The sequence below is a fragment of the Saimiri boliviensis genome, chromosome 14, assembly GCF_048565385.1.
Source record: "Saimiri boliviensis isolate mSaiBol1 chromosome 14, mSaiBol1.pri, whole genome shotgun sequence".
Lineage (NCBI taxonomy): Eukaryota > Metazoa > Chordata > Mammalia > Primates > Cebidae > Saimiri > Saimiri boliviensis.
Window position 1 is genome coordinate 53747890 of NC_133462.1, and position 144179 is coordinate 53892068.

The 144179-nt window shown below is 35.8% G+C and overlaps 2 long non-coding RNA genes across 2 annotated transcripts; one reads left to right on the forward strand and one right to left on the reverse strand.

Annotated features, from left to right (window-relative positions):
• Positions 1-314: 314 nt before the first annotated feature.
• LOC141581068 (uncharacterized) lies at positions 315-40853 on the reverse strand. The gene is made up of 2 exons (XR_012513522.1): positions 40594-40853; positions 315-642 (listed from the first exon to the last, which is right to left on the reverse strand). It is a non-coding gene; the product is annotated as an uncharacterized LOC141581068 (long non-coding RNA).
• LOC141581067 (uncharacterized) lies at positions 38725-98480 on the forward strand. Its single transcript, XR_012513521.1, has 2 exons — positions 38725-38913; positions 76794-98480. It is a non-coding gene; the product is annotated as an uncharacterized LOC141581067 (long non-coding RNA).
• Positions 98481-144179: the final 45699 nt, after the last annotated feature.

Genomic DNA, 144179 nt, shown 5'->3' on the forward strand with positions numbered 1-144179 from the left:
CTAAAGAAACATCATGCTGTGTTTCCTGCTTCTCTCTCACCTTTGCTCATGCCGCCTCAACCTTCTGGGGACAGTGAACACCCATCCACCTTTAATGGCCTCACTTCATGACATCCAATGACTACTTCTTAAATGAGCAAGCAGCGGCGGGCACTCACTCCTCTGTGTAATGCCATATGCTTCAATAATTTTGTTTGTATCTTTGTCCACTCCCAGGTGAGTGGTTGTGAGTTTCTCAAAATATAGACAGTGACTTAAATGAGGTGGAAAAAAATGGGGATTAAGCATAATTACATCAAAAATGAGGCTTAAACTCCTTGATATTGTAACATTGTTTTAATAAAATACTTCTTTTTGGAACTCAAGTTGAGTTTACTAAACTGCTAACTTTCACATATTGAGAAGTGTTTCAGTCTTGCTTCTGGGCATAATTCAGCGAAACGTAGGTTCATGACTAAAGTTTTATGATTATGTTATTCTACTTCTTCTGTTTGCCATGTCTCCAGAAGCAAACTCCTTCCTCTTCTGTCTTCTTCAGGGCCTCAGGAAGTTGACCATCATGGATTGCATCGTTGGCTTATTCTTGTGGGATGTGGCTAGTGGGAGTCACTGGTGGTGGATTTGGGGTCCGCTGGTGAGAGACTGCAGAGGAAGGAAGGAAGAGATCAGATCAGAGAACGTCCTTACCTCTTTCATCCTGCTCTAAGCCACATTTCCAGCACAGCTCAATCCTCCAGGACTGCAACTCCTGTCTGTTAGTCCCTATTTTCCACACTAGAGTTCCCTGGGCTTTATTAACTCATCTTCTCCTTAACCCTTTAGGCTAAGAAGTGATAAAAGCTTCTCATGTTTGCTCATCTGTGGCTGCTTCAGCACACTTTTTGATTTTTTTTTTTAACTCTCTTCAAACCCTTCATTAGAGTCTCTTGAACCATTTCAGTGTGTTGTGTTTTCAGCACAGTCCCTGATTATATAGAATGTTTGTGGTCTGCTTCCTGGCTTGTGGCTCATCTTAGGCCAATATAAGCCTTTATGTGTACTTTTTTTAACACTAAAATGTATAATTAATTTATCTTCTTCTATTATGGGAGCAAATCTTAATGCATTTAATTTATTTATGATCTGCAGAGATATGATAATAATTTATAGCTTTTCCCAAAAAATCATGACATCTTCTTGGGAAGAAAATATGAATCTTTTTTTTTTGAAAATAATAAATTATAACTTTAGCATATGTCTTCTAATCTTAAATTACACATCATAAATTACTTTTTTCAGTGTTGAATTGCAATATGTTATATATGACCAGTGAAAACTTCATATGCTTTATTATTCCCACAATGTTGACCAGTAGCAGGGTCAATTAATGGTCATTTGAAAAGCTTACATCAGTGATTATCTTTAATTTAAAGCTATTAAAAAGTTTCAAGGCATATCAAAACTGTAGGCCTTTTTATTACATAAACATGATTAGAGGTAATTTAGAAACTGCATAGTAACTGTTAGATGGTAAAATGTATTGAACTTGATTGGTGTTCACTCATATAAAGTAGATAAGTTAGTACAAGCAGTCCTTGCTTTTCACAGTAGTGCAGGACTTTTAAAAGACATGCAAGCTAGCAGCACAAAGTGATCTCATTATCAGTGAGAAAGTTACCATTGTTCTATGATTTTTAAAGTTTGCTTTCCAGAACCTTAAGGCCTCTCCTGATACTATCAGTTATAAACGTAGGGGAAATGAAAACAAATAATACAATGAATATTCTTAGAACACTATAATTTAAATCATTTAGAAACATTGAACATTTGTGTTGTATTTCACTGTAAAAATCTCACTGAGAGTGGTTTGAATCTCCTTCTTGACATATAATATCAAAGAGTGTCTTTTCTATGCCTTAACAAAATGACATAGTCTTTCCAAGTTTAGATAAGCTTTTAACATTTCATCTTTTGAATTTTCGAAGGTATGAATTATTGTCGAGAATCCCCTTAAAACACAGACACACACACACACACACACACACACACACACACACACACATATCGCTGGCAACACTTCCTCTGGAACATTGTCATCATTTATTCTTTTTTTTTTTTTTTTTTTTGAGATGGAGTTTCGCTCTTGTTACCCAGGCTGGAGTGCAATGGCGTGATCTCGGCTCACCGCAACCTCCGCCTCCTGGGTTCAGGCAATTCTCCTGCCTCAGCCTCCTGAGTAGCTGGGATTACAGGCACGCGCCAACATGCCCAGCTAATTTTTTGTATTTTTAGTAGAGACGGGGCTTCAGCATTTTGGCCAGGATGGTCTTGATCTCTAGACCTCGTGATCCACCCGCCTCGGCCTCCCAAAGTGCTGGGATTACAGGCTTGAGCCACCGCGCCTGGCCCATTTTATTCTTATCCTTTCATTATATTGATAAGCTTATCCTCATGAAATTTTCTAACTACATGCATACAGTAGTCAACATTCCTTCTCATAGTCAGCCATGCCTTCAATCCCTCCATCTATTCAAATCTCACTTCCAGTATCATCACTTTTCATTTCTTTGCTAAAATTTCATCTTCCTTGTCCAATTCACCCGTTTGTTTGTTTTACAAACTGTCGCATGGATTTGTGACTAGAAGACAAGACGACAACACAATGACCTGCTTAACTGTCTGTGTGTGCATTAGCAACAGATGCACTGTGACCAAACATCCACCGATTCTGAAAGAAATGATGTGATTGATCACTGAACATGAGTGGCATGTGTTATTTACATAGTAATCTCTGGAGTGAAGAGCTATCAGCAAATTTTGTACCTTGTGCAATTATTCACATGGTAATACATTTGAACAATCATAATAAATTTGAACAATGTTGTTTAGATACTGATGGCATAGACTTACAATGTGGTAACCAAAATCAGTATATCAAAAACTGTGTACAATGAAGGCTACTTAGATTACTATTTGAATTTTAACACTATATGACTCCTTTTCATTATTTAATATTATCTAAGTCCCTGTTACATATCTGACCTATCTTGCCATGTGCAAAAGTCGTGATGATTTGTGACTTTAAACAAAATTCATATTGAAATGAAAATAATTAATGTATTTTTTCTTCTCTAGACCACAGATTTTAGCAGGGTTTACAACTTTTCAATAGATATTATCAATACCAGAGCAAAACACTACCTTCATTTCCTAAATAATTTCTTTTGGACATTAAGATGAATGTTGTGTAAAATATGGGTTTAAAAACTGATAACAGAGTTTGAGATCTGTTGTCCAGACATAACTTACTTTGCTTTTTAGCAATAATCTCAGACTCAATTTAGGATTATCCAGTAATTTGCTAGAATAAAGAGAACAAATAAGTTTTCTAAGTTTTAGATGGAGTAGAGAAATTTAGTAAGGTGTAATATTAAAATCACATTTTATCTGATGTCAGTGAATTAAATAGTCTTTATGCCTTGATTGAACAAGAAGTATATAAAAATAGAATCCAATATCTAGATCGATTGAGGCAAAATTTTATTAACTATACATAGGAATATAATTTAAAATCTACAGCTCTATTTTAAAATCTAGAACAGTACCAAAAAGGCTCTAAATCAAGTATCTAAAACATTGAAATCCAAGAACAGATGTTGTAATAACATTTTACTTACTGGAGTATGACTATTAACAACTTTTTGTAAGTTCACATGGTGTAGAAAGATGTTGATAGCCTGAACCCTACTATTGCTACTGATGGCTTATGTTCATGTACCAAAAAGCTAGATGCTAATGAGACGTTTTCTCATTCATTTATTAATTTATGTACCTGTCCTCTCATTCATTCATTCATGTATCCTTGTGTTTATTCATTTCTTTAGTAAGTATTGCTAATGTTAATATCCCATATGCCAAATATCAGGGGCCTAATAATGAATCAGAAGCCATAATTTTTGCCCTTGTGCAGTTTATAGTCTAATGAACAAGCAGATATACTAGCAAATATATAATCAGTAACTTACATGGGAAAATAAAATAGCAAAATGAGCTGAGGGGCAAAAATAGGGAAACTGTTTTAAATAAGGTGTTCAGAAAGTTCCTTTCAAGAAGGTGATGATAGTTACGCTGAAACTTGAAGGAAAAACAGGGCCTGCCTAAAGAGTGAAGTGCCTTTGGTTGGGTGTGGTGGCTCACTTCTGCAATCCCAGCACTTCGGGAGGCTGAGGCAGGTGGCTCACTTGAGGTCAAGAGTTTGAGACCAGCTCGGCCAACATTGTGAAACCCTATCTCTACTAAAAATACAAAAATCAGCCAGGTGTGTTGGTGGGCACCTGTAATCTTAGCTAGTCAGGAGGTTGAGGTGGGAGAGTTGCTTGAACCAGGGAAGCCGAGGTTGCAGTGAGCTGAGTTAGTGCCACTTCACTCCAGCCTGGTTGATAGAGAGAGACCTTGTCTCAAAAAAAAAAAAAAAAAAAGTGAAATGCCTCCTGTGCAAGAAGTAAGTAAAATTACCAAGGTGAGATTTTACTGCATCTAAGATCATGAAAGACCAAATTGGCCAGAGAGTAATAAATAGGAGAGAGCGGTCCGAGGAGAAAAATGGGGTCAAAGGCCTGAACATTGAGATCCCTGGAAGTCATAGATTTTATTGTAACTGCAAATGGAAGCCCTTGGGAGGGTTTCATAAAAATAACGATATGAACTGATTTACATTCAAGTTATTAATTTGAGTGATTGGTAGAATGGACCAAGAAGGATAACAAGAATGTCCTTAATGAAGAAAGAGGAGACGATATATAGACAGAGATGTGATACACATTAGGGCAAATGTAGAATTTAACATGTTAATGTGATGTCAGTGGGGTGAACAGTACTAGCTTACTTCCTGTCTAGAGAAGAAGGGAACTCAAAGATTGACTCTTATGTATCTATAGCTTTACAAGTCATCAAATTTAACATTTCTTACTGCACTCCACCAATTACGACCTATTATTGATGCTGCTACACACACCTGACCCTCATTTGTTGACCGGTCCTTGTATTAGTGCCTGGTTTTGTGTGCCTAGTAGACTAAATTTCCACAGCTGCATCAGGGTCTCCTAGTACCAAACCTATCCGTGGGCTACTTTTACCTCCCTTAACTCTTCAGTCTGTTCAGTCTTGCCAAACCGTTTCTGAAATATTAGAATCTTGTTCTAGATCCATTCAGAACTGTCTGAATAAGAGGCTCCATTCTTGTTATTAAATTATGTGGGCAAAATTTTATGTCCTACTCTATGATTAAACTCCTATAGGAAAAATGTATGTTAATGTTGTTTCTATCTTTTTATAGGTCAATCTCCATTTTTATCTCTTTCTAAACTCTCTCAGATAGTTCTATTTTTTGTTGCCTTAGATACTTTGTAAATATAGAGATTTCTTCATTTTTTCTTCCAGCCAAGCTAATTCTTCTAAGTGCCAGACTCATGTATCTCACTTGACATATCCTCATAAATGCCTCATAAGCATCTAAAAATTCACATGTTCATATTGGATCTAGTCTCCCTCCAGCAACAACTTGTTCCTTTCTGAATTTTCTATTTCAGAAAAGGACAGTAGCTTAAGTTTAGCTGTTGAGCAGTCAATTCTGACTCCTTTGCCTTCAAGACCCACATAAGAAAAAATAGAAAATTCTTTCAACAGTATCTTCAGAAATTATCTCGAATGTATCCACTTTTCTTTCCACAGTGCTTTGTCCTATAATCTTTCATTGCTCCTTACTTTGCTCCTCCTCTAACTTACTAATTGATTTACCTGATTACACCTTTGCTTCTCTCCATTCATACCAAAGAAGAGCACATCACTTGCCTACCTCCAGAGACACAAGCAGCGAAACACAGCAGGATTTCTATTTACACGAAGCACTTTCCTCTGGCTGATTCCAAATTTATTAAATTCTGCTATTCATTCAAGGAGGAACTTGCCACAATAAACCGATTTTGGTATTTCAACCTAGTAGAAAGCATCCTGTGTTCCTATGAACATGAAAATATGTTTGTGTGTGTGTGTTTGTTTATCTTGTTTTGTATTGTTTTGAATTTAAGTTCAGATGTACAAGTACAGGATTGTTGCATAGGTAAGCCTGTGTCATGGGAGTTTATTGTACACATTATTTCATCACCTGGGTATTAAGTCTGGTACCCATTATTATATTTTTTGATTCTCCCTTCTCCCATTCTTCACCCTCTGATAGGCCCCAGTGTGTGTTGTTCCCCTCTATGTGTATAGAAAAAAACACAGTATTTGGTTTTCTGTTCCTGTGTTAGTTTACCAAGGATAATAGCCTCCAGCTCCATCCATGTTCCTGCAAAAGATGTGATCTTGTTCTTTTTTATGGCTGCGTAGTATTTCACGGGGAGCATATGTACCACATTTTCTTTATCCAATCTATCATTCAAGGGAAATCAAGTAGATTCAATGTCTTTTCTATTGGGAATAGTGCTGTAATGAGCATACACGTGCTTGTTTTATTTTTTCTTTTCTTTCTTTTTTTCTTTCTTTTCTTTTTTTCTTTTTTTTTTTTTTTTTGCGAGCCTTCAGTACAACCTCAAACTTCAATCCAAAACATAAAAAAGTTCTTATAATTACTGCATTTCAGTTGTTACATTTATTACATTTTTATGTATTTTGGGAGACGTAAGTGAAATTATTTTCAAAATTCCTTTGTGTGAAGAAATAACAGTCTTTATACAAATAGCCAGCAATCTGCTTTAAAAGGGTTTTATCTTAAAGCATCCTTTGCAAAGATCTAAAAACTCAACTATGTATTTCTTATCTACTAAATCAAAATCTAAACTTAATAATTTTAAAATCTTGTCATCAAAGCTAAATACAATTTTAAAGGTCAAATTGTATTTGGTTTAAAAATTAGATAAAAGGAAGTGTTTGTGGAGACAGAAGAAAGAAGCACGACGTGAATAACTTAGAAATCGTCTTCCTCATATGACACCACATGGGAAATTTTGTGGTGGGGGGGTCCAAGGATGGTTTTTGTTTTTATTTTAAAACATGAGTGACAGTGCTCAACTGATGCTTAAACTGCAAGAGACTGAGCACCAATGACTTTTACAGCCTCTTACGTTTACAAATAGCTCAAATAATTAGAAAATCCATCCCTTTTTTGCCCTAACATTTTGGCCCATGATCTACTGTTTGGAATCGTACTCCAGACTAATTTCTCTTTCATCAACTTTCCAAGACATTTAAGGAAAGCTCTTTGTTTCTTATCAGACAACTTTTCTACTTTAATAAGGTATGGTTCTATTCCATCTTCCTTCATGTGATTCTTTGTCACTGTCCAATTGTTTCAAGCATTCATTCTGGGCTATGATTTTGAATGCACATCAAATTTGCAAGTCTATATTATTCAGAATCTTTCTGTTATTTAGCCTTCATAAAATCCTGTAGAATTTTGTTTCATAATTTATGTGGAAACATTTCTACTCTTTCTAAATTTTCTAAGTTTATGGAGTCATACTTAAAAGTTATGTCAGCGTCTTTATATTTAATGATTTTGATCACAAATATTACAACTGAATTACAGGAAGAAGAAATTTCTTTCTTGTCATAATACAATGTGAGTTCCAATTTTCTTCTAACGATGTTCAACAGCCATTTCCGTATTAAAGATTAGCCTAGATGGATGAGAATCTGAAAACACAGAAAGAACTCAAACAAACAAAACAAAACTCCTTTTTTTTCAGAATCACTGTTCAAGTGCCTCTTGCCCAGCTGAAATTTAAAATATCCAGATGATTTTTTTTCTGTTATTTTATGAGATGCTTTGCTAATTTGTCCTGCATGAAAATTACATGAGAATTTTGGAGTTCTCCAAGTAAAGCTGATCCTATTACATACATATTTTTTCTCTCCAGAAACAAATGGTCGGATTTCACAAAATGCATAGCCAGATTTTCAAGTAGTTTAAATCAATCCATATTTACATGGTCTCAACTGTATAGCACTAATTGAAAAAAAAAAAAAGAAAGAAAAGAGATATGAAATACATATTAATCTGTAATTTTGGACCCTTTCCCCTATTCCACATTAGTAAAAACCTTATTTTCTCACATGCTTGCAAGAGGTAAAGGAAGTGGCACCCCAGCAACAAAGGCTCACAATGAGTGTTTCATATCACGGGTTGGTAATACTACATATTAAATTCAACCACCTCCTCTTCTTGGTACAGTTACTGTGTGATAGAGTTTCAACAGCTTTTTTTTTTTCCCCCTCCTCATTATGAAACAGATATTACAAGGGCTAAAAGGGGTCATACATTAACTGGATGAGATCCAATTATGGGAAAAATCAGAGCAGCACTCTTGAGCAAACTGAAAGCTGTACTAAAGTGATCACATGACTACACATTAAGAAGCATGAAAATGTTCATTTTTTCCAAGATAATTTAATATATGTATGCCAGGAAAATTATGATTAAAGGATCCACAGTCAGATATAGATACAAAGTGACTAGGATTCCTACAGAAAGAAGTAATTCATTCCATTTAAAAAGCCATTTTATATTTGATATTTGTTAGTATGATGCTTATTTAAATTGTTCTAGAGGCATACATTTGGGAAATGCATAATTGAATTATTTATTTGAAAGTAGCTGAAGAATTCTTTTTGGCTTTCCACCTGCATTGAAAATATTTTTCAATTGAAGTTACTATTATGAGTATTACAAGAGAACCATGACCTCATAAAAATTGTTAAATAACTTGAATTCACAGGTTTTTAATATAAAAATTTTATTTTTAAAAGAAATTATCATTATCTGAGTGGCAAATGATATACTCAAAAATATATTGATGCAAATACATATCTACTTCTAACAGAAACCAAGAATTTCTTTTTAGATGGAGTTTCACTCTTGGTGTCTAAGCTGGCATGCAACAGTGTGATCTCAGCTCACTGCAACCTCTGCCTCCTGGGTTCAAGCAATTCCTCTGCCTCAGCCTCCCAAGTAGCTGGGATTACAGATGCCCACCACCACGCCCAGCTAATTGTTTGCATTTTTAGTAGAGATGGGGTTTCACTATGTTGGCCAGACTGGTCTCGAACTCCTGACCTCAGGCAATACACCCGCCTCAGCCTCCCAAAGTGCTGGACTTATAGGCATGAGCCACCGTGCCCAGCCAAGCCAAGCATTTTTTTATGTTTCATTTTTGAAGACTATGTGGAAGCTGCCTTTTTCACTTTGAACCTGCCACTTTCACTTTGAACATCAATAACAGCCTAAACATACAAATACATAAATCCAAGAGTTAATAAGATTAATAGACTACTTTGTATCTGCCCAGGAGGACACAAACCAAAGAGGTCTGACAGCTATTTCCTTATGTCTAAAATTCTCAACTCTGGTGAAGTGGCATTAGGATCATGGAGGACAGGAGGCAGGACTAGATTGCCACTCTGGACAGAGCAGCATGCGGAGGCTTGTGTTGTGAATTTTAGCTCCAGATCAACCGCAGGAACAAACCAGCAATCCCAAGAGGATCCACAGGCACTCTGAAGGAAGCAGACTGCTCCTGCAAGACCCGGGAGACACCCCAAATACTCTGGTAGGTGGATAGCTTCGGGCAAGTTTTCAAGCCCGTCTGGCCCTCTGCCTGGAAACAGACTCCAGGCTGTTGATGGGGGCATGGTGGAAGCGAGACTGGTCCTTTAGTTTGCATGGGAACTGGGTGAGGTCTGTAATTGCCGGCTTTCCCCCACTTCTTTGACAACCCGCATGACTCAGCAGAGGCAGCCGTAATCCTCCTATGTATACAATTCCAGTGACCTGGGAATTTCACCCCATCTGCCACAACAGCTGCAGCAAGACCTGCCCAAGCAGAGTCTAAGCTCAGACATGTCTAGCCCCACCCTCACCTAATGGTCCTTCTCTACCCACCTTAATAGTAGAAGACAAAGGGTATATAATCTTGGGAGTTCTTGGGAGCTGGTCCCACTCCACACTACTACAGCTGATGCTTTCTGGAAAGTGCCACCTCCCAGCAGGAGAACAACCAGCACAAAAAAAATGCATTCAACCACCAAAGCTAAGGACCCTCATGGAGTTCCTTCTACCCATCCCCTCCACCACCTCCACTGGAACAGGTGCTGGTATTTGTTCCTCAGAGAGTCATAGATGGTTCACATCACAGGACTCTGTGCAGACAACCTCCAGTACCAGCCCCAGAGCTGGGTAGATTAGCTGGCTGGATAGACCCGGGAGAAAGACAACAATCACTACAGTTTGGCTCCCAGGAAGCCATATCCATAGGAAAAAGGGAAGAGTAACATCAAGGGAACATCCCATGAGACTAAAGAATCTGAACAATAGCCTTTAGCCCTAGACCTTTCCTCCGACAGAGCCTACCCAAATAAGAAGGAACCAGAAAACCAACCTTGGTAATGTGACAAAACAAGGCTCTTCAGCACTCCCCAAAAATCACACTATTTCACCAGCAATGGATCCAAACCAAGAAAAAAAAATCCCTGATTTATCCGAAAAAGAAATCAGGAGATTAGTTATTAAGCTAACCTTGATTAAAGGTGAAACCTAATGCAAGGAAATCCAAAACATGATACGAGAAACGAAGGGAGAAGTAGTCATGGAAATAGATAGCTTAAAGAAAAAACAATCAAAAATTCAGGAAACTTTGGACACACTTTTAGAAACGCAAAATGATCTGGAAAATCTCAACCATATAACTGAACAAGTAGAAGAAAGAAATTCAGAGCTTGAAGACAAGGCCTTTGAATTAACCCAATCCAGCAAAGGCAAAGAAAAAAAGAATAAGAAAATATGAGCAAAGGCTCCAAGAAGTCTGGGATTATGTTAAGTTACCAAACTTAAGAATAATCAGGCCAGGTGCGGTGGCTCACACCTATAATCCCAGCACTTTGGGAGGCCGAGGCGGGTGGATCACGAGGTCAAGAGATCGAGACCATCCTAGTCAACATGGTGAAACCCCGTCTCTACTAAAAATACAAAAAATTAGCTGGGCGTGGTGGCGTGTGCCTGTAATCCCAGCTACTCAGGAGGCTGAGGCAGGAGAATTGCCTGAACCCAGGAGGCAGAGGTTGCGGTGAGCTGAGATCGCGCCATTGCACTCCAGCCTGGGTAACAAGAGCCAAACTCAGTCTCAAAAAAAAAAAAAAAAAAAAAAAAAGAATAATCAATACACTACCTGAGGGAGAAGAGAATTCTAAAAGCTTGGAAAACATACTGGGGTAATAACTGAGGAAAACTACCCTGGCCTTGCAAGAGACTTAGACAGCCAAATATAAGAAGCACAAAGGACACCTGGCAAATTGATCACATAAAGATCTTCACAAAGGCACATTGTCATCGGTTTGTCTAAAGTAAAGATGGAGGAAAGAATCTTGGGAGCTGTGAGATGGAAACACCAGGTAACCTATAAAGGAAAACCTATCAGATTAACAGCAGATTTCACAGCAGAAACACTACAAGCTACAAGGTATTGGGGACCTATCTTCAGCCTCCTCAAAGAAAACAAAGATCAGCCAAGAGTTTTGTATCCAGCAGAACTAAGCATTGTATATGAAGGAAAGACACAGTGGTGATTTTTTTTTTTTTTTTATTTTTTTGAGACGGAGTTTCACTCTTGTTACCCAGGCTGGAGTGCAATGGCGCGATCTCGGCTCACCGCAACCTCCGCCTCCCGGGTTCAGGCAATTCTCCTGCCTCAGCCTCCTGAGTAGCTGGGATTACAGGCACGCGCCACCATGTCCAGATAATTTTTTGTATTTTTAGTAGAGACGGGGTTTCACCTTGTTGACCAGGATGGTCTCGATCTCTTGACCTCATGATCCACCCGCCTCAGCCTCCCAAAGTGCTGGGATTACAGACTTGAGCCACCGCGCCCGGCCGTTTTTTTTTTTTTTTTTTTTTTTTTTTTTCAGACAAACAAATGCTCAGAGAATTTGCCATTACCAAACCACCACTGTAAGAACTGCTTAGGCATTCTAAATCTTGAAACAAATCCTGGAAACACATCAAAACAGAATCTCTTTAAAGCATAAATCACATAGAATCTTAAAAAAAAAAATACAAGTTTTAAAGTGAAAACAAAAAAAAAAAAAAACCCAAATACACAGTCAACAAAAAGCGCAATGAAGAAATGGTACCTCCCATTTCAATACTAACATTGAATATAAATAGCATAAATGCTCCACTTAAAAGATAAAGAACTGCAGAATGGATAAGAACTCAGCAACCAACTATCTGCTGCCCTCAGGAGACTCACCTAACACATAAGGACTCACATAAACTTAAAGGGTTAGAAAAAATCATTTCATGCAAATGGACACCAATAGCAAGCAGGGGTAGCTATTCTTATATCAGATAAAACAAATTTTAAAGCGAAAGCAGTTAAAAGAGACAGAGACAGTATATAAGGGTAAAAGACCTTGTCCAGCAGGAAAATATCACAATCCTAAACATATGCACTTAACACCGCAGCTCCCAAATTTATAAAACAATTACTACTAGACCTAAGAAATGAGATAGACAGCCACACAATAATAGTGTGGGACTTCAGTACTCCACTGATAGCACTAGATAAGTCATCAAGACAAAGTCAACAGAGAAACAATGGATTTAAACTATATCTTGGAAGAAATGGACTTAACAGATATGTACAGAGCATTTCATCCAACAGCCTCAGTATACACATTCTATTCAACATTGCATGGAACTTTCTCCAAGATAGACCATTTGATAGGCCATAAAATGGGCCTCAATAAATTTAAGAAAATTGAAATTATAACAAGCACTCTCTCAGACTACAGTGGAATAAAACTGAAAATCAACTCCAGAAGGAACCTTCAAAATCATGTAAATACATGGAAATTAAATAACCTGCTTCTGAATGAGCGTTGATCCAAAAATGAAATCAAGATGGAAATTAAAAAATTATTTGAACTGAGTTACAAGAATGACAAAACCATCAAAACCTCTGGAATATAGCAAAGGCAATGTTAACAGGAAAGTTCATGCCCTAAACACCTACAACAAAAAGTCTGAAATTGCACACACAGACAATCTAAGGCCATACCTCAAGAAACTAGAGAAACAAGAACAAACAAAACCCAAACCCAGCAGAAGAAAGAAAATAACCAAGATCAAAGCAGAGCTAAATGAAATGGAAACAAACAAAAAATACAAAAGATAAATGAAATGAAAGCTAGTTCTTTGAAAACATAAATAATATTGATAGAAAATTAGCAAGATTAACCAAGAAAAGAAGAGAGAAAATCCAAATAACCTCAGTAAGAAATGAAATAGAAGATATTAAAACTGATGCCACTGAAGTACGAAAGATCATCCAAGCACCTGTACACATGTAAACTAGAAAACCTAGAAGAGATGGATAAATTCCTGAAAAAATACAACCCTCCTAGCTTAAATCAGGAAGAATTAGATACCCTGAACAGACCAATAACAAACAGTGAGAATGAAATGTTAATATAAAAAACTATCAACAAATAAAAGTCCAGGACCAGATGGATTCACAGCAGAATTCTACCAGACATTCAAAGAAGAATTAGTACCAATGCTTTTGACACTATTTCACAAGAAAAAGAAAGAAGCAACCCTATCTAATTCATTCTATGAAGCCAGCATCAGCCTATTACCAAAATCAAGAAAGGACATAACTAAAAAAGAGAACTATAGACTGATAGATGCTAAAATCGTTAACAAAATTCTAAGTAACTGAATCCAACAGCATATCACAAAGATAATCCACTATGGTCAAGCGGGTTTCATACCAGGGATGCAGTGATAGTTTAACATACACAGGTCAATATGATACACCACAAAAACCTAATTAAAAACAAAAATCACATTATCATCTCTATACATACAGAAAAAGCATTCAAAAAAATCTAGCATCCTTTATGATTAAAATTCTCAGCAAAATCAGCATACAAGGGACATACCTTAATGTAACAAAAGCCATCTATGACAGATCCACAGCCAACATAGTACTGATTGGGGAAAAGTTGAAAGCATTCCCTCTGAGAACTGGAAAAAAATAAGGATGTTTACTCTCACCATTTCTCTTCTATAAAAGAAAGAAATAAGGGGTGTCTAAATTGTTACAGAAGAAGTCAGGTTGTCACTGTTTGGTGACAGTATGATTGTTTATCTTGAAAATTCTAAGAATTCATCTAGAAAGCTCCTAGAACTGATAAAACAATTCAACAAAGTTTCTGGATACAGATTAATGTAGACAAATTGGTAGCTCTTCAATACACCAACAGCAACCAAGCAAAGAATCCAATCAAGAACAAAACCCCTTTTACAATAGCTGCAAAATAATAATAATAATAATAATAAAATACTTAGGAATATACCTAACAAAGGAGTCAAAAGACCTCTACAAGGAAAACTACAAAACCTTAGTGAAAGAAATAATAGATGACACAAACAAATGAAAACACATCCCATGTTCATTGATGGGTAGAGTCAATATTGTGAAAGTGATCATACTGCCAAAAACAATCCACAAATTCCTTGCAATCCCTATCAGAATACCACCACTGTTCTTCACAGAATTATAAAAAAACAGTTCTAAAATTTATATGGAACCAAAAAATAGCCCACATAGCCAAAGCAAGACTAAGCAAAAAGAACAAATCTGGAGGCATCACACTACCTGATTTGAAACTATAGTATAAGGCCATAGTCACTAAAACAGCATGGTACCTGTATAAAAATGGGCACATAGACCAATGTAACAGAGTAAAGAACCCAGAAATAAACCCAAGTCCTTAACAGCCAGCTGATCTTCACCAAAACAAACAAAAACATAAAGTGAGGAAAGGACACCCTATTCAACAAAAGGTGCTGGGATAACTGGATAGCCACATGTAGGAGAATGAAACTGGATCGTCCTCTCTCACCTCATACAAAAATTAACTCACAATGGATTAAGGACTTAAACCTGAGACCTGAAACTGTACAAGTTTTAGAAGGTAACATTGGAAAAACTCTTCTAGATATTGGCTTAGGCAAGGATTTCATGACCAAGAACCCAAAAGCAAATGCAATAAAAACAAAGGAGAATAAATATCTGGGATCTAATTAAACTAAAGAGTTCTTGCACAGCAAAAGGAACAGTCCGCAGAATAAACAGACAACCACAGAGTGGGAGAACATCTTCACAATCTATATATCTGACAAAGGACCAATATCCAGAATCTACAACGAATTCAAATAAATCAGTAAGAAAAAAAACAACCCCATCAAAGAGTGGGCTAAGGACATGAATAGACAATTCTCAAAAGAAGATACACAAATGGCCAACAAACATATGAAAATAAGCTTAACATCACCAACGATCAGGGAAACACAAATCAAAACCACAATGCGATACCACCTCACTCCTGCAAGAATGGCCATAAAAAAAACAATCAAAAAAGAGTAGATTTTGGCATGAATGCAGTGAATAGAGAACACTTCTACACTGCTGATGGGAGTGTAAACTAATACAGCCACTACGAAAAACAGTGTGGAGAGTCCTTAAAGAACTAAAAGTAGAACTACCATGTGATCCAGCAATCCCACAACTGGGTAATCTACTCAGAGAAAATAAGTCATTATTTGAAAAAGATACTTGCACACAAATGTTTATAGCAGCAGAGTTTGCAACTGCAAAATTGTGGCACCAACCCAAATGCCCATCAACCAATGATCATACACACACACACACACACACACACACACACACTCCACATAATACATATATACACCACACCGTATACATATGTACCACACATATATATACCATATATATACCACACCATATGTATATACCACATCATATATATATATATACATATATATATAATGGAACACTATGCATTCGTAAAAAGAATGGATTAACAGTATTTTCAGTGACCTGGGTGAGACTGGAGATTATTATCCTAAGTGATGTAACTCAGGAATGGAAAACCAAACATCACATATTCTCACCGATATGTGGAAGCTAAACTATGGGGATACAGAGACATAAGAATGATCAAAGGAGTTTTGGGACTTGGGGCGACGAGTGGGAGTGGATTGAGGAATACAAGACTATAAACAGGGTTCAGTGTATACTGCTCAGGTGATGGGTACACCAAAATCTCACAAATTACCACCAAGTAACTTACTCACATAACCAAATACCACCTGTACCCCAATAACTTATGGAAAAATAAAATAAAAATTAAATAATAAACAAGAAATAAAAACTATTGCTTTCATTTGCAAAAAGATAATATATGTGGAACGTATTATTTCAAGTATAACCTTTCTGTACTAAAATATTACTTTTAAAAATCTCAACAAGAGGTAGTTTGTGCTTTACAAAACCCTGTTGCAATCCTTTTATTATCCTTCACAATTCAAAATTGTTTTCAGAGTTTTAAATTCAATTGTATAAAATAGTTGTAAGGAGATCCTTACTGGCAGATTATAAAAAAAACTTTATTTTCAGTACTGATTTTTTTATATGCCAGAGTAGAGGCACATCTTGTTTTATCACTCTTCATTCATTTTATTGCATTGCGCAGATATTGCATTTTTAAGAAACTGAAGCTTTGTGACAGCCCTGCTTTGAGCAAGCCTATCAGTGCAATTTTTCCAATAGTACTCACTTCACATCTCTGTGTCAGGTTCCTGTCATTCTCTCACTACTTCTAACTTCCTCATTATTATTTCATGTGTTTTGGTGACATGTGATCAATGCTCTTTCCTGTTACTATTGTAATTCTTGTGAGGAACCACGAACCCCACCCATATAAGATGGCAAACTTAATCCATAAATGTTGTTATGTTTTCTGACTGCTCCGCTGATCAGCCATTTCCCATTTCTCTTCCTCTCCTTAGGCCTGCCTATTTGCTGAGACACAAAAATATTGAAATTAGGTCAATTAATAACCCTACAATGGCCTCTAAGTGTTCAAGTGAAGAAAAAAAAAAAAAGAGTAGTCATGCAGTTTTCACTTTAAATCAGAAGTTAGAAGTGATTAAGCCAAGTGAGGAAAACATGTCAAAAGCACAGATAGACAAAAGCATAGGCCCCTATGCCAGACAGTTAGCCAACTCGTGAATGCAAAGGAATAGTTCTGCAAGGAAATTAAAAATACTACGGCAGTGAACATACAAATGTTAAGAGAGCAAAGTAGTCTTCTTGTTGATAGGGAGAAAGTTTTAGTGGTCTAGATAGATCAAACGAGCCACAACATTCCCCTGAGCCAAAGCCTAATCCAGAGCAAGGCCATGACTCTCTTCCATGCTATGAAGGTTAAGACAGGTGAAGCTTCAGAAGAAAAAAATTGAAGCCAGCAGACGTTGGTTCATGAGAAAAGGAAAGAAACCATCTCTATAATATAAAAGTGCAAGGTAAAGCAGTAAGAGCTGATGCGGGAGCTGCAGTAAGTTATCCAGAAGATCTAGCTAAGGTAATTGATGAAGGTGGGTACTTTAAATCACTGACTTTCAATGTAGACATAACAGCTTCCTGCTGGAAGGAGATGCCATCTACGACTTTCATAGTGCGAGAGGAGAAGTCAATACCTGGCTTTAAAGCTTCAAAGAATGGGGTGACTTTAATTTGAAGGTGATACTCATTTACTATTCTGAAAATCCTAACACCTTTAAGAATTATGGTAAATCCACCCTGCCTGTGCTTTATAAATTGAACAGCAAAGCCTGGATGACAGCGTGTCTGTTTACAGCATTGTTTACTGATCTTAAGCCCCCCATTGAGAACTACTGCTTATAAAAATAAATTCCTTTCAAAATATTATTGCTCATTGACCATGGACCTAGTCACCCAAGAGCTCTGAAGCAAGAAGATGAATGTTGTTTTCATGCCTGCTAACAAAACATTTATTCTGTGGTCCATGAATCAAGGAGTAATTTCAACTTTCAAGTTCTACTAATTAAGAAATACCTTTTGTAAGGCTATCACTGCCATCCATAGTGATTTCTTCTGCTGGATCTGGGTAAAATGAAATGAAAACCTTCTGGAAAAGAGTCCTCATTCTAGATGCCATAAATAACTTTCATGATTCACAGGAAGAGGTCAAATATCAACATTAACAGGAGTTTGGAAGACATTCATTACAGCCCTCGTGGGTGACTTTGAGGCGGTCAAGACTTCAGTGGAAGAAATAACTGCCGATATTGTGGAAATGGCAGAAGAACTAGAATTAGAAGTGGAGACTGAGTTTGAATTGTTGCGGTCTTATGATAAAACTTTAGTGAAGGGGGAGTTGTTTCTTGTGAGGAAGCATAGAAAGTGAATTCTTCAGCTGGAATCTACTTCTGGTGAAGATGCTGTGAATATTGTGGAAGTGAAAACAAGAGGACTTTGAATATTATATCAATTTATCTGATGAAGCAGCAGCTTTAGAGTTTGAGGATTGGCTTCAACTTTGAAAGAAGCTCTGCAGTGGGTAAATGCCATCAAGTAGCCGTTTTAAGTTGAGTGTTGAAATCTCCTGCAGACCCACTCCACCTGCCTGGGACAAGAATCCTCCCTTTGTCTAGTACATGTGTGCTGTCCACTACCAGCCTGCTAGTCACCCAGTAGCTGTCTGGGTTATTAGACCAACTATTGTAGTATTGCAGTCCTTGTGTTCAAATCACCCTTATTTTACTTAATTGCCCCAAAGAGCAAAAGTAGTGATACTGGCATGTTGTTAAAATTTTTTCTATTTTATTATTCATTACTGTTATGAATCTTTTACTATGACTAACATATAAATTAAAGTTTATCATACATATGTATACATAGGAAAAAGCATAATATGTAGACAGTTAGGTACTATGCAAGATTTAGGCATCCACTGGGGGTCTTGGAATATGTCACCTGTGGGTAAAGGGAAACTATTATATTACCAAGAAATATTGTAAAACTTCTCTATAAATTATTTCATTATAACCAGCTTTACAAGAAAATCAGAAAGTATTAGGTTGCATTTTCAAATGTATTGGAAATATTTGGTGTAATAAGTGAATAACCATAGCCAGATTTACCAAAGCACTTGAATACAGCATCCTCTTAGAACAGATGCACAGTGCACAGTGAAATAACGAGTAGGATTTTCAGGTAACACCGAGGAAATGAAAAACTAAATGTGGGTCTAGTAGACTTGGTAACCACAAATCTATCCAACTATAGTCAGAGAAGATAAATACATTTGCTTACAAATACAAATAAGGTTGACTTAATCATAATTGCTTACACAGTATTCTACTAGACATTCTAGGGGATTCACACAGAGTTGAAACCGTTTAGATTCTGCTGATAAACCGGAATAACTGTGTGAAGAAGTTTTTTCTGGGTATGAAAACTTTTCTAAACTCTTAAGTGAAACTTGCATGGGGTTTGGGGTTTTGCAGAACAGTGACAGAAAAAGAAGCACCTGCTTAGCCATACAGTTTTAGCCAAATCAACCCTGAGAGTCTACAGCCAGATTACCCCCACAGCTGTCATTTTGGCTAAAATTAAATATGAATGACTGGAGGACATTACAATATGTTTTTCCCCTATCCCCAGCTTACTTAAGGTATAACTGACAAAAGATGGTATATATTTGAAGTGTACAACGTGATGTGTTTATACATGCATACGTTGTGAAGTTATCACCACAATCAGGCTGACGATCATATCCCTCACCTCACATAGTTACGTGTCTGTGTTGAGAATATCACACATCTATTCTCCTAGCAGAAGTATACAATGTCTTATTATTATCTATAGTTACCTCATTATACATTGTCTCCATAATGTATTCATCTTGCAACTGAAAGTTTAGGGCCGGGCATGGTGGCTCACGCCTATAATCCCAGCATTTTGGGAGGCCAAGGCAGGTGGATCATGAGGTTAAGAGATCGAGACCATCCTGGTCAACAAAGTGAAACCCCATCTCTACTAGAAAAAAAAAAAAAAATTAGCTGGTCATGGTGGCTTGCGCCTGTAATCTCAGCTACTCAGGAGGCTGAGGCAGGAGAATTGCCTGAACCCAGGAGGCAGAGGTTGCGGTGAGCCGAGATCGCGCCATTGCGTTCCAGCCTAGGTAACAAGAGCGAAACTCCGTCTCACAAAAAAAAAAAAAAAAAAAAAAAAAAAAAAAAAGAAAGTCTGTGCTCTTTGACCAACATCTCATTTCTCTCAATCCTGGATTGACTACTCTTCTATTCTCTTTTTCCATGAGTTCAACTTTTTTTAGATTTCACATGTGACATCATGGAATAGTTCTTTTTCTGTATTTGCCTTATTTTGCTTAGCATAATGTCCTCCAGCTTCATCTATATCATTGCAAAGGGCAGGATTTCCTTCTTTTTAAGCTAATATTTCATTGTAAATATGTCTTTTATATATTATAATATATTGAGAATATGTTGCTGTGAATAATGCTTCAATGAACATGGAAGTGCAGATGTCTCTTCAAGATAATAATTTCATTTCCTTTGGATATACAGGCTGAGCATTCCTGATACAAAAATCAAACATTCAAAATACTCCAGAATCGGAACTTTTTTGAGTGTTGACATGATGCCACAAATAGAAAATTTTTAGCTGACCTAAATGACAGTTCACGGTCAAAAATTAGTTTCATGCACAAAATTATTTAAAATATTGTATAAAATTACCTTTGTACCATGTGTATGAGGTGTATAGGAAACATAAATGAATTTCCTATTTAGACTTGGGTCCCATTTACAAGATATCTCTTCATGCGTATGCAAAGATTCCAAAATCCAAAATAATTCGAAATCTGAAACACTTCTGGTCCCAAGCATTTTGGGTAAAGGATACTCAACCTATATATACAGAAGTAGGATTGCTAGATGATATCATAGTTTTATATTTAACTTTTGAGGAGCTTCCATACTGTTTTCCAAAACAGCTATGCCAATTTACATTTCTGCCAGCAATATACAAGGGTTTCTTTTTCTCCACATCCTTGCCGACTCTTGTTGTGTTTGGCTTTTAGATAATTGTCATCCTAACAGGTATGAAATGATAACACATCATGGTTTGGATTTGCATTTCCCTCATGATTAGTAATATTGAATATCTTTGGAAAAATATTGATTGAGATCCTTTTCCAATTTTGATAATTGTTTTTCTACTGAGTCATATGGGTCCCTAATGAATTTTGAATATTAACCCCTCATCAGATACATGGTTTGTAAATATTTTCTGCCATTCAATAGGTTGCCATTTCATTTTTTTATTGTTTCCTTTGCTGTTCAGAAACATATTAGCTTGGTATAGTCTGTTTATTTTTGCCTTTGTTACCTATTCCTTGATTTTCATATACAAAAAAAAAAAATTACCAAAACTGATGTTGAGGAGAGTTTCTCTTATGTTTTCTTCTAAAAGTTTTATGGTTTCAGGTCTTACATTTAAGTCTTAAATCCATTTTGAATTAATATTTGTGTTAAGTGTAAGATAAGAATCCAGTTTTATTCTTTTGCAAAAAAAAGATATGTTTTTCCCAATGATATTTACTGAGAAGACTATTTTTTCCCTGTTGTATCCTTTTAGTGTCCTTGTCAAAAATTAGTGGACCCTACATATGTAGGTTTATTTCTGGTATTTTATTATGTTTCATTGTTCTATGTACCTATTTATATGCAGTACCATACTGTTTTGATTATGATAGTTATAATATAATTTGAAACAAGGAAGTATGATACCTCTAGCTTATTCTTCTTGCTCTAGATTACTTTAGCTATTAAGTTTTGTGTCTATATATGGTTTCATTCAAATTTTGAATTGTTTTATAATTTCTGTGAATAATGAATAATGTTATTGAATCTTGATAAGAATTTCATTCACTCTATAGATCATTTTGGGTAGTATAGGATTTTGACAATATTGAGTCTTCCAATTCATGAACAGGAAGTATATTTCCTTTTATTTGTTTCTTCTTTAATTTCCTTCATCAGTGTTCCATAGTTTTCATCATACGAATCTTTGGTCTCCTTGGTTGAATTGATTCCTAAGTGTGTTATTCTTTCTGATGTTATTTTAAATGAGGTTAATTTCTTAATTTCCTTTTCACACAGTTCACTGCTAGTATATAGAAATCCAACTGATTTTTGTATGATGATTTTGAATACTGCAACTTTACTCAACATATTTAATAGTTCAAAAGATTTTGGTGAAGATCTTAGGTTTTCTCATATGTAAGGTTATGTCAGCTCCAAGAAGATATTAGTTACCATTGGCTACTGTAATAAATTTCCACAAACTTGGTGGCTTAAAGCAACATATTGTCTTACATATCTGAAAGTCGTAAATCCAAAATCATTATGACTGGGCAAAAATCGAGGTGTTGTAAGGGCTGTGTTCCTTCCAGGGACTCTAGGAGGCCTCCTTGCCTCTTCCAGGCTCTGCCAATCACTGACGTTCCTTGGCTGTGACCACCGACTCCAACCTCTTCTGTCATCACATTGCCTCCTCTTCTGTCTGTGTCAAATCTCCCTTTGCCTCTCTTTCATTAGAACACGTGTGACTATATTGGACCCACTTGGGTAATCCAGGATAATCTCTTCATCTCAAGATGCTTAGTCACATTTTTTACAACTCCATATCAGTGTGCTATATCACTCATGACCTTAAAAAGAAAACCAAACTAAATATTTGTAAACTCTCTCCTAAGAAAACCTAGACAATTTTCAGAGAATAGAATAAAGCTATGCAGTACTGCTAAGCGACAGGCAGGAGTACCTGAAATAAAATACAAAATACCTATCTTTTTAATATTTATGTAATATTTTGGTTATTTTTGAATTTCTGTTTATGAATCTGTCATTTTAAGTTTGATATCTATGAAATGACTGTCCTTTTATTTTATCATACTAGTACACTACCCTGTTTACTTTCGGAATTGGGCTGTTTATTTATGTAACAAATATTTTATAGTATCCAGAAAGCGCTAGGCATTTTCTTACATTTTACTTGAAGATTTTATGACAGATGTTGCCAATTAGATTTTTTTCATAAATTCCTATATAAATGAATCAAACTGATTTGTGAGAATTCCTTATAATCATGACCTGAATTAGCACATTACACTGAAAGTATTTTTATGAATGCTAAGTGTGTCCTTAATGCTTTACCATCCTCTTTGAAAAATAATGAAGCAGAAACTTGTCAAGAATTAGAGAGCTTGAAGGAAACAGAGAGAGGTGATCTAGTTCAAAAAGACACAGAGCCCCAGTCAGCAGAGCAGTTTAAACAAGGCTCGCAATCATTTGCTTCTTATTCTCATACTCCTGTCAGTGTTTGATGTTTACTCCGTCATTAAACAGACAGATTTTATCATTCAATGGAGAAATTACCCACATGAAACAAGCAGTTTAATAGGGCGAGGGGACAGGAGATTTTTGGATCCAGATAAACATGGGTTGGTTTCTTGACTCTGGCACATGTGTGAGAATGGATAAATTATTTACTTGGCTGTATTCATTTATATCAAGTGACTAGACATAGTAAGTCCCTCAGTATATGATAATAGCTATTATGAATAAAAATATAAATAAGAAAATGTAAATAAAACTGACGTTACATGGTTAGAGACAGTGTGTGCTAGGTAGGTGGGATTTTTCTTAAAGATGACAATCAGTTATTTTTTAGGGACTAAGAAAAAGCTTTAGGGAGGAGGGTCTTTAGCTTTTAAGGGTTGAAAAAAGAGAATTAGGAAGGCAAAGAGCATTTTACGTATGTAATACACACAGAAGTACATAAAGAAGGAGGAGGAGGGAGAAGAGAAGAAGCAGGAAAATAGTTACGATGGGGCGAGACTGGGGTGACATGTTTATATGACGGAGAGAAGCAGCTCTGATTTTACCAGGTAGAATCTTAGATAACACTAGAAAATCATGTTTTGTAGTTGGAGTGGGACCCTGGTACTATAGATTCTGAAAATCAGGCACAAATGGTTACATGTGATATGACACAAGATAGGGAACCATTGAAGGTCTTTGAGCAGAAGAATGACATGATGGAAATAGTTGATGATTTGCATATATAGTGAAAGAGTTTAAAGAATACTAATCAAATGAAATTGGGAACTGAGAAAAATATATCTCCTGAAACAGACAATTTAATGGAAAATTGTGACACTATCCAAGTAAATAACATAACAAGAAAAAGACTTTGCAGAATATTGATTTAATGCATCACTTAAGCAAGAGAATATCTCAAACCTGCATTATCTATGCTCTATTTCCTTGTACCTTGGACAGCTTATCTATTTACCTCCCTCCAAAGAACAGACACAGTTTTCTACATGAATTGTTTGCTTATGATGTATAGTATTTAACAGACGATAAACTGCATCTCAAAGAGAATTCAGCACTTTTAGAAGTTGTGTGTTTTTAATATGCCATGGGTTATAATATCATGAATAAAAATGACTGAAATTAAATTCAGGCCAGCAGAAGATAACTGCCATCATCATCATCTGTTGAAAACATATCACTGCCAAAGAAATCACTTTCAATATGCACAAAAGTTTGTAAATTGCAATTTGACCCCATTGTATAAATTTCAATAGTCATCTCAAACATCGAAAGAACCCATTTAAAATAATTATGTTGATTCTAAATTGTGCATTCAAATGATATGTTCTGTTCGCAGTTAGTGGATATGACAAGAACATATGCCATAAAACTAAGATGAAAAGTCGAAGTTAGTTATCAAGCCTATTGTTAATTTTAAGACATAGGTGAGAAAAACATACCTCCTAAAAAGGACTAAAATTTTTTAAAGATAGAAATTGTTTGGTTATTTCTACCTCTTTATCATATTAGAGATAAAAATTAGCCTTTATTACAGTGAAAGCTCTGTGGAATTCTTTTAGCATAGGAAAATAAATGTCACGCTCCATTAAAATGAAGAGAATGCCTTATTTGGTCAAATCAGCATGCATAATTTAATTAGATGCCCTAATATTCTGAGAAATAGCATGAAAGGGCAGCTCAAATATGTTTAGCAGCTCTGAATTTTAGAAGCATTATAGTTAAATGGTATGTGTCCTTACAGAACACTTCACAATAACATCACTCTGCTCTTGACTACAGAGAGGTCCTAGCAAGTTTCTGCTCTTCTAACTCTGCAAAGCACAGCATGCACAGGGACAACTGGACATGAAAGTTGGGAGGCAGAGAGCTTGATGAGTTTTATAAAACCGATCTGGAGAGAGCAAGGTTTGCAGGAATCTGGAAGTGGTAGGCGCTGCAAAGGATGTGGCTTTGGGGAGTGGAGGGTAAAGGGAAAAAAGTTATTGTAATTGAAATTATTTTGGGAGATGAGAAGTTTGATCTCACTTTTGCTGTCATGAATGTAAGCAAATAGGAAAAGTGATAGCTTGTTATTTATAAAACCCTGGCTATTTGGACAAACCTCTAATTTAGGGTTGGAAGTCAGAGTCAGATGAAACACATCAGTGTCATTCGAGTTCCTGCTTCTCCCCTGGGAGTTGATTTGACCCTGTCTCAAGAAGAGCATCAGTGAATGTGAAATGATGTAGATGAACTAAAGATATTGCTAAAAAGCTAACATAGAGAGCTTAATGAAAATCAGGCCATTTAAGGCAACAGAGAACATAAAAAATCAAAGGGAAATAGTCATAGAGCTATTTGGAGAGCAATGTTCTTGACAGCCTTAGTGTTAGTAATAAATGGATTTTTATTTTTTTAATGTAAAAGATCGTTTCCTTTTCTATGGCCCTTCTATGTATAGTATATGACACGGCATAATATCTATTACTCAAATAATGATAATATATAATTCAATATATTTAAAGAAGCTGAAGAACCAATGATATGTTTGTCATTTTTAGATGCATTTCAATAGTTCCATAAAGGGTTTAGTATGGTAGGTTCAGCCATACCTTAATACCTCTTCTTGACACATAAGAAAAGAGCATTATCATTACTTTTCTTTTCCCCTCTGATGATAATGTTGGTAAATATCACATTCTTAATAAATAATTGTTGACTGACTCTTTCAATCTCACAATACATATTATAAGTGAAAAAATGTTCTAAGCCTTTCATGCTGCAGGAGAAAAACATTAGGACAACTTATCAATTGGTCCAGGAAGACGGGAATTACTCTAAAGAAAAGGATTGTACCCTTTTTTTATTATTATTAAAATGCAATGCACTGAATATGTCAGAGGGAAAGTGAGGTCTCTTTCTATATGGTATGACGATAATGATTAAAAGTTGCATCAAAATTGGTCTAGCCTGGATGTTTGTTTCTGTGATGAGCCCTTATCAGGTCTCAATCAGGTCCTTTGTCTTTGGTCAATGAAGAAGAGATGTCAAGAACCCCAAGAACCAGAACATAACTTTGCACTGAAATTGAAACCTATGACATTGTAGAAAACTCTACCTGAGACCATCCACATCTCTAGGCTCTGTGTCACTCCATTCTTGATGATGACTGACTTTCATGGCTCTCTAGCATGTATTCTGGTTGAAACTGGGCTTTCTTTCCTTCTTAGTAGACTGAAGCTAAATCTTAGTCACAATTTCAAAGTCCTAAGAAAAGGACTTGATTAACTAAACCCCTAAGTCCCAAAGCGGGACTGATCCATTCCGGGCTGGGTAATAGGAACACGATTAGCTCAGTTGCAAACATGTGAAATGGAAGGCTCCTGTGGAATTTCTGAGAAAAGAGGAGTGGGAATTCTATCCAACATCCACTGTATTTGTCTAGCTCTAGCTAGGGGTTCTGCTCCAAACAAAAAGAAATAACATACCTTCTAGTATGACTGATGTCTCCTCCCTGCCTTGGCCCCATGTCTTTCCAGATGCCCTTGTCTAGATTGAGCCAGCGAATTTGAATAGGATCGGAAAGTTTTCAATCTACAGACGGGATCTACAATAATTTGAGTACATTCGGGTTTGAGTGCAATCCATTTCTGCTTTTTCTCCTCCTACCCAGACTTGAAGCTCAGGTTCCAGCATGCTTCATTGATGACTGGGCCCACCGCACGGGGCTGTTCAGTCCCCACTAGCTAAGGAGCATATTTTCGTCACTTGCCTTTCATTCCTTGAAATCATCCCTAATATCGAAGCTTAAACTGAATTTCTTTTTTCAGGCTGAATTCTATTTATTTATTTATTTATTTATTTATTTATTTATGCATAAAAGTCCTATGTTGTAGCCACAGCTGGAGCCTGGGTCCCCTGCACGCAGACTCTGGTGTGGGTATTGAGGAAGTGGTCAGTGAATTCCTGATAGGGAGATTCAGTGACAGTCTCTTTTTTTCCAGAGGTCGGGGGTCAGGTCACTGAGGTTCTTCGAGATGGCATCAAAGGTGGTTTCCGCAAAGGTGCCCAGGGTGGCAGTGCAGCCCCTGGCTGAGGAGTAGAAGTCATCGATACCAACCATCATGAACAGCTTCTCGGGTAAGGCGCCAAGAGGATGCCAGTGCCACAGGGCGCATGGATGAGGCGCACCAGCACAGAGCCGCAGCGGCCTGTCACCTTGCAAGGGATGGTGTGGGGCTTCCCATCTTGTTCCCCCAGTAGCCTCTGCACACGGGGACAATGGAGAGCTTGGCCAGGATGCCGGCCCCAGGGGTGGCAGTGGCCGCCTCCTTGGAGCACTTAACACCCAGACCGACGTGGCCATTGTAGTCTCCGATGGCAGCAAAAGCCTTGAACCTGGCGGCTGTCCGGCGCGGGTCTGCTTCTGCACCTGCATAATCTTCAAAACCTGGTCCTGGAGAGAGGCCCCCAGGGAAAAGTCAATGATCTCAGATTCCGTAACGGGCAGGGAGAAGAGACAGATCTCCTCCAGGGACTAGTTCTTCATGTCTTTGACCAGGCCGCCCAACTCGGTGACGGTCATCCACTCCTACCCTTGGCCTCACCTCCGCCCCGGCCCCGACCCCGCCACGGCCGCGACCTCGCCCGGATGCCACTGCCTAACCTCCACGGAAGCCACTGTGGGTCCCCAACCTGGGGCCTCTGGCCACCTGCCTCCCTGCCCCAGATGCACTGTCGTCATGCGTCGTTTGGTGTTTTCTTGGAAAAGAAGGTAAACTGAAAACTTCTAAGATAAGGATCAATAAACTAATGTTACTGGTCCCCTCCCCAACTCTCCAACCCCCACTTCTTTTAAGCAAAAATTGTCTCAGATAATGACTCAAAGGTAAAAGTGGAGAAAATAATTTGTCCAGGTGGCAGGTGTGATTTTATTTTTTTTCTATTCTTTCTTCCAATAATTCTATTGCTCTCTTTACATACAGTAGATCAGTCTAAGGCAAGTTGCTAAAAAGAACTTGTTCTCTGCTTTTAACGTCTTTTAAGACAGTCATTAAAATTGTACATCCACCAACACATTTTCTATCTGATATTTTCTCTGCTTATTCAAAAACTCCAAAATTGTAAGCTTTCCTTGTAGGGCTTTCTACTTAAATTATTAATCCAATTTAATTTAAATTTTCATAAGTTATTAAAGAAGATTGCATGTGAGTAGCCAATTTTCAGATTTGGCAAGTTCTAATTCAAGACAGTGCTACTGTGCAGCCTTTGGGTATTAACTTTCCTTAAGTAAAGCATGAAATAATTTCTTTCATCCAAGATAAAATGTGGATGGCAGATGCTTTTCAAAGGGTTTAATTAATTATCTCAATTTTAGATCACCCAAGATTTTGAAGGAGAGGTGGAGTTGAATACATAGATATAGCTCAAAAGTAACATAATGTCTGCTAGGCCTAAAAATTTTCATAATTGAAGACATTAATAGATAATTTGGTGTAACTTTGAAAGCCATGCATTAACCTATATTAGGAGGTGACAGTTATGAAATAAACTGTTATTTCATGTGACACTGCCATTGTTATATTTTTCCAGGGTCAATGGGATAATTTTGTAAAATTAATTGACCATAAGATACTTGTTTTAATTAAAGTATCAAAGCAGCCATAATCATGGCCTAAGGAATATTTTGAAAAGAAATAACAGAAAAGAAATCTTTGTAAAAAGAAAACCCAAGGAAGACTAACAGAAGTTTCAGTGGAAGTTTCCGTAAGTACGTATACTCCACGAATCGTGTTAAAAGTACTTCAGCCTTGAATTCCACTGTGTCACAGCCACATACATACTCAATTAATACAAATGAGGGTCAAATGGCTTAATTAAATCATATGTATGACGTCCCATGAAACATAAATACTAACCCAAGAATGAAGTAGATTGGCCTTGAGTGGTGTTATTTGAGGGTCATATTAGGATCTCACCTTTTATCAAACATTCCTTCACCAAGGAGTTACATTGCCTAAATTTTTTACCACCAGATGGATGAATGAAAAACATTCACCACTGAATACCCAAATGGATAAATATACTTATTCATACTGGTGCTCTGCAGTAGAACAACACTATTGAGAAATATTCTTTAACAAAACTAGTCTAGCAGAGCACTGAGCAAACATTTCAGAAATGCAGCAGGTTATTTTGAAATTCATTTTAGTATAAAAACACAGCAAAAAACAAACAAACAAAAACAAAGCCAAAGGTAGCTATTATGTTTTTAAGCTCTTGATCATTCAAGAGCTAAGTGAAAGCATACCAGAAACAAAGTTGTGTTTGAAAGAAAAACGTAACACCATGGATAGATAAGTGAGCGAGCAGGAAGCGGGACTTGCGTTAGGAGTTATGGGGTGGTTCAACTGGATTTTTATAAATTCCGTTTTGCTGGTATGTGGCTGATGATGATGTAAGGATTGCTGCAGCCTGAAGTTATTATATGATAATAAGGTATGATAAAAGTTGGAGGGTGAGGACAAGAATTGACACAGAGGATAAAAAGGAAGCAAAGGGGTAAGAGTGGGAGAAACTCTCTTGTTGGAGATGGTTATTAAGTTAGGTAGGTGGCCTTTGACATGATGCCCTAAGATTTCTAAATGGCTCCTAGTGCCTTGTTAATGAGTGTGCTCAGCAGAATAGCAGATTCAGCAGAATCGAGGGGACTTTTAGGCACACAGAATTGAACAACTTTATTTCGGGTATGCTTTCACTTAGCTCTTGAATGATCAAGAGCACTAAAACATAATAGCTACCTTTGGCTTTGTTTTTGTTTGTTTGTTTTTTGCTGTGTTTTTATACTAAACTGTGCTTCCGACCTGCAGAATCAGAATCTGTATTTTAACAGTGTTCCAAGTACTTCATGTGTGTTTGTTAATTTTGGCGAAGCATTCCTATTTGCTATCTAGGTGCAAAAGCCCAATGTCTTGATAAGTGAAATTTAAACTCTAATAAAAACATTGTTCTTTGATATAATTTTGTTATTTTAATCTGAGACTAGGCAATAATGATACTTTGTTTTGCTCAGTTTAGTTCTAAAATATAGACTATCTGTTCACAGGCTGCATGCTGTCTACATAGCTGTTTCCCTGTGATTAGAAGACAACAGAAAATACTTTGCCTTTTGTCAGCCAAGGCATTGGAAATTGGGAGACTGCCTATCTTCTGTTTTCCCCATGATGTCAAAGCAACCACATGAAAAATGAAAAACCAGGCCAAGTGCAGTGGTGTGCATCTGTAGTCTCAGCTATTCTAGAGGGTGAGCCAGGATCACTTGAACTCAGGAGTTTGAGACCAGCCTGGGCAACATAGCAAGACCCAATCTTAAAAAAAAAAATAGAAAAAGAAAAAGAAAAAGCAATGATTTTTCAAATGTGTTCTACATGAATTATATACATATTTGAGAAATTCTCTGTGTCTGAATGCTTTTATGTACTCATAAGAAATAGAGCTATCACTCTTAAGAACGGATACTAAACCAAGTAAAATCAAATGCCTTTCAAGCCACTTAATAGTAAAGAATCCGAGTTCACAGAAAAGGTTATCTCTTACAGAGTTCAACCCCAAATAAGAGACAGCCTTTTCTTAGCATGGTTAGTTAAACTCCCTGTGATCTGACCACATATTTCAATATGTGGTCATTGTAACTTCGGAATGGTTAAGAAATTTCCTGCTCAGATAACTCTCTTTTCATCTGATCCCAATTTTTCCACTAAAGGCCCAGACCACCCCAAAAATTAAAAAAAAAAAAAAAACAGACAAAATTACTAGCAAGAACTATGTAACTAAAGGTTGTATGTAAACCTGTGAAAAGTAGCTATTTTTATAATCATCTCCACTTTAGAATACAAGTTTGAGTTCGAATTAGAGGTCTTAACATAATCCAATAATTTATTTGCATGTCCAAGATCCAGTACAATTTCATAGTCAGGAGACATGCTGCTGTTCCTATGTTGTATTATGACTTTCCAACAATCATAGTGTTTTCCAGATCTCAGTTTCTCTCTTTATATTAAGGAGATAAAAATACTAGGACCACCTTCCTCATAGTGTTATTGTGAATGTAGGTGACAATGTTAAAGAGCTTTGAGAGGTATCAAGTCCTATATTAATATAAAAGATTATTATTGGTAAATATTGTCTTTATTATCATTATTATTTTGAGTTGTAATCTCGTTCTGTTACCCCGGCTAGAGTGCAGTGGCACAATCTCAGCTCACTGGAACCTCCACCTCCTGGGTTCAAGCGATTCTCCTGCCTCAGCCTCCTAAGTAGCTGGGAATACAGGCATGTGCCACCATGCCTGGCTAATTTTTGTAGTTTTAGTAAAGACGGGGTTTCAACATGTTGGCCAGGCTGGTCTCGAACTTCTGACCTCAGATGATCCGCCTGCCTCGGCCTACCAAAGTGCTGGGATTACGGGGTGTGAGCCACTGTGCCTGTCTGGTATGTTTTCTTAAAGACATTTTAGGATTTATAAAGTGGTATGTGTTTTGGGTTTATGTAATAACATGTAGTTTAGGATGTCCAATTCCACCATCAGTAACATTCATTTTTCAATACATTTTTCTTCAAAAAGCTGAATGAAGAAATTGACCATTTTCGTGCAGAAATAAATATTTTTACAGGGCAATAGATACACTTTTTCTTCCCTCTATTTGGTCTTGAACAATTATTAAAAGGCACATAGATACAATTTTGAAAGAGTGAGGAAAACAGACTCATAAATTAATTTGTTGCTATTATTGTTATTTTTCTTACTACTACATTTTGGATACTTTACTCCGTTTCATTTTCTCAATCAACTTCTTTATAACTGATTATACTTAATGGCCGTTATAAGGTGTATTAGGAATTTTTGAGCTCAATTTTTTACTGACAACAAAGAATTCTAGTGAAAATTAAAATGTTAGATAGTTCTCTGAACACTCAACATGAACACCTTTTGGCATTGGTGGTAATGCAATAGTGTTTATTTTTTCAATATATAGAACTACATTAATAATTTTTATTGTGACAGGTGATTTTCCCCTCAAATATACTACTTGAATTCTCTTATAATTTTTATAATTACTTAAGTATTTATTCATTCATTTAACAAAGCCCTGAGTGCCTATTATATGCAATGGAAAGTTCCACGCACTTGAGAAAAAAATAATGGTGACCAGCATTCTTTCCTAAGACTTATATTTAGATGAGGAACGAGAGATAATAGATAAATAAATGAACCACTGAGACATTTTTCTGATAATTACTGCTATGAAAAAAACAAGCAAAACAAAGCCAGAGAGTAAGTTAAATGGGTAGACGGGTAGATATCATTCCCCAAAAAAACCATTTCTCTGAGCGGTGACTTTTCAAGAGAAATACAGAGGAGGAGGAGCCAGCAGACGAAGATCAAGGGGAAGGGCATGGGCAGCAGAGAGAGCAGCTAATCAAACAGCTTGCAGAACATCTCAGACACAAAGGCCGGTGTGATTGCAGTGCAGTGAGAGAGGGGTGGGTACAAGATGAGATCAGAGTATGAGGTCTGGACTCCGACAGGATGCCATGGTGTTTTACGGGCCATAGCAATGAACTGGGAGATTAATGCAGATGTAGTGGGAAGTAACTGGAGAATTCTAAGCAAGAGAAGGACATACTATATCTTACGTTTTAAAAGCCAGCTGCTGTGTGGAGAACATATTGTGGTGGGGGTGAGTGCAGGTGTTGAAGTAGAGCCCAGATGAAGATGGTTGCAATAATGCACATGGGAGATAAGAGTGGTTTCAATGCGCAAAGCAGTGAAAGACGTGGTGAGAGATAATTGCACTTAAAGTCTATTTTGAAGGTAAGCCCCACAATGTTCACTTAGCAGTGGGAGTTCAGAGGAGAAAGAAGGGACTGAAGAAGGAAAGGTAGGTTTCAGACTGACAAATTGTTTTCTGCTATTAACAGAGTTAGGAGAAAATGAAGAAGGAACAGAGTGATGAAAGAAAAGGGGAAAACTCAAGAAAATTAGGAAGTCATCTGACTTAACCAACCTTGTAATTTCTATGATTACTCTTTATGTTTGGGACACCCTCTCTTTCACAGACCCTTGGAAGGGAAAGAAGCAATATAAACATACATAAGATTTCCTAGAACTCCTCTAGAGTTTAAAGACAAAAGATTTTTCTGGGGGAAGAGAAAACAGGTCTCTCTATGGCTGTGAGTGGGCTTTCAATCCTCTTGAAGAAGAAAGACATTGAATCTACTCTGTCTTCATATTCTAAGACTAGCATGTTAGTTCCCTTGGGAGTTCTTCATGCCACTGGACAAATGTCCTCTGATTATGCCTCAGCTGCACTTCAAGATTTTAAAAGATTTTGAGGGCGAGATTAGGAGACTTAACTAAGTAAATTATCATATTATTTGTACAGTTATCATTGCCATGCATTTTTTAAATAAAACACTGGAGCTGACACAAGGAGGCTCCTCAGAGACATTCACAGTTTTGCCTTAGGAGTAATGGGAGCCACTAAACAGTATTAAGCTGAGGAGTGAAAGAATCAGCTTGCCTTTTTAAAAGATCCATTTGGCTGGAGGTCTGTTGCAGTCACAGGGATCCTGAAGTGGAGTTAAGCAGGACTGGAGAGAAAAGGGATGCCCATGTTAACTGTTACGTATCCTGAGGCATGCCTACTGTGAATGAGACGCAGAGAGTGAACAGATGCCGGAGACCTATGGTGCATGCTGACTAGTTGGATATGAAAGCCTATGTAAAGGAAAGGAAGAGGTAAATATTAGCCTCAAGTTTTCTGTCTTTTGGCCCCTGGAGGATAGTGGTACTATTTGCTGAGATAAGAAACAATGCATGTTGCACAATTTAAAGGCGAGATGATGACTTCCGTGTTGGGCATGTTGGCTTTGAGATATCAGTGAGCCCTCTAAGGGGAAGGGACAGTGGGATCTACAGCTCTGGTGCTCAAGAGAAAGGTCTGAGCTGCAGATAGAAATGCGGAAATCATTAGTACAGTTGCAAATGAAACTATGTAGGTGAACGAGGCGACTGAAATAGAGTCTTGTGGAGTGAGAAGAGATTATGGTCGATGGGAGATTCTGAAAACTACAAATACTCGAGAGACAGGAGGTGGAAACACATAGCATAGGGAAGAAGGGATAAGGCCAGAACGCAGGAGGCTGAAGGAGAACACCTGGGGAAAGAGAGAGTGGTCAATCGCTCAAGCATTTTAGAGAAGCCAAAGACTGAAAATTGTTCATGGGATTTAGTGGCACAGAGGTATTTGGCAAAAATCAGTATGATGAGGACAGAAGCCAGATTGATTGGGTAGAGAAACAAAAGGAAAAAAAAGTAGGAATAGTGAATATCACTAAATCTTTGAAGAGATTGACCCAGAAAGGGTAGAAGACAGGAAGAGGAACCTGGTATCTATGGAGGAGGTTTTTATTAATATTTAAAAAGAAAAAACCCAGCATTTTAAAAATGTTAATATCAATGAGTTTAGTAGGCAGGGACCTGTTGACAATTTAAGAAAGAGAAATACATCTACGAAAAAATTTCCAAGTAGGTAGAAGAGATTGATATCCATGTACACAGTGAGTGTTCTTCCTTGAACAGGTTGAAAAACAACTTTTCCATTGTGATGAGAATAAATAAGAAAAAGATGAATTTGCACATTGGCAAGTTCATTGGTTCTCCTGAGAAGGAGGAGGCAGTGCAATCTGGTGAGAAGGCAATGCAGTCTGGGTAGAGGTGGCGGAGCAAAGATTGGATAGCATTGTGGAAAATAATAAAAAGAGTTGACTGTGGAAACATAGATTTTTAATACAGCATTGAGTAACTGGTCAAACCTGGAGACTTTTGGCTTATAGTAACACCCTTTCTAGGCTTAAGAGACTTCTCCCCAACAGCTCTTAGAAAGCCCAGAATAGCTTAGAAAAGTTTAACTGTTGGATTAATTCAAAATGTGGTTTTGACTGGTGAAATTCTTGAGAGGAGGGGCCATCAGAAGAAAAGCAGGGCAAGAACCTTTAGGATATTGTCCAGACGTATGAAATCATGAATCATAAATTCTAAGAGAGAATGAAGTATGAAAGGGAAGAAAAGGAGTGAAAGGGATGATAGATAAGAAGACAACGTAGAAACCAAAGGATTGGAGGTATCAGAGAGGGTAACAAGCAAAGTGTAGGGATAAAGAGTTGGAAACATTGAAGATGGTGGTTAGAAAGTAGGTAGTTTGATTTTACAATTTTAAAATAAAGTTTTTCAAGCTTTAACGCATGAGCATGGGTGACGTCATGGGGAGTAGCGGTGAACCTCATCGAGGTCACTGAGCTGAGACATTAGAGTGTTGAATAGATTGCCCTTGTGAACACTGAACTAGAGCAGAGCTAGAGACAAAAAGGAGCCCTGAAAAACAATAAATGAGAGTAATGAAGTTGATAAATGACAGCAGAGAGGACTGAGATACATGTGTGCTAAAACCATGACCCTCAGTTTAGTTAGTACAAATGTTGTATCTGATGGATTTAGACCAACATTCGGGAGAGTCTGTGGACTCATAATAATTTTTCTATTTGTTCTCTATTTTCTGAATCAATTATTTAAACTTTATTTTATTTTATATTTAGTTATTTGTTTATTTTTCCAGCCTCTGTTGCGAGGCTGGAAGGCAATGGCATGATCCTGGCTCACTGCAACCTCCGCCTCCCGGGTTCAGGTGATTCTCCTGTCTCAGCCTCCTGAGTAGCTGAGAGTACAGGTGTGCTAATTTTTGTATTTTTTTGTAGAGACGGGGTTTCACCATGTTGGCCAGGATGATCTTGATCTCTTGACCTCGTGATCCACCCACCTCAGCCTCTCAAAGTGCTGGGATTACAGTCATGAGCCACTGTGCTCAGTCTATTTAGACTTGTGCTAAGTTCTTAAAAAATATGCTCGCATTATCTCACCAGGTTTACTTCTGATCTGTTGTATACTAGTGAATAGGTCACTGAAAGCCAAAAAAGAAATTATCTCCTCTCTACTGTGATTGGCATTATGCAGGATTAAAATGTAACAAGATACAGCTCAGCCTTTGAAATACGTGCAGTATAACAGAGTAGCTTATTTGACGATGATAAGGATAACATAACGTTATCACACACACACTACATGAGAGGGCTGACCTGTAAGAGTTCTGGAGAGCATGAGGTAGGTGATTGGATTGTTTAGGAACGTACACGCCACTTATGCAAAGAAAATGTATTCAAAACAGAAGAGGACTACAAACTCTCTTCCGATGCTATCTGGGACCTGCCTAACCTGTCCTGTATCATGCTCTGAGCAAAAGCACTGTGTGCTTTAGAAAGAGCAGGTCCATTTAGACTTTATTTTAAAGAGCAGGTGAAGACGCAGGCAGTTGCCCTTCAGTAATCACCGCCCGTCTACAAACAAACCACACAAGGGTTGCAGGAGCCAATGCAAATCTTCCATTTGTATGATGACGGCTGCTGCAAGAGGGGTACAATTCAGGAAACTCCCTGGTGGCTCTTGATATCCGGCTGAAATGGAATTTTTGACACTATTTTTGAAAGGGTCCAGTATGTACTCTACTAAACAATGGGTTTCAGATTTTGAACCAGCAGTAGGACTCCTGAAGACCCAGGCTGAGGTTCTGAGAGAGTGCGCCCCTTCAACTGATGTGGAAGCTCCTATAATTGCAAAACCCTGTGTGAAGCTACCTGTAGACCCTCTAGATCAATATGGTTCCATGACTGCTCCTCTGACACCTATTTCCAGTTCCGTTTGGGTCACTTAATGGTCTGATCTGGGTCTGAACCAAATAGACTCAGATGTTGGCTTGACCACAGTGAATATTCCATATTTACGCCAAAATATTCCAACATATTAGACCAAAAAAAAAAAAAAAAGCCTTATTCAGCACTGTGATGAGAATCCATATGGTGTCTAAAACAGATAAGAGTTGGTTTGAATCACATGCTACCAAATACCACCTATATAATACTGAGTAGTATACACCTCATTTCCTCATCTATGAACTGGGCGTAACAGAATAACTGACTCGTTAATAGCTGTGAGGATTGAACGAGGTGCTCTAAAGGGTTTTGCACATGACTTGCCCTACAGTAGGAAGGAACCTACACGTAATACCCATCATTACTTTGGAAGGACACATACCAAGTTGGAAAAAATAGGCGTGAAATCAGCCACATGGGTTCAAATCCAAGCACTGCCATGGTAGTAAGACATCTGAGTCTGTTTCTACCGAGGAGAAACAAAAGTAGTCAAACTTATTCTATGGGTTGTACAATTATTGAATGAAATGAGAAGGCAACTGGCTTTTAGTAGGTACGTAAGGCAGAGTAAACTAACATTTATTTCAATGTGTCCTTCATTTATTTTGCATAACTCTGGATCGGTGTTATGAAGAGTGTCCTGTCTGAGGCTACCTTCTTCACCTTTAACATAGGGAATGTGGGATTCGATGATTTCAAAGGTAATTTACAACTTCCAAATCTTTACAAACACACTTAAAAAATTTTAAGGAATCAGGTGAATTAAAGAATCCAAGCATAACTGAAAAATACCATCTGACTGGCAGTTTTCTGGACATTCTGCCTTACCTACAGTGGTAAATTAAAGGATGGCTTTGATGGAGAAATATATTTTTTTCTTTATCCCTGCTTAGTTAAAACCCCTTATTATTTTCCAGAGTTGTTTCTACCCCTCCTTTTATTATTTTCTGGAGTTATTTCTACCCCTCCTTTCTCCAAAATGTAATAACTACTCAAAAGTTAATTCTGTTTTGGGTGTTACTAATGAACAATTTCGTTTGCTAGTTTTGAACTGCAATAAAGTCTCTGTAAACATAAAAATAAAATTTGAAAATGCATCATTGAAAATAATTGATTTTGTGCTTCAAAATATGACAGTTCCACAAAGGAATATGATGATAATTTACTTTCTGTCACTTCCAAAGTTAACTGAAGGGAGGAAAAAAACCATAAAAAACATGTTTCTGACAGCAGACAAGGAAATCATAGACAAAACTGCAGGGCAGGGGGGTAAAAAGAAAAAAGAAATCTTAAAAAAGCTGAGCTTCCAATCACCTCCTACCAGTCTCTGTGAAGGATGACTTCAGTCCCTTTCTTAACTAATTCTGTCACTGTAAAATCCTACAGTCATTCTTCCACACATAAAGGACAAATGAGCTCCAGAGGGGGATCTACATGCTTTCAGTTTTAACTATTCACCAATGGTGGAAAAGGCAGAATGCCTAAGCTATGTCTTTGTGGCCAATAGGATAGCCGTGTATCTCTCACATGACTCACTGCCCCTGTCTTTCACATGGGCTGTAATTTAGTTCAATTCAGAACAGGAGCAAGGGATGTCTGAGCACCAGGGGCTGAGTTCTGAGCGACTTTATAAAGCACTTTCTACCTTCCTCCGGCATGAAAACAGGGATTCTGCACCTGCATCGTGGACAGGCTGGCAAAAGCCTCTGCTCTGCCTCTGCGGACAAGGAACTAGAGCAAATGACCATTTTGAAACTGTAAGTATACATTTCTTTCCGTCAAGCGTCCTGATTAAAAATAGTTTTATGTCAGAAGCATCCGATATTTAAAGATTACTTCGGGGCGCTCTTTTATGTGTATATTGAAGGGTATTCAGCTGGCAGGAAAATATACCAGGGACAATTGTTGCATACCTTATTCTGTTAAGGATAAAGAATTAAAAATAAAAGTCAGGCATTCCAAAGAGTGACTGTAGGAGGCTGGACGCCGGAACACGGGAACATTGCTCTAGTGTGCTGCTTTGTTCATAAGAAAAAAATGAAGGCACACGCATATATACTTAGTTCACTTCTTTTTGCTCTTTATGTCTAATCAGATTTGCTCTGTTCCCCCCCCCCCCCAAAAAAAATAAAAGACAAACTTTGCTGACTCCACTGACAAGGGCACCGTGGACTTCAGACATCTGACAGTTATTATAATTAGCTATGAAAGACTGCAAAGACACTTGGGGGCAAATAGCTCTTAAAACCTGAACAATGGCTTCAAGCCAGGGCTTTCTTTATACATTTTTTTTTTTTAACCACCACTTTTATTTTATAATCAGGATAGAGACCGAACTGGTTTCCGTGTCGTAGTCCACAAAATGTGAAATAAAGTCCCAGCAGAAGTGAAGGCGCCTGAAAGTGGCCAGTGTAAAGAGAAAAGGAAAAGACAGCTTTCTGTCTCAGGATCTAGTCTTCCATGTATAAAGATTTTTTTTTTTTTAATTCCTAATAGGGTTTGAGGATGTGGGGGTGGGGAGGAAGCATGCGGAAGCTTCTTTATAGAAGAATGCTTGAAGAATAAAATAATTTGGCATTTCTTCTGACTAGCCAGCAAAAGACATGATTAGCATCTAAGTTCCTTACATTCTTAGTAAGGTTTTTCGGTGGAGTTTCAAACAGAAGCAACATACGATGCAGTTTTTTAATTTATAAAACAATTGAAAACAAATGGACAGAATGTTCCTGTATTACTGCCTTCTTTTTCTATTCAGCTAGAGTAATCTAGCAATGCGTTATGCCTTTACTTCTAGAATCGTCCAAATCCTTAAAAAGTTATAAGCTAAGTCTTATAAGAAATTAAAAGGCAAATCACATCAATGTGATTCTGACTGATGAAGATTTTGAATGACAAAGCCTCCAACAAAAAGAGTTTGTGAAAAACATCATCCTCCTCATTTTTAAAAGAGAATATTAACCCCATCAATTATTGAAAGGAATTATTCAAAGGCTCCAGACATAACTAATTATGGCTTAAAGAGAGCTGCCAGAGCCGAGCCAGTGTTCTAATTATAAAAGTCCAAGACGTTCGGATTCATTTTCTTAAGGAGGACTTGAAAATACACACAAATTTTCACATAATCTTATAAAAATACACCGTTTTTTTTCTTTGTCTGCCCTCATGTTATCTACACCTCCCCCACCGCCGCCCACTGTGTGCTGAGACACCTGAAGGCTAGACATAATGATCAACAGAGCTCCAGCCTGTCTGGACTCCAGCCAGATTTTTTTTTTCCTTCTACAATCAAGGAGCTTGCACGCGATGCATGCCGAGCCTATTCCTCTGCTATGTGCAGATCCGGGATGGAAGTCTTACACATACTGCGGAAAGATTAAAGACAACAATATCCCCTTTCTCTTACCCTAGACAGCCTCAATTTTTAACCCTTTCATTACCTTTGAAACCAAGACGTCTTCCCCATTCAAAGGCAGGTCTCGAGGGACTTTGCAACACTCCCGCAGCAGATCATACAGATGCACATGCCTCATTTGGTGTAGAGATCTCATCTCAACAGATCCTATCAGAATGTTTTAGGACTAACAGTATGCCAACTAAACATCACGTAATTTGTTTGTGTGGGGAATGCATTTTTGAATGAACTTAGGCTGCATGAAATCTGGAAAAAGTCAAAGGTCTGTTAGAAGATTCCTGCAAACCTTGCAGAAGGTTATATACCATTTCTGATAATGCTGTTCTTTAAGCATCTCTCTCTCCTCTCTCTCTCTCTCTCTCTCTCTCACACACACACACTCTCTCTCTCTCTCTCTCTTTTTCTCTCTGTAGCTTAAGATGCACACACTCAAACAGGCAATTATATCATTATATCACAGAGAAATCCAGGTTAGCTGGTGATGTCATCGTGTATAAAATTTCGCCTTTGCGGGCAACATTTTCAGTCACCTAATCGCTAATGTCTGTTGGGTGTGTGCCCATAGGAAGTTCACGTGCTCATGGGGTTAACCGACACCCACAGGAAAGGACTATTTTATTTGCAGCTATCTTTCTTTCGAAGATGTGTTTATGGGGCAGGATGGGTATGTTTATCAAGAAATATGTAGTCAGACAGAGTTTCCTGGTTCTAGGAAGCCTTGTTAATATGCTGGTTGAACATTTGAAAGGTGGCTGAATTACAATGATATGAATAGGATGTAGAAATGGTGAGCATTTTGAAATCAAGTTGGATAAAAATGCTACAATACTGTGATTTATGATGATTTGGTGTTTTGTATTTGCTACTTAATATTTGGTAACAAATCCTTTTTACTTTTAATTTATTTCTTAAGGAAAGAATAATTTTACACCATTGATTTAGAGCTAATTCTCTCTCATGTGCTTTTATAAGGGTATATCTCTGGATTAGATATAGTTGAATTAACTTTTGTGTGAACTAGTACAGTGTTTGGATTTATTTTCAAGTCTGTTTTATGGGTCTTACACTGTATAGTTACTCACCAAACATGTGCTCAGATTTTTATTAATGTACACATGTAAGTACATTATTTTATTTCAAGTAAAGAAAGTTTAATAATTTTACCAAAACATATTGCCAGATTAGAGATGTATATATATAGAACAATTCTGTATACATACTGCCCTTTAACTACTAAGTTTTGATATGTAATTTAAATTGATCTTCATTAGAATACAATGACTGCTATACTCATGAGTTTTTATACACCAAGTATCTGATACATAATTTTTTAAATTTTGCAATTTACTGTTAATACTTCTTCATTCTTGCATTCTAAGGAGCGATTAATCTGAAAGGGTTTTCAAAGCCTATGTGCATAAACAGCACTATGTATACGTCAGCAAATATAAGGTTCATTTTGCCAATATATTGTTTTAAAAGACATGAAAAATATTTGTTCTTTTTCTGCTTTCATGTTACCATTGTTAAGAAAAGTATATAGCTTTCGTTAAGAAAAACACATGTAACTGACACATTTTGTACTTAGAGAAAGCAAGCAACATAAGTTAGACGACATTCTATGGAGTAAGTCTCCATTATGAGCTAATAAATAACTTCTTTAAGAAATTCTTGGCCTGACTCTACATAAACAGTTCTTCCAACATATAGCAGAAGACTGATTATTAATTATATAATTTCTTTACCAAAGATTAAATGAACAAATATTGGTATTTAAATTTTACCTACTTTCAAAAAACAATACATGACATTGCCCATTGGGGATACAGGTTACTGAAAAGGCATCTTTCAAAGCCAAGAAGATAATGGACTTGATTGAAATAGTTGAACTACGTAACGCCAATTCAAGAACAAATGGTTTTTCAGAGCATAACGGGGAAGGAACAATTTACTATAGTACAGTTTATTCTTCTTACACAATGGCAATGATTTATTTGAAATGGCAGAACAAACATAGCAGATGTATAAAACAACAAATGGATGGTTTATTTCAAGGATATGTCAAGACTATTTTGTTTCATATATTAGAATATTCTTAATCCAATTATTTATCTGAAGACTTAGCTTAAATCCACATCCTTGTTTAGCCTGTGTTGATATTATGATCATGTATGTCTCTTACATGCATGTAGTGTATTTAATGTATATATGATGTATTTGAATATAGTCTTCTGACCCAAAATAATTGTTGTCACTTTATTATAAGAGTTTTTGAAGACTATTAATGTATTTCAATATGATACAATTTAGATTGCGACCTCAACTAGCTACATCTATACTAACAGAAGGGCATTATCAGATACTAAACGAATTAATGTATTGATGTTATAATTACTGCAAATACCTCATGTCAAAAAATAGTATCAAAAGATATGACTCTAATTTGATGAACAGCATAAAATGTTGTTTTAAAACCATCTCTGTTTCTTACTACCATGAAAATGATTTCTAAAAGAAGACTCAACACTTATCATTTCTCCACATGAAAAGATAATTTTTTTTTTTAACTTAGCCTTTAGGCATAGGGCTTGAAATTATTGTGAGTAGATGCCTGAGCACTGTGCAGAGAACGCACAAGAACCTCAAGTCACCATGTGAAAAGAAGGGAAACTGGTTTGGCTGCTTCATGTCTCAAATGTTATTCTTGCAATCCTACATGAAGACAATACTCAAAATCAATTTGAGTGAAAACTATCAAAGTTATTTTCACAATTTTTACAAGATCCAGTGTCTTGTTGACACTCTATGAAGGAAAAGTGTTCCAAAAATGATTGAATGTTCTACTGAGTAAAACTCAGTGAAGCTCAGTGAGGCGCTGGGGTCAAATGGGCTCATGAATCACAGATAGGAAATGAACTGTGTATTGCATATTTGAAAGTTTAAAAAGAAACATTTGGGATATTTTACCGTAAACAGATTTTGGTTTGATTTTTGGCACATCTTTTTAAACATCAAGCCTGCAGTTCAGCTGAAATAACTTTTTATATGTATAGCTAAGACCAGATGGCCACGTGCTCCTTTCTTATTTAGATGAGACTTTTCTTTTCAATAACATCTTTCTTCCTGACCTGCTTAAAAATTCCAGCGAATGAAATCAGCACAGGATTTTCAATTCTAATTGACCATGTGCAGAGGAAGGGCCAGTAGAGAAATCAGTGGAGGCATTGTGAGGCTCACTGCCTCAGTTCTGTCTTTGTGTTTACCCTTACAAGCCAATCTGGATTAATCAAAAGCATTTAATTTTTATTAATATTAATATAGCTCTAAGATTAATCCTCAATGAAAATTATTTGAGTTGTTTTTTTCTATCATTTTATCACAAGCAATTTTTTTAAAGTTATTATTCGCTTGCACAGTTTCAACTGTCTGGTAAGCACTTTATTGGTTAAAAAATAAAATATTGGTTGAACTAAGATGAAAGAATGATTGTACTAAATTTTTCTTGTCAACTAAAAAATATTATCTTTGAAAGACACATAGGCTTTTAAAATTTACCACGAAAATATTCACTCTCTAAAATTCTTTGTTTGTTATGTGTATAGTCATTTTATGAAGAAAAATATCTTTATGTAAATTTTATTTGAACTTGGACCAGTAAAAAAATATCAAGACTAGACGGTGATCTCCATATTCAGTATAGCTCAGGGAATTACATATGTATTAAAAATGGGCATTTAAGTTCCCAGATTTTTTTTTCTTTTTGAGAAATTCTTGACTCAAATATTTATCTTTTTAATTTATTTGTTACTGCAAAGAGTCAAATTCTTTTCAAAAAAACATTATTTATTCAAATGGTGAAAATGTTAGATGAATACAAGTTATCTGGATATATTGACATTTGTTTGCCTAATAAAGATAGGAAAAAACCATGAAGCAAAGGTGTATATTTTAAAAATATATAATAGAAATAAGAACTCCAAATTAATTATCAATGTTATTGAAAAGTGTTGAGGTGAACTCACAGCAACACTCTGTTTGATCTGGTGTTCTTTGCTCACTCTTCTTCAGGTAACTTATATCTTAAGCAAATCAATTAGTTGTCAAAAATATGTGATGCCTAATTATCAAAAGCCATGTTTTGAAAAATGCAAGTCTTATGAATGATAAGAACAATTAGAATGTTTTTAAGCCATAATTTCAGAGAAAACTGAACTATATTTGTTCATGTGATTCACAAATACAAAGGCCTGTTCTAAGCCACCAATATACGAAGTCAATTCTTTACAAACATATAAAATTAAATATCTGAGATTATCTTATATATATATATATGTGTGTGTGTGTGTGTGTGTGTGTATATATATTCATTCTATATATAGGGAATAAATTTCATATCTATAGTGCAAGTCAATTTGTGCTTCCAAAATATAAGAATTTTCCAATATTTGATGATTTTCACATCTATTTATGAATTATAAAAACCCATTAAGGAATTAAGGGCAGTGATTTAGCCAATTCTTGTTTTCCAGCCCCAAATAAATACAGTATTTTTAGAAACTTAAGAAATTAAACGCAGCATAAACAAGAACCCCAAGCATAAAAGTATTAAATTATACATATTTCTAGCTTAGCTTTACTTTTAAAACTATACATTTTAATAGTGTTGAATCTAACTTTGTAGATTGGAGGTGATGGATATAGGGTCTTAGGAAAAAACAGCAAAATTACATTGGTGTTATAATTTCAGATGGTTGAAGCTAAGATGATCTGAACAGAGGTTTAAATAAGGAATAGAACACTGAACTACTTCCATTTTCTCCTTTTCCATGTTATTCTAGAAAAATAGGCTTGACTTCTGCAAGATTATAGACAATCATAAATATAACATAAAATAAGACGCTTTTTACTAATCTTTGAAATAAGTTTTTGTACTTTTATTTGTGTGGGGTCGTGGTTGAGATTTACCGCTCTGTTTGTTTTCACGTATCCTGATTCTGCAGGTGAACAGAATAAAATTAAATAGGGCATTAAAAAAATAAGGTCAGTTAGGGAAGCTTTGCAATCGTGCAAAATGTCTGCCCCTTGCTATATCCTCTTTCCTGTTCTCTAAGACTGTGACAATCAGTTGGGGACAGGAATCCCTGAGAAACCCAGGCCTCTTTTAACTCTCCAGGGACACTATTTCTATCTGTTTTCATGCCCTTTCCAAAGGGTCCTTCTTCAGACTATAGCACACTTTGAACTTCCACCCAGTTTGTTACGTTCCCAGTCATTTCTGCTTAGTTAGGACCTCACCCTTCATTGTGCTGTTTATGTTTCACACACAGAGCTGTCTTCTTAAATTTTTGTTCTAAAAATCCATACTTTTAACTATAAGGGAACCAGGGTTAACAGGGTAGACATGACATCAAAAGGATAAATGTAGGGACAGACGCAGATGTCTTTGGCATTCTGAAAATCTGCAGTGTTGTAGACAGAATAATATGATTACCCTGAATCTGATTGGGCAGCTCTCACTTCTGGTTCATGAAGTGTGCCCACTTCAGAGTGGAAGGCTTCTCTCAACTAAAGCACTTGAAGCAGATGCTCGATTCATTCTTGCGGTTCATACTTGATTCGATATATTTCCTGTAGGGAAATTACTGTTTTAACTTAAAGGAACTAACTTCTCCTTTAACAATTGTTGGACTAGAAAAACAAAACACAAGTATGGAAAGAGGGGACTATGTAAATAAGAATATCAGGGTATAAACTGTATCAAGTAATCTGAAATTAGGAGAATATGTCAAAAATTGATTATAGACATTTTTATCGTACCTATGAATTATCTAGAAACTCAAGAAAATACAACCACTGTGTGATGGGGAAAACAGAAGTAAAAATTCCTCGTAAGGTTTTAAGTATTAATTTAATTATATCGCTTTAAAAACATTCATAAAAGAAACATCATTCACTGATTTGTATAATTGTTTGATTGGCTTGTTACTGTTAGTTATCTATCAGGACATTATTCAAAATACATTGGGAGAAAATGAAACACTCAATCACTATTGCGGTGATTATGAACCACTTTACAAATTGCCTCTTGCCCTGAAAAGAGTTAACGATTTAAGCTGACAACAGTGACTATGAGGAAATTCATTCTTCCGTTAGTCTGAGGACAGAAAGGGGTTAATTTTTCAAATCTTTGTGAAGGGGGTGGTGGGGGGAAACTCTGGAAGATAAAAAGCAAACCAAAGACTAAGCTGCTAGTGATTTGGTTGTATTTATGGATTATACTACATGTTGAAAAGAGGAAAATCAGAGCTGTAAGATGACGCTGCAGGGGTCGTCTGGACTTTTCACTGAGTCTAAAGTCTATTTAGTCAATGCTTATTAAGGCCTGGTTTTGACCTTTGCCCTTCTCACTCCTCCCTGTCCCAGGTGCAACATTTTTGCAAGTGCTTGGCCATTATTAGACACTATGTGCAAACTTTAAATTTGTGGATGGAGAGTGTTGAATGTGGCAAATAATCCAGTAGTTATGATGCTCAAATTTTTATTAAAAAGTTTAAAAATAGTAAAAGTTTTATTAAAAAGTTTAAAAACTCAGAAACTTAGATCCATTTCCTTTGAAAATTAATAAACAGTGCATATTGCTCTTCTTCAAGATATAACTAAGATTGTTCAAGTGCAACTTACATTTAAACCAGATTAGTATATTTGTTGTTAGAATGAATTGTTCTAACAATATATCTAAAATAGTGATTTATATTTAAGCTACTTTACTTTGAGGGGGACATAGAAAACTTCATGTAATTATTTCCTCTACATTTTTGCACATACACTTTTAGTAATAAATAATGCTCTTCTATTCCAGGCTTGTATTTGTTTAAAGGATTAATTTTAGTTGTAAAAATTATAAGATATGAATACACAAAGTAGTGTTTTTACTAAACAATTTTTACTAAAACATTTTATAAAATATATTTATGTATTTACATGGTGTTTGATAAATATGAATGAAAATCCATTTATACATATTAATAGATATTTCTAACAAACCATGTGTACTCCTGTAAAATACAATATTATAGATACCATGCATAAAACATATCAAATGACTCAATATTAACTATGTAAACATAAAAAGGGTAAATAAAGTTATCCAAGTATAAGACTACATTAAATATATTTAGAATTTTATTTTATTTTTCTGCTAAGTGCTTTGTTTAGCAGAGAATTATCCAAATTTTATAAATTCAAGTATTTTAAACACATGCTTTTGAATTGTGAAGACAATTAAATATCTAACTTGAGGAAAAGGTTGGTTTTAAAATTTCACTGGAGAATTAATACGTAAACGTTTCTTTTAGCAAGAATTTTAAAACACAGAACAAAACTTCATTTTAAATTTTTCAATATTTTAAACTACGCAGAAAAGTAAAAGCAATATAATATACATATCTATGTTTCTGCCACTAAGATTTATAATTTTTAATAACTTGCTATACTTACCACAAATTATTTTAAAAAGAACTATCTATGTACAATTGAAGTCTCCCATCCTCATTTCATATCCTGATTTCCCTCTGGCTACGGAAGTAATCACTATCTCATAGTTTTCAGCTTATCTTTCCTGTCTCTATTTTTTTTTTTTTTTTTTTTTTTTTTGAGACGGAGTTTCGCTCTTGTTACCCAGGCTGGAGTGCAATGGCGCGATCTCGGCTCACCGCAACCTCCGCCTCCTGGGTTCAGGCAATTCTCCTGCCTCAGCCTCCTGAGTAGCTGGGATTACAGGCACGCGCCACCATGCCCAGCTAATTTTTTGTATTTTTAGTAGAGAAGGGGTTTCACCATGTTGACCAGGATGGTCTCGATCTCTTGACCTCGTGATCCACCCGCCTCGGCCTCCCAAAGTGCTGGGATTACAAGCGTGAGCCACCGCGCCCGGCCTCCTGTCTCTATTTTTACACTTTAATCATCTACTTATTAGAAACAATAAAAAGAATGAGGTATCAATTATAAAATCCCTAACTAGTTTTTGAATTTGTCTTTAAGTTATTGACATGTTTTCAAATAAATATATTAATTGGAAACTCTGCTTATTAAGATATTTTTAGTTTAAAACCGTAATGCTGACTAAAGATTTAAATTAAAAGATCTTTCCACCTGCTTTACCTAACTTTCATGGTTGCAGAAATTAAGATACTATGCCTCATGCTTTCTTTTATTCAGATTCTTTATAATTAAACCTGTTACATTGTAGCTATTTTTATGTTACATAAGGAATTGGTAATATGGTTAAAATATTATTCTTCAACATGATTTCCGTTTCTCCCATTTTATTGTTTTCAGAAAAAAAAGCATGTATTACAGATAGCTTCAGGCATGGATATTAATTTTCATAGGCCACACTCTCATAGAATATTGTAAGGTACTTATTTTTAAATATTCTAACAATCTGTAAAAAAATGCCTTTGGTTTGCCAAGAAAATATCACCAATATAATAGTTAAAGAGAAAGCATTGCTAGAAGGTTTGCTTCTGGGAACTAGATTTTTCTTAACAAAGGGGCAAAGACAACTTTGAAAAAGTGTATGAAACCCAGATCCTTATTTGAATAGAGTGTTACTGCAGATTTACATGAACTATGTGGTAATGAATTGCCACACATACCTCTTAATGCGGGTAGAAATCTGCATGAATGCCTTTCCTGTCATGTATGATCCTAAACATAATCTATAGACAAAACCTTCAGAGGCACAGAAAAGTGAGTTTAAATCATTTGTCCCCTATTAATAGTTCCCTTACTAATTAAATTACTTAGGTAGCAATATATCAAGAAATATCTATAGCAGTTTAAAACTTTAGCCAATATTGTAATGCCTAAAAGGAAAAGATGTAAGCAACTATACCACCCTGATGAGATAACTGATATTGCTCTCCACCTAAACTATCTTCAAGTAACATTTATGAACTACAAGTTATTTCAAAATTGGACAATTAGTATCCACTAGTAATATTTACTCCAGGCAATGTTTGGGCTAACATGGTCTAAAGATGAAGACAGGTGAATATGAAAGATTCTATTTTTGCTCAGGTTCAGAGAGAGTATATTATAACCGTCAATAAATGTGACTCTTGATTTTTTTACCCTGGATATAAAAATGCTGATACAATGATTTCAACCAGACCGTTTCTCAAAAGAGCATACTATTACTAACAATAATATATTTAAAATTCTTTAGTCAGTTGAATTTTGTATACCAAATCATTTATTCAAAGATATCATATTTTTACCATAAAAGAAATTCAAGAATATGGAAAGCTGCTTTCAGAAGGCTTCTTCTTATAATTTGGCCAAAAGAACTTGAAATATATTTACTAAATATTTATTAAATGTTTTTTTTTTTCTTTTTCTGGAACATTTGTACCTTTATTAGACTTGAAAAGATACCAATATTCTTTACTCCAGATAATTACACAGTCTGTGTGTCTATTATTTGGGTCTTTTAACATTTTCTTCTTCACAACTCTGGTCAATTCATTAACTGTCTTTCAGAATAAGTATGTCTGTTTCTCATGGTAAAATAGCAAACAAGAAAAGCACTGGGTAAGGAGTCAGAAGACATGTTATTCAATAGCTGGGTGGCTCTGTTTGGACCTCACTTTGCTTACCAGTAATCTAGAGTTGTAGAGCTGGTAGATCTCCAAGGTCTTAGGATGTATCTCTGCATGATTATCTAAAAATGAGACCATTAGCCAACTGATAAATTCCTAGCTCTCAAAATAATCTCTATATTATACATATGCCAAGTGGTCCATCCTATTTGAAGTGTAGTCTTACTTGGTTCCTTTATGTGTCTTCTGAAAAGCATTCTTCGTCAGAATCCACTGATTTTCTCTATGAAGTATCATGTAAAATCACATAGCTTAAAAGGATCTTATTCAATTCTGATAATGCATTTTACAGATAAGCCAAGTAAAGTCAGGAAACAGCATGGACACTTATTTGTAAAGATTCTTTTGGAGTAGAAATCGTTCTCTGCAAATTCTGTAATAATATGGAACCATTGGGTAGCTCAGAAAAGAAGGATTCACCGCAGGATAGATTTTAGCTATTATTACTGAAACCACATGACATGACTGCAGGAGTTTTCCAACTGCTGATTTAGACGTTAATACTAAGTTACGGAATGGATGTCCTCAGAGTATTATCAAATTTATTATGTTTTAAGTTAGCACTACCATTATTTTTTATTATAGGAAAGTTTATCATTGAGTGACTTGCCAACACTTTTACCCTGAATTTTATCATTACAAACTTAACTCAGATTTCTTATTTCTGAATAACTGACAATAAGTTATCAATTATCTTGCTAATTCAGACTATGCTTTAGGCTTAAATTGGTTTATGATGATGATGTACATATAATGAAATTCCATCAGGAAAAAAACATAAGAGATTGAACTTATAGATTCAAATGTCAGAAGTAGCAATAATAATAAAAAATCAAATATCAAGAGTTCAGCATGAGTAATGGTAGTTCATGGAGAAATAAAATTACAAGTGAGTTAAAAAAGAAATGTAACATGAATTAAAAATACACTTAAAATATAATTAATTATACTTATAATGACAATATTTTTTTCTACTGAAGTCTATACAAATTTTGATTTATTCATTTATGAAGTTCTAATCAATAACTATTTAGATCATGCCATAGAGCAGACAATTAGAAACAAATATTAAAATCTGTTTGTCTATCAAAACTATCTCTGGCTCTGCCTGTGATTTTCTTCATCCTTCTTTTTTAAAGAAATATCAGTTTATGCAACTGATATTTGGTTGTATAAGCCCAATCTTTAGGCAGAGGAAAAATGAAGAAAAAAAAAAGCCATAGACATACAATAGCAGATCATATTTAATAAACATCAAAAGTAGTTTCTTAGTTGAAAATGTGGGATTAATTATGCAATAAAAATCATGTAGAATTTTAGTAATATTTACTTTTATTAGATTTGGATGTAGTTTGTCACTGCATTAGGCATTCATGTATTTATACCACATGCACCTATTAATGCACAGGACATTATTAATAATTATATTTGGGCTTGGTAGGAAAAAATTTAATTTTATAGCTTCTGTCAATGTTAGGTTGAGTTTAGGGATTTGAATTTCCCTTCCAACATTTTTTGAAATGGGATGTTAAAAAAAGGAAGAACTAGCCTAGGAGTGACTAATTATCAGTGCCTAATTATTATCAAAAAATAATCCATAACATATTTATGTTAAAATATGGGTACCTTTTCTTTTAATTTAGGGTAGTGTATTTAAGAGAGTCAAATCTTAGCATTCAAGTATTTAGTGACCTAGTTTGTGAAATAATATAACATTATTTTCTAACAGAAGAGGGCCTTAGAGATTACAAGAAGACAATTAAACTGAGGCCTGGGAAGGGAAGCAAGTAATCTACATTCATATAGTATCCAGAGTGATAAAAGTATAATTCTTTCAATTTCTTGGACTTCCCCTTAAAAATGACTGGGTCAAGGAAAACAGTATGCACAATGAACCCATCTGGTTAAAAACATTAGCTCTGATAGAAGTCCTGCTAAGGATAAAGCTGAGCAATTCATTTTAATGAGAAACATCAGACTTCCTACAGATGGACGTAACCCCTTCGTTACTCAGTTTTCTCATCTGTGAACAGTCATAACAGCACATGCTCTATATCTCATAATAATAGAAACATTCATTTATTAAGTACTTACTACAAGGAAATCACAGAACTATTTGTATTTCACCTAATTTTCATAAAATTTCCATGCGGCAAGTCTCCCATTATTATCCCATTTTGGAAATGAGGAAACTTAGAAACAGGATGGCCAAGTCCTAAGCTCAAGATGCTATAATGTCTATGGGGTAGGGCTAGGATTGGAACTCAGAGGCTAGAGGGGCTTTTAACTCCTGTATCTAACTGCTTTGCTTCATGGCTTCCCACCCTTTTTGTCTTAAAACATAAGATAATCGATCAGGGTAGGGGGAAATATCAAAGTAATAAAGCATTTCTCAAATGCAACATCATATTAATCCTAGAAAGAATGCAGGCCCTATCTCACGTTGCCATCAGTAATCAATACTTAGATGTGCAGGTCAAACCTCTGTAACAAGTTTTGTTACAAGGAAGATTTAAATAAAACATGCAGAAGCACAATGGAAAACTCGATTTGTTTTTCTTATTTATTGAAAATTCCTATATACTAAACTCTCTCAAAATTCACCATAATAAGATTTCACCTGTGTCGATAATACACTTTTCATTTCCACACCACTTACGTAAACTTTTATTAAATATAAAAATTCCTATGGCTTATCAGTTTACCATTTTTGTCTCCTTTACCTGTTCAACACGTTAAATTCTGCTATTCCCTCTAAATAGAACTAATGTTTCAAAAAATGTACCAAAACAGCTGCAACTTTAAAAAATAATTTCACAGTATTTTGGTAAATGTACTGAGCTTGGCTACAAGGCAATTCACAGTAGCACAGAAGTCCAGCCTGCAGTGACTTCCAATCAAATGAATATAGCCACCAATAATCCTTACAGAAGGATAAAACTGAGTTCAAGGGACAGTGTTATCAAATTGTTACAATGTAGTCACTTTATAATCAATCTCAAATGCTTATTGAATGTTAGCTCTGGAGAAGTCATTGGGTACAAACGTAATTCATGTTCTGATGGTTTAAAAAAGAAAATCTGTAGACGGTCTCAAACTTGGATTAGGGTTAATGGAGTCTATCAATAATTAAAAATATGTACTTAGAAATCTGAAAATCTCACACCTCTCAATTGTTTTTGGCATTTTCTAAAATTTCCATAAACAACTAAATTTCAGTTTAGTTAGAGACTGGGTTGGACTCACCAGTCCTTCTCTTCTGTCTTGTGACCCTTTAAGCATGAATCAACTGAAAGTTACTAGATGTGAAAGTGTGACTCAAATCAACTTCTCTCTTGGAGAAGAAATGTTAAGTCATTGCCTGAAAATTTTTTGGTTCCCAGCTTTCTAAAAAAAATTCTAGTTCTTGATTTTATATCAGGTAGTGAAACTCGCTGCAGATACTCATTTATTCCATAAGAAAACAGAAGAACACTTTTTATTATTTGCTAGATCTGAAATTATTTATATACATGTGTGTGTGTGTATATATATATGTATATATATATATATATATATATATATGTATGTATATTTCACTTGGAATATCTTCACTTTGAAGGTATCCACTATTTTAAAACATGTCTCATATAAAACCGTGTGTTTATATGCAATTTCAGCCTACTATAGTACAACTTTTATTGAAGATTAAAGGCAACATAATAGTAGGGAACAGGAAGCAATTGTTGCAAAGTTCTCTAGAGTATTGCCCGAACTTCTAAGAAATTCTACAATAAATTTGAACTTATCTGCTGAAATCATGCTGACTATCCTGAAGAAGTTCCATTATTTATCCCTGAAAAACTAATCAGTGTTTCATATGTTATTCAGTAGTCACTGCAAAAGTCATTAAAGAAATGCAGAAACTATTATTAGAAACAGTGCTGTTTATGCTTTCTGTTTGTTTGTGTTTGGTTTTGAGACAGGGTCTTGCTCTGTCACCCAGGCTGGAGTGCAATGGCAAGACTATAGCTCACTGCAGGCTGGAACTCCTGGCCTCAAGTGATCCTCCACCAGGGCATTCCAAAGTGCTGGGACTGCAGGCATGAGCCCCTACACCCAGCCAGAATGTCTCATATTTGAGTACTCATTTATAATTTTTCATCAGTTATTTTCTTCAGCCTCCATATTCATACGTGATGTTTGAGTCACTAATTCAAACATTCACATATTTATTTATTTATTTACTCTATAAGTAAAGAGTAAAGCTAATCTATTACTTTGTCCTTGAGGAATAGAAGGCAAAAGAGGAGATGTGGACCAAATTTCCTGGTTCATTTTCAGGGTAGGAAGACAGAGACTGGATCACCGTGCTATTTTAATTCGTTAGCTATTTATTAAGCCTTTGTTTGTTCTAAACACTGGGCTACACAGCTAGTAGGATATAAAAAACATGAGAAAAATGTATATCTGCCCTTGATGTATTCATAAGCACATTGATTCAAAATGACATTTTAAAGTATGCACAGTAATTAATTCTTCTCTTATATTCATAATATATCTTCTGTATGTTTGTGGAACACTTTATTATAGAAATAATAAATTTGAGGATTGTCAGAAATTTCAGGGAATTTCATTTTTAAAATTGTCCTTGGCCAGGCTCGGTGGCTCACGCCAGCACTTTGGGAGGCTCAGGCAGGTGGATCACGAGGTCAAGAGATTGAGACCATCCTGGTCAACATGGCGAAACCCCATGTACTAAAATTACAAAAATTAGCTGGGCATGGTGGCACAGCCTGTAGTCCCAGCCACTGGGGAGGCTGAGGCAGGAGAATTGCTTGAACCCAGGAGGTGGCGGTTGCAGTGAGCCGAAATCACGCCATTGCACTCCAGCCTGGGTAACAAGAGTGAAACTGTCTCAAAAAAAAAAATTGTTCTTATTCAATACTTTGCAAAGATAGTGATATTCATAATCATGACCAGAGGAATAAGTATCCTAAAGATTTAAAATTTTTTAAAAGATCAAACACAGAGGTATGGTGGGGGCACGTGGGGGCCCAGCGGAGGGACAGTGCAGGTGATGGGTTGGGGGGAGCGGGAGGTTGGGGAGGGATAACACTGGGAGAAATGGCTGATGTAAGTGATGGGGGGATAGAGACAGCAAACCACCATGGCATGTGTGTACCTGTGCAACAATCCTGCAAGATCTGCACATGTACCCCAAAACTTAAAGTACAATAAAAAGAAAAAGTAAAAACAAAACAGCATACTAAAGAATAAAAAGTTGAAAGCTTTTCTTCTAAGATCAAGAATGAGACAAGAATGCCCCCTCTGCCACTTCTATTCAACATGGCACTAGAAGTCATAGCCAGAACAATCAGACAAGAAAAATAATTAAAAGGCATCCATATAAAAAATATAAGTAAAAAAAAAATGCTAAATTGGCCAGGCACAGTGGCTCATTCCTATAATCCCAGTACTTTGGGAGGCTGAGGTTGGTGGATCACTTGAGGTCAGGAGTTTGACACCAGAATGACCAACATGGTGAAACCCCATCTCTACTAAAAATATAAAAATTAGCCAGGCATGGTGGTGTGTACCTGTAGTGACAGCTACTGAGGAGGTTGAGGCAGAAGAATTGCTTGGAGGTTACAGTTACCTGAGATCATGCCACTGCACTACAGCCTGGGCAACAGAGTGAGACTCCATCTAAAAAATAAATAAATAAAATAAAAATAAAAATAAACACTAACTTATGTTTAGTGTAATATTAGAAGAAAATCTAGAGTCTTTAAAATGAGAATCCAAGAATTAATCAAATGTATCAGTTTCAGAAAAAAAAATCTGCATTTTTGTATTAACACTTCTTATGTAATTCATAGGGTATTTTCTTAAATCAGATAATTACCTCTTGCTTTGATAGTATGTAAAAATGTTATTGTTAGTTTATTAAAATCATATTTTCCCCAATTCTTAAAGAATGCACATGTAATGAAAGAAAAGAAAATCACCAAGCAGGGACATTTTTCTGTGTGATCAAATAAATAGCCTCTGCTGTAGGATATTTGTTCTAATAAATGTACAGGCATTTGGAAGAGCTCAGATATACTCCAAATAACAACTGGAGTCTTGAAATTCATTCCAGCCATTCTCTGTGTTTCAGGATCTATCTTCATCATTGAGAGTTTACATGGGCATAGCATAACCACTGATCACATGATCTGAGCCAATACAGTATGGCCAATGATTTCCTCGAGAATCTTCAAGACTGTGTTCCTTTTGATGCCCTATACCACATAGCTTTTTCATCAAATTTGTAAGAACTGAAAAACTAGTGGTCTCAGAGTCATTTCAAAGCAGGAAAAGTGGTAGGATGCCATGATACACTTAGACTGGACAGATGAAGAGAGAACACTCTCATCAAACTATAATTTCTGGAATGGCTTGGACTCTCATAGCAGTAGCAGTTTATGGAACCACTGATTTTAGAAAACTGGTCATCTGACACCCTCCATTTGACGAGTGAGTTCTCCCGACTTGTCACGTTAAAACTTGGGACTACATTTCTAAGATCCTTGTTCTTATCATTGAAGCTTCATACTAATTCCATCCTGTTCATCAATGTCACAGTCATTATCTTTGTACTTCTCTCCATGCCAAAAAGATGTGAAAGAGCTTAGTTTGATTTTTTGCTGATCCACGATTAACCTGAAGAATACAGCCATACCTCAGAAATGGTGTGGTTTCAGTTTCAGGCCACTGCAATGAAGCGAATACTGCAATAAAGTGAGTCACGTGAATTTTCTAGTTTCCCTGTGCATATAAAAGTGTGTTTACACTATATAATAGTGAGTTAAGTGTGTAATGGCGTTATGTAAAAAAGGGCATACCTTAATTTAAAATACTGTTAAAAATGCTCAAGGTCATCTCAACTTTCAGTGAGTTGTAATCTTTTTGCTGGTTTTGGGTATTGCTTCAATGTTGATGGCTGTTGACTGGTCAGGTGGGTGGTTGCTGAAGTTTGGGATGGTTGTGGCAATTGCTGAAAATAAGAAAACAGTGAAACTCACCACAGAGATTTACTCTTCATTAAAGAGTTATCTGTAGCATGCAATGCTGTTTGGTAGCATTTTACCCATAGTAGAATGTCTTTCGGAATTGAAGTAAATCCTCTCAAAATCTGCAACTGCTTTGCCAACTAAATTAATGTATTATTCTAAATCCTTTGTTGTCATTTCAACAATATTCACAGCATCATTCCACCTCAAGAAACCACTTTCTTTGCTCATCCATAAGAAGCAACTCCTCATTCATTAAAATGTTATCATGAGATTACAGCAATTCAATCACATCGTCAAGCTCTGCTTCTCACTCTTTTTGTCCTGCCATTTGTATCACATGTGCAGTTACTTCATCCACTGAAGTCTTGAACTTTGCTCAAAGTCCTCCAGAAGGCTTGTAATCAACTTCCTCCCAACTCCTGTTAATGTTAGTAATTTGACATCCTCCTATGAATCACGAATGTTCTTTATGGCATTTAGTATGATGGGTCATTTTCAGAAGGTTTCCTATTTACTTTACTGAGATCCATCAGAGGAATTCCTATTTATGGCAGTGATAGCCTTATAAAATGTATTTCTGAAATAATAAGATCACACCTTGATCCACAGGCTGTAGAATAGATGTTGTGCTAGTAGACCTGAAAACAACATTAATCTTCTTGCATCAGAGCTTTATCAGAGCTCTTGGGTGACCAAGTACATTCTCAATGAGTAGTAATATTTTAAAAGAAAACGGTATTTCTGAGCAGTAGGTCTCAATAGTGGGCTTAAAATACAGCATGTTAACCATGTTGTAAACAGATACGCTGCCACCCAGGCTTTGTTGTTCCATTCATAGAGAACACGTGGAGTAGATTTAGCATCATTCTTAAGGGCCCTAGAAAGTTTGGAATGGTAAATGAACATTGGCTTCAAATTAAAGTCACCGACTTCATTAGCTCCTAACAAGAAAGTCAGCATGTTGTTTGAAGCTTTGAAGCCAGGCATTGAGACTGTTTTATATACATCAAAAACAGGTGTTTTTTCGTGTAGCCACCTTTACCAATTATCTTAGCTAAATCTTCTGGATGACCTGACGCAGCTTCTCCATCAGCACGTGCTGTGTAACTCTGCACTTTTATGTTACAGAAACCATTTATCTCCTTAAACCTCATGCAACAATGACTACTAGCGTCCATCTTTTCTTCTGCAGCTTCTTCCCCTCTCTCAGACTTCATTGAAGAGTTAACGTCTTGCCCTGGATTAGGCTTTGGCCTTTGGGAATGGTGTGGCTGGTTTGATCTCCTATCCAGACCACTCAGACTTTCTCTAAATCAGCGATAAGGCTGTTTTGCTCTCTTATCATTTGTGTGTTCACTGAAGTAGCACTTTTAATTTCCTGGGGAACTTTCCTTTTGCATTCGCGACTTGGCTAACTAGCACAAGAGGTCTGGCTCTTGGTCCATCACAGATTGCCACACGCATTCCTTACCCAGTTTCATCATTTCTAGCTTTGGATTTAAAATAAAAGGTGTGGTTCTTGCTTTCACTTAAACACTTACAGGCCATTGTAGGGTTGGCCGAATTTCAATATTGTTGTGTCTCAAGGAAGAAGAAGGCCCAAGAAGAGGGAGAGAGACAGAGGAAAGGCTGGTCTGTGGAGCAGTCATAACACACAGAACATTTATCAGTTAAATTCTCCCTTTTATATGGGTGCAGTTTATGCATCCACAAAAATTACACAGTAATATCAAAGATCACTGATCGTAGATTGCCATAACAGATAAAATAATAATGCAAAGTTCTGAATTATAGAGTTACCAAAACTGTGACAAAGAGACACAGAAAGAGCACATGCTGTTGGAAAAGTGGCACAGACAGACTTGCCCAATGCAGAGTTGCCACAAACATTTTATTTACAAAAATCACAATTTCTGCAAAGTACAATAAAGTGAAGTGTAACAAAACACGGTACGTCTGTATTTGAGCCAGATGACAGAATCATACTTCCTAGAAATTGGCCACATAAATGTCAGGCCAACATGGCAAAACCCCATCTCTGCTAAAAATATAAAAGTTAGCTGGGCATGGTGGTGTGAACCTGTAGTGACAGCTACTGAGGAGATTGAGGCAGGAGAATTGCTTGAACCCACAATGTGGAGGTTACAGTTAGCTGAGATCACGCCACTGCACTCCAGCCCGGGCAACAGAGTGAACCTGGAGTATGTGGCAAACAAAACTGCTAAAAAGATTTTAAGGTCAGGTGATTTTTTAAGATAAAAGATGGAATTGTTTTAGAAAGCAAACGAAATCACAAGGAGATAGCCAAGGAACACATGGTGAGAACCAAACAGAAGCCATGCATGGGGTGCTCTGACCTAGGAATCTGGATGAAACTGCAGAGGCACTGAGAAACAATAGCCACATTTTTATTTTGGTCGTAGAGACTCAGGTGTGCAAAGCTAGCTCCAAAGAGATTTCAAGTGTCGTGAAAGGCAGCCCCTGACAGTCTATGCTCTCCTCTCATTTTTTGGGAAATGGCACTCCAGTAGGATTCCCAGTCACTTTGATAGCAACCACCGTGGTTGGTCCCCTCTTCACCTCCCATGCGGAGTATTTTATTTTTCCATGTTAACACAGCTGATTGTCCCTAATGAGCCCTTTGGTATCAATATGGTTCTTTGTTAGCCACCTGTAAAGGGTTAACTTTAACATAGGTATAGTCTGAGATGATGTTTTTTAGTGTATTATTGTAGCTCATTGTCCCTTATACAGCCAGCTTCACTGAATTGCTATACCTTTTACGCAGTTCAGTGTTAGATGCTAGAGTGGTATGGGGGTCTCAATTACTGAGAGAGTAAATGAGAAGTAGCCTTTTTTTTTTTTTTCCTGCTCTTGACGATGGTTTTTCTTATTGGAGAGAAATACTGCCTCTGAATTAATGGGGACACTATAAGAAGAAATAATGAAATCATAATTAGCAGCAGAGTCACCCTCTGCTTTGACTCCCTGTGTGATTTCATGAGATGAGGAGTTAAGAAGATTTATTTAGGGCCAAATATGTCAGTTTTGTAAAATAACACAATCTACGGTAAATGGTTTTAAAAAGAAACTTATCAAAGCTGTTCTGTTTGTTTTTGGTCAAGTTTACATTTTTTTTCATCAAGCAAAATCCAGGTGTTTGCCATCAAAAGTTTTAATCCATATTCTTTTGACATATTTTCCTAATTTAGGTACAGATTACCATTTTACCTCAGAGAAATGAAGTGTCAGCACAATTAATTAAAACAATTGATTTGTTGTTTAAGAAGAAAAATAAGAAAGCATTAATTAGGCCCCACTGCACACATATTTCTGAATCACAATTAAAAATGAAAATAGGATACTGAAACAGTTAGCATAAAATATAGGTAAATATGTGTTGGTGAGACTTAATTCCATGCAGAAAACAAGGTTATATATTTTTTAAATTTGTTTCAAGCCACACAGTAGATAGTTGGCGTTCTTGAAGAAGCCAATAAATAGCCCCCTCTTCTCCACTCAAGTTCTGAAATAAAAAGCAAAACAGATGGAGACAGAATATCACCTTTATTATTGCTACAGCTGATCATTTTGAAGGATGTGACTCACACTTTCAAGCATGTGGGCTGAAAATGTATAGCGTGGAGAGGTCATCTGAGAGGATCTACATTCTGTAGGAAGCAAAGCTCTTCAAAGAGAGGACGAGAATGTGAGAGCTGGACAGTGAGAGGATGAAGAAGATCTGGTGATACGCAGGCTCACGCGCTCAATTTTTCCTTCTCAACTTTCCATGTAAATGCGTGTCTGGGGTAGAATACAAAGGAGCGCTTACAGTGTTACATTAATGGAACTCACTACGTATGAAAAGACAAGAGTAGGGAAAGAAACTTTTCCCCATAAAGATATACAGAATAGAAATAAAAGGCAATAGAATACAAAGTACAAAAATATAGTAAAGTAAAAAAGAATTCTAGCTTTAATTCTTTACCTAAATTAATATTCATAAAGACAGCTCACAAAAACCTACACCTATATAATAATGAGTAGGGCGTTCTCCACAGGAAAGAGTTACCAAAGCTTGAAGTGATTGCCAGAAATCTCCACTTAAAACAATGGGTAAAGAATAATTGGGGGATCGGCTGGGTGCAGTGGCTCATGCCTGTAATAACAACACGTTGGGAAGCCAAGGCAGATGAATCATGAGGTCAAGAGATCGAGACCATCCTGACTAATGTGGTGAAACTCCATCTCTACTAAAAACACAAAAATTAGGCAGGTTTGGCAGTGTGTGCCTGTAATCCCAACTACTTGGAAGGCTGAGGCAGGAGAATCGTTTGAACCCTGGAGGTGGAGGTTACAGTGAGCCAAAATCATGCCATTGCACTCCAGCCTGGGCAACAGAGACACCCCATCTCAAAAAAAAAAAAAAAAAAAGAGAGAGAGAAAAAAAGAGAAAAGAATAATTGGGGATTTACACCAGAGCATTTCATTCCCCAGGGCTTAGGAACTGGGCTCCAAACTGCAGAGGGCAGAGAAACTTGATTCTCCACTGAAACCATCCCCAGGAAAACTGCCCCTCAACCTCATGTCCACACTCCACCAACCACTTCAACTCTGGTTTCAACATTAAATTAGCCTTATCTTTTTAAATAAAGAATTGCATTCAACATTTCTACAAAGGCTCCTTCTTAGACTGCCTGTCATATATACTCAAAAATAATAGGACATGGCAAATATCTAAAAAAGTATTTTACCATATGGAAAATTCTGCTGCCTGAGAATCACACATGACGCAAGCCTTCTAACAACAATCAAAAGTTATTTATGCCCCAATCATGAGACGAGAACACCTCCAGCCACATCATGTAACCACGTAGTATTAATTTTTTAGAAACAATTTTGCTAAAGATGTTGATGGGGCATGGAATTTTTTCTCTCATGCTTTTCATTCGTTATCATCTGTTCTTGATTCTTCCATCGACATCAACCCTTTGCCTTCCAGGATAGCTAGCAGTAGGAGGCACTGTGGCGTGTAGCAGAAATAGCTTTCAAAATTGCCACTCTGAAGGCCAGGCATTCTAGAGATACTGTACTGACTACTGGGAAAGCCAGTTCTGCATGTTGGAATCATTTCAGTGCAAAAGTGAAACAGACACATCCAACAGATGTCCAGTGTCCTAGTTCTAAAACAATTTTAAGAAGGAGTCTGTGACAGGATTTACCAAGGAGTTGTAGAGCACCACATATTTGAAGAGGCTGGTCAGTATCCGGATGGTCATCTTCAGGGCATACAACTTTCCTGTATTAGTCAGGGTCATCTAGAGAAAAAGAACCAATAAGAAACGCATACATGAATGCAAATACACACATAAGTATAGAGAGAGGGAGGGAGAGAGAGATTCATTTTAAGGAATTGGTTCATGTGTTTGTGGAAGCTGGCAAGTCCAAAATCTGTAGAGTAGGACATCAGGCCAGAGACCCAGAGGGGCTGTAGCTTGAGTCTGCAGGCCATCTGCTGGCAGAATTCTCAGAAGATCTCACTGGGTTTATGGAGGCATTTATACAACATTCCATTCTCAAAATGGATCTCAACATATTATGTGTATCATTTGCTTCTGGGAATGCCATCTAGCTCCTTTGCAAACACCTGACGCATTTATGCAACCACGTTCACTGAACACTTCTATGTGTCAGGTAATTGACAGTCGTCTGATGACTGCAAACAGAACTATGACAGGATGAAATCGACATTTGGAAAGACAACTCAGGCCTCAGTTCAGATGAGGTGACATCATCATTGCCAAAAATGAAATCCGGATTCAAGCATGAAATGCAACTCCTATTTTTCTCAAGTGTTTATTCCCTAAACAAAAGACTTAAAAACAAGCAGCCATTAATTTTTCTCCCCGTGCTTGTCTTCATTTACACATTTGGAGCACATGTTGAAATTGGTGTAGTTTCAGGCCAGATGTAATTTTATGATTTCAAAGTATAAAAAGCAAACGAAGCACACGGGAGAAACTCTCAGTTGTTAATTCCCATATGGACTTCCTGAGAGTGTGTGCCTGATCGCTCAGGGGCTGGTGTGGCATGGGGCTCCTCCAGCACCCCACGTAATTGCTCTGTCTCGCTCAAAATCCACATTGTGCAGGAATGTTGACATCTTTCATTCGAAAAAGAAACTCTGTAAAGGGAACAATGCTTTCAGAAGAGGAAAATACTGAAATTCTAACTGAAATTTACATTTATTTTTTGCTCTGCCTGAGATTCACACATGATGCAAACCTTCTGACAACAATTAAAACTTATTTATGTCCTTCTTTTGCCATATATTTGCTAGTAACTCAATGTATCAAGAAAGTTATAGTGAAGTCGTGAATTGCACGTAGGAGATAAAATGCTGATTCTCACTAAAAATACAAACATGGAAGAGCAGTTTTCCCGATGTTTGTAATCACTGGGCATAGAAAACATGAAAATCATTTCAATGTGCATATGTAGGCATGTATTTTATCATGTAAGCACATATCTGATCATGTCAGCACATTAAACAGTAACTTAAAGTGTGTGGCACATAGTCTGATTACGCTGAATATAAAGACTAACTTAAACCTTACGTAATTTTTTTTTCTGCAAGGGCTCAAAGCTACGTATGCTTACAGTGCCTGCAATTTTGTGTGTTATTGAATTTTCTAATGTATCTTAAACATTGAGATGGGGGGGTTAAACTTATAAAACAGAAAACAAAATGAATTTTTATTTTTAAAGCACATATTTTCAAGTGTACATACAAGTCTGCTTATATTTAAGCCGTACTGTGTATTAGAATGAGCATACTCTTACGCAAAGAAATTGAGTGTGTAAACAATCATAGCCCAAAGTTTCCCAGTATTATGTGAATCTATTGTTTTGTTTTCCATATACTTCCCAAATATGCTTATGCTATTTCCTCCTATTGAAATGATTTTTTCTTGCTCCTTTCTGAATATCCAAACATAGTTCAACTCAAATGCCACCTTCTCTAATACTTACTCCTACCACTGTGGTACTTAATCTCTTCTTTAAATTTCAGTAACCTTTCTGCTCTATTCTTTCAAGAGTACTTACAACCCTGCTCCTTGTGTTACTTTATTTTCATCCTTAGAAGACCAATTCTTGAAGGCAGGATCTCATTCAGCAGAGTGCCCTTTATCTAACAGATAAAAGTAAATATTTGTTAAAATAATGAGTTAATGTGTAAGGATTTAGAAAAATCCCTGAAGAAATCCAAAAGTCAGCTCTAGAATGTGAATATCTCTAGAAATGTTAAGAGTACCAAGTTGCCTCTGCCTAAATTGTAATATTCAAATAATCCTATTTTTAAAATAAACTGAATACAAAAGCCTTAGGAATTAAGGGGAATCGGCTAGGAGTGGGATTCTAATTATATGAATTACATTTTCTTTCATTCCCATGGCTTTCATTCCCATCCGTGCCCAACATGATCGATGTTGAAGACAGTGGTTTTACTTTTGCTGATTTTAACAGAAGGATGTCCTAAGTATTCATCATTAACAAGCAAAATAATGAGCTTCACAAAGAATAAATCTTGAGAAACAAATGAATTGCATGTAACAGAAGTACCATTATTAAACTAGGAGAAGAAGTGATTATGAAATACAACAAATAGTTGCAATCCTAAAATATATTGTGGCTGATAGATCTCTGTGACTGATTGCTATCTCATTTTTTTTTTTCCCACAAGTATTTATCGAACACCTATTATAAGTCTGGCCCTCTTCTAATTGCTGAGGAGACAATAATAAACACAAATTCCCTGCACCTAGTAAACACATCCGTATTAAATAAGGGGCTATAAATACTAAAATGAAATAAAAGAATTATGAAAGTCCAATGATGTGGTTTGGCTGTGTCTCCACCCAAATCTCATCTTGAACTGTGCAGCTCCCATAATTACCATGTGATGTGGGAGGGACCCAGTGGGATATAATTGAAGCATGGGGGTGTCCTCGCCCACACTGTTCTTGTGGTTGTAAGTCTGACCAGATCTGGTGGTTTCATAAGGGGTTTCCCTTTCACTTGGCTCACAGTCTGTCTTTCCTGCCACCATGTAAGATGTGCTTTTTGCCTTCTGCCATGACTGTTAGGCCTCCCAGACATGTGGAACTGTGAGTCCATTAAACCTTTTTGTCTTTATAAATCACCCAGTCTTGGGTATGTCTTCACTGGCAGCATGAGAACAGACTGCTACACACGGTATGAAATTTCATATATGGCTCTCAGAAAAGACCTCTATGATATGTTATTTGAGCTGAGCCTTGAAAGGAGGAATGGTGGGAGCCACATGAATATCCAAAGAAGAGCTCTCCAGACCAAACTAGGGGAATAGCAAGTGCAAATGCCCTGAGGCAGGAACGTTATCAGGAAGTTTGAGCAAAAATGTAAGAAGGTCATTAGAGTGAACGAGGGAGCAGCGGCAGGAGAAACAATGAAGAAGTAAGGTAAGCAAATCATGTAGGGCCTTTGAAAGTTCTGGCTAAGATTCAGGATTCTATTCTGAGTGCGATGAGAAACGGTTGGGATCTGAGTAGTGGACATATGTAGTTTGGCTCTAGCATTAAAAGAATCACTCTGGCTTCTGTGTGAAGAACAACTTAGGCTAGGGGTGGTGATAATGAGTAAGGATGAAGCATGGAGGCCACTGAGGCTGGGATGACAATAATTCAGGCAAGAGGTGCAGGGGCACCTGTGTTAGGGTGGCAGCTGTGGGGGTGGTGAGAAGTGGCTGGATTGTGGTGTATTTTAAGTTACAGTGAAGGTCAAATTATTATATAAGACTTTACTAAGTAAGATTCCACCAGATGTAAAGAAGAGTGTCTTTTTTGAGAGGACTTCATTATATCATATTTATAATGGTAATTATTCTCACAGTTACTCTCTAGGGAGCTCATCTGCTAGGATTAACCCCATCTTTCAGAGAGGCCTGGGTGACATGCTTTGTGTCACAAGTCAAGACAGATCCCAGAGCTCCAAAGCTACTGTTCCCTCTACTACATTTCACATTTTGTTCTCAGTTTTCTTCTGCATATTCAAGAGGAGTTTTAATTTAAAATATGTAAAGTATTTTTAGCATGAGGAAAAATTCTGAATATCGACCTAAATGGTTAGCTTCATAAAAAAAATTGTTAGCATCTTATTTTCAGAAGATTTGTGTAGTGATTTTAGCAGTGTGTTGCATTTTTTAGTCTGAAAACAAACATGCAATAATTCATTTCTGAACAATTATAGCAGTCATGTTCTATGGGGAAAATATATCCTATTAGTGATATTTTCTGTGTTGTCTTGTTTCTAATATGTATGTTTAAAACATACATATTATTAAAAGCATGCTTAAAGATACCACTTAACGAACTATTTCTAGGAGAAAAAGTCTAAGTTTATTGTTACTCCTGATCACTCACATATTTGTTTATTCGGAATTATTAGTCAATGACCTATTTTAAAAATTCCGAAGCAAGTTTCAGTTACTGTTTATTTACAGCACTCTAAAACAGGAACCAATCAGCTAACAAGTTTTATTGTAATGATTTTATCATGCTAGAGAATACTTTTTTTTATGATAATATCTGAATTCTAACCTATTCATTTCTTCTTCTTCTTGAATAATAAGTTAAGGGATTCTTGGAGATTCTTAGCTGCTTTTATATTTAGAATGCTAGAACATGATGCAAATACCCTCACTTTAATCAGGAAATATGGACACTGACATTAAAAAAGTCTTCCCCCTCACATACTTGTGAGTCATTTTTCCTCTACAAGATTCTTTTCTGCATATTTTCACTAGACCCACACCTCACTCAAATAGATGCTCAGCCTCTTGAGTCAGGCATTCATTTCTTTCTTTTCCTTACTCCCTTCCTCTGGAAACTCAAAAGTGTATTTATTGAGCCCCTAAAATGCATGATATTCTGACTAAATGGTACAAAGAGTAACAGATAATTGGAAACAATCCTTGGTTTCTGAGGACCTAACTCCTAAATAATCATTTAAATTAAATAATCTAGGAAAGGAAAAACCTGCCACTAGTCTTGAGAGGTTAAATAATTTATAACTGGTGACTCCCACCGATTGCTTATTCTCTAAGAAAAAAAAAAAAAAAAGGCATTTTTTTCAGGTGTCCAAAGAGAATTGTTTAACCTTTCCTCTGTCATCAAAGATGAGTTCTGTCATCTCTTTCAAGGTATTTTCTCTTAGATCCTTCTTTTCATTTCAGTCCTCACCGTTGTGCTAATCCTTGATCATAGGGGAATTTGCAAATGTAAGTATAGGAGATAGAAGAGTATAAGAAGTAGAATTAAGAATTTGTTAAAATGCAGAAAGGAACAGTCTCTGTGTAAGTATGGATAGTTACCAAGAGCAGTCAAGATGGCAACGCATGTTTACCGGGAGTAGTCTCATTGGTTATATGCTAGGTTTCCTTCCAATGAAAGAAGAACAAGTGACATTTTTTTTTTTTTTGCCCAAGAAGATGCTATAATGGATGCATATAGATTTGCTAAAAGTAGAATGGAGTAATTTATTCTGTCAGAGTTATTGATGCTCAACCCTATTTCTTTGGAAACTGCGTTTGTTGAAAGTCAGACATGCTTAAACCCTGATTGCAAATTTTAGATGTTTTCAAACATTACATAAGAGTAGAAATTGAAGTGTATTATGCCCTGTCTTCTATTTAGTGTTGTTCTGTTCTGCTTCCAATGAGTATCACAAATATGATGAGAGACTATAATGAAATGAGCATTTGGTTGTTTTATTAGCTTCCAAAGTTCAGAATTTTCTAATCCCATTAAGAATGATGAAAAAAAATACTAGGCCACTCAATACCACGAATATCTCAAATATTTAAGTTTACTAAGCTTATAATTAGCATAAGAAATATTTTCTCACAGAGCTTCAAGACCACAACCAGATAATTTTTCTTGAAATTAATGTTATCTTTTTATAACATACAGTGAATTTTATTTGTAGTGTTAATTTTATGAGCAAATTATTTTTAAATATACTGCTACATTATATATAATAAAAATTGTGTATTGTGCATAACAAAAACAAATGTTGATGGTTTCGCATAACACACATTGTTAAAGGTATGCTTTTTCTTATCTGAAGTTGTAAGATTTAAATTTGCTTACCAACTTTCACTCCGTCACTGTTTGTTGCCATAGAATTTATGAAAGAAGGTACAAAATACACTAAAAAGGAAAGAAACTCTGTTGTTTTTCTGTCCAATAAATCTTTCTTCCTAGATATAGAAATGGCTGTTGATTCTATTCCCATCCCATGAAATGTGGAAGCCAATAAAGAAATAAGACCTGCCAAATAACAGGACACATACCCTGTTTATAATAAGCAATGAATACTTATTTAGAGAATGAAGAAACAACAGAAACAGGCAGAGCTGATTTGTGTTCTATTCTCTGTATACAATTTGACATGCCTATTTATCACACTTCAATAAAAGTGAGCTGAACACTTTAGAGATAGTGTAACTCACAAAGAAGAGAAATGTAGAACTGAGCAGCATCAATTCCCAAAAGTTGCTTACGCATTGTTCTGATTTCCTTTCATAGAGAATTTATCCACCATATTTAAGGTTTCAATAAACCCTTTATCTGGAAGCAAGTAAAATTCAACAAATTCGTAATGTATACATAAATTTGCAAAGCTATCTATAAATAAATCCATGAGTTCTTAAAAGTCAGGAGATCTCTCAAGCAGTATCATTTGAGTTCTCATTTAAACCAAAAAAAAAAAATTCAACTTATACTTCAAAATTATTTTTATTGTTAAATATCTGTAGTTTTTGTATAGCAGAACTAAATTCATTTCTGAATATGTTATGAATGGGATATATTATGAATATTCTACTTGTTAAACCACCAAGACAAATGTTATACTTTTGCTCTACAAAACTTGAATTTATAACCATAATTTACACTCTAGCAAAGCAAATTTGATTTCTCTTTGAAGGAGGAAGACATGTAAATGGTGAGAAATTAGAAAAAAAAGGATGCTAATTGGACGGTAGTAATGATTCACCATTTAGCTTTTCTTTGAAGGCCAAAATAAAATGGTTGGTTTCATATGTTAGTCATGTTCTGTTGTTTATTGCAGAAGAATCAGCACTGTTGGTATTGACAGGCAATATCCGTGTCCAGCCTTGACCTGAAGTTATATTACAAATAAAATTATAATTGTTACTTTAATGTAGGTCGTATCAAAACCATCATTTATTCACATTTGAATAGATTTTTAAAAACTGCTCTTCAATCTTAATAACTTCTGCTGCTAGTACATTATTAACAAAATAACATGTTTTCCTCCAGTGTGCTCAGTGTGTATTACAGGTCTCAGTGTTTAGAATGATGACAATGAGAGGAAATATATTGGGATGTTCTAAGCAAAGCACAGGACAATACAAGACAAAAAGATCTCCAGAAACCTGCTTGGAGTTTGAAAGCACTTCCTTGTTTTGGGAAGTCTGAAATAGTCTTAAAGTTTTGTTCAATGATAACAATGAATCTTAAAAGGGAGCAGGAAGGGAGGTGTTGAAACTGCTGAATTCTCTGTCAGAGAATTGTATCAATATTCTGTTTCCTTGCTCTTCCGCGAACTCTGTTGATGAGGATTACCCTGTTCATACCTGACATTCACAGCAGAAAATCTTCTGCTTGTATTGGAAATGTAGTAGGTATCAAATAGATTATAGGAGCTACTGAAACTGTTAGAAGTCACGAAGTAGTCAAGCAATGCGTTTTCCAGCTGCCACTTATACCCATAGATTCTATCTCTTTAGAATGCCTGTTAGAGACAATTTACAAAAGACTCATTAAATAAATAAACTAATAATAGAGGGAAAGGCAGAAGTCAAGATACAGATTTTTACTGTTTTCTGGAGCAGGTTACTAAAATGCAAATGGAAACTAGAAGACAGTATACTAGAGAAATCATCAATCATGTGTTTTTAGGATGAGCAAACAAGAATGAAATTTATACACCATACACAAACCACTTGAACCGAAAGACCTTACTATGAGAACATTGGCACAAGTTTAACTTGGAACTTTGCTTTATATATTTTAGCCCTTTCATTAAAATCTTTGTCCATGTCCAGTGGCATGTATCATGCTGAGGTCAATAACATTTTTTCTTCCAGATCTCATTTTCAAGAAATGACATTTTAGTTAGTACTTTCCTACACAAGCAAGATGATTTACTCATTCTCTGACAATTATACACAGCACTCATTGTTCTCTGAAATACATACACCAAATTTTTCCTGAAGGATAGTACATTGTACTCTGATGGAACCAGAGACAGGAGAAACCTACTTTAGTTCTCAGGTAGGTTAAGTTAAATAGAATTCCTGCCAGGTATTGGGAATTCTACTCAACCTATCTGAGAAATAAGTGTAACCAGATTTTAGGTGGCTCTGGGATTATACCACTAAACAATGTAAGCTGTGTCACGTTCATGGTCTTCATGATAAACCATTTCCAAGAATAGCTTTAAACGTTGTGAAATAAGAGTGTCATAATGAGTCTGCCTGTGAAAATCATTATTTTAAAATTTGGATGTCCTCCTTGTTTTCATATAAATGTATGGTTATCAATTAAAAGTTAGTTTATATTTTAAAGTCATCCAAGAAGACTTTTATCTAATATTTTTGGAAGGATATTTTATATTTCCAAAGCATCAATTTGCAAATAGCATAATTCTAGTAAGAAACCTGATTGGTTTTAATTTTCTTTCTACAGGGATTTAGCAAAAGACAGCTCTATTGTCATTCCTTATGATTTAGGATCCATTAGCACTTTTTTCCCTCAAGAAGTTTCTCCTAAAAACTGATATATACCTAAAAAACAGCATATAGAGTCTATTATATACTGAACAAATCTTCAAATAAGTACACTTTAATCACCTTACATTTTTGTATGTTGTTCTTGCTTACCTACAAACTCACTGAAATTTTGCAAACAAGTGAATGCTTTGCTTTCTCTTGCAGTCAGCAAAGGTCTACTCTGACAATTTTTCCAACCGAACTGTTCCTTTAAATTTAAGGTATTTATTTGGTTGATTCCAACTTCCATAATAAATTCACGATTCTGGAGTTAAGTGTGTCATATGTACTTCTCTTTCACTCAGGTAAATATAAAATATGAAACAAGTGTTATTTGTTTGTAACTGGACCTATGGAGGTTTGAGTGTCACTTCCCTGACTCAAGTTTGTATCCACTGCAGATATGATCAGGAAAAAAATTAATTTGGTTTTCAGTTTCTAAGTCAGTTAAATGAATGTATATTATACATGTCACAAACTGCTGCCCTTGCCACCCAGGACACTCTCCATTCTCATTTTTCTAGTGCTAAGATACGACCTACGAGAGCCTAGCAGGAAGGCAAGCAATTCTACGTGTGTAACATAGTTGAGGTCTGTCTATTACTCTCGAATGGTCAAAATACATCCTTTAATGTGCAGTATAACACAGCATAAAACAAAAGCACTTCTTTATTTCCCCCTTCATTGCTTCTTCTCTTATTCATCTGAAAATAAACAGAAATAAATATCTGATTAAGCTTTTTTTTACATCTAACCATTCTCAGATAATTACCTTTAACATGTAACTTTTTAAAAAATCACTTAAGAATCAAGAAATTCATTCCTAATAGTTAACTGTAAATTAAACAGCTGATTCCAATTATTTTTTAAACAAAACAAAACAAAACAAAAAACCCTAAATTTTAAACCCAAATTCAATGTTTCTAAGCAGGGACACCACATATAACTTCAGTTTGCTGCTTTCGAGATCAATATTGGGATCAGAGAGTTCCCATTCTATGATACAATTGGAAGATAAAGACGAATCACTTCCAGCGGAAGTGTAGCCCAGAGCTTTAAGCACGAGTGGGTCAAATTGCACAGTGAACTGTCTAATTAATGACTGTTGCATTTAGTGTGCCTGAGACCTCATAAATATATACCCTCCCCACATTGGATATACGTCCTTCTCTCACACCAAAAAAAAAAAAAAAAAACTTACACCAAAATTACCTTATTATGTGTTCCCGTTTCATTTCCAGGAGTATGTAGCAAGAATGGACTTTTAAACTTTTATGACAATGTTTTTATTTTTTTTAAGATTGTCTTTCTTCATGTTTACTTGATAATCTGGAAAATCTATATTCCAGAAAATAATGATTTTCTGCCTAAATGTTAAATGTCTAAATAGCCAGAGATCACTTTCAAATACTAAATAGTGGGATGATAAGTGACTGTACTCTGCTAGCATGTGTTTAAATGGTCAGAAAATATATAATTAATAATCCTTTACTTTGGGGTTTTATGTGAGTATTGCATGAGTATATCTGAACTGAGTTTCTCTTCTGGAATAAGCATACAATGTTGCATTGTTTTCTTTTCCCATGTTTCTGTGTATACGTTACTGTTTCAGTTTCATTTGTCAGCAAAAGTCTGTTTACTAGACTTCCTGCTATTAATTATGGGAAACAGATTTTTCTTGAAATATGTAAGAGACTCTTAACTCTTCTCCTGACACTTCAAGGCAAGATATTGATGATTCTGTCAATGTTTGTAGAAATCTGGAAACGGAATTTAAATACATTGTTGCTTCACATAACTTACAACTTCTTAGCTCTCATAAGAAAAAGGAAGGCAAATAATAAGAAACAAATCACAGCAGCTTCTATCCCTGTTACTAGATACTGAGATAACAACATTGGTTACTTTCTTGATTTGTCACAAGAATTAATGAACGGATCACAATGTGAATTCTAAAATCTAATGGCCCACAAAAATAACTTGCATAGATCGACTCAAATTGTAAAGTGCTGAAAGACAATGAGATGTATTCTAATGTAAATATACTCATAAAAAGATAAAAATACTGACCCAATTATTGGTGTATTACAAAGCTTTTCATATAGAAACATCTGGTCAGTCCCTCTAGCAGTCTCTCTCTCTCTCTCTCCTCTCTCTCTCTCTCTCTCTCTCTCCCTGTCTTTGAAATGGTAACAAATATACTTGCATGTATTAAAATCATAAAGGAACCAAAACATCTGGAAGTTTTAGAAGAAAAGCAAAATAGTTATGGGGGAAATTCAGATTAAAAAATGCAGATGTTTAATTGGGCTGTCAGTTTTGTTATGAGGAAATAAGAGCAGAAATAACCAGAAGCCACTGGTGGAAAATTAAAATAGTTTCATGAGCCCTTGCCAAGCTAAAAGCAATGAAATCAGTAACACAATATGGACAGGGGCTTTCTAAACTGAGATCTGAAAATGTTACTATGTGCTATTTTGTAAATTAGCCATTTCCAAAAAATCTTTTTCATTAAAGCACAATAAAAGTTTTTCACTCTCCCTTCTCTCTTGGGTTATTAACATTGGGCAGTTATTCGGGGTTTGCTCTCATCAATGACAAGCTCTTCCCCACACCCTCCTCACCCCCTTTCTAAGACCTTCTAATAATGCTGAGTGGCCAGAAATTACAGATGCAAGAAAAGCTGACGAGTGACTGCCAGGCCCCTCCCCCAGTGCCTAGACAGTCAAAGCCCCTGCCAGAACATGCCTGAAAGCAGCGCTCCTACAGACAAAGACACAAAGATTCCATTTTCTCAGGGAAAATAGATTTCATGTGTAAAACACTAGTGAGAAAAATTGAAAGCTGACACATATGTGCAATTTCAGAGAGGCAGGGCTGAATAATTCAAGATTGAAATTGCATTTGATTGCATCAAAGCCTAACAAATGTTGTTTAACCTAAAAGTCTTTTCAGTCTGTAAAAAGACATTCAGTGGCAAGAGATTTTATTTTTTTAAGCACACGGCTAAAAAGGAAAAGGAATCTTGAGCCCAGTCGAGAGATGTTGATTATATACTACTGTCGGATTAGGAATTAGCACTGCCTCCCATCATAGGGTCGACAAAATAAAGGGGAGAAGTTTTTTTTTTTTTTTTTTTTTTTTTTTAATAAACCATTAAATCAAAGGGTTCTGAAAGATAATATTAAATCCTTATGAGTATGTTTCCTATAAAAAGAATCCCCTCCCAGCAGCCCCAGGGTATCATTACTGGAGAGGCAGCGAGTGGTTTATTAGAGATTCAAACGTTGGCATCTGAGCCTTGCCAAGCATGCAAGTTTCAGCTTGTGTGCCCAAAGCCTTGGCTTCAGCAGTCCCTTCTCCTGGCATCTAACAGTGCAGGCCGTATGGTCGGCCTCCACACCACACCAGGCAGTGTGTAGGTACAAAGGCTAGGACTGGGAGACAAAGGACGTTTGTCATTTACTGAGGAAGATTACGCTTTTCTTCCTGCCTGCTTACATAGTCACCCAAATTCATTCCGTATCATTCTGTTGTTAACAGACAGGCTCAATACTTACAGAAAACTTGGCTTAATATGTTTTAGAAAGTGTTAGACTCTTAACAGGTGAAAGTGTAATTAATACTGGCTGTCAGGAGTAGTAGACAAGACAAGAAATTGCACTGGGGATGTTTTAATTTAAAAAGAAAGTTTTACAACAATTTTCTTTAAAAATTGAAAACACACTTGGATCTCTCTCATCCCTTTCCAAGCTCCTGAATTTCTTAAATTTCTCTGGTCAATAAGAGGATCAGACAGAGAAAAGAGACTAAGAAATTCCTTTATAATCTAATGAGAGATAATTGAAAGGAAATTGAAAGGAAAGAGAATATTAGGTAAATCCTATGTCTGTTAAATGTTTTATACAAACCCTTTAAATCTCAGAGCAATATTCATGTCAGGATACATTTTCACTATCATTTCCAACCTAAGAAGAATACTGCAGAGTATTTAAACAAGGTATTTAAAACATTAATTGATAAAATTAATATTTCATATGAGATATTAAATAATATAAGCGAGTATTCATCTATTTGTTTATCAAATGGGAGCACTGGTTTGGAAATTTGGACTTTTTAGCCCTATTCAGCTGCTCTGTAATCTTAGTGAGTTTTCAAGCCTCAGTTTCCCTATCTATAATATGAAGAATTTTGCCCACTGAAGAAAATCGGGGCTAAATCTACAAAGCCGGCACTGACTACAAAATGCTAATAAGTGGAGTTGGAGTGTGCAAAACTTTTGCTGTCATTTAAAACCTTCAAGCTTCAGTTCAGTGTATTAATTAGTACAGGAAGTCCCTGGTTAATTCAGTAAAATAAATCAGTCCAAAGCTATGTAATCACTATACCAGAGACTAGTTGATTAGTGGATTTGTTCACTTTTCAGAATGTTTCACATGCCATAAAATCAAATCCGATACTCTGTGACTTTTAATTCCTTAAAGTATATCTGCTTTATTTATTTATATTTAATTTATACGATTGTTTGATATTAACTCACCCTTCGTTTGTTAGTCATTTCACTGCTAAGTTTATGTACACAGAATAGCTGAGTGAGCCAGTGTGAACCAGAGTGACCCAGAAATCCAGCCAGAAAATTCGGGCAAGATTATGCCCCTTCCCACACTGCCAAGACCACTGCCTCGGCCTTGGAAGGCAAGAACAGCAGTGGATGACATGTGAAGCTGTTCAACACACTCTCGTGCAGTTTCAGCCAACAGGGTCACTCACACCCCTTTAGCTGTGCTTCCTCAGCAGTCCCTAGAGCTTTTCACATAGAATATCATGGGAAGAAAACATAGCGTAATATAGAAAATGTTCAAGAAAATATTGATAGTCCTTTGAAATGTAAGTAATAGAAACACATTCCTAAAGAGAGAATATGTAATGACTAACCTAAGAAGGTCATCAAACTTACAAATTCTAAGCAGTCTCTTAACAGTATTTTTTTACACAAAATATCAAGATTCTATACTTCAATATGGAAGAGAAAAGAAACACATTTGTTTGTCTTTGTTTAGCCCAATTGAAGGGGAAAAATCACACTGCTTAATCACTTTTAATATTTTCTTGTTTGAAAATTTACTAAGATACTAGAAGAAGGATATTAAAATAAAGTTGTATTATTGTTACTATTAGGGAGAAAAATTAGTCTCTTTAGAGATATTGGATGACTAAAAAGCAAATATATTTATATAAGATGTGTGAGAATAAAATCTAGGATTTTATTAATAATTATGCTAATATTTAATGTAATGTTTTAAATGTTTTTACTCATGGGAAAGGCACTGAGAGAAAAAGTAGACCTTATATTCAATGAGTATGCCAGAAATATCCAAAACTAGTTTATCTTCTCACTAATCTCTGGTTCTTTGACAAAGCTTATTTATAGAGAGAAAAAACACAAAACAGAAAACAATGTTTTCTGCAACCAAATTAGTAGCCCTAAAAAGGAGAAAATTTATAATGTGAAAAGTTGGCAGATCCCTATGGATTGTTGAACTGGAAAACATCCCCATAAAAGGATAAAAATAAATTTCAGCTAATTCGCTCAGCATGGCCTATCTTTTTGTTTTGTTTTGTACAGAGATCCTGGCAAAATTACCCACAATCAACGATGGAAACTGAAGGCAGATTGATGTAAATCTTCAATGACAGTTGTACAGAAGTTGAAGAAACATGTCATGTTTCCACAGAAGAGTGAGGAGCTTGGTTGGTCATACCCTAAAATTAGGGCATGATTAAGGTACATCATTTCTTTTAGTTCAGTCAAAGTGCTTTGCTCTTTCCATTGCAGAGAATTTCTTCTTCTTTTTTTCAATCTCTCTCTCTTCCTCTTCTTCCTCTCATTAGTAGATGTCTTTTATAATTGATGTCATTTACTATCCTTTCATCAAATGTATGCCACATCACTTAGGCGAACCAGCAGACAGGACACCAAAACACACATTAGAGGGGACTGGCTTCCATGAGACGCTTCGACTGTCTCATCAGAACACTTGTAATAAGCATCTTGGTGCCACGGAATGCAATGTTGTATTTAAATAACAGCTTTCATCTTCACTCTTTTTAAATATAAAAGTAAACCTTGAAGCCCTTTGAAGGACCTCACTAAACAACATATGTATGAAAATAGATCAGTAAGGCTTTGAGAAGCATTCTTAAGTAAAATCTGTAAAGCATCTTTGCATTTTTTTCAAAAAAGTCCTCCAGGTAAATGATGGCTTTTAATAAGACACATGACAATCTCAATTACAAGAATCATTAGTGTGTGCCCTGTGTGCCATTTTATGTTCCCAGCAGGATATATCTTTTCTCATCAAGGGTTTCCAGGGCTGTCTACTGTTCTCTGTGTGTAAAACGTATTTAAGTGTTCCCCCAATGCTGAACTAACGTTAAAAACGAAGCAAGACAAAACAAAAACCGAGAAAAACTTCGTCAAGTGGTCAGACAGACTGGAACTAGAGGATTATAGGTAAGAGGGATAAAATGAAGGGTTGAAAGCTATAATTTCTATTTTTGTGGTAGCAACCACATCAGCTACTGGAGTCAGGCAATTTAAAGATGTGGCTACTAGAGCTCAGAGTCTGGGAGGAAGACACCTCTGCAATCTGACAGTGATTCAGGCCCCCAGTTCTGAAGATGTGCTGTAGGTGACTCCTTGCTGGATCCATTTCCCAGGTAGTTTCTATTCCTCGCTCCGTTCCTGTGTCCCCACACTTTCCACTTGATTTGATCTCTTTGACAATTCCATATTTTACTTTCCTTCTCATTCCTCTTTCCCCACCCTTTTGTTTTAACTGTAGTTTCTTGGCCTCTGGCTACTGTTCCATGCTGGATGTCCCCAGGAATCAGATTTTATTTAGAAAGGAGGCAGTGCATCTCAGAAGGGCCTCCCCAGTCCACTAGTTCATTTTTGAACATGTGTTCTATGGGTGTCAGGAACATTTGTAGGTGAAGTAATTTGAGGCATGAATTTTGATAGAAGCGGGGACACCAATAAAATGGTAAATTTACGTACCTGTCTAATTTGCATGATATTCACTGGGATCTTGAGAATTCAATTTATAATTTGTCTTCATTCTTATTTTTCATTAGAATTAACAGAATCCCAGAGCTTGTAGAAAATTTAGAAACTGTATAATACAACCCTCATATTCAGATGAAGAAAATGAAGCACAGAAAATAACCTGTCCTAAGCCATTCAGCTTGTCTATAAGTCCTCTTGGCTTAGTTATGGTTTTCCATATATTTAGACAAGAAAATACTTTCTCAGAAACTGGTTAGGACTGTTTGAGAAGAAATATAATCGTCAAAACATATACGCGGTAAAATATAACCATCATTTAACATAGGCAAGAATATGTATTGAATTGCCTGAGTGTGTTATTCACATAGGAAAACTTACTTTGATGGCAAATAAATCTTCTGACTTCTGTATATGTATAACATATAAAAACCAGCCAAATTCTGTACATAAATAAATATTATTTTTGGATACCAGCACAATCCCTATTTCACTTTTTTTTTTGCATTCCAGTTATTTATGTTCTGTATTTTTAACCAGAACAAAGGGATTACCCAGAAGAAAAGAAGGTAAGCTATTTCATCAGTTTTGCTGGAGATCAGAAGGTTTTTTTTTTTCTATTATTAGTTTTGCATTCTTTAAAAAAAAATGAAGGAAAAAAAATCTCATCTTCCCATTTATAAGGATTCCCATAAAAATTGGCAGTGGCGAGGTGGGGAGGAAAAGCATTGCCAATAAACAGCTAGATTCTATTATTAGAGGCAATCAGCTTTATTCTACAGAGATATAGTTTGTTCTTGAATATATAATAGGCATAATATTTTTAAAACCAACATATTAAATACACCAGTAAATATTTTTGTTAAACAAGGCTTTTAAACTTTAAATTATACCCTAAACTGGCTTTCTAGTTTTCTAAAGAAATAAAGTAATTTTAAAGGAAATATCCACTCAGATTAGTATTTTAAATACCATACAAAAATGTGTGTGGTGATGTTATTGAAAAGGAGGATTTTTGAAAACTGAAAAAGCAAAAAGTCATTGCTCCAGAAGCCTTCAAGACTGACTTAAGGTTATCAATGCAAGTCTTAGATGTATTCAGGAAATATAATTTTATTAGCTTTCTAATTATAAGCATATTTTGATTCAAATGTTTAAAATATGGTCATCTCTTCAGGTAAAGATGAACATTTTGATGAAATAACAATACTTGAGGTGTTCTCTATTTCCACAATTAAGAGCTAACTGTTATTTATTCAGATCATATGTTTCAGTCTCAAAATGTTGAGGACACCTCTCAACGAAATAAAAATAATCATTTTTTTTTAAAAAAGAAACCAGAAACGTGGCAGTCGGCAGGCTTAATTTGTATTTTATGGACTACAAATTCGGATGAATGTCATCAAGATCTGAATTGTCTCCATGGCTGTCATAATTTAAATAATAATATTGAAAATATACACTGCTATCACATAATTAATTTTGATATAGAAAAAATTGAATTATCTTAGCCAAAAAACATACAGTGAAATCATCACAATGATGATGAACATAAATATTTTTTCTTGGTACTTCTATAGATTTCTCTGTAACAGTCGATATGAAGATATCATCAGAGTTTGCAGGTGTCAAGGTATCTATAATCAAATACAGCTGAAATAATGAGGCTTCACACCAACTGCCTTTCTTAGAATCGTCATGGACAGGAAGTGCAGCTGGGTATCACCTGCCTGTATTCCACAAATAGCACTTAGGATATAACTTAATGAAACTTGAAATCAGATTGCACAAAATACATTATTCCCAATTTCTATTTTCATATTGCTAGATAAATTATAAATTCACAGCAACATTTGTCTATTGTTAACTTTATTTCACAAAATCATACTAAATTTTGACTGACATCTTTAGCCAGGGAACCCTAGAAACATCCTTTGGCTAAAAAGTAAAAAGATCATAATGTGCACTAGAGAAAACATTTCCAGAGCTAATGTAAGGGTTTTTGAAAGGCACAATAAAAGGTATGTTTTGATCAAAAGCTTAAAGTGTTTAGAAATTGGACTGTGCTTTAGTATTTTATCAACTAATTTTCAATCACAAAGAAAATTTAGAAAGAGATGAAATAAAAATAAAAGTCTTATTAGGAAGAGTAATTATATAGATAGTAGAATGACTACTTTTTATAAGAAGCAGTAATTTAATAATGTAATGACTTCCTTTTCAGAAAAAAGAAAGTGATTAACAAAGCTAAACACTACACAGGGCAATGTACCACATAACTCAAAATGCCAGTGCAAAAAAATGTTAGTTAATAAATAGAGATTCAATGCTTGTCTGTGATAATTAGTCATAGTTTCTGCACTTAGAAGGAAAACTCTCCCCAGGAGTTGAGAATTAGAGTGGAGGTGGAGATTTTGAGTATGAGAAAAGCGAATGTCATTCATCTTGCAGGGTTACACTGCTATGATGGAAGGCTTTCATTTTTCAAGCAGAAAACATGGAAATTATAGTAACTATGGTCAATTTATATTGGCCTAGAGAACACTTTATTTTTCTCTGGGCCAGAATTTCTCAACAGGTGCCACTATTGATACTTTGGACCAGATGATTCTTTGTCCTTGGGAGATTTGCTGTGCATTGGAAGATTTTTATAAGTATCATTGACTGCTTTCCAGTAGATGCCAACATTACTTCTTCCCACTATGGTGACACTCATAGATTGCTGAATATTCTCTAGAGAATAAAATCTGCTTACACTACTTGTCTAGGCATTTTTGCTTTCTTCATTTATCTTTATGCAAAATGAGATTTATTGGCCCTTTGCATTAACATTAATAGGAATTTTGCATAGAGAAAATTTATGTATTAAAAATAGCTCTATACTGCAAACGTTTCTGCAGGACATAAAAATAATCTCACTGGTGCATTCATCTCTTGAAATATTTGCTATACAACACATGTTGAATGTTGAGAGATACTGAATGTAGGCTCATATTTTGTACCTTATTTGAAAATTTGCAAAGTAAATGAAGTAAATAGATGTAAAATGCTTGCCTTTAGGCATGAAAAAGTTTTCTTGTGTATTATAGTTAAATATGGTAATATGTTTTTAGAGGTAACTTTCTGTGGCAGTGAACAAAACAAGACCCTACTATAATGATTCCACGTGCAACTGATTTTAGCAGAAGAGTAGCCTTCACTATGCTTTTCTATAAATTTTGGCTTCATCCATGTATTAAAGCACAGGTTTCTTGGGAGAACACCCTAAGTAGTGAGAGTGAAAGATAAAATCTGAAGACAATTTGGAAATCATCATTAAATTGAGCTGATAAACGTGCTAATTATGTCTAAAATATGGACTGTCAACATTTTTTTAACTGATGATGAGATGGTAGAGAAACTATTAACTTAATATGCCTCTATGTGTGTGTGTGTGTGTGTGTGTGTGTGTGTGTCTTTTGGTGGAAATAAACTGATAAGAAAGGAAAAAATAGTAGTGACCTGGAAGCCTAGGAGGCAAGTCAATAAAAAATATCCAGGTAGTATGAAATCTTAAGCTTTATACAATAGAAATAAAAATATTATATGGAATTGATCTATTATTGTTTCAAAAATGGTGAAAGTTGTTAAACCAGTAACTTTTAACTTAGTTTGTCTGTAACAAAAAGCTACATGAACAGTTAAAGATTTATTAAATGTTGGAAGTTTCCCTTCAGTATAAATTTATACATACCTAATGAGTGTGGGTGTTTGTATATTTGGCTTCCTCACTGAGCACCTGGAATGACTGAGCTGATTTGCCCTTTATTCTTTATGACATGGATTTTTTTTTCCCCAAAGTTCCTGAGGATCACTTATTTTCTTTTTATTTATTTATTTATTTGGGGACTGGGTCTCACTCTGGTGCCCAGGCTGGAGTGCACTGTTGTGATCACAGCTCATTGCAGCCTCAACCTCCCCCACTCAGACGATCCTCCTACCTCAATTTCCAGAGTAGGCGGAACCACAGATGTGTGCCACCACATTCAGCTATTTTTTAAAAAAATTATCTGTAGAAATGAAATCTCCCTTTACTGTTCAGGTTGGTCTTGATATCCTGAACTCAAGTGGTTCTCCTGGTTTGGCCTTCAAAAGTGTTGGCATTACAGATGCAAGCCACTGCACCCCACCAGGTCACTTACTTTAAAACCCTCTACTAGGTGATGTGGAGGAACTGAAATTTAAATATCAGTATTTTTTATTATATTTTTAAAATTTGAGATTTTATTAAGCATCTAGTTCCAGGAATGATAAAATATGTTTTTGGTCTTTTTTTTTTTTTTTTTTTTTTTTTTGTAGACCCAGTATTGTTCACTAAGGATAGATGTGGGTTCAGTTCCTTTCAGGTATTAATTGTAATGTTGCTGAACATATTACCATGAATCTACAGTATGAAAATTCAGATATTAAACTTGGGAGGCTTTATAGTCCAAGTTGTAGAAAATAATAAAATGGTGGCATGTTTATGGTTCCTTTTTTTCCTTTATGAAGAACTTAGGGCAACAATGCTTCATTTCTGTATGTTGCACTTTTAAATGACAGTGAAGTCTTTCTCTGATAACAAATAACATGACATGCCACAAATGAAAAGTGGATATGAGAACTTATCATTGCCAGTATATTTGAAATGTGACAAAACATTTTTATCGTGAATATGTTCTAATCGAAAAGAAATCACAATTTCCTTTAACCAAGTGCTGGGTCACTATTTCTTTCAACTTAGTTACTGAATAAACACTTAGCTACTGTAAATTTGCTAGCTCAAAATTTCTCAAACTTTAGCTGTGACAGAATTACCTGGAGAGTTTTTTGAAATGCATGTTGCTGGGCTTCATATTCAAAGTTTCTGAAGAGCCTGTGTTCTTAACATGTTCTCAGGTAATCCAGTACTATACTCATTATTCTAGAGACATGCTTAATTTTAGATACATCTTATTGGACTTGAGAACTTTCTCTTTATTAAAATAGCAAAGGTGGTATAGATAAAAAAGAAACTATATTAATTAGGATTTTCTTTTTTACAATAGACCAAATCAGCCTTACCACAGGAAAGAATGAGAGTGGTGGGTTTTAATGAGAGATTCTTTACATGCCATTTAAAGACAGAAAACCTTAACAGAAAAACAAAACTGATAACCAGCTCCTTAACAGGGATTTGAATTAGTTAACAACTTTTTTCCAAAGGCCTACGACAAAGTCAGAGTTCATTTTCCTAGACTAGCAAATTCTTGTTATCAATATTTTGTTCATATTTTCTTATAATTATTCTTATTTCACCTGCCAGGGAAGAATAACATGTTATCTGTTACTCAGATAACATACTTCCATATGTTATCACCTCAGTGTATTTTAAACCCCCACTAATTCAATAATTTTATTTAAACGTTGATAGAATTCTATTAAATTTAAGATAAATTATTAATTAAACTAGAGGAAATCTACTACAGTGAACAAATTATCTATGATTTAAAAAAATTTTTTCAAAGGTAGACAGGCCACCTGCAGCCATAAAGGCTGTGGAACTTCAGGAAGAACCCTTTAGAGTTGATGATAGAGGTGGTACTCTCTGAACTGTACAATACAGCGTCCCTTAGCCAGATATAATAGGCCAGGTTTAGCAAGACAGGCATGAAGTTCTAGTCCTAATTTCAAAATTCTACAGAATGTGAGAGACATGAAGTCGGAACTGCACAGGGGACTTCTGGCCATTTAGTTGACCATTAATAGCTCAGTGTGATTCAACAGTGACAGGCAAGTGTCCTCTAAAGCTGTGAAAAGCTTAGTGTTTTAGTGGAGGAGAGTGTACCTGGTATGGGTGAGATGAGAAGTCCCTCTCTTCATGGCTGGTAGAATCAGTCCAGAACTGTTCACTGCTCGCCACTCTCACAATATCCTCAATCCTGCCTTATTTTAGGTGAAACTGCTGAACCAACCATCCCATTTGTTTGCAAAGAAACTTAAACTAGTATCTACATTCAGTGCAAAAAGTAAGACAGGCCCTTCGATGGAAAACAAAGGGATTGTTAAATTCAAGTTCTTCAATTAATTTCAATTTAATTTGTGTGGACAAATACGTACTGGTTTTGACAATAAAATATGTCAAAATACTGTAGTCTTTAAAATTTCCATGTGGAAATATGGCAACATAATTGTTGCATCTGAATGAAAAACAGAGTTTTCACTAACTTGTACTCTTTTGACTGCATAGCATGGGAAGTTGAGAAAGAAATTCTTCTAGGTTGAATGTTGAAAAAAATCATAATCTGTTTTCCCCACTCAATCACTTGTATACAAAGACAGCCTTAAGCAGATTTGCTGATTAATTTATCGGTATCTCAATATTTTGTTTTCTCTTAATTTAGTGGATGAGCTATAGTACCGGAACATTTATAGTTAAAATTTCTTATTTGGTTATTGTCCTTATTAGCTCCTATAGATGCTTTATAAATCCAATAATAGAGCTTTGAGAGCATTCACTCTGTTTCCCACACATTTTAATAAGTCTGGCCCAGCCTTCTCCACGGAAGAAAATACACAGATCTCCACACTTCAACATGAGGACCCCCAGTGCATAATATGCGTATCCAAAGCAGTGACAGTAATGCTGCATCTAGCCTTTTCAATGGGGAGGGTAATCTGTGATAACAAAATTGTATCCCTTCCTTCCTGCAATTACCTCACTATCCTCACAGCCTTGACATCTGGAAACCCACTGCTACTGTAGCAGCTGTGACTCCTCTCCTAGCAGGAAGTTAACTATATATTCCAAAGAGCACCCATTGTTTTGATATTTTCTGGCAGCTCAAAAAGCTTAGATATTGGTGAGCACATTATTTTGTGGCAACGACATTTTGGAATTATACACAAATGGACGGCATATCACAATCTGAACCACTCACAGGTGTTAATGTTGTCTTTGTCTTACGGATGTCATAGTCCAGATTTAATCATTTTAAATGTAGGGTAGCATATCAGAGAATTAAAGTTCATTCGGCTCATATTCGCTTCTGCTACCGTTTTCTCAAATGATCAACATGGAAGAAGGCTTACTCAAATATATGCTCCTATTTAAATCCTTAGAAGAGAATTAATTAAAAGTTAAAAAGTATTGTGAGAAGCATCATGCTCTGTATTGGCCTACATAGCACCTCTGTTAGCAGAGTTTTTCAGATACTTATGAATTTTCTAGAAATAAAGACCTCCAAAAAGAGGAGCAAAACTACTAAGTACTGGGCAAATCTAACTGCATTTTAGCGTCACCAAATGTCTAAACCTATTTTGTGTTTTTGAGCTGATAAAGCTATATGTTGTTTTTTCAGATTGCTCCTATTTAAAAATAATCAAAGGGATGACTGCTAGATTGATTTAATGTAAATTTATCTTTAAATGGCTACAAATAATTATTATTCTCATTTTAAGAGCATTAGTGTCTTTGGTTCATCAAATTAAGAATGAAATGGATTTTAGTACTACTCTACAATTACTTTGTTAATCAAAATGATTGCCAATGATCTCACAGAAGCTAAACTGTCTTGTTGCAGAACAGATTGAGGACTGCTTTATTTCACAGCAAAGCTCTGCAAAAATGTAATTAATTACATATGATTTTGATTTAGTTTATACATTTTATTTTTCATTTCTATTTTCCCTCTTCCCAACATTTCTTTTAAAATATGGTAAAGTTTTCCATTGTATATTTTTATTTGCCCTAAATTCTAATTAAATTTAATATTTCTCTTTGCTTAATTATTTCTTCTGGAATTTTACACTCATAGTGATTAAATCTCAAGCTCTTTCCTCTCTCCTATTCTTTGTCTCTCTTCTCTCTCACACATAATTTAATAGTTCACTTTAAGTGATTGCTGATGCCTTGTATTCAGCTACTCTAATTTCTGATATCCTTTTCTGGTTAAAAATATTTTTGCCAGGCATTTATAATATATTTTCTACTACACTGATTCTGTGCATGTTTAAGCATTTGATCGGTTTTATTCAAGTGTTCCAGAAGATATTGTGCATTATCCTATTATTCTAATGCTCCAAGGTATACTGCAGGCTTAAATAACCATAAAAGCAATGTTTGTTTAGAAAGTGACTGGTTTGTTTACCTTCACTGCTGCAGAAAGTCTCACAAGGCAATTTGCCTGGGGCTGATACTTGTAACCATTAGCAATTATGGATTCTAGAAAGATGTTGATAGAAGTTTTTTAAAAACCATTTCAAAATCAGACACAAAAAATACAACTGTTTTTATTGTCATTCATGCTGCTCGCCTTTCTTACCTTAACTAAAATTCACTTTTCATCAGCCTGCAATGAGTCATAGGAAATGCTGTATGAATCTTCAGTTGTTCTTAGACATTCATAGTCAGATAAATTATTTTCAGAATCAGTAAAGCAGAATTATTTTTATATGATGGTGTCTTTACACATCATTGATATTTTGCAGAGGTCTGGACAAAATGCCAGTAATATACTTTTTATTGCCAAGGGATCCACTTACACAAAGGAGACATGGGTACACCATTCTACAGTCAGACTCTGATCATTTGACAGAGCGTGTTGAGCTTTGGCGGAAACACAAGGAGGATGCCTGGGACACTGTTCTCAGGGAGGTTATCTTCTAGTGATACTAATAGTATGTCAAAGGTGGGGAACAGTAAACACTAAGGAAAGGCTTTTCAACAGAAGCATCTCCATTAGTCTCTTTGTTGGGCCAGACAGCAAACTGTGTTTCTGTTTCTATTAAATACAAACTGATCTCAAATAGTTAGAACAAAGAAAGCACATCCTTTCAGCTGAAAGTTACAGATATCCTTTGCTGCGTGACAAATGGTTGAAATTATCAAATATTTATAACAATATCATTGAAGAGTTCAGTTACAGGCTTTGGTTTTGACTGTTTTGCAGAAATGCCCAATACATTTGAATTGCTTTACTTTGAGCACGATTTGTATCAGAAATAGTGCTGATTAAGCTGTTTATTTTTCTTTTCCTTTTTCTTACACATTTAAAAATCATTCTTTACTTTCCAAAGGCCTCTTGGTCAGAAAGTTGGCTTTAAGAATTGTGTTATGCCATAATATAATAAAATGTATCCAGGCAGAAAATAAAAGAAACAGATGATTTATGCATAAGATATTTTGCCTTTAAGCTATTCAAACCTGACTTTAATGAAGTTCATTATCAAGATTTTCTCACCTGATAACATAAATTTTGACAGAATGGAAATGTTAATTTTGACTGATAAACAAAGGGCCTTTAATCATCCCCAAATTTTCACCTAGGAAAGAAACTGGAAATAGTTCTTAAGTCTAATTAGAATAGCGAGATAAATAACATTTTTACTACTAGATTTAATCTTGGCAAAAATATCTGTATCTCTAACTCAAACTCACTATATACTTTTTAAAAATAATATTCCTCATCTTTTAATGTAAAGGAAAATTGCCATATAAGTCATTAAGACCTAAAATATACTAGGTACTGGAAGCTATCAACATACTGTCGTTCAAATATTACGTATGTATTTGGCATAAATGTAATAGGTCAGGTACAACAAGCCATCAAGACTGTGCAAATCCCAACTGCTTCTTTTTTTTCTTTTTTTTTTTTAAAGGAATAAGACATAATGAATTTATTATGAAAATCTCCCACATTGTAGCTTCCCCTTAATAATGTAATATATACCTTTCAAATTACAATTTAATGCCTAAAAATTGTTAACATTTTATAATTTTTAAAATTTATAGACAATCTGGAGAGCATTAGGTATAATTTTGCAAATTGTGCAGCATATATTTTATTACATATTTGTAACTACCGAGCTTTCTTATAGAGGTCAAATGTGTGTGTTTATGTTCAGCTTAGTCTTATGACAAAATATCACCATGGCTTAACAAGAAAAACATATAAAAAAGAGAACTATAATGTTCGTAACTCCTAGCATACAAATGCCACTACACTGTTCACGTCAAGACGTTTGAAGTTAGAGTCTCGTCACTTTCAACCCAGATGTGTATATTTTGGGCACATTTTTTCGAGCACTACAAAATCATAAAGTAACCTAAAATAACAATGGAAGAAACCTAAGCTCTGCTTGATAAAAATGCACTTTGTTTTATAAGGTGTTCACAAACTGGCTTAGATCTGAAAAATGAAATCTGTCTTAGTTTAAGACAGAAGCACAAAGACATTTCCCTTCTGGACAACAGACTTTGGCATTGCAAGATCAAAGGAACAATTTTATCTGCATTGTGACTATGGCCCAGAAGATTTTACAGTATTCCTGTCTCCATGCTAAAGCGTATGTGTCTTTAATGGCATTTAAATTATAGCCCTCTGTAGCCATGCAGTCAAAACACCACATCATCTGATGGGACATCATGTTAGATTCTGTCAGTTTGTCTCATTTAAAAATTCTTCGATACTGTACTTGCCCTCGTTTTTCTCTCTTGGTAGAAAAATTGAGTAAACTACCTTTTAAAGTAGGTTTAGGAGTTGACCTAATCAAGATAGACAAAGACATACTTTGTCTATTTTAACTTACTAAATTTAAACCAACTTAGAGACTTTTTTCTTCTTTTTTTCTGCAATACACTTCTTTCACATTTTTGTTTTTTGATTTTAGGATTTTCTTCTCTCTAATGTATCACATGGCACATGGCATATTATAGACACTTATGACATGAAAATTAAGAATGTGTTTCCATCAGAAAATTAAAACTAATGCATTGCTTTCTCTAAGCAAAATATTTTACGTTAAACTGATTTATAATAGAATGACTATTATATATAAAGGGAAGGAGCTGTTCTCTGAATTCTGCTATAGCACATAATGCAGATGGTGTGTTTCAAATGTCACTGGAGAGACAATTTTTCATTTGAATATGTACTTCTAACATAATGTTTATTATAGTAACTTAACAATAAAAACGCTGAAAATCAGCATTTTACTCAGAATATTCCTGTACATATAAAAATAAGATGTTACATTTTCTTCATCTGCAGTCCTATATTCTACCCCTGAGCTGTACCCCCTCCTAGATGTTACGTTTTCTACAGAAGCAGTGAACTTTTCCTCAAAAATAGATATCATCAGGAATACACAATTAACTTATACCTTCATGATATCCAATATTATATATATTGATAAGTAGTTACCATAGCCATTTTAAAAAGCAAAACTCATTTTTTTCCAGGAGCATATGCTAGATTAGTAACTGATGGATAACTTTGGTTTCATACTTCAAAATACAACAGGGAGCTTCATGCATTTTTAAGAGTAGATTTAAATAACTTGAAAATATAATGAATTTTTAAATCACATGTTCATTTTAAGATTGAGATGCAATATGCTTGTTGAGGATAAGTGATTTTAACAAGCCCCTGGGAACCATTTCTTAAGTAAAGTGACACTATATTAGGTAAAATCAACTGAGAGTATTTATGAGAATATGTATATATCTGTTTTAGAAAAAGCCAACTATTACAATAAAATAAAAGTCTAAATGATTTTGACTGACTTTTCTTTCTATTACTTTTGTGTAGAAAATCACATCTTCCCACAGAAATAAAGGGGGTTACTGGAAACATGGAGAACAGAAATAAAGGGGGGTACTGGAAACATAATCTATTTGAGGAGTAAAGTCTTTTTCTCAATCTGGAAATTCCAAGGAAACTTAAACATAGTTTACTTACCCGAGGAACCAAAGAAGAGATGCAGAAGGTATTTATTGAGAATGGAGATAATTTAATATAACACTTTCTCATTGAATCAGGATTGGATGTCTCCACACTTGTCTGACATTTGATAAAATATCATTGTCAATTAAGAAATTATTGTCAGAATACTATGTAGCTAAGTAGGAGCACGTAATGCAATATTTTTATTAAAATATTTATTTTTCTTATTGGGAGTTAAAAAAAAAAAGAATAGTGGTTTCCAGTGGCAAAAGAATAGAGTAGAAAGAACACTTTTCTTTGTGTGGAAAATAGTTAATTTTATATTCCCATTCTCTTCTACCCCACAACTAGGATAAATTCCAGAATTGTTTTTGGAAATATAATTATCTGATAAATACTAGAGGTTATGTGCAATATAATGAACACTTGTAAATCTACTATCGAATTTAAGAGCTAGAGCAGCACCAAAATTGATAAGGCAACCTCTGTTCTTCTCCTCTGCCTTCTTCGCTGCCTCAGAAGTTACTGTTATCAAGTCTCCACCTACAGTTGTGTACGGTGTGTACTTTACAAATCTAAGGGATGTCTACCATTGCACACAGGCCGGAGATGAACAATGCCCTTTAATCTGTGCCATGTATCACCTACACAGATTTTCATGATGGTTCTCTGCCCTCCTGAACTTTAGGATGACCGGTTCAAATGAAAGTTTAACTTGCTTTGAGCTTTACCAAAATGGTGATATGTTTCCAATTGTCACCTACATGATTGCACATAGTTGTTTGTTGATATTCTTTATGGTGTATAGTATTAAATTACATAAGTATTCCCTTTCGGACATCTAAATTGTTATCTGCTTTGCAATTACACAAATCTTGTATGCATTTCTTGGTGCACGTGGACAATAAATGCTCCAAAATATGTACTAGAGTAGAAATTTCTGAGTCATTGGTTTGTGAATGGATTAAGGTAAATATGTGAAAGGTAGAACTTTAAAACTCTAATGAATATCTATGAAGCATATTATGATATCAATATAAAACTCCACAAGCTTCCTTTTAAAAGATCTAAATATTTTCTAATATTAAATATTTTCAACATTTTTACAAGTATTATTTATGCACAGACAACAAATCTATTTATAAGTAACTACTTGAGTGGTTTTATAAAATACCTGCCTTGCTAAATCTATCAACAACCATTCTCTCCAAATCTATTAAGAGGAGGCAAAGCCAGAATCCATTTTGGTAATCTTAATATGGATTAAACAAATTCATTTTAAACTCAGGACATAGAGGTTAAAATTAAAGAATTGAGCCAATGCAAAAATGACCCATTTCATTTTTCTTCCTATACCCTTTCAAATTACTTACGGAAATAGTGAATATTAATACCAAATATGAAGGTTATAACTATAAGCATAGGTATAAGAATGTAGGGAAATGTACAGAAAATTACTAGATAGAAAGTTTTTTTTTTTCATTGTGGTAAAATGTACATAACACAAAGTTCACAATTTTAACCATTTTAAGTGTACAGGTCAGGAACTTTAAGTACATTCACATCATTGTGCAACTTCACCATCAGTCTTCTCTACCTTTTCCAAATTTACCTTTCCAAACTGAAACTCTGTGCTTATTACACAATAATGCCTATCCTGCCTCCTTTTATCTCCTGGCAATCACGTATTACTTTCTGTCTTTATAAATTTGACACTCTAGTTATTTTATGTAAGTGAAACCATGTAGTATTTGTCTTTTTGTGACTGACTTATTTCACTTAGCATAATGTCTTCAAGTTTTATCTATATTGTAGCAGAATATTCTTCCTTAAAGCCAAATACTATTCCATTGTGTATATATGTATCATTTTTTTAAATCTATTTAACCTTGATGAACAGAGGGCAGTGGGTTGCTTCCACCTTCTCATTATTGTAAATACTGTTTCTCTGAACAGAGGTATACAAACTTTTTTTAGTCTTTGCTTTCAATTACTTTTACTATGAAGATTTTTAAGAACTCCCATTAGTTATCATCCTGGGCAGTTGCCATCCTAGGCGTTAAAGGAAAATCCTGAGATTGGCCTGGCATGGTGGCTCATGTCTGTAATCCCAGCAACTTGAGAGGCTGAGGTGGGTGGATCACTTGAGCTCCAGTCTGGGCAACATGACAAAACCTCATCTCTACAAAAAATTACAAGATACACCACAGAGCATGGTGGCTTGTGCCTGGAGTCCCAGTTGCTCCGAAGGCTGAGGTGGGAGAATCACTTTAGCCCAGGAGGCAGAGGTTGCAGTGAGCTGAGATCACACCACTGCTCTCCAGCTTGGGCAATAGAGCCAGACTTTGTCTCAAAACAAACAAAACAAAACAAGACAAAACCCTGAGAATACTTTCTTTAGATTGGCAGAAGGAAGGATAAAGACACTACACATTCTATATATCTTGAATGCATTTAATCTTCTAAAAATGAACAAGTCTTATTGATACAATATCCAAGTTGCTATATTCTAATTTCAATAATATGAAATTGTTAGAATTTTAACTATGGGCATAAAATTACTCATTTGAAGAGCACATTTTATAAACATATTTTTTTCTTGTGCTACTCTGCTTAATAATGGGTTACATTTGCATACAATACCTATCAAAAATACTTTATTCTATTTCATTAATATTTGCTAATAATCACAATGTGATGATTTGATAGATAAGCTGATAGACAGATAGATGATTGATGATAGATAGATAGAGAGATAGAGAGATAGATAGTCAAGTCAGTCTGGCTCAACCCTTTCTTGACCACTTTACAGGAGATAAAACAGATTTTGAGAGGTTAAAGTGTACAAAATCCTTCAATGAGGCAGTTGTAATGTCAAAAGTCAAATTTTAGTCTTCCTGATTTCAAAATGCATTTATTCACTGTAGATTCTGCCTTTCTTAGCTAAACTAATTCTCACCCAAACACCATGAAGTAGATAGCAGAGTTGGCAGCTGTGTTCTCTTGAGAAATACATCTTTGAGATATTAAATAATTTCTTTAGGATTTTATAGCTGATAAGTGGTATAATAATATCTCAAATCTTCTGGTTTTTAATTTGTACTTTTTCCATACCTATGCTACCCATAACCACCATTTAGTTTTTATTGATGTTAACATTCAGTATTTTATTCCAGACAATAAAGTCTATGTATACTGAATGCATCTTTTAAATATTAAGTGAAGTACGTAACTGGCTCTATGCTATATTTCTTTAATCAGGAGACTGAGCATCACATTTAGATTTGATGAGTTTGGGAAGACTTCTCAATCATCCAGACCCATGGAGCTTGAGAATTACTGCAGAAATCTCCTTCAGTATAGATATAGGAGTGTTAATGCTTTTGTGGTACCAAAGATGTTTTCGAACTCAGATACAAATCTTACTTGTCCTGAACTGATATGATAGGAATTGCACAGATGCCTCAAATCCAGATCCCTTGGCATTGCGTCCTGAGCTCATCTTTATAAGTAACTCTAGATAATAATACACGTTGGTATCTTCAAACGTACTTATTTATGCATGGAAAAGTTCAGTAATTATCATGAGGACTGTTTGTAGTTTAGTTCTTTTTGAATTTTAGTGAAGAGAAATATCATTCATGCCTTAACACATGAGGGGAATCCCCAAAAGGTAACTACTCATTATCCTTTGGGTTAATCCAGTTTCATGTCAAATCACTGGACTACCATTTCCACAGGCTTCTGCCAGACAATGAGCACAGGTGTGGTGAATTTAACTTTCTCCTCATGTGGCGTGAAAATTTCAATGTGCTGTCCCTTCATTGAAATACCTTTGCTCCTTTCATCATAACCTATTTCCAAAAAAAGAAGGAGCAAAAGGCTCTGTTAATTTTTCAATGTGGGGCTGGGCACAGTGGCTCGTGCCTGGAATTCCAGCACTTTGAGAGGCCAAGGCGGGCAGATCACGAGGTCAGGAGTTTGAGATCATCCTGGCCAACATGGTGAAACCCCATCTCTACTAAAAATACAAAAATTAGCTGGCCATGGTGGTGTGTGCCTGTAATCCCAGCTACTCGGGAGGCTGAGGCAGGAGAATCCCTTGAACCCAGGAGTCAGAGGTTGCGGTGAGCCACCACTGCACTCCAGCCTGGCGACAGAGCAAAGCTCTGCCCCCCTCCCCCAAAAAATTAAATTTGGAACTGTGAAATAAATAATAGTTCACATAATAATTCATAAAATATGAGTGTTACTCTTTTTAAAGAGTCCCAGAACCCCTTCCCGGGTTTCTCATTTATATTACAAGAGTGTGTATTATCCCCTTTACAACTGCTGGGCTTCATTTTCAACTAAAGAGATCTCTGTTCTAAACCTACCAGTCATACCTATGTTATAGCAGGCTCACATAGTGCCTGTCTTTGGAGCATACAATTTTACCTTCATTTTGCTTTTATCCAATTGATTTTACTTCCTCCACATTTTTATTTTATTAGCGTAAAACAAAATGGAGCTTAATGATTGCTTAAGGCTGAAGTAAAGGAAAAAATATTTTGTTGGTGAAAGGTAGTAATAATGCTAAAATATTTTCAGATGCAACTAAAATAGAGTTGACTAGAAAAAAAAGAGAAACACAATTTTGATATGAACACTAATTTAAAAATGCAAACATTCTGAAATATTAGTATAACACCATTTCATTTCTGAATGAGAATGGTTATTTTTCCTCATTTCTTCCTCATTTAAATGAATAAAATTTGTTTCTCTTATCATGGATCAACTAATTGCACTGAAGTTTTTCCACAGACAGTAGAAATAGTTGCAGAAAGCCTATTGCCATTGAGCACTGATATAACCATTTATCTTGGAAGAGCTGCATTCTGACTATGAGAAAAATACTTCTCTAGAATCAATTTGCTTTAAAGTTTAGGAAGTGGCCATTCTTTTACATGATACTTGTCCTCCCACTTTAAGATATTTACTGTAAAGTTATACACAAAATGTGAGACCCAGAATGTTTTCAAAACTTGAACAGTTTGGAGGTAACCAAGACATATACTCTAAAATATTTTGAGGGTATGTGAGTAAATAAAGGATTGAATTTAAAAGTTGCAGAAGGTAGCCAGGTAAACAGAGAAATAAAAAGAACAAGGTGGGGAAATAACATGAGTTTCTGCTGTTGTCATTGCTCAGAATATGAGAATCTATTTGGAAAAGGAAAATAAAGTATATTGACTTATTAATTCACTTCTAAAAATATTTATACTTCAAGCAAGGCAATTATATAATTTAAAAAGATACATATGCATAATACTAAAATACATATACAATATATAATTACATATATATATGCATACAAATTAAAATCATCAGTGCAACAATTCCTTTACTTTTTAGAAATAATCACTGTCATACACAATGAATTTCATGTTTGAATACAGTGTAATAATAGACACTGCAGTCATTTCTAAAATGAGGTCATTTATGTTGGTAATGTAGTTAAATTTAAATTTAACTGAATATATTTAAGAATGAACTTGAAATTTTAGATTTGAAAGTATCTGAAATTGTCTAATATAGTCAAAGTCTAGACACCTGTTCTTCACTGTATTTGCATTTTATATATTTTTTTCTTTTTGACTTATCTGTTTTGAAGTGGATTTCTACTAAATTTCCATACTGCATTTTACGTGCTGTTGCTGGAAACTATATATTGATTTTTTTCTTATGGCTTCTGTTGTAGATGAGCTCATGTGCAACTGAACTTACAAATGATATTCAGCAACTCTAGAGGAAAGACACATCTCCATTTAAAAATGCAGGGTGCGCATGAGTTACTCAGCATGTGAGTCATCAAGAAATGCAATACTGTGCAAGGACTGGTGAATCACAGTCTCTAAAGGAAGCTTTTTGAGATTTTTACACAGATGGCTATGCAAAGCATAAATAAGTGTGAGGAGGAGGGAAAAGAGGGGAGGAATAAATAAATGTGTTGGGGGACAGGCGACTGCAACTTTCATTGTTCTTTATTTTCTTGACCACTGAACTAACTCCTTAAAGAAACCCTATAACTCTTCTCTACAATTTCCATTGCATGTCCACATAGCCTTTTAAAAATTCTAAAGTTCACTTCATTCAATTTAGAATTGCTATTTTTAACTTCTATACCTTATACACGGTCAAGTGATTTAGGGAGTGAATTTCTGTGTTTTATACGTAATGTTCTCGTCTATGCTGCGATAGGCTGCATGAGAGCAGGAATCCCATGGCTTACAGTCTACAAAGATACAGTATGGGATAGAAAGTAGAAGGGAAGAAGGAAGGTCTCCCAAAGTTACTTTTACATCTTTGTAATTTATTCCAATAACTTTTAAAACTCTGTCTCTTCCTTCTCCACTGTGTCTTGTCACAATTCACATCAAACTGAAAGTATTTTAAAATAAGAAACTAGCTGGGTGTAGTGGCTCACACCTGTAATCCCAGCACTTTGGGAGGCTGAAGCAGGAGGATTGCTTGAGCCCAGTCGAGACCAGCGTGGACGACACAGGGAGAGCCCATCTCTACAGAATTATACAAAACTTAGCTGGGCATCATGCCATGTGCTTGTGGTCTCAGCTACTGGGGAAGCTGAGGCAGAATCACTTGAGTTGGGGAGGTCAAGGCTATAGTGAGCTGTGGTCTCAAAAAAAAAGATTCTGTCTCAATAAATAAACAAATAAGCTGATTAACTTTGCTGTAGCTCATACAGTAGATGTATCATTGACCGTGTAAAATATATACAACTGTGATAACTTTGTGTTGAAACTGTCTAGACTTCTGCTACCCATAGAATCAGGTCCACACTCCCTACCATTGTATTAAAATTTTTTCATATTCTGAGCCCAGAAAATTTAGCAGCTGCAAACATCCTTCTTGACCCTCTACTCATTTTGTTTTTCAGAGACACCAGCCTCCTAGCTATGTGCTCTTTTTCTAACATATGATTGTTGTACCCAGTCCCCCTCTCTTAATAGGCATTTTTCCCCACATGCCTTGTCTGTTTCTCTTCGCAGATAAATTCTACTCATCTCTTTGGTAAATAAGATCTATTCAAACCATTCTAGAATGTTTTTGGAACTTAGTATTTAAAGATAAGAAACCATAGAAACAGAAAAAAATATTTAGGGGTTATCTAGCCCAATCTTTTCATTTTGTGGCTAAGGAAATTGAAGCACAAATAAAGAATACTGCCCAAAGTCATACAGTAATAAGTTATACAGTCATGGCTATCTATTACTTGCCAGTCTCTATAGCAGTGATCACGTGAGCCTTTGAATCAGATAGTTCTGGCCTTAACCTTGGGAACTTCTGAACTTACCTTGTGTAAACTTTCATATTCCAAACTAAAATTGGGAATACAAATATCCAGAATAGTGATTTGTCTTTCTCGATTCTCACTTCAGCCATTAGTATACCCATAACATGGTATTTTTTGAGAGAACTGGGAGCTACTGTAACAGGAGAAGACAGTGATTAGAACACAGACTGTGGAGGTATATTACACACACACACACACACACACACACACATACACACATATATATCTTAATTCAAATCCTAAGCCTACTGCTTACCACCGTGGTACTTTGGGCAAATTACTTAAATGTTGTGTGTCAATTTCCTCATTGGTAAACTGAGAATAAGTAATTGGTATGCATTCAGACATACTGACTCAGAGATTTCTATTCTAGGGTATAAGAATTTAGTTGTAAACCACACAAATAAAATGCCTGTTGCAATGGAGCTTCCATTCTGGTGGTAGGGGACACGTAATAAACTGACAGACTAATGATATCCGTATTCCCTTCCCTGCAGCCCTTATTACCTGTGCTGTCTTCTTCCTGGAATTTTCTTCTCACAGAAGTGTCAAGAGTTAGCTCCCTCTCCCCCTTCAAATTCTTGTTTAAAAGTCACCTTCACTGGATACCTACTTTAAATTTAAATCCCGCCCTCATCACAGTTAATATACCCTTTCCTGTTCTATTATTTTTCAAGTGTTTGTCCTTATTAGTGTCTAACACGCTGTATCTTTTACTTATTTATCTTTACCTTTCATCTTTCTTGCTAACATGTAAACTGCGTGAGCACATGGGAATTTGTCCTTTGCCCTCTGACTTATCCCAAGATCTTAGGAGAGTGTCTGGTATGTATCAGGTGTTTGTTACCTATTTACTAAAGTTCTGAATAAGTATCTATGGTGATATTTGCAATTAAGCAAAACAAACAACAGAAAACCACAGTAAGTTGATAGAGTAGGTAAGGTACTATTGCCAGTAGGGTGGTGAGGTAGGCCTCCCTGAAAGTAACTTTTGATTAAAGACATGAATGGGGGAAAATGAGTCATGGTTCCAACTAATGGTCAAGCATTCTAGACAAAAACAACAGCATGCAAAGGCCCAGAGGCTGATTTGTGTTTAGCATGTTCTGCAAATAGAAAAGAAGCACTTGGGACGAGAGTGAGTGGAAAGAAGAAAGATGGAAACAAAAATGAGAGAAGTAGTTCAGATCATTCATTTAAGCTGTGGCGAGGACTTTGGATTTGATAACGTGACTGCCTGTCAAGATGCAGTGTTGAGACGTATTGAAGACAGAGCATATGTTAGCCCGTTATCATGTTGCTAATAAAGACATACCTGAGATTGGGTAATTTATAAAGAAAAGAGGTTTAGTGGACTCATTTCCACATGGTTGGGGAGGTCACACAATCATGATGGAAGACAAAGCAAAGGGATGTCTTACACGCTAGCAGGCAAGAGTGCAGGGGCACTCCCATTTATAAAACCGTCACATCTTGTGGACTTATTCACCACCAGGAGGACATCATGGAGAAAACTGCCCCCATGATTCAATTATCTTCACCTGACTCTGCCCTTGACTCGGCATTATTACAGTTCAAAGGTGAGATTTGGGTGGGGACACAGCCAAACCGTGTCAGAGCACTTAGCAGAATAGCAGGCCTGTACCCAAATATTCAATGCAGGTTATTTATTACCGTGAACTGATTCACAGTTATAAGTTACAAATGAGGACAATGAAAAGAGAATTGAAGACTTAATTTCTTCCCTATGTATATACTTTATGACACCAGTACAAAACACACAGACAGAGGCAACTTAGGTTTTAAAGGGATGTGTGTAAAGTTTTACTTAAAAAATATGTAAAGTCTAATAAAAAGATGGATTGTAGTCTTATTTTCAAAAAATGCACATTACTTGTAGTAGTCACACTCATAGAACCTGAGATATGTTAGTCCTAATCTGTGTTATTGATTTTTCTGAAGTTATACTCTAATAACATTTAGCTAAACTTTATTAAATAGTAAGTGGATAAAATAACAATAGTATCCTGTTACAGAATTTGTTTATTTCAAGCTACTATTTGTTCTCATAACCATTCCGAAATATTACCAGTCAGTTCATTTCACCTCTTTAAAATGTCCTCCCTTGGAGGAAAAATCTAGTATTGTTGATTCCCTCAATGTAAATTCTACATATCTTTATAATTATTCTAAACCAGAAATTGAATGGTGATTTTTTAAAGATTATACTTTATTGTATGACTTATCGATGAAGACTTATTCCTTAGTTATTATTTTCTACATTCGGCACATTCTCTGGAATTTTCAATAAACATGATGACATTTCTGAAGAAAAATTTTTTAAATCACCAAGTAACTCATCTCTAAGGTGGTAATCATTTAAATGTAACACCAAAGTATCTTCATTCAACCTTATCAGAAAAAGAGGAAAGTATTTTCACAAAAAACTGAAAATCTGAGTTTTTGAGGCTTTGTAAACCTAGAAGCCATGCTTATACTTTGTTATTTAGTTCAATTCTTTATGAAAGAGGAAGCATCTAGTACACTTAGGTTTTGTCAAATTAAAAAACATGTGCTATATTTAGCTCCAAAAAGAGTTTATAAATTGATTGAAAAAAATCACATGAAGTTGGTAGAATATGTAGGCTTTTAATTATTTTACTTGTCTAAAGGGTACATCAATTAGACAGACTGCCTACTATACCTCATAAATTAATCCCATTCACTCTAAAAACTTGTTCATTATTTCGCAACTTTGAAATCTGGCTGTCCTAATTAATCGCTGTTGTATAATCCAGGCACGTGAGCCTCTGCAGGGGCTGTGATTTCCAGCTTGTAATCACACATTCAACAGACAGCCAAGTGCTGCAGACAATGGGTCCTTCATGCTCCTCCGAGACAGACTTTCTGTCTCTGATTTATGGGCTGTGTTCTTCTTGAAAGAAACGCCTGGGTGGGGACAGTGCCCAGCCTAAGGCAGATGACTTGCCTTGGTTCTTGGCCATCTCACCTGAAAGCTGTCACATGAGCACGGGCAAAGAGCTCAGAGGGCCCTTGGAACGTTCCCTAGAAGAAACACACCCACCCCAGAATCAGCCTCTTCAGTTGACATCTGCTTTTTAAAATCCCAGCGCTGAGAAGTGTGCTGTACCCAGGGGCTCCGGGTCTGCATTTCTTCAGGGAAGGCCAAAGAACCCGCAGGCAAAAGCCCGTGGTGGACGTGGATGAGCCCTGCCAAGGCGGGCCTTCTCCGCCCATCAAAAGCAAGGAAAAGGGTCAGCCCTTGCCATCTTGCCGTTTGCTGTCAGAGTTCTTGGTCTGCAACGTGACTGTTCTCTGCTTCGAACAAATGGAAAATGATTCTTAACTTAGGTCATTTTTAATTTAAGTGAATACATTTAAAATGAAATGAATTTAAAATAGAAAAAAAAATATTCTGACCTTTCCTAATTGTTTTCCTTTTATTTTGTATCATGAGGTAGGGAAATTGCTTACAGTGAGTGTTTAGTAAAACAAACATACAAACCAAAAACAAAACCACAACAACAAAATGTCACCTGAAACTTCTCTGATTTGGGGGAAAATCTACTGTGTAAATCGTCCCAGCAAGAAATCCTACAGAAAAAGGCAGCAGATGATTCTGCTCACTGATCCTTCTGCCAATTGCAGTGGCAAGAACAGGGCCGTGACTCTGCCACATATGCGAACAGGGTTCCGGAACCCCTTCTGATGTCTGACAATGCACATAGATTTTGTTGCTGTTTTTTGACACAGAGTCTTGCTCTGTCTCCCAGGCTGGAGTGTAGTGGCGCCATCTCAGCTCACTGCAACGGCCTCCTCCCAGGGTCAAGGGGTTCTCCTGCCTCAGCTTCCTTAGTAGTTGGAACTACACGCATGCACCACCACACCAGGCTAATTTTTATGTTTTTAATAGAGACAGGGTTTCACCGTATTGCTAAGGTTGGTCTCGAACTCCTGAACTAGGCACACAGATTTTATAGAGAGAATTGAAGACTTCAGAAATGAGCTTTGTGCCTGGACAGGCAAGGATTCTGAAAATTTGTGTTGTATGGAATTTCCACTTCTCATTTTCTATCATTCTGTCGACTTAGAATAGTTTTACATTTTTAAGTGTCTTATTATTTACTAATGTATATAGGTTGGGTTGGAGGTAAAAGACAAGACAGAGAAGCAGAAATAATAACTCTCAAAGTGGTATAACTGTTAAAAAATTACCTAAATATCTATATGAATAAGAAATGTTGGTAAATATCACATAAGTATCTATCACATGGACCCAAGAGAATTTGAACTTTTCTGTATTTGTTTAAGATATACATTCATTAATGGGAAGATATACTGGACAAGTACTATTTTAAAGTCTGATATATAATTCTGCAAGGCAAATTTTGGCTCTGTCTTCAAGTCTTGATTTACCATTCTGTATTTCAAATATTGATAAATAAGTAATGTCTTTGAACTTGAAGAAAAGAAGGAGGAGGAAGGGAGGAAAATATCTAGAAGTTTAAGAACCAGATAAGCTTTTTATTTATTACAAAGTATAAATCATTCGATGCATTCTCTCATGGAAAAATGGAGCACTACACACTGGGGTCTGTTGGGGGGAAATAGGGGAGGGACAGCAGGGTGTGGGGAGTTGAGGAGCGATAGCATGGGGAGAAATGCTAGATATAGCTGATGGGGAGGAAGGCAGAAAATCACACTGCCACGTGTGTACCTACGCAACAATCTTGCGTGTTCCTCACATGTACCCCCAAACCTAAAATGCAATAAAAAAATAAAAATAAATAAAAATAAAAAATAAAATAAGAGAAAGAAAAATCCGTTCAGGATCCTTGCTCTTCAGAAGAAAAGAAACTGAATGGATGCTGATGTTTTATGACATTTTGAGATCAAATGTACTTCCTGTGGCTCTCTGAGAGACAGAAGGGAAGGGGTGGAGATGTTGGCTTTCCATGGGTGCTAGTGTGATGGCACTGACCTGAAGCCACTACAAAGTCTTAGATTCTTGAGTACACTTATCAAACAAAACAAGAGAGATTTAAAAATCAGAGCAGTAAGTGTGTATTGTTATAATGAAATGTTGTAACTCTCTAGGTGTTATCTCTGGACTGAAACAAAATAAAAATGATCATGAATCAAAAAATGGAACAAGAACTGAAGCAATAATCATAGACTTAAAAGTTGGGAAGAGGCTTTTTGCCCAATCCATGAACTTCACTGAGTACCTAAAAAAAAAAAGAGGAAATGATTATTAGAAATGACTCCAGATTATATATTGACTCCTGGCTCTTTCTTTATGTTTTTATAGGGTTTTAGGCAAGCCTGTTATATTTTCTTAGTCATCACTTTAATGAAATTAAGTGCCTGTATTAGATTACGTGGTAAACATCCAAAGATCCAGAAATTTATGTCTTAATCTATTTTGATAGGAAGTATAATCAGGTAGAATATTCTTTATAATAAAATAAGCAGAATTTGTGTGAATAGGTTTTCATTATTGCTTGATGAGGTAATTATTAATTTTAGCGTGACTTCTTAAGATTTCTTTTCATCACAGAATCTGTATATTTATATAGGTAACTAAATGGGGAGTAATCCAGATTTATACTCACTTTCAACTGATAATCTATAACCAACGTAATGCCTAAAGTATAATATAGTCCTTATTAGGTACCTACTTCTTATGTTGACATTCTCTGGAATTAAACCATAGACACATAATTTTCAGTTTCACAAAAGAAAACCAAAAATGCAATTAAACATTTTTTTTTTCTTAAAGCTGTGATTACATAGCATATAATTGACTATAAATGTAACCTATCAGCTAATAGGGCATATACGTACTATCCAATTGGCCAAATATAAAACTCTGCAGTAAGAGAAAGTACAAAAGTCTATTCCTGCTTGGCTCAGGTATGGAATCTCAAGAGGGTCGTTGTTTAAAGAACAAGAGAAAGACTCCATTCAACTCATGCGTAAATATTCTCTCAATTCATACAGGAAAGATTTAAAGGTAGTTCCAGATCAGCTTTGCCTTTAGCCCTTATGTCCTTTGATGCTCAAAGGCCTTTTCTGGCTCTCTACACCCATGGCCATCTGTTACAGTGGCACCATGCCCATTAGAAACCTCTCCATTGTCTTTCTCTTTGTCTCCCCCTCCCTCCTTCCCTTCTTCCTTCCTTCCTTTTCTTCTTCCTTCCTTCCTCCCTCCCTTCCTTCCCTCCTTCCTTTCTCCTTCCTTCCTCCTTTTCTTTCCTTCCTCCCTTCCGTCATTCTCTCCTTCCTTCCCTCCCTCCTTCCTCCTTCCTTCCTTTTTTCTTTTCTTCTTTTTTCCTTTCTTTCTTTCTGTTTCTTTCTTTCTTTCTTTCTTTCTTTCTCTTTCTCTTTCTGTTTCTTTCTTTTCTTTCTTTCTTTCTTTCTTTTCTTTCTCTTTCTCTTTCTGTTTCTTTCTTTTCTTTCTTTCTTTCTTTCTTTCTTTCTTTCTTTCTTTCTTTCTTTCTTTCTTTCTTTCTTTCCTCCCTTTCTTTTCCTCTCTTTCATTTCCCACCCTTCTCTTCTCTTCCCTACTTTTCCTTTCTTTCTTCCTTCCCTCCCTCCCAAACACACATACAATCTCTCTCTCATGGGAATTAAGATAATAACAAATTTTATTTATTTACTTGTATTTAAGGCTTTCATATGAAATTGCTAAATTTTCCGTAAAAGTAGAGCCTTTAGTTTCCATGTTTGCATCTAAAACTAAAAAGAAAAAAAAAAAAGATTTCAAAAGGTGGCGGGGTTATTCCTGTTTGGATATTTGAACTTCAGATTCCTAAAGACTTCCTTTATGTTCCCACAATTTTATAGCAAGGATCTGAACTTACTCTTCTGATAATTCCAGAGCAAACTATAATGCCATAAAGTGCATATTGGCATAACAATTGGTGCAGCCTCCAAAATCAGCTTTATTGGTGGAGAGAAATATTTTGAAACACCTCTGGTATATATTTTCATGTAATGCTCTCTAAAATTTTCAAAAATATAAAAATCAAAAAGTGAAGGCTGAACAAATATTCTATAATACTCACACAAAAGCCTGAAAGTAAGTCAGATTAGCAAATTGTTATTCTATTTACTCATAAATTCTTCAAATAGAAACATTCTCTCATATTTAAAATAATTTGTAAAAGCTCAAATTTGGTTTTATCAGACGTAGAGCTTTGAATAGAACATATTCTCCCTCTCCTACCCCATCAAGCCATAGACACACAAAAATGCTCCTAAGGATGAAATATCATGTTTTGGAAAAGTATGCTGTTTGCAAGGATGTAAATATACTAAGTTTTAGGAGACATCTGTTTTGAATTTCTCAGTATGCTGTGTATATTTTAATTTCATTATTTCCCCCAAATTATTCCAAATTTGTGATGACGTATGTGCAACTAATTTTAAAATTTTACTGTCCTTTCAAATAAGATATCTTTAGTAACTACAGAGGCTTACAAAAATTGTGCTTTCAATATAATGTTAACTTAAAAGTAAAAAGTTATATTTAAAGGCAGAGGAAAATCAAGCCACTTGCCATTACTTCTGCCATATGCCTGAAGCTATTTCCCATAATAGAAGTAAAAGCTTATTTGTTGATATCTTTTCTTCCCAATAGATGTTTTCATTTTTTATTATAATTTTTTATCCCAAAGAAATGATACTATGTCTCTGGAATGCCCTCGAATGTTTCCATTGTAGTATGAGAAAATTATGATAAGTTAAAAGTGCTTACAGAAAGATTTTTCACGAGGCTAATAATTTTGTTCATTACAGATTCAGTCCTATAGTTCTTGTCCATAGAATGGTGTAGTGTGCTGGTGTGATTGCTTTTAAGTCAGTATAAACTAGCAACTTTTGTATTATTCAGGTCATCTTAAGAAAACTGGGCAGAATAAAGAATTGAGAATATGAAAGAAGTTATTTAAAAATGAATAGTTAGGTTAAAAACTTCCATTTAGTAAACAATTTTTTTACCCTAAAATGAAAAATATAAGAGAAGATTTTTGAAATGGTCTGGCCAAAATCACTTTTCTGTTTTATGTGAAAATAAAAGCTAAAAATAGATTGAAGTATAATGTATCTTTAAGGTTTTTTTTTTTTTTCCAGAATGACAGGATTTATCTGTAAATCTCATTATTTCATTATTTAAAATATGCCTCTTGTAGTTAGTTATTAGGCATAAGGAGAAACTAATTGGATTGTTCAAGTCAGTCAATATGTTTGGAGGTATTTTGGGGCTGCTTAGTCTTTTAGGTGACTATATAATTCAATTTGTTGTTTACTAGTCAGAATTTCTTCTTTTGAACAGTAAGAAGAAATCCAATGCAACAGTAAGAAGTGCAATTCTAGGTACAATATGATGACCACAGATTACAGTGTAAATTGGAGTCTCCCAGAGAAAATGGAACTGAAAGATAAAATAAGAGATGATATGACAATGAAATGATTATCAGCTTTTTAGACATTGATATAAACTGAATTTAATGAAAGCAAAATAAATGTTGGGGAAAAGACTCAGTTATTTTGCTATTTTTAATGCTCCATCTAATGATATCTTTTGGGGAAAATATCTTCCAGCTAAAATTGCTTCAATAAAAAAAAAAAAAAATCCAAGAATGCTAAAACATTTTCCCTTAAGAACATTCTAATTGGCAGCCTCTTAACTGTTAGCAAAAAAGCTTTTGTATTTAAAAAAATTTGGCTGTGAAACAAACTTTCCATTTGTTGAGTTTTTAAAAAAAATATCAATATTTACACTAATGTGACTAATTTTTGGATAAACACATCTCTATAGTGTGTATATCCAAATGCTGTTTGCCCCTCAGAGTTAAATGCCTTGAAAGATAGCACCACAAGCCAGGGAATCTGCCACTGATCACAGTGTTTTTAGGAGTTGCCATTAAGTGGAACCATTTATTTTTTTAACCCCACTCTTCAAAATACTCACACAAGGCAACTTTCCATCCTTTGAGAATGATTCAAGTTTCAAAAATAGCTTTAGAAACTCTTAATGTTGCAAAACATGCTACATATAGTAGTTGATGAGGCTGGTTCACAAGAATTGGAATTTTAAAACTCAGATGGGTTTTAATGTGGGATAAATGAAATACCTCTGAAGGTCATTTGGGTGAACACAAGCAAATTAGCTGGATATTTGTCCTGAGCACCTAGGACAATACTAGAAACGTAATGAAATGAGAAAAATGTATATATATATGATATTATATAATAGCTATATTATATAATATACTATTTATATATATTACGTCAATACCATAGTGTACTTGTGTGTGTGTGTGTATATATATATATTTTTTTCTTTTGCCAGAACTTACCTTATTGAGAAAATAATATGCAGTTTGAATACCTGAGTAGGGGTGAAATCTATTGCCAAAGATACGATAAGGTAAAAACAGAATTAGATAAACTCATTTTCAAGGCAGAGTTTTGTCTAACCAAGACACTACACTGTTTTCTCTGCTTCCTTCCCTTACCCCTTTATTAAATAAAACTAGAAACAGTTCATTGATATTGTTTTGCATGGGCCCCAAATTATTATACTCTACATGGTACCCACATGTCTTGATCAACAGAGTTAATATATAAATGTTTATAAATGAAAATCTTATTGGAATAAGCATACAGTCTCTCAAAAATAACTTTCAGGATAATAGATTGCATTCAGACACATCAGGCAGCAATATACAAATTAGCTATTTCCACACTGTTTTTTATGAAATCAGGTAAACGGAGGATAGTGGGGAAACAAACTGAGTCGAGTTGAATAGCTAGATATTGACGTGCTTTGGAGAACCAAGGAAGAGGCAGCAAGTAGTTAGTGAGTGCCTCCTGTCTCCAGGAAATGTTTTGTTTTGTTTTGTTTTGTTTTGTTTTGTTTTGTTTTGTTTTGTTTTGTTTTGTTTTGTTTTGTTTTGTTTTGTTTTGTTTGTTTTGTTTTGTTTTGTTTTGTTTTGTTTTGTTTTGTTTTGTTTTTGTTGAGACGGAGTTTCGCTCTTGATACCCAGGCTGGAGGGCAATGGAGCGATCTCGGCTCACCGCAACCTCCGCCTCCTGGGCTCAGGCAATTCTCCTGCCTCAGCCTCCCGAGTAGCTGGGACTCCGGGAAATGTGTTTGGTGCTCACGGTCTAGAGATGATTAGAGAACAATCTCTGGGCCGGGCGCGGTGGCTCAAGCCTGTAATCCCAGCACTTTGGGAGGCCGACGCGGGTGGATCACGAGATCAAGAGATCGAGACCGTCCTGGTCAACAAGGTGAAACCCCGTCTCTACTAAAAATACAAAAAATTAGCTGGGCATGGTGGCACGTGCCTGTAATCCCAGCTACTCAGGAGGCTGAGGCAGGAGAATTGCCTGAACCCAGGAGGCGGAGGTTGCGGTGAGCCGAGATCGCTCCATTGCCCTCCAGCCTGGGTAACAAGAGCGAAACTCCATCTCAAAAAAAAAAAACAAAAAAAAAAACCTCTGATCCAAAGGATCGTACTTCCTAATGAGATAGGCCAAGAAAGAGAAACTTTGATTACATTATTGATGTGCCTATTTTTCATTTTTAGAAAATTTTTCACGAAGAAAAATATGTAGCATTGAAACTAGAATTCTATATTATCTTGATGTACTTGCCCTTAACCTATTACACTACCTTATTCTCTCCTTATATTAAAGGTCAACTGGCAATATCAGATATCCTGTAAGTCTCAAAATAAAAATATAGAACTTAATTTATATTGTTTTCTTGTACAGTTTTGAAACAAATTCTTGGTTAATAAATAGAAAATTAAAAACTGTTAATAGAAGCAAATACATTATATACAGAGAATAATATAAAGGACATGGGAAGTAAGGTAGAATTCTGTCATTATCCGATAGCTTCTCCGAAATCACTCAATGTTTTGAGTCTTTGTGCCAATTTGAGTAAGTAACTCAATATTTCCACAGAATAAACACGTCTGTCTTCATCCTATGGCTGTATGATGTGTTCGTTTTTTGTATAGTAATCATCACTTTTTTCATAAAGCACTTAGGATACTTATGGGCATATTTATATTCTTATGTCTGAAAGTTTTTGATAACTAAGCTTTTTTTTTTTTTTTTTAAATCTGTGCATTTATAGACCCCTTCCCAGAAGAAACTTAACTGTATTTGCATTTGTGTAATTCACTCATCCCTAAAAAGCATTAGCTGCATGGTTGGAATGTTGCAGCTGTTAAACAGCTTCAGGCAACACTAAAAACTTAGTTTTAAGACAGGAAACTGGGAAGAGTAGTGTATTTAATTAGAGTTTCAGGGGAGATATTGAAAAAGCACCTAAGTTAACTTGATCCAAGATTATCTAATTAATACTCTCACTGATTAAAAAATATAAGCTATAAGGCCACTCTATTATTAATTGCATATATTAATATTTTTGAAAACAATTCTTCAGTTGGGCCATTGTATCAGTTTTTCTCTTCATTGATCTCTGGTGACCATTTATGTTTAATACAGGAGAGAGGTTGCCTGTAAATTAAGCCCCAAAGGAATACCTTTGAAAAGTATAACACAATTACATCATGTATTTACTAGAAACTAGGTTATGTTTTAGATGGATTAGTGGTGGTGGGAAGGGGTCCTTTCAAAACTGTAGGTAATAAATTCATAAAGATCTTTTAAATGAAATCAAAGTTTTCCAGTTACCTAATAACATCAAATGTGATTTACCTTTATCTCTGATACACTTTCAGCAATCATATGGTACTTTTTGAAAACTTAAGCCATTTATTTTTCTGTACATATGTAAATATAAAAAGAAAGCAGCCCAACAGTGAAGATTTGAAGATATGAATGGAGGAAAACTTTCTTACTGTGAAGCAACTTTCTCTCTTATCTGTCTATCTATGGAAACACATTTTAACATATAATAATTTTCAAGGATCTTTTTAGGAGGAGAAAATGTTGTGAAGATAATGAGTAGCTTAAAGTTGTTATAATATCTGTATTATTGCTACACATGTAAGAAAAAACATCCTTATATTGGTAGAAACATAAAATCGTCTCCAGATTAAGTCTTTTGTTTTCTTTCCTCAATTATGATTTCGATGAATCAAGTAGTCTCATGATCCTATTGTTCAAGGACTATGCTGATCTATTAATATTTTTAAAAAGATAAGTGCTGTGAATTGTTAACAAAATACTGGATCTTTGCCTGTTTGCTCTTTTAAATGTAGCGTAGAGAAAATATTAATTAAATCCTCTGGAGTCATTCTCTTTGACTATGGAAAATAAACCATAGAAACTAAAAAGTTACAGAATCTCAGGACTATACGAGATAACTTATCAGAATCTAAAATCAATGTATATATTTGTTAGATAATCCAAACATGTCATAATGATTATGTTTGAGCTAAACTATTTCATTTTTCATAGTATTTATCGAGAAATAAATTATTTAACGGTAATGGAGTCTTGACTTTTGGCTGGAAGCCTTTATCAGCCCACAGGTCACCCGTGGAAAGAACACAGTAACTTGCTCGTTACATTAGGGAAGGTTTAAAGACCTTCTTGCATATTCAAGTCTATTTAGATTATTCATTCTTAAAAGATAAATTTTTATAAAGACAATTTTGGTGAAACAAACAATCCATGTAATGTGTATCAGAAGTCAGTATCAAAAATTTTAGAAATTTTTGTAATATCCTAATATAGCACTTTATGTAATATTAGAGCCATGAAAAAGAACCCTTTAATAGAGATTCAGCTTTCTATTTAAAAATTCTCAAGTTTAGTCAACTGATTAAAAAAATTCTATTTAGTGTGGAAAACTGGAAACCTAGACACCTAGGGTAACTACTTTTATATGATACATTATTTTTTAATGTTCACATAGATTTTATTTTGTAATTCATTTTTTGTTTACTATTTTTCATCCCTCTTCCACCATTTTAATTACTTAAACATTTTTTGACTACAAAGTCAGTGCTTACTAAAAGCTCAGGGGAAATAAAATAGTATTATATACATTGTTTCACACAGATTGATGTAAAAAACATTTGGTATCCTGTTGATTGAAAGAACAGATGCTTGTATAATTTATGAAGCCAGAAATACATTCACAATATCCTCCCAAAATAGTAAGGTATTCTAACAACATAGTGAGGAATGCAGTCGAAGAGCTTGGGAGATTCCAATTTGTAGACTGTATTTTCAATGGAGGATACAAACTTAAAAGATATTATCAATATTCTAAAAATACAATTACAACCACTCATTTTCCAATGTAACATGATACAATAATAAAATCACATTTCATTGTTTCTCGTAAAAATTTAAAAGCCTAGCATGTGTTTTTGTTTATTGTACATTTCACGTTACACCCACTAGAAAATTTTGATAATTTTTCTAAGCAAAGGAGTCTACTTTTTTTAATAATAAATATCCATCAAGTCAATTGTCCAGAAAAAATTATTTTCTCCTCAAAATTGCTTACTTTCTGTAACACATATATCACTCTTATTTTTGAATATTAATTTATTATTAATAATAACAATATAAGTTGTGTTGCTGATATAGTAGTGTTTATCTGGGATTAATTTTAAGTTATTTTGAATATCAGTTAACATATATGTAGTTTCTAAAATGAAGGATTAATCAACTATTAGTACAAAGTCTTGGATCAAGGGCACTATATTTCTTTGCTAAAAATAAGCACTGCTCACCATGGCATTGGCACAGTTTGTGGAAGTCATGGGGTTATACTGTCACATGATGGATTCTCATTATGAAAAAAATACATCGCTTCAACTATGATTTGAATTTTACATTACGTTCATTTCACTTATAACTTCGCTTCATCATTGTGCTTATTTCTAGAAAAGATTTTCTCTATATAAATTTTTAAAAATTGATTAAGGAACTCATTGTTTATAAAGATTAGTTTTCATAGCTCAATATAATTTATCTGCACTATAAGCTCATAGATTTTGAAAAAATTTAGTTATGCGTATTTTCTTTCTCTTTCTCTTTTTATTTTCTTTCTTTTTTTTTTTTCATTTTTTGGTTCAAGAAGTCCAAATTTCAGAGCAAATAAACATTGAAATAATTTTTCAGTAGGCAAACCTCGAAATACTAAAAAAAAAAGGAAGATTGAAAAATTTTCAAAAATATAACAAAATTTAAAAACTAGTCTAATGCTATGTAGAGAGCCAATGGCATACTGATTTTATTTTAAATAATTTATAGCTTAAGCTCAAGAACAATAAACAATAAGCAATAAACTATTTCGAAAACTTCTCAGGAATAATTATCCTGAATACACTATAGTCTTCATACTTTGCATTAATGTTGAATATTAAGACAGGGATACATTAGGTTAATCAAGGATTCCTAACTTTAGGAGAGTTTAAGATTAATTATAACTTTCAAGTAGACATCAATCCTTGTTAGAGGAACGTGTCTTGGAAGAGTTCTCCCATGTCAGTCATTACCACCTACCAGGTAAGAAAGCCACACAGCAGAGGGCTATATCTTACTGGGAATATTATTGTGGCATGGGTTTAAAAATATATGTTTTGGGGCTAATGGCAAAAAATTTCACTTTTTTTTTAGATTTTAGAGATGGGAGAACAGCTGTTTTTGAAGGAAAGAAGCATTAGAATCTTAGGAGACCCTGATTTAATTTGGTCTCCTTAAATAATGGTATCCCTTATACAACACCTATTATAAAGGATTATTCAGAAATATATTGAACCACTGTATGTGAGAATGATTTTATTATCTAGATTTTATTCAGAAAACCAAATCTTATAGACGCTATGCAATAATGCCAGTGACTGGGAGATCCTGGGTTCAATGACTCAGTTCTATCTGCTGTTATTTACTTATCATTTTATGCTGCCCAATAAACTACACCTTTACATTTCGGCAATTCACATGCATAGAAAATGTTTGTGCGTACATAGTGTGCAGATATACATGCTACTGAACAAAAACAGTTTAAAACCAGCATGTGATAAGAAGTGATTAATTTGAGGAAAATAATATAAGCAAAATATGTCAATAATGATCATCAATAATATCAATTATGAAAATGATACTCGGTGTTGGAGTTGCAATGATTCTTTTTAACTTTCTTACTACATTAAACTCTGAATATTTTTGAGTTTGTATGCAGTTTTTAGACAAGCAACACACAAACATGTATAGCTGTAAACACTTATAAAAACAAACCAAAAACATGAGTAGACAGTAAATCTCTAAATCTTTCCAGAGCTTAAAGCTGCTTTAAAAATTTTCAGTGTTCTGTATGTATCAATTGGATGGATTTTACTATGGAAAACACTTTTAAATTACTCAAAGTCTGTTTTGTAACAGAGATACAAGGTGATATGTTTCTTATATGTAAATACAATTAACATGTATTTTAAAAAAACAACCAATTTTTTTTCAATTACAGAAAACTTTATAAAATGGTGCAAATGTTACGCTGGAAATTCTTCCCTTCTCAAAAGGAAATTCACAAGACATTTTACAAAGCGAGTAATGTAAAATTATTCCCACAGTTTTCTGGGATGGAAAACCAGAAACTTCAGGCCCTTTGCTGTCAACAGGAGTAAGGGCTATCATTAATTACAAAGCTATCGGAAATATAATTGTAGTCCTCTGTGGGGTGCCAGTATTTCAGGAGTAAAAGATACCTAATTTGAGCCAAGCTTTGGCATGACTTGCCCTGATTTTCCTTCTTTCTCAATGGAGAACCATGTCCAAGCGCCCAACTTGGCTCTCCATCACATTTAGTCAGTTTCTGACCTCTTTCGTGCTTTCGCTTTTTCTACTGAAACAGCAAGAAGCCCCCATAATGATAATTGTAATTACCCAGAATGAGCATTTCTGTGATAAGCACTTTAACTGCGTAACTGGGAAGGAAATGGTGCCAGTGCTAAAGCATTTCTTGAGATTTTCTGTCCTGAGCAGAGAAAGAAATATAAGAAAATGGAGACAGATATAAGAAAGGGACCTTGGGACCCCGAAGTACTAGTTAAGAGAAAATTTTATTTATGACGGGTTTCGGAGGTAGTGTTATCTCCTTTGGAGGAGGAGGAAGGGGCAATGGCCTTTTTTAAAAATGCAACATTTTTCACTTCTTCTGTTTTGAATAGATTCACTTCTGTGACATAAAATAAAACTGACTAAACTATAAATCTATTTATGCATACATGCTGCTCCCCAGATTTTAAAACTAAGTAGAACTGAGGATAAAACGTGCATGGAAGCAAAGTCTCATTCTCTTTCATTTGTCCAGCTCAATGACCACATGCCCAATTTAGGTCAAGGCATCAGGCAGAGGAAAGGACTAGCGACTGACGTTGAGATGCTCTATTTCACATACTTGCCCTCTGGAAGGACTGGCAGAGACAGTCACTTAAATTAAATACAGATCATCAAACAAGATATATAATCTATTCCTAAAACAGACAACTTCAGCATCCCAAATCCCTATGGCTTTTTACTAAGGCGCATTGCACTACTTTTTTTTATGTTCCTCTGTCAATTCATGTTAGGGTTTGCTTTGTTTAAAAGTGGTATTTCATGTATTTCGTGACCCTCTTGCACAAAGCAAAAAAAAAAAAAAAAAAAAATGCTTTGGTTTATTTATGACCTACTAACCTCAAGCAAATACTTAATGTTCCCACAAGCCTAGGGATGAAAAGTGAAAGCTACAATAAAGTTGGCTTGGATACAAATTGCATTGGTCTTATCCCACCCACACAACCTCCAGAATCAGGAAGAAGGGGTAAGAGGATATTTGTGCATAAACGACCCTTGCTTGTGGCTCTTTTTATTCAAGGAAAACTATGCAAGAATGAGTATTGCTATCACCAACTTAGAATTCTGAAATTATCAACAATGTGCTCTAAGAAAAATGCCACTGTATACTTTCTTTCAGAAAATGTAAAATCTCAGTATACTGAATCTTAATATTTTAAAGGTCCACGATTTATAGCTGAGGATTAAGTCCTAAAAATAAAGTTGGAAAAGAGAGAGGATTAGAAGATACAAGACTGTAATTGCAAGACCACATGAGTTAGCAGAAAACTAAATTGAACCAGGAAGTAGAACAACTTTTCTGTATTGGACAAAATAATTTAGAATATGGAGCCTAAAGTTTACTATCTTCTCTGACACTAGATTTATTGGAAGCACGAACACAGAGATCCTAATTCCACTGTGAAGGATTTAAACTGTTAGGGCATGAGGTTTTATCTTCAACAAACTATGACTATGTTAGCCCAAGCAACGGAGAAAGAATTAATCACTTTATTTATCATTGCTATTTCATGTGTAAATAAGACATTTAATGTAACTTCTATTGCTACAAGTGAATCATTACAAGATTCTTAATTTTTTGATATTAACTTAATGATATTTAAGGTGTTTATTCAAAAACTATAAAAATTTAGGTTTAAGTTAATTACAGCATATCATAGACTTCTAGGAAAATATTTTGGAAAACAAAAGAAAACATAGTTATGCATTGTCATTGTTTGTAACTGACCTAGAGCTTTGCTTACTGGTAGGTCAAATGCATTTTGTATTAAGGCAAAATACATGGTTTAGAGTCGTTTATCACAGTATCCCCATTATACAAATGTTAGCAGATACAGCAAGAGATGAATAGGCATGATTGAAAACAGTTGTATATTGACCTTACGCAAATACCACAATAGGCAGGCAACAGAACAGGAGTGATATGCTTACAGTCATAATTGATAATGCAGCAAATGAATCCTAAGTCCCATGACAATATTCTTTCCAGCAGCCACACAGAAATGCCTACCGACACAGCATTCTTCTAGAGTAGTATTCTGTGGGAGAAAGTTGCTTCTTTCAAAAAAATCAAAACGGAAAAATTCAGATACATCCCTGTTTCATATTCTATGACTATTTGTCATTCAAAGCTTACTTCCAGTTGATCACTAGCCCCTGTTTCTCTCAAAAAAATCTGTTAAAGTTTCCATGTAAACAGTTTGTCTAAAGGTATTAAACAATTATTGGCTTTAAAATATTCTAAGTGAGTAAGATGTCAGAATGTATAAAAATTTGGAATATGTATTTCACTAACATTTCAAAGTAATTGCCTTGACTTAAATAATCATGATCACCTTCAAAGTAGCATTCCAAATTATTGTGGGTTGTCCCCCTACAGATAATGACTCCATAACCATATTAGATGGAACTTAAATGGATGAAATAATGACTTTCTATTCTGGTTTTGATACATCCAAGGTGACTTTTGTTTTAATTGAAGGTAGAAAATTATTGAAAGTGGTTCTAAATATAAATTCAGTAGAGTTCATAATAATTTTAAAATAAGTATTAATGATAAAAACACTTAGAAAATAAGACTATGGAAAGGATCCCTCACTCATCTGCCCATAAAGATATATTAGGAAATGTTAGCTGTTATTTAAAATAATTGGAAGTGAATGGTTTTGTAGCATACATACATTGTATTTACCTTTCACTGTATTAATGAAGTCTTTGCACCATAAGCTAAGAAAAATGAATTGAGCTGGTATCTTCATTTATAATTTGTTCAGTATTTTCTAAAGAAGATTATTCTTAGGAAATTATGCTAATTTTAAAACCTTACTTTAGAATAAAATATATTAAATATGTAATGTAAATATAAATAATAGCATCAACACTAATCTAGTTTGAGGAAATCTAAGGTAATTCTGCTTAATTTTGTATAAGCTACATACATAAATGCTTACCTCCTATAAGCATAACAATATTTAAATTATAAGATATTGTTTGGATTTGATACCCCAAAGCACTTTGAATAACAAATTCTCCATATCTTTAACAGTGAGATAATTTCATCTCTGGAACTAAGCCAATATAGACCTTTTTTTTTTTTTTTTTTAGCTTAATGAAACCAATCCTTTTCTCTCATACAACGTGACGTGGAGGCTTGCCATACTCTTTGTTGGAAGAATCACGCTTCTTATTTGTCTTCTTTTGTATTCTTTTGAAATGGCATAAAAATGCATAAAATATATGATTAAAGGTACTCTTCTTTCTGTCTCCCATCCCCTTCAGATACTTACAGCTACTGTAAAGTCAGCAGAACTCTGAGTTTTAAGGTTGCTTCAGTGAACATTCAACGCTGTCGGTGAGTTTGGAATTAAAATCAAAACCATCGACCGTTGATTGTACCCTATGGCTAACCATCATCTACTCCATGGAGCTCAGAATCTGCTGGAGACAGGAAACCAAAGCGGGACACACCAGGACTTTCTCTTCCCTGTGCAGAGATTATTTTTTAAAAGGTCACAATCAACATTCATTGCTGTCGGTGGGTTGAACTGTGTGGACAAGCTCACTGAACAATGAATGCAACTGTGGCCCCGCTTCTTGCTGTCACAATCAACAGATATTCCATCTTTGAAAGATGTGCTCAAAGTAGAGTTATTGTTCTTTAACTTTTCCAATCCTTCAGCGTCTTCAGGTTTCTTTATTCAATTCAGAGCCTGCGATGAGGTTCAGTGAAAAAGGCACTGGTTTAAACACGAATAGTACTTCTCTACCTTTTGCATGCTATAAACAGAGCATGTTTAGAAAAGGCAAAACAATTTTGTCCATCAAACATATAGTATCACCATCTAGGTTAGCTCACCTTCCTGCTGCTGTACTGTGGGTGAAAAGAAGACATGAAGAGGGATGTTCACACCCGTGTCATCGACAGCAGCAACACTTACAAATACATGTTCTCTACAACTTCTGTGAGATGTTCTGGTCAAAGTGGGGTAGAAATATGAGACAGTTTTATCTTTCTGCTTCTCTAGGTGAGAATTTGCTCATATAATACATCCTCTTGCTATGCAATGTGCTAAAGAAGAAGAAAATAATATATACACAACTATGTAACTATCAGAATACTTAGGACAGTCATATAGTCGATTGATTTTCCCAATTCAATTTCAACTTTACATGAAAACTTTACCCACTTTCTTTGTGCCTCCCTTCTACGAACATGATCTGCATGGTTAGACTTACAGTCACGGCCCATTAATTGCCTCGTGTTTACCCATCTGACGTTTTAAGTAAAAGCCTAAGCATATCATGGTTTTTCTTAAGTGGTTTGCCTCTACATTTTTATATAGAACATTTGTAATTAAATTTGATCACAGCAGTTTTAAGTTTTCCATTTGTAATGACAATAATTATATAGCAAAATAAAATGCTTCCTCGAGTTTGTATGTTTGGAGTACCTGGATGGCTTCAATGTTCATTTTGTTTTTAAATGGTCAAATACTGTTCCTTGATCTTTTAAATCCCATTTGCCTTTAACTCCCATTACAGAAACTCATTCCTGGGACCCAGCTCTAGATTTCTTCATAACCTTAAAATGTTTAACCACATCTGATATTTAATTTCCCACTCTATCACTTCTTACCAATCTGGTTTCTCATCCTCTTATCCTCAAGACAACTGTCCTTTCAGTGTCAGTGTTGATGAGAAATAAAATCACATAATCACATGGACACATTAGTACACGTACTCAGAGGCCTCCAAATGCCTCTGTCCCTCCGCTCTGACCTAGTATTTCTTCTTCTCTACTCCCTGGCACTTAGCCTAAATGTCTACCTCTCCTTAACTGGTCCTTTCCAAGATTCCACTTTCAACAGATGAACTGACTTCTCCTTTTCATTGAGAAGCTCGAGTCCATCTGATTATTCCCTCTGCTTCCTTGTGTATAGCCTGTGAACGTGTAGGATTCTGCCCTGACTCTCTCACGTGAGTCTCCTGTCTTGCTCAGGATGTCTCTTCCCCTGTGATATCCCCCCCACCTCACCATGTGACTCTTTCCATTTCACATGTGACAAGGTTGCATTTTCTCTCTTGTCAAATAGAAAACAAAAGAAATTTGAGAAAATCCTTCTCTATACTTGCTTTATTCTCAAGTTACTTACCCCGCTTCTTTTTGTCTTTTTAAAAGTTAAGATTTTAGAACTAGTATGCAGTAGCCTGCAGCATTGTTGATATACGCTTACTTCCCATTTCACTTCAACTACATGTAATTTGGCATCTTCTACCATGTCTCTTTCCCATTTGTGTATAACATCATTCTAATGACAGTGCTTTTCACCAAATCACCAGTGAACTCCAAATTGCCAAATACAAATCAAACTTTTCTGCCAATTATACCACTTGAACTTGTCTTAATGTCTGACACTATGACCACTTCTTCCTGAACTTCAGTCTCCATTCATTTTTATGAGCCTACTCTCATTTGGATTTCTGTCTTTATTACAGTAATATCGTATTTATTTATTTAAGAATCTCTTAATCTGCTTAAACTCCCAATGCCCATATCCTTCTGAGACACATCCTTAGCTTTCTGGCTTTTTTCTCTTCTCTTGTCTCGCAATCTTTAAAGGAATCTCAGACACGTGAATGATGTTTACGCCTGCTCAGATGCACTGATACCCAAGTCTTTAGCTCCAGCTTAGACATCCGAAACCTACGTAGCTGTCTTCTGCTCCTCTCATAGACCCAAGCCCACCCATGACTACTGATAACTTACCGTCTTCTTCCCAAGGGATAACACCCTTGATCTACTTAGCATCCAAAGCCATAAGTCTCGATTCATCTCATGTTCCTGAACCTTGCTTCCTCTCCTTTTCTATAATAGCACAGTCCTGAAGACGTTTACTTCTTATCCTGCTAACATTTCCATTATTCTGTATACCACTGAACCTTAGCCCAGAAATGCACAATTCTTACTTGGACTATTCCAGTAGTTACTAACTCCCTACCAAAAGCCAGCCATCTGCTCAATATTTTCTTCATAGTATTTTTAAAAAGTGATTTTTAAAAAGATAATCATATTGTGAAACCCTTGAATGCACCCGGAATAAAATATTTAATAGATTTTTAATTTAAAACAAGAATAATTTTTAAAATTGCCAAATATAAATCAATAATTTTCACAGCACCTTTCCTAATTTTTATAATCATTCTGGTAGAAAAGGTGTTGTATTAGCTAAATGAGGAAAAAATAATATCTAAAAAGTTACCTTAATGAGAAAAAATAATATCTGAAACTTCACATAATTTCTCAAGCTTAATTTCAGTATATTAAGGAATTAAATGTAATTTTTGAAATTTTTCTAAAATAAACACAGTTGAATATTTAATAACTTTGAAATGGTGAAGAATATTTTCGATTTTAACACAAACAAAGCAAAAAGAAAAGACAAAAGAATAGATGGCTTTGAATACATTAAACTTCAAAGTATAATGTGTCAAAAATAATCATATAATGAAAAGGCAGATGGCCAAATGAAAAGGAATATGAACAATAAGTAAGAAAAAAGATTAATGCACTTAGTATATTATATTTTTAATATAGAAAAAGCAGTAAGAAAAAATTAACAACTAAAGAGACAAATGAACAGTGGACATGCACAGAGTGGTCACAGATGTAAAGCAAATGAGTGAGACATACATGATGTAAAATTAGGCTTTACTTATGAAAATTCAAATTTAAAACCATGAGATGTCATATTGCTTTAGTAAAGCTAAATGATGAAGAAAATCTAGTGATAGTAAACGAGAATGTTCTCATACTCTACTAGATATGACTGTCTTTGGTTTCTGCTCAAACTTCTGGGCTTGATTTTTCCAATTACATTCGTTTCTTTTTTGAGCATGGAAATACACCCTTCCAACCATGGCAAATGGGATCAGAAGTTCACACTTGTGCTAAAGAGACCCAATCCTTCCATTTGACTGAAACTTTTATATTTTCATTCGTGTGAATTTGACTTCAAATAAACTTAAATCCTTCAAAAGTAGAAGGTGAATACAAGATGTATAATTTCATGAAGCTTTGGAATAGATGTAAACAAAGTAAGTAAAAAAATGGAAGACAGTCAGTGAAGAGCAGCTACAAGAAATAAACATGAGATGTTTTACAGTTCCCTGAGAGATAGATGAAAAAGCTTTAGTCCAAAAGCTCCAGGTCCCGAAACCATTTTCCCAGCCATCTTTGCTCTGGTTTTTTTTTTTTTTAATTATTATTATTTCTTGATGGCTGTTTTGGGTATCCATAATAATTTTAATGGCTTGAAATAAGTCCTGTTTTATTTAGCTAAGAATGTTTTCTGTTCTTTGCCTTCAGAACTACACAATGCTCATGAGAGTATGATCTGATGTAAACTTTATGGAAACAATTTCATCAATAATTTAACAATGCTTGTAAACTTTTAATCAATAATTGTATTTCTAGAATTCTCATTTACATATTTATGTATTTTTAATTGACTAATACTAACTATGTATGTTTACGGGGTACAATGTGAGGGTTTTGTTTTTTTTTGTTTTTGTTTTTTTTTTTGAGAAATTTGGTTCTTGTTGCTCAGGCTGGAGTGAGATGGCATAATCTTGGCTCACTGCAACCTCCACTCCCTGGGTTGGAGTGATTTGCCTGCCTCAGCCTCCTGAGTAGCTAGGATTATAGGCAGCTGCCACCATGTCTGGCTAATTTTTGTATTTTTAGTATAGACAGGGTTTCACCATGTTGGCCAGGCTGGTCTCAGAATCCACAATGTGATGTTTAGATCTGTGAATATATTGTAGAAAAATTACATCATGTAATTAACATATCTATCATCTCAAGAATTTATCATTTTTTGATAGTGAAAATGTTAATATTATCTGTTCTTTTTCGTGATTTTGAAATACACAACACATTATTAACTGTGGTCTCCACGAGATACGATAGAATCACTAAAACTTATTCCTCTAGTCTAACTAAAACTTTGCAAACTTTAATAAACATGTCTCCTTTCTCTGTTTCTCTTCCACTCTCCCAATCTCCAGTAACCACATTTTTATTCTGTTTCTATGAAATTCCGGGTTTTTTTGTTTTTGTTTTTTTTTTTAGATTCTGTGTATAAATTAGATCACACAGTATTTAACTTTCTGTGCCTCCCTCATTTCACTTATATAATGCCCTCCTGTTTCATGTATGTTGTCAGGAATAGCAGAATTCTCTTCCTTTTTAAGGATAAATAACTTTCCATTGTTTATATATACCACATTTATTTTCATCCATTCATCTGTTGAACACTGAAGCTGCTTCCATGTCTTAGTTATTGGGAATAATGTTGGATTGAACATGAGATTGTAGATGTCTCTTTGGCAAGCCAATTTTCAATTCATTTGGATGTATACCCAGAAGTTAGATTGCTGGATCATATGGTGATTTTCTTTTTAGTATTTTGAGGAACCGCTATACTATTTTCCAAAATGCTTATACTAATTATTTTACATTCCCATCAGCAGTATACAAGGTCTCTCTTTTTCTGCACATCTTCACCAACACTTCTCATTTGCTTTTGTTTTTATTTTTTTTGATAATGGTCATTTTAACAGGTGTGATGTGATATCTTAATGTAGTTTAAATTTGCATTTACCTTATGATAAGAGATGTTGAACATTTCTCTTGTGTATTTTGGCCATTTGTATATCTTCTTTTGGGAAATGTTTGCTGAAATCCTTTATCCATTTTTGAATCAGGTTGTTTCTTTTCTTGCTATTGAATTGTTTAAATTTGAATGCCTTATGTATTATGGATCTTAACCCCTCACCAGATACGTGGTTTGGAATATTCTCTTCCAGTCCATGGTTTGTCTCTTCACTGTGATAATTGTTTCCTTTGCTGTAGAGAAACATCTTAATTTAATGCCATCCCACTTGTCTATTTTTGTTTGTGTTGTTTGTGCTTTGGGGATGCTAGCCAAGAAATCATTGCCCAGACCAATGTTGTAAAGATTTTCTCTCTTCTAAAAGTTCTAGTTACAGGTTTTATATTAAAAGTCCTTTATCCATTTTGAGTTGACACAAGTGTGTGGTATGAGATAAGGGTCCAATTTTATTCTTCTGCAAGTGGCTGTCCGCTATTCCCAACACCATTTCTTGAAGTAATTGCCTTTCTCCTATTGTGTGTTCTTGGTACCTTTGTTAACAATCAATTGACCATAAGTAGTTGGGTTTAATACTGGACTTTCTTTCTTCTTTGGTTGATGTGCTGTTTTATGCCAGTATGATGCTGTTTTGATTGCAATGGTTTTATGATACATATTGAAATTAGGAAGTGTGATGTTTTTAAATGTATGTATGTATGAAGAGAGTCAAAGCAGCATTATATTTTAAAAATTTGATTATAGCAAGCTAAATGTTCAAAAATGAGGATTGGAGCAATTTATTATGACATACTATATGATGGAAAATAACTACATTTTAATTTAAAAATCCTGCTTATAATTAAGTAGAAAGTTTTCAGAACTTAGAGGACTAAATTCCAGCTTACTAGAAGAGTAATCATGGGAAAATTGATTTTCTTAAGCTTCAATTTTTTCAGCTGTACAATTTGTATAATATTCCCTACCTGATATTGTTATGCTAAGGATAAATGAAATAATTTATACAATGACTTTAGCATAGTACCTGGCATTTAGTAAATATGTAGTAGTAGTATTAGTACTAGGAATAGTAGACTCTATCCCTATTTATGATGATACCCCATTATGTACCAAGTTATTATTTTTCTTTAACTCTTAGTCCTTGAGTTTTGACCATTTTCTATCATATCCATTATATCTTCTACATTGCTGACATATTCTTTTTGATAATGGTAAGCCACTAAATTATTTTTAATTGAAAAATATCTTTCTCATTAAATTCCAAATGTATTTGTTTATTAAAATAAAAGCCCTCTAGAGTGCTTTAACTCTAATTCATACTAGCCACAGAGCATTGATGGCAACATTTAAAATGATTAAATGTTATAAAGCATGCATTTATTTAAACATAAGCAGCACACACACTCAGCATGATACAAAGCTTTATAAAAGTGCTTTATTTAACTGTATTCTCGTTCTAAGTCTGAAAATACACTCAGTTCCAAAATTTTAAGATAAATAAACATAAGTAAGAATGAGTTCGTTTGAAATATTAAGTCAATTATGTACTCTTATCTTTTGTATTTTCTCTGAAGAAATTTGAGTGCTTGACAGTTAAATGATATCAAGTTCATTGATAACAATTCCATTTTATAGTATACTTTTCATGTACACTGTCTTGAATTCATAACATAAAAAACATTAAAATGTTTAATTGACTTCTCATTTGACTTTGAATGTTGCCCTTGATTTTTCATAATGTATGTATGCTATTATTACATGAAATTACTAATATATTATTATTTCTATAACTAGATCAGTTATAAACTTTATTCATTTTTTAACAAAAAACAAGAAGAATCGAGTTATAACTCACACGCTAGGATCTGCTTTTAAGTAATATTAGGCAGTCATTGCCCAACGGTAACATCAAGATCTCCTAAGAAAGGTATATAAAAAATCAAAATGTATTTTAAATATTTAAGTGAATTATAGTAGGTGGGTATGTTTTATCAATAATCTTTCTTTTCCAGAGAGTTTGAAAAGAAGAGATACTCTAATTGTCACATGTGATTTCCTTTCAAGACCAGTCATTAGCAAACTTGTTTAGTTAAAAATTTCTCTTAATTTCTGTCTAGACTTTATCTGTTTGAGAAAAATTTATTTAAATGTTCTCCCTTCTTTTTGTTTTGTTTTAGGCTGACGGCATATACCTCATTAAGGTTTTAAAAGACTCTAAATCTTGGTTCAAAAAAATTACAGCACAAGCTGTTCTTTATTATTTACTTATTTATTTTTGAGACAGAGTCCCACTCTGCTGCGCAGGCTGGAGTGGAATGCTGTGATCTCCACTTCGCGCCACCTCTGCCTCCCGGGTTCAATCGATTCTCCTGCTTCAGCCTCCCAAGCAAGTAGCTGGGATCACAGGCATGTGCCACCGTGCCCGGCCAATTTTGTAATTTTAGTAGAGACGGGGTTTCACTGTGTTGGCCAGGCTGGTCTCAAACTCCTAACGTCAGAGTATCTGCCTGCCTCAGCCTTCCAAAGTGCTGGGATTACAGGCTTGAGCCACCATGCCCCAGCCTATTCTTGACTTTTGATCAATTTGCCAAATAAAGTTAAATGGGATTATTATTTACTTTATTGAATTCACACAATGATATAGCTGCGTGGTCTCCTTTCACCCTCACAAGAACCATTTGAAAAAGGAAATCCTGTTTTAAAGATGAGCACAAGATAATAATAACATGCCTGATGCCACAGAGCTGTTAAAGTGGCGGCTCTATGCTGTAATATCTACTTTACATTCAAGTTTTGAGAATTCAGCTTGTAGTGAATAACTATTTCTAAGAAAAGAAGGATAGTATATTCTTTTAAAAACAATAGCTAGGGTTTACTTATTTTTCACTGGGATTTAGGGCATTATAAACATGTGACCCAAGAATCAAGTTTATGTCCTCAGATTACATATTTGGAAACATGACATACCAACTTGAGTTATTTAAGTCTTGGTTTTCCTTATTAATCATAGAAAGAAATTTCTACAAGTCAGAGGCTTTACCTGCTTTGTTTTCTGCTCTAAACCTGGCAACATCGACAATGTCAAGCACACAACGGGAGCTCAACAAATATTCGTTGAATGAATGAGTCGAGAATGTATCTATTCATAAATCATATAATACAATGTTCTAGGTCCGATGCTGTGAGTCAAAGTTAAGTTGTGGGTGTCTCAGAAAACTACATACGAAATCATGGCGTTTATTTCTTGTGGAGTCATAGCATTTACTTATATATTTGCCGTATGAGAATTTACCTACTATATTTCTTCCTTCATCATAGAATTAATTAATTTCTTCTATCTAAGTAATTGATTACTTCCTAGCTGAGAAGTAATGTCAAGACAAACTGTCATTGAATGAAGTGGAGAAACAAAGAAAGAAGAAAGAAAGAAAGAAAGAAAGAGAGAGAGAGAGAGAGAGAAAGAAAGAAAGAGAGAGAAAGAGAGAGAAAGAAAGAAAGAAAGAAAGAGAAAGAAAGAAAGAAAGAAAGAAAGAAAGAAAGAAAAAAGAAAAGAAAGGAAATAAAGACAAAGAAAGAAACAAAGAAAGGAAGGAAGGAGGGAAGGAAGGAAGGAGAGAAGAAAATCCTCATCATAATAATCGTAAAATGCCTTGAATAATAAGACACATCTTAGTTGCAGAGATGCTGGAATATGAATAATACACATCTTAGAATAAATATAATACAGTTTACCTTCAGAATGTCATCAGCGACGGTTTGCCTTGTTTATATTAACAAAGAATACACTTAAATCTGAAAAAGATGTTTCAAAGAAGAAGAAAAATATGGAAAGACTTTGAAAATCATTTTAATTTTCTCTTTACCATTTGGCACAAATGAATTGTTTAACTTTACAACTATTTTAGGGACATTCAAGGGTTATTTTATTTGTATGTGACTTTTGTCCTATGTATCGATCTTAAAATCAAAGTTTCTCCTTGTCGTTCATGTTAGAGTAACTTCTAGGTAAAATGGATTTTTTTAAATTTCTAAATCTATGAATTATAGCTAGTTAGAAAGAGTAGCATTTATGTTGTAGACATATTTGCGTTTTTCCAAATTATTTCTTTTACTTTACTCGTTACCATCACCATCGAATACAATTTTAAATGGTTTTAATCACATTTTCAAGTCCACCTACTCTTCCTGCTCCTTCTAAGAAAGCTAATTGTGAATATGCTGAGTTGCTTAAGCAGCCCCTCACCATGCAAATATTCCTGAAAAATCAACACCAAGTAATAGGAATAAAAGATTCTCTGTATTCACTGCCCGAGTCTCCCTAAGCCCTGGACAGACAGCTTGGACCCGTGGACATAAAGCCTTAGCTAGTGGCGCCAAATCCCACAAAGCCATTTTTAAGATGCCTGGGTTATGCTATCAATCCTCTTACCTTAGGCAACCCCCTCCTGCTGGTTAAGTGCTAACACATGGTTTACGACTGCAGGAAGGGATATGGTTTACAAATTAAAATTAGATGCAGAATTAAATTGCTTGAACGCAGCAAAATAGAAGGGTAGTGGATGGGGTGGAGGGGGCGATTTGAGAATGCCAATGCTCACACACACCTAATTCCAAGACTTGGATTTCCATGAATTTCCATTAGAATTCTTAGGTTCAGCTTCTGTGTTCATTCCTGAGAGTCATTTTTAGAGCAGGAAACACAGACTCTGTCACAGAATATGCAGCCCCATGAAAACACAAGTTCAAATTATGGACTTTACAGCCATAAGAGATTGCTGAGTTAAATACCAGAGCTCCTTTAGAAAGCCAAGCAGAGTAATTTAATGACTACTAATGACATTTGTAACTTTTCAGGCTACTATAATAAGAGTAATCAGATCTCAGGCTGCAGGATGTAACGTGATCACCTGTGCTTTCCAGAAAAGAATTTTCTGTACACATCAACAGTATTGTACAGCTGGCCAAGCACATTATTGGTAATGTCAGAAGAAAGGGGAGGACAAATAGCCTTTCTCCAAGTCATTAAATTCCTTTTGCAACTGGTAAGCACATATTAATATAGCAATTAAGATAGCTTCATCTGCATTATGTCAAAAATATCAGCCGTAGTCCAAAAATCTAAGAACTAAAAACTAGAAGAGAAAAAAGTAAGTTCACAACATGTACTTTCCTGGCTTTTAATATGAAGTCATGAAATCAAACGTTATTTATTTATTCACTCATTATGTGCTGGGAGGCTATTTATTTAATGGCAGCCTGCTAAGTGTTGGGGGAGATACCATGGTAAACACAGACATACTTACTACTTCCTGAAAGCTTGAAGTCTAGTGGCAGAGAAAGTTATCATCACACAGTTACATAGACAAAGGCCTCTTAAGTAAGGGTCTAGAGAATAAAAGGAACTGGGGAAAGTTACAGATTTTTACAGCTAGACAGGGAAATTCTTGGTAACGTTCTAAGTAAGAACTGAAAAGGAGCTCTCTAGTTAAGTTGAATGAGTCTGAGGTCTATACACAGTTGGATAAAACAAATCTTACAGTTTTTTGTTTGGTAAAGAATCTTCACTTAGGTCTAGTAAAGGTTTGGTGTATTCAGGTTATTCAAAGTTCACAGTCTTTTGACTGGGTGTGGTGGCTCACGCCTGTAATCCCAGAACTTTGAGAGGCTCAGTGGGGCGGATCACCTGAGATCAGGTTCAAGACCAGCCTGGCCAATATGGTGAAACCCTGTCTCTGCTAAAAATACAACAACAATAACAACAAAAGCTGGTGTGGTAGCGTATGCCTGTAATCTCAGCTATTCGAGAGACTGAGGCTGGAATCTAGGAGGCGGAGGCTGCAGTGAGCCAAGCTCATCCTACAGCACTCCAGCCTAGGTAACAGTGCGAAACTCCATCTCAAAAAAGAAAAATTCAGTCTTTTATGAGCTTCAACTGGTTAGAACTAGTTGTGATTAATTTAGTTTTGAGACCTCCCAGGCAGGTGCTGCATTAGTGGAAAATTCTCCACCTAACAGATGTGAATGGTAACTATGTGAACTGGTGAAGAAGTTAGGGGCTGGATTGAGGGTAAGCAGACAAAGAGCATCCCAGGTCGAGAAAATCACGTGTGCAGACACAATACTGAAATAAGAAAGGCAGCTCAGGGAAAGCACAGAGACCCATATGATTTGGTTGGAGCAGAGCCTGCGAGGAAGCTGCTGTTACATGAGGCTGAGGAGGTGGTCTATGCCAAGGCCACACAGAAATATATAAGCAATGTTAAAATTTCTTCTGCTATCTTAAGAACAATAGGAATCCAGTGAAGGATCCTTAAACATGGGATAGAAGCAAACGTTGAAAGGTAGAGGATGGTCTGGTTTATGTTTCAAAAAATTCACTCTGGGACCGTGTGAATGTTGAACTAATGGGGTTTACTAGTTGAGCTGCTTATACAACATTTAGGAGGCAATGATTATTACCCAGAAAAGAGATGGTGGAATTCAAATCCGATGATTCCAATGAACCTGCATGATTTTAACAATGAAAGATAAAGTGTCAAGGGAGATTATGATTAAGGTGCCCAAATGTCAAACTGCACAATAATTCAAAAACCTAATGTTTAACCCTTGATCCAAAGCTTTCCTGTCTTAGAGGTGGTGATTGGCAACCTCTAAGATAGGCCCCAGTGAAATCCCCTCCCTTTGAGTGTAGGCTGGACCTAAAATGCAGCAGAGGTGATGGGGGCACTCCCAGGGTTAGGTTACAGAAAACAAGTGGTTTGTATCTTGGTGGTTCACTTTTCCTTACCCTTGATCACTCTCTGTGAGGACAACCAGCGGCTGTGTCATGAAGCAGACTTTTTGCAGGGGCCCAGATGGCAAGGGATGGAGGCCAGCCAACAGCCATGTGAATGAGCTAGCAAGCAGACCCTCCCCTCCTTAAAGCTTGAGATGACTGAAACTTGGACCCAAATCTTGATGACAAGCCTTATGAGCGAACCTGAGCCAAGAGAAGCCCAGCCAAGCCACGTCACATTCCTGACCCACAGACACTGCGAGGTGAGGAGCCTTTGTTCTTTTCAGCTGCTAAGATTCAGGGTGATTTGTTACACAGCAATAGGCAACTAACTCTGAGAGCTTGCTGGCTAAGCAAAGATTTTGTCCCCCTTTTTTTGGTCACTGTCCCTATATATTTTTATATGTCCAGATGCAGCTCTTTCCTCTTTTTCACTAGATTATTTCTTTTCACTTTTCTTACTAAATTGTTTATTAAAGTGTTATTTTACAGCAATCAGTATACAGATAGATATACTAGAACGTTCAAAGGATTTCAGCTTCAGTGGTTTAGAAACTGATAAAGAAAAAAGAATTGAGATAATATGTCTTTGTAAAGGTGTCTGCTTCCATAAATTTGGCACTTTTAAAGAATGGAGAAGCTCAAAGTATGATATACTTATTTTCTCTGTTTCATTCACTTTCAGTAAAAACTCTGGTTATATTGATTATAACTACCTTTAAGCAGGGCACAGTGGCTCATGGCCTGTAATCCCAGCATTTTGGGAGACCGAGGCAGGTGAAGCTCAGGAGTAGGAGACCAGCCTGGCCAACATGGTGAAACTGCTTGTCTACCAAAACTACAGCACTTGGAGGGTGTGGTGATGCATGCCTGTAATCTCAGCTACCAGGGAGGCTGAGGCATGAGAATCGCTTGAACCCAGGAGGCAGTGGTTGCAGTGAGTCAAGATGGCACCACTGCACTCCAACCTGGGGAACCGAGAGAGACTCTGTCCTCCCCCACAAAAAGTAACTGCTTTCAGATTATTGTTGTGATTATGTTATGATAAGAGAAAGACTTTTGATGTGTCTCATTCACGATATTTGGCTGCTACTAAATAAGAAATGAACAGTGGTGGGCGGGGTGCGGTGGCTCAAGCCTGTAATCCCAGCACTTTGGGAGGCTGAGGCGAGTGGATCACGAGGTCAAGAGATCGAGACCATCCTGGTCAACATGGTGAAACCCTGTCTCTGTTAAAAATACAAAAATTAGCTGAGCATGGTGGCACACGCCTGTAATCCCAGCTACTCGGGAGGCTGAGGCAGGAGAATTGCCTGAACCCAGGAGGTGGAGGTTGCGGTGAGCTGAGATCGTGCCATTGCACTCCAGCCTGGGTAACAAGAGTGAAACTCCATCTCAAAAAAACAAAGAAAAAAGAAAAGAAAAAGAAAAAGAAAAAAAAATGAACAATGGCTATACAGCAGAGCCTCAGTCTTCAGAATTCCCTCCCCATCTCTGCCTTCCCCAGAGTATTTCTGAAGGGTCCCAGGAGACTTTACAAACCCGCTCAACCTGCACGCTGCGCTAACCATTTTCTCCACTTGTCTTTTCTTTTGAATTGTGACTATTCCCATTTAGCATCACCGTTCTTCTGGCTGCATGTAACCACAGCCAGCCGGCAGCGCTTTCTCCTGCAGACAGAGCAATCTCACAGGAAACAACAACGTGGCTGCCAAGATCTGCCATTTCTGTGTCCCCTCACACCCCTGGGGTGCTGATTCAACCTGCCAGAGCTTCACATGCAGAGAATTAGGAATTTCTTCATTTGTCAAGTTAACACTCTGGTAAACCACATTTTCCCCCAATATTACATAAAGTTTTAACAGAGTGATTCTATTTATTCAGGAAATCAAGCATAAATCCATAAGATGGAACTAACAGACCCATCTACAGGCCAAGCACCTTGCTCAATTGAAATCTGCCCCTTATTTTGACTAAAGTTTCACGATTGGGCTAAAACTAAATTCATTTGTTTATGTTTTCTTAGATGAAGCTGCCTGCATGGGAGTTTATCAATTCTTCATACAATAGATTCCTGGGAAAACTTGGCCAGAATCATCTAAATCACAGCAAAGGAAACTACTTGGCCTCTAACTCCAAAGTAAAATAATAAATAATAATATATATGTAATATATATATGTCATAGTAATAATATATATAATATTAATAATACCAAAATAATAATAAAAGTAAAATAATAAAGACAGAACTCCAAAGTAGAATAATCTTCTATTCTTTATTACTTCCTGCTAACAATGGCAACAATAACACATCACAAATTTTAAAATGTCACACGATTTCACAGAAAAACATTGGGTCCAGCACAGTGGCTCATGCCTGTAATCCCAGCACTTTGGAAGGCCGAAGAGGGCTGATCATGAGGTCAGAAGATTGAGACCATCCTGGCTAACACAGTGAAACTCTGTCTTTATTAAAAATACGAAAATTAGCCGGGCATGGTGGCACACGCCTGAAGTCCCAGCTGTTTGGGAGACTGACACAGGAGAATCGCTTGAACGATTGCAGAGGTTGCAGTAAGCCACGATTGCATCACTGCACTCCAGTCTGGGTAACAGAGCAAGATTCCATCTCAAAAAAAAAAAAAAAAAGAAAAGAAAAAAAGAAGAAAACACTGAAAACGCTAAATTTAAAAGTTGAGAAACATGTCAGCCCAGTCTTACAATGAACCACTTCTTTGATGCAAGTCAGACTGATATTCTTCCAGAATCGTATATAACAGTTAATTTCCTTATCTCCAAATGAAGTCTCTGGAATACTTGATCTCCAAACTCTCTTGCAACTCAAGATCTCTGCAATTGAATTGAGAAAAATTTGGCAAAATTGTATAGCAAAAAATATATAAATGTTAGTTAAAAACTTTGGCCGGGTGCGGTGGCTCAAGCCTGTAATCCCAGCACTTTGGGAGGCCGAGGCGAGTGGATCACGAGGTCAAGAGATCGAGACCATCCTGGTCAACATGCTGAAACCCCGTCTTTACCAAAAATACAAAAAAAATTAGCTGGGCATAGTGGCGCGTGCCTGTAATCCCAGGTACTCAGGAGGCTGAGGCAGGAGAATTGCCTGAACCCAGGAGGTGGAGGTTGCGGTGAGCCGAGATCGCGCCATTGCACTCCAACCTGGGCAACAAGAGCGAAACTCCGTTTAAAAAAAAAAAAAAAAAAAAAACTTTGTTTTCCATTTGTTTTTATTGATATGGGAAATTTTAAAATGCAAATCAATTTTTAATCACATGTCCATTTATTCCACTGAGTTATAAAGCAGAGGTAAAAGCATTTGCTGAGGTGCATTAACGATCAGGTTGATCACTTTAAAATATATAGCTGAGATGAGAAAAAATAAAACTTCAAATAAAATAAAATAGAAAATACACATTAAGGCAAGAAAAGTATATAAAGTTATGAAAGAACGCTTGTAATCCCAGCACTTTGGTAGGCTGAGGTGGGTGGATCACTTGAGGTCAGGAGTTCAAGACCAGCCTGGCCAACATGGTGAAACCCTGCCTCCACTAAAAATCCAAAAATTAGTTGGGTATGGTGGTGGCCACCTGTAATCCCAGCTACTCGGGAGGCTGAGGCAGGAATCCAAGAGGCGGAGGTTGCAGTGAGCCAAGACTGAGCCATTACACTCAGCCTAGGCAACAAGAGCAAAACTCTGTCTCAAAAACAACAACAACAACAACGACAACCAAAAAAAAAAAAAAAAAAAAAAAAAAGGTATGAAAGAAAGGATAATAAGAGAAAAGGAAACAAATGTAAACCAGATGTTTCCATTTTTTGTTCCATTTCTATTCTACTCTTTGAAGAAGTGAGCAGCAGGTTATGGTTTCTTGATGTTTTCCTCCACACTAGTAATTCCCAATGAGATGGAAATAAGATTCCAGGCCCACTGAAAAAGAAGGGGAACTGACAAAGAATTCCGATTTTTCACGTTGGCCTCAAACTTAATTTCCAATGCTTTTATACTAACACATTTTCCTGAGGACACCCCAAATGTAAATACAATATGCCAAATGTTTATGTATGTAAGCAACCAGGAAAGACAATTTTATTGATGATTATTTACTTGATCTTGTATAGCATTTGCATGGGTACAAAAGGTCTCTCTGAGTCATAGAAACACTGTGTGTCTTGTATTACGTTTCACTCAATGCTGTCAGAAGGGAATGCCAGGCATTAGGAACACAGTGACTTTCTGATTCCACAAGAGTAACTTGGTCCTAATTGCAAATCTTCACTAAATGGTCAAATACAAGTAATAGTAGAGGAAAATTGACAAAACAGGGAAGGGTGCTATTTGTATTCCAAAACCTTTTAAGAATTCCTTCACTAAATATAGGAAAGTGAGCCTAGATCGAGGGACAGGCTGGCATCTGCATATGTTGCTGATAAAAATGCAAAGACTGCAATCCAGATAAAAGAAAATTTGGCACCACCTAACAAAATTATATATGCAATAGCTCTTAGATTTAGCAATCTCACTTCTAAAAATGGATTCAAAAATCTACTAGAAAAAAACATAAAATGACATATATGTAAAGTTAATTGTTGTAAGATCATTAAATAGAAAAAATACTTAGAAACAACCAACGGCCATCAACAGGGCACATGATGAAAAAATGATCTCAATTTCTTCTAATAAATCAGCAGAACATATAAAAAGAAAGATGGAAAGTTACAAGTCATGATCTAGTGAAACAGCGTGATCTCCTGGATGGTTTGTTAGTATTAGGCAAGACAAACTAGGTGCAGAAGACTATATATTGTATACCACCTTTGTTTGAGAAGGAGGTAGGAATATTATAGATTACAATATATTTGTGGGCCAGGCGCGGTGGCTCATGCCTGTAATCCCAGCACTTTGGGAGGCCGAGGCGGGTGGATCACGAGGTCAAGAGATCGAGACCATCCTGGTCAACATGGTGAAACCCCGTCTCTACTAAAAATAAAAAAAATTAGCAGGACATGGTAGTGCGTGCCTGTAATCCTACCTACTCAGGAGGCTGAGGCAGGAGAATTGCCTGAACCCAGGAGGCAGAGGTTGCGGTGAGCTGAGATCACGCCATTGCACTCCAGCCTGGGTAACAAGAGCGAAACTCCGTCTCAAAAAAAAAAAAAAAAAAAAAGAATTTATTAACAAAAATAAACACTAGAAAGATAAAAACAAACAGGCACAGTGGCTCGTGCCTGCAATTCCAGCATTTTGGGAGGCTGAGGTAGGTGGATCACTTGAGCTCAAAGGTTCTAGATCAGCTTGGGCAACATGATGAAACCCTGTCTCTACCAAAAATACAAAAAAATAGCCAGACATGGTAGCATGCACCTGTAGTTTCAGCTACCTGGGAGGCTAAGGTGGGAGGATGGATTGAGCCCAGGAGGTAGAGGTTTCAGTGAGCTGAAATCATGCCACTGAACTCCAGCCTGAGTGACAGAGCCAGACCTTGTCTCAAGGAAAAAAAAAAAGGAATGATTGTCTGCAGGTGAAAGGGAAAAGGGAAAAGGAATGGAAGTCAGACTTACGCGAATCTGCCTTTTATGTGTATTTTCAAGCTTGTCAACGTATAGTTTACATGTTCCAAAATTATGTAATTTTTTTGTAAATTACATAAATTTTTTGAACATGTAAAACATATGTCAACAAGCTAGAAAACACTCTAAATTCAGAAATATTAAAGACGCAATTTGATATTTGAAATGGTTGAAGCTACTGCCTATCCAGTTGGTATATACAGAAAAAAATAATTTCTTCAAGTGACTTTGTGTAACATATAACATTGTTATGATTGTACTACTTTTGTGGAATATATTCTAGATGCACATAGAGTCATAAATAAACGTTGAGTTTCATTCAATGGTTCGATTATTTAGTAATGTTAAGTATATTACAGGATAATGCAAATACGACTTAGTAGTGCATAAAAATGTTAATGTTATTAGAATTAAGATTTTAAGTGAAGAGAGATGCAAACATAAGATCACAGAAACTAATTGAAAATCATGTAGTTGCTTTATTTTAATTGGCAATTATCAATATAACCACATCCTAAAAAACAAACATGTATTGCATTTACAAGTTTTAGGTACAGCAAAAGCATAGAAGCAATGACAATCTTGCTAAATTGTGTTACTCACATTCTTTGTTCAGGTCATTCTCTATTTCTTTTTGCTAGACTACATTCTGCAAGGCTCCCTGCAAGCCCCCTTCCCATTTTATAGTAGTAGCAAACTTGCCCCAAGGTGGGAGACAGGAAGGAAATTAGAGAATAAAAGTTCAGAGGCATCTATATTCTCATCTGAAGAAGTGGGTATGAAGATATAGTGTCAGTAACGATGGAAGAAAAAACAGCGGTTTTAGTATTAATATATTGTCTAAAGCTAAAAGATTACCAATAGAGAAGCCATATAGCAAAATATGTAGAGGAGGTAGAGAGAATCATAGCAAGAAATCAATAAATTATGCTTGAAGTGAAAAAAAAGCTATATTATTTAAAATATAGAACAAAAATGATAAAATATGAAAAAGTGGCTATTTGGCTATTTCTGAGAAGTGAGACCAGAAGAAGAGAATATAGTTTTATTTAGGAAGCTTTCCGTATGCTTCGATCTTTTTAAACCATGATTACATATAATTTCATGAAAAACAATTTTTACAACAGAAAATGAAATTAAACGATTGTAACCTGTGTTTTACCAGTTTTCAATGGGAACAAACCCATTAATTTAATGACCTACGTTGTATAGTTTTATTTACATTAGCGAAAGCAGCTCTTCTGGTCCTGAAAATTATTTCAGGAAGTCTAAGTCTCTAAGGTATTTCAGATCATTCCAGTAACAATTACGTCTTCTATGTGCACCCATTTAAAGATACTTCCCTTTGAGTCCTGTTGTCAATATCAGCAATGCAGGTCCTGGGGCCCTTTCCAGTGCTGCTGTTGCCAAATTACAAACTTAGACTCTGACTTGACAAATTGCTGAGAACCAGAAGCTCTCAGGATGTAAATGGGGCGGCCGCTCTGCTTTCCCACCCTGCCACACTCGTAACCGAAAGTCTCAGAATTTTCCTTATAAAAAAAAATATTCCTTCAACTTCTGCTCGCAGTCCTTCCCCCCGGGAAGCTCAGGGAAGAATCTGAGGGGTCAGCAGGGGACGCCCAGCAGGCACTGCTCTGACTGTTCTACATGCTGCTTTCAAACCTGAAAGATGGCCAAGGCTGGGGCTGGCCTCAAGCACTTGAAAGGTGCCGGAATTCACGGATTCCCTCATTTCAGTTTCTTCTTTCTGATTGGTTTTATTTTTTTCAGACACAAGTTCTCTACAAAGTGGGTAATGAAATCACCTTTGCAAAAGATTACAACAGCAAGAGACGTGTAGCGTGGCTGACTCCATCTTGCTTCTAGCCTCACAGACTGGCTGTCCTTGCTCATTCCTGGGCTTAGGTCAAGCTAACCTTGGGAGGAATTTAGGTTGACTTAAGTTTAAAACTATGATGATAATAGTTCCTCCATAAAACCGATCCCCTCCTTGCTCAGGGATGGAAATCGCCTTAGCAAAACCAGTGAATGACCATGAGATTAAGATTATGGGAGAGGCTTGAATTCTGCCAAAATGGAGACGTAGCTAGATGATAACCAGCCATTTATCCCTAGTTTGCCTTTATATTATATAAGTCCTTGCTGTTCAGGTAGTCATGTAGTCAGAGGTCGCAAGATCTGTGACTTCACCAACTGTTCCTATAGATAATATCACTTTTGTAAAACCTAAGATGTATTTATTTATTTATTTATTTATTTATTTATTTATTTATTGTTGAGACAAATTCTCACTCAGTTGCCCAGGCTGGTATGCAGTGATGCAATCTCTGCCTCCCAAGTTCAAGTAATTTTCATGCTTCAGCCTCCTGGATGGCTCGGATTGCATTGCATGCCACTGTGCCCAGCTAATTTTTGTAATTTTAGTAGAGATGGCGTTTCACCAGGTTGGCCAGATTGGTCTTGAGCTCCTGATCTCAAGTGATCCACTTACCTTGGCCTCTCAAAGTGCTGGGGTTACAAATAGGTGTGAGCTACCAAGCCTGGCAAGACTGATCTTTTGAGATAATTTTCCAACCTCTGCATTCTGACAACTGAGTGATTCCATCCACAGCAGGACTGAACCCATCCTGTGGCCCCCATCCAGAGGTGGACGTAGTGCATGAGGACCATCCTCCACATCCCTGTGATTTCACCTTCAACCATTCAGCAGCACCTGTTTCTTAGCCCACTGCCCACCAAATTATTCATAAAAATCCTAGCCTCTCAATTCTTGGGGAGACTGATTTGAGTAAAAACACCAGTCCAACTGCTTGACCAGCTCTGTGTTAATTAAACGATTTCTCTACTGCAATACCATGGTTTCAGTGAATTGTTCTTTTCTGTGCAGTGGTTAGGAGGTACCAACTGGATGACTACAATATACTGACCATATAACTACAAAAACACATCTGCTAGCTTTGCAAACAGAATGGGACTATGAGTGGCTTATAATGGACTCTAATTCTAACATCTTAGGACAAGATTCTGATTAATGAGGAGACACAGGCTGCTCAGCAGTCTCAATCCAGCTGGCTAGGTAGACAGAATAAGACAATTCCACAGTTACCCTGACTGAAAGCTTACAGTGCAGAGTGCGGAAAGAATCACTTCTCAGAATGGCATTGCATTCACAGGCTGGTGTTAGCTCTCTACAGGTGAAGCGAATTCTGGTACAGAAAACAATCCAGGTGCAACATCATGGAATGGTTCTGTGTCCCCCTTAGAAGGCATAAATTGAGTGCTTTTAGGAGAACTTCTTCCTAGATAGCAGAGATGCTTGTGAAGATGGTGTAATTTGAGATCAGCAGAGTCAGAACTATATTGACCCTCAGTCCTATTATGGAGCTTAAATTTTCCATTGCCATTTAGTTTTGGTTTGAGTAAAAACTGTTTTTAAATGTAACCTAGAAATGAGGGCAAAGTGGGAAATTGTAAGTTATCCCATTATAAGTTGTTAATAACTTTTCTCACATTAGCTTCTTCGATGAGTTATTTAGTCAAGGAAAGGCTTTGTTGAATGAGTTATAGCAGCAAGAGAATTTTGATGTCTGTTTTCATGATGCAGTGCCTACTGAAAATATCAGACGAGGTCTAAAATTCTACGAAAAACAAATCATAATCCTTAGAAAGAAGTAATTCAGAAAACACAGGATATACGGTAAGGCCTGGGATGAGCAGACTGACTGTGTTCCCACATGTAGGTAGTGTTTACATGTCAAGCTTTGAGTTAGACTCTCAGGTTGGAATTCAGGTAGTAGGAGTTTGGACAAGGTACTCTGATTCCATTTCCTTGTTTCTAAGCTACAAGCAGTTTTAAAACTGACTTTATAAGGTTGCTGTGAGTTTGAATGAAGAATATGTATACATATGAATATATAAGTAAAAATATGTAAACCATTTAAGAATAAATAAAGAATATATAAATAGAATATAATATATATTTTTATGTGAATAAGAATACATATAAAACACCAAGAGGTGCCTAGCGTTAAGACTTGAAAAATATTAGTTATTATTATTAGCAGGAATCTTAAAAACTCGGAACCAGTAAGTTTCTGGAAGTAATGGGTAAACTAAAGAGGAAGAAAGAAAAAGAATTTCGAGGGTCTGAAGAGACGCTAATGGTAATATTTCAGTTCAGTGTGCCATTACTGTGGTCAGCTGAGTGACTCTAAAATTGGTCTGGGTCCTCTGACGCCCAGAGCTTCACAAGCATATTTTGAGATGGGATTTCGAGGCTTTTTCCGCGTTGTGGGATGATTCTCTCCCTCTTGTATCAGGGGATAGGAATTGTGCTATAGAGAATCATAGAGACACGTTCGCGCACACACAGGCACACACACACAAGCAGGTACACACACACACACTGCGCGCACACCTAGGCACACACACACACTGGACTTGGGATCATAAGATGAAGATGTAAATTTCAGCTTAACCCTTAACAGCCATGATCTTGATCCTGTCACATAGCTTTTGGGTCCACAGCTTTCTTATCAGTAAAATAAAAAATGAAATACGTATCATCTATTTGTGAGGGCTTTTAGCCAAAGGTAATCTTACCAAGAGGCTCTTGGTATACAATTGATAAGAATGATTCTTCTTTGAATAAAATCGGGGAGACAGCAGAGTCTTGAAAATTCCTATCTCCCGTCTTTCCTTGCTGATCCCCGAGGTAGTTAGATAACACTGGACAACAGGACTTCACAGGCCCTTTTCTGTTCTCAGTCAAGTGTTTCCACTACGGTACTCTCTTCTTTGAACTAAAATTAACTATAGATGTTGTGTACTGCATCTTTTCCCTCGTCTGTGGAAGAACTTTGTATTTTGCTGTTTTTCCTACTTTAAGGCTTCTTAAAATATAACTTTATGTCTTCTCCAGGCATGGAGTCCCAGCTACTCAACATGCCAGGAGTTCAAGGCTGCAGTGAGCTGTGATCACATCACTGTATCACTGTACTTTGGCCTGGGTAAGAGAGTGAGACACTACCTCTAAAAAAAAAAAAGAAAAAAAAAAAGTCATAATTTATTTTCTCTTATTTTATTTATTTATTTTTGAGATGGAGTTGCACTCTTGTTGCCCAGGCTGGTGTGCAATGCCACAATCTCTGCTCACTGCAACCTCCACCTCCTAGGTTCAAGCGATTCTTCTGCCTTAGCCCCCCAATTAGCTGATATGACAGGTGCCCACCACAACATCCGGCTAACTTTTGTGTTTTTAGTAAAGATGAGCTTTTACTATGTTGACCAGGCTTGTCTCCAACTCCTGACCTCAGGTGATCCACTTGCTCTGACCTCCCAAAATGTTGGGATTACAGGTGTGAGCTACTGTGCCTGGATTAATTGATTTCAAATAGAACAATCAGTAAACCGCTACCAGGAACAATTTTAAAGTATGATAAAAGTAGAAATGTGTTCATATTAAGCAATCATTAATAGATCACTCTCAATCATGGATTGCTTTTACTTTTATGGCCTAAAAGTGGTCAGATGTCTCGCTGCTGACAAGAAAAAGCTTTCATTTTGTAACTCATGTTAGTACATTTCATTACATTTATCACAACTATAGCTACCTTATGTTCAAGTTTCCAGTATTTGGTAGATGAAACCAGGATTTGAAGTCAAAAGAGATGGTTTTACATCCAACTATCACCACTTACTAGTTCTATGAAATTTGACCAAATTCTTAAACTTTTGGAGTCACACGTATAGCTAAATTATGTTCTCTACTGTATTCAATTGGTTTTTAGAACACTGTTCTTTCTTTCTTTCTTTCTTTCTTTCTTTCTTTCTTTCTTTCTTTCTTTCTTTCTTTTTTTTTTTTTTTTTTGAGACAGAGTCTCAGTTCTGTCACCCAGACTGGAATGCAGTGGTGCAATCTCAGCTCATTGCAACCTCCACCTCCCAAATTCAAGCAATTCTTCTGCCTCAGCTCCCTGAGTAGCTGCGATTGCAGGCACAAGCCACCAAGCCTGGCTAATTTTTGTATTTTTAGTAGATACGGTGTTTCACCATGTTGGTTAGGCTGGTCTCGAACTCCTGACCTTGTGATCCGCCCGCCTGGTCCTCCCAGTGCTGGGATTACAGGCATGAGTCACCACGGCCGGATAACACTTTCTTGATCATCCTGTTAGTTTATCCTCTGTGACCTTCGTTACGCCTTTCAACTGTCTTTGTTGGTCCCGCCTCCTCTTTCCCACCTGTCATCATTACGGTGCTCTGGGACCCAGGTCTTCATAATCTCATCTCCTCCATGTGTACCCATTCTCAATAATCTCAACCAGCCCCAAGCCTTTGCATAATATCTGTATGTCAGTAATTCCCAAGGTAAATCTCCCTTGTCCCTAACTCCAGACTTAAACATGTTGCCCAGGCTGGAGTGCAAGGCCACAATCTCTGCTCACTGCAACCACATATTTGACATTGCACTGGAATGTGCACTAGACATACTTTCAATATGCCCAAAATAAAAGTCCTTGATCTTTCTCCACGAACCTCTTCCATGTACAGCCTTTCTAACCTCAATTTAAACGAGCCCCTCATCATAGTAGTTTAGGCAAAAACCTTGAGTCAGCCCTTTCATCCTCTCAATGAAGCCACTTCGTTATTGACTATTCCTGCAATGGATGGTCACCATGACAGCCAGGGCCACCATCCTATCTGCCTGAATTGCTGCAAGAGAGTCTCACCTCATCTGTACTCTTCCGTTGGCTCCTGGCCATCTCTTCTTCCTGAGGCAGGGAGAGAAATCCTTTTGAAATGTAAATCTGATGATGTCACTCCTCTCCCTAAAGCCAGCAGTGACCCCCCTTTTTTACACAGAGAAAGAGAGGAAGTGCCTGCAATGGCCTCCCAGACCCCGTGCAACCCTCCAGCTTCACCTTCTATGGCTCTTCACCTCATATATTCCCTTCGAGCCCCACTGGCCACCTTGCTGTTATTCTAATAGGCCTTCTCACAGGCCTGTCTTTTCATCTCAGCACAAGATACGCCCTATACCTGCAGCACCTTGCCGCAGATATTTTCATAGATATTTTTTGTCTCTTTCAGGCCTTTCACCCAATACCAGCTTTTCAGTGAGACCTATACTGACCGTGCTGTCTTATTAGACAAATTGTTTTCCCAACTATCTCCCAAATTTCTTTTTCTATAACATTTAGCCCTTTGCAATATATTACACAATTTATGCAATTTTTATGTTTATTAAATGCATGCATTCTCTCTTCCACCACTAGAATGAAAGTTCCTTGAGTGGAGATGTTTGCTTCTTTTTTTTTTTTTTTTTTTTTTTTGCAGAGTCTCCCTCTTTTGACAAGCAAAAAGAGTGCAGTGGTGTGATCTCGGCTTACTGCAATCTCTGCCTCCTGGCTTCAAGCAATTCTCCTGCCTCAGCCTCCCAAGTAGCTGGGAATACAGGCATGCACCACCACTCCCAGCCTGGCCAGGATGGTCTCGATCTCTTGACCTCGTGACCTGCCAGCCTTGGCCTCCCAAAGTGCTGGGATTACAGGCATGAGCCACTGTGCCCAGCCGATGTTCGCTATTTTAATTGATTCGTCCCAAGTGCCTGAAATAGTGCATGACACATAGCAAGAGATGAATACAAGTTTAGTTAACTGAATGAATGAATGTATATTTTGAAGTGACTTGTCAGTCTTAAATAAAACAGTCTAAATGACAGCACCTACACTGGATCATTGAATGTATGACTTTAGTCATGTAAAAATAACTTCTTATACAAAGTTCTACATGAATTCTGAGAGCAATGGAGTTAAAACAAGGAAACTCAATCGGAGGGATTTTTGTTTCTCAAATCCCATGCTTGTTTGCATGATGATAAATTTTTGGTGTAAAAAGACTATTGATGAGCGTTTTATCAAAATGAGATTGTTGTATAGTAAGTTTTCCACCTAGTGGTAACCAGCACATTGCCTTAGCTGTCTCCAGGCTTTTTCTGAGCTTATTTATAAGTGTCGCCAGAGAAATCACCACACTTTATTTTGAAGGTTTTTAAGAAGTATCACACATGTCTCACAGGTATTTCATTAAGGGACTAACGAATGAAATGGTTTGCGTTTTATACCTTAAAAGAAAGTCTCTTGAAGTCAGAACCTTAATACTTGTGATGAGCAAAGCTTGGGAACTCACAGGAATCACCATAAACAGCCCTTCTGGACTTTGCAGGTCTTTGGTTTCCAGGTTGGAAATACATGGTTACTATTTTTGGTATACGCAAGACTTTTAAGAACGAATCAAATTTCTATGTTTTCTTTAGGGATTAACATATACAGGCAGGGCAGATAAAAAAAAGCTGTAAAATCTTTGCAATTTCAATAAAAAGACACAGAAAAACTTTCTTGCTTTTTAATTATTATAGCTCTTTAGTGCTGATAGCACAGATGAAATCAAAACATGGAACACAAGATGCTAGTGTAAAACACCTTATTGGTTTGTTTTTGTTTTTGTTTTTGTTTTCATAAAATAAGAACATTTATCATGTGTTTGAAGGGTAGTGAGTTAACAAGGCTCCAGTGCAAACCCTGCCTAGCCGTGGGCTGGAAGGTTTACAGGAGAGTCACTTCCAGCTGCCAGCAGGTGCTGCTCTGGGTGTCAGGCTAAAGACGCGATTCATTAAGTTCCGCCACTCCCGTACTGTACTCTTTACGGCAAGAAAAACAAGAAGGAACAGTGAGTCTCTTATATTTAACCCATAAAACTTAGCACTCTGACCTCAATCGTATAAACCAGAAGTGAAAGAGGCAATTGCAAATCTGACCAATAAAACTGGTAAAGCACTTACACGCAGGGAGTAGAATCTATGTCTATGTGTATGGGAGAAAGAACAATCTGCAAATGCCTGTGGTAGGTGGTACCACTGGTGTAGTCCATATTCTCTGCAGCATTTGAGACGCGTTTGTGCATACTTGGTAGGCTACTGGGTGGCCCCGTTACGAGCTCAATTACACACGGGAGTGGGGAAGCCTTGGGGTAGAAAGATACACAAGAGAAGAGCCACTCCCCCAAAGCCTCTATTGTGGGGAGAAAGTCGGATCTCAAGTCTGTTCATTTCCTTCTCCATGTCAGGACTAAAAAACCCATTTGTGTCCTAGAAAGGCTTTAAAGTAGACATGAGAGAACTATTCTGTACTAAAAGCCAGACACGAGGCAGTGCTGCTTGGAACAAATGCTAAAGCCCCAGGGTACAGAAAAGAAACCCCCAGGCCTCCAGCAAACACGAGGCTTTGGTGCACAGGAACCTCAGCTATTCTCCTTTAGGCAGGCGGAACACGGCAAAAGATGAGTCTCTTTATCTTTACGTGGAATAACACGAGAAGGTCCACCACTCCCATAGTTTTGCTGTATGTAGGGCTAGAATAAATCCCTTGGAAGCTTCCTCTCTTTGCCATCTTGGAAGAGGTGGGGTGAGGAGATGGTGGACAGGGAAGAGGACTCTTGCTGAGAAAGAGGACCTGGTTCATGCCTCTTTTGTTTAAGAAACTCCAGAATGTGTGCTTGGGTAGCTCTGAGTAGTTCGGGGTAAGTGGTGATACTGTCTTTCTAAAAAAGTCACTGGCAGCTAGAGCATAAAAGAAATCTTTAAGGACACAGACTCTGAGAAGTTAGTCAGTGAACTTCCAGGTCTTTTAAAAATCAATAAATTACTGAAATTTCTTCCTGGTCAAGTACCAAGGACTTGACCAGGAAGAAATTTCAGTAATTTACGGATTTTTAAAATTCACTTAAATGTTTTGTATTTATTATTCTCCGATATCACCTCCTAGTAATAACCCAACCTGATAGTAAACTTGTGCTACGCATAATAGTGTATTTGTTATACTTTTGGTGAATTATGGAAAATATGTTGCCTTCAGTCTGGCGTACAATAGTGTGGGGAAAAGCAGAGTGAAAACAAGGAACCTTTTGAGA